Below are 128,895 nucleotides of genomic sequence, written 5' to 3'. Positions count from 1 at the left end.
TGAACTCCAGATGCACGCGCCACCTTGTACATCTAGTTTATGTGGGTGCTGAGGAATCAAACCTGGGTCCTTAGGCTTCACAGGCAAATGCCTTGACCACTAAGCCATCTCTCCAGCCTGGGATGTTTCAATTTTTAAATTCTGGAATAGTAAGTACCTCATAGATTCTCAAGACCACTTAGAATTTTAGAATTACACTATTCAAGATTGAAATGAAAGGGGGTGAATGGGTAACCAGACAGCTCAGGCAGCCAGGAAACCCTGTGTCCAGCGTTCTCACTTATTTAGGTTCTGCCAAGACCTGAACACAGGAGCTAAATAATCATCCTTTAATTAATCTCACCAGCTGGCATTCTCCCATCCTTTAAAAAAAAAAAAAAAAGCTAAGACTGTGCAAATTGGCCAATGGTTAAGTTGGACATGTGGGTTAAGCATCACTTCTGCTTTCAGGAGGAAGTGAAAGAACATCTTACTGTCCACCCTTACTCATCAAACAACAGGAAGTCTTCTCAAGTTTGACACGGTGTAGCAAGGAGTGATGGGTACACAGGGGACAGCTGTCAAGCTTCAGGCGTGTGCAACCCTGGGAGGCCAAACTGGAGAGCAGGCCAAGGCGGAAGGAGCCAGCGGCCTGTGGGGGAATTTCAGGTAACACCAAACCAAAGTCTTAAGAAAACACATGTGTGCACATGAAAGCACGCGTGTATGTGCGCACACGTGCACACACATGCACAGAAACCCCTGAAGATTTGGTCACATGAGCATATCTTGGTATTGCATAAGAATGCTCACACTGAGGAACACAGACACTATTCTCACAGAGGCTGTCATAACTCTAAGAAATGTCTTTTTTGTTTGTTTGTTTGTTTTGGTTTTTCGAGGTAGGGTCTCACTCTAGCCCAGGTTGACCTGGAATTCACTGTGGAGTCTCAGGGTGGCCTGGAACTCACAGCGATCCTCCTACCTCTGCCTCCCCAGTGCTGGGATTAAAGGCGTGCGCCACCACGCTGGGCAGAAACGTCTTTAAGGGATAACAAAGCCCACTGAAATTAGGTCACATAGAAGACCACATGTCATGGAACAAAGAAGGAGACAGACAATACTGAGCAACTTGAGTTCTTCACTTAGACACTACGCAGCTTTGGGAAAATCGCTTAACCTACCTGAGGCTGTTTATTCATCTGTGGAAGGGGGAAGTTCTTGCTGTGATTCTTAGAAAGTAAAATAAATATAAAATTGCTAGAATGGTAACAACACAGAAGTCACAATAGCAAGGAGATATGAATTCTATGCAAGCCATATGCTTTTAAAATTATTTTATTATTTTATTTTTATTTTTTAATATTTTTAAATATTTATTTATTTGGGAGAGACAGATAGAATGAGTGGGCGCATCAGGGCCTCCAGCCACTGTAAATGAACTCCAGATTTGTGTGCCATCATGTGCATCTGGCTTACATGGGTTCTGGGGAATTGAACCTGGGTCCTTAGGCTTTGCAGGCAAGTGTCTTAATTGGTAAGCCATCTCTCCAGCCCCTATTTTTATTTATTTTTTGTTTTGTTTTGTTTTTCGAGGTAAGGTCTCACTCTAGCTCAGGCTGACCTGGAATTCACTAGGTAGTCTCAAGGTGGCCTCGAACTCATGGCAATCCTCCTACCTCTGCCTCCTGAGTGCTGGGATTAAAGGCGTCTGCCAGCATGCCTGGCTATTTTATTATTTTTGTTTTTTGTTTTTTCAAGGTAGGTTTTCACTCCAGCCTAGGCTGACCTGGAATTCACTTCACAGTCTCAGGGTGACCTGAAACTCACAGTGATCCTCCAGCCTCTGCCTCCTGAGTGCTGGGATTAAAGGTGTGTGCCACCAGGCCCGGCTCTAAAATTCTTTTAATTTTTTTTTTATTTGCATGCACACACGTGGGTGTGAGGTGAGACATGGGCATGCCACGGTGTGCATGTGGAGGTCAGAGGACAATGAAGTGTCTCTGCTTTCCTTCCACCTGCTTTGAGACAAGGTCTCTTGCTGCCACAGATGAATGCCCGTGTGGGCCTTACTTGGGTGCTGGAGAATCGAACTCATGTTGGTTTGCATGTGTCTTTAACCACCGGCAATCTCCTTATCCGCAAGTCACATGCTTTTTATAAAAAAATTATTTTAATTTTTTTACATTTATTTATTTATGTGATAGAGAGAAAGAGGAAGAGTGAGAGACAGAATGGATGTGCCAGAGCCTCCAGCCACTGCAAACGAGCTCCAGATGCACGCGTCCCCTTGTGCATCTGGCTAACGTGGGTCCTGGGGAATCGAACCTGAGTCCTTTGGCTTTTACAGGCAAACACCTTAACTGCTAAGCCATCCCTCCAGCCCTCACATGCTTTTATATGCTGAAGTAGAGTGGTCACAGGACCTTGCTACTAAGAGAAGCAAAGACAACCTGGGAAAAATTTAGCACCGTTTGCGTGAATCTGGTCCGCCACACATTCCCTGGGCTCTTCCTCCTCCTCTTCTTCTTCTTTTGGTGTTTCGAGGTAGTTTTTCATTCTAGCCCAAGCTGACCTGGAATTCACGATGAAGTCTCAGGGTGGCCTCGAACTCACAGCCAGCCTCCCACCTCTGCCTCCCAGTGCTAGGATTAAAGGCATGCGCCATCACGGCTGGCTAATATTTTGTTGTTGTTGTTGTTTGCTTTGTTTTGTTTTACGATGTAGGGTCTAACCCAGGCTGAAGTGGAACTCACTTCATAGTCTCAGGGTGGCCTTGAATTCATGGTAATTCTCCTACCTCTACCTCCTGAGTGCTAGGATTAAAGGCGTGTGCCACCACACCCGGCTCTATCTTCTTCTTTTAACTATTATTTATTTATTTACTTATGTGCAAGCAGAGAGAGATAGAGAGAAGAGAGGCAGACAGAAAGATGGGTGCACCAGGGCCTCCAGCCACTGCAAATGAAATCCAGATGCATGTGCCACTTTGTACGTCTGGCTTTGCGTGGATAATGGGGAACTGAACTCCGGTGCTTCGGCTTTGCAGGAAAGTGCCTTAACCGCCGGGCCGTCTCTCCAGCCCCTTATCTTCTCCCCAGGCATTGTTCTGAGTACTTGGCTTCACCCTCCCAAAGGTGCTGTGACATAAGGGGCTCTCACCTAAGGCTGGGGCAGGGGCAATCAGAAAATGGATGGGTCAGTGATGGGCTGGGGTCTGCAGCCAGGCAGTCTGGTCTCGGGACTAGGCGCTCAGAATTACATCACGCTGGGTCCTAAGATACAGAGGAGAGACACTGACAGACACTCGCATCTCACAGTCACAAGCCAAGGAATGCCCGGAGCCACCAGGATCTGGAGACAGCAACAGCCTGCCATGGGTTTTGACTTCTGAACCCCAGAACTGAAAATGAGGAAAACATAAGGTTATTGTTTGAAGCCACATGACACTTTACTACATCAGCTACAGGAGATTAACAGCAGGGTTGGCATATGCATGTTGATTTATTCATAAAATGTTTTTTTTTCCCCCAAAGGAATACTTCGGAGTCTTACCTTTTGCAGAAAGCTAAGATTTTTCATTCACCATTTTATGTTTTTTGTCCTTTTTTGTTTGTTTTTACCATGTACATGTTACTTTTTTTTTTTTTTTTTTTTGAGACATCTCACAAGTATGCCTCAAACTTGCAATTCTCTTGCTAAAGCCTTCCCAGTGCTGGGATTGCAGGCATGTGCCACCACAGTCAGCTTCAAATACCATCTTAACTTAAAAAGATGTCACAGTGGGGTAAGTAAAATGACATAGCCTGAGGCCAGCTGTCATACTGACAATACAGACAGAAGCAAAACATTAAGTATTTATATAAAACTAAAATGCACTGCTGAGTGAGCAGAGACAAGCCTTCCATTCTATAAAAAGGGTATTTAGGGCTGGAGAGATGGCTTAGCGATTAAGGTGCTTGCCGGCAAAGCCTAAGGACCCATGTTCTATTCTCCAAATCTCGCGTAAGGCAGACGCACAAAAGTGAGGCAAGTGCAAGGTCCCACATGTCCACTAGGTGGCGCAAGCATCTGGAGTTCAATTTCAGTGGCTGAGGCCCTGGCGCACCAATTCTCTCTCTCTCTCTCTCTCTCTCTCTCTCTCTCTCTATCTCTCTCTCTCTCTCTCCCCCCCCCCTGTCTCTCTATATAAAAATAAAAAATAAAGAGCTGGGTGTGTAGCTCATGTCTTTAATCCCAGCACATGGGAGGCAGAGGTAGAAGGATCACTGTGAGTTCGAGGCCACCCTGTCACTTCATAGTGAATTCCAGGTCAGCCTGGGCTAGAGTGAGACCCTACCTTGAAAAAAAGAAGGAGGGGGGGATATTTACAGTATCCAAGATGTATGGTTTTCTAACAAATCTGTATAAAGATGACTAAGAATTCCAAGTGGAGGTTTGAGCCCAGAATATAAAACAGACGAAAAATGAAGAAGGAAGTAGAAATAAGTCAAACCTGGAAAAATAGGCAACCTCGCTGCAAATGAAGACAGCCACTTCTGGTAGTGTACCATTGTAGACACACACCCCTGAGGCAGACAAAAACAAACACATTTAGTGACTCCAAGTGTGCGTCAGAGTGTTGGGAAGCGGAGGTCTGTCTACAGATCTCAATTTAAATGGCCTGAGAGGAATCATGCATCAAGACTTCTTAACAATATCTTCTTGTGGCCAGGCAGGGTGGTGCACGCCTTTAATCCCTGCACTCAGGACGCAGAGGTAGGAGGATTGCTGTGAGTTCGAGGCGAGCCTGGAACTTCAGAGTGAGTTCCAGGTCAGTCTGGATTTAGAGTGAGACCCTGCCTCGAAAAACAAACAAACAAACAAAACAAAATAAAATTAAAAAAAAAATCTTCCTGTGATTCTTTGGCAGCTGGCAATCTGGGCACTGAGACCCGCCCTCTAGCCTCAGCACAGCGCCCACTCGTGGTACCTAGTCTCGTAGCTGCACCCCGCTGCCCACCCTCTGGGGGGCCTGGAAGGGTCCTTATTCTCACTTCAAGACTTGAAACCAACCCTTGTCGGGTCCCGTGTGGTGGTAGTCAACTCCTGAGCCTCACCACTTCATTGAGTATTTCAGCAGCATTGAATGCCACCCCTTTCAAAATGCCAGTGGCTTCAGTAAGCATGCAGAATGCCCCTGATTAGATCCTACGCACTGTTCTCCGTGGCTGCTGCCAGTCGATTCCCAGTTTCCAGTTTCCAAGCTTCCCTGCCTGGCCCACCCCTTGATGGTTCCTCCCCATTCACACTCAGCTGCCTCAGTCCACCTCGTCGCTGGACCCCGCAGAGCCAGGGTGGCTGCAGAGTTAGGGGGACACACTCCATGCTGCTGGTCCCTCTGAGCTCCCACACTACAGGGGGAGCAATCTCCCCGCCTTCCTCCCTCCCTCCCCTGGACCCCACATTCTCCTCTCTATCTGTCTCCTCCTCTCTGGTGAGCCCTGATGTCACATCTCTTCCTTCTGTTAATTTGTAACTTTAAATATTTTATTTTTATTTCTTTATTAGAGAGACAGAGAGGCAAAGAGAGGGAGAGCCAGGTCATCCAACCACTGCAAACGAACTCCAGATGTATGCGGCACCTTGTGCATCTGTCTGGCTTACGTGGGTCCTGAGGAATCGAACCTGTGTCCTTAGGCTTTGCAGTCAAACACCTTAACCGCTAAGCCATCTCTCCAGCCCCGTCTCTTCCTTCTGGATGCACTCTCTTTGTCAACAGCCGCTCTCCTTCCTGAGCCCAGGTTCATCTCTGGCTTGTGGACTCCTTTAGTGTAGTATTTCCATTCTCCATTTAATACTGCCTTTTCTTCCATCTTAAAAACAAACAAGCCACTTCCCTTTAACACACAGCCTTGCTCGTCTGGCTGGGCAGTTGCCCTCTCAGGGCAGGCCAGGTGAGTGTATTAGAAGTCCTGGCTGTCCCGGGCAAGGACAGAGGTCACAGTGTGAATGCCAGTGTCTGTGATACATTGAAACACACCTGTCACACCCGGAATTCAACTTGGTAACAGTCACAGTTTCCGAACTGGAAAAGAAGGTGGAGGCAACGCTCTCGATTCTGTCTTAGAGGTGTAGAAAGACATAGAGCCAAGTAGTTCCAGTCAGAGACACAAAGGTTGGTCTCAGTTGGAAGCAAGTTCTACCCACAGTGATGTCAAGATAGCTTTGCAGTTTTTCTATGAATATGAAATAGCAAGGGACTGCAGAGATGGCTCAGTAGTGGAAGGTGCTTGCTTGCAAAGCCTGGTGGCCAGATTTTGGTTCCCAGTACCCACATAAAACCAGATGCATAAAGCGGCACATGTATCTGGAGCTCATTTGCATTGGTAAGAGGCCATGGCACACCCTTACACTCTTAGGCGTGCTCTCTCTCTCTCTCTCTGCTTGAAAATAATGAATAAAAACATTTTTAAAATTAGCAATGTTCATTAGCTTAATTTTTTTTTGAGGTAGGGTCTCACTGTAGCTCAGGCTGACCTGGAATTCCCTATGTAGTCTCAGGGTGGCCTCGAACTCATGGCCATCCTCCTGCTTCTGTCTCCCATGTGTTGGGATGTGTTGGCATGTGCCACCATGCCCAGCTATAATTTTTTTTTCAAGGTAGGGTTTCACTCTAGCCAAGGCTGACCTGGAATTCACTACGTAGTCTCAGGGTGCGCTTGAACTCATGGTAATCTTCCTACCTCTGCCTCCTGAGTGCTGGGATTAAAGGTATGCGCCACTATGCCCAGCTCTAGCTATAATTTTTTTCAAATTTTTTATTAACAACTTCCATGATTATAAAAAGTATCCCATGGTAATACCCTCCCTCCCCCCACTTTCCCCTTTGAAGCTCCATTCTCCATCATATCCCCTCCCCATCTCAATCAATCTTTTATTTTGATGATGTCATGATCTTTTCCTCCTATTATGATGGTCTTGTGTAGGTAGTGTCAGGCACTGTGAGGTCATGGATGTCCAGGCCATTTTGTGTCTGGAGGGAGCACAGTGTAAGGAGTCCTACCCTTCCTTTGGCTCTTACATTCTTTCTGCCACCTCTTCCACATTAGACCCCGAGTCTGGCTATAATTTTTTTAATTTCACATGGAAAATGTAAAGAACTGGAAATGACCTGAATGTCTATCAGTACAAGAGAGAATAAAGTGAATAAATTGTAATAGAAACAAAATATGTGAGCCTTAGAAGAATGCTTTCTTAAAAATTCAATTATTGTTTTCTTTTTTGATTTTTTTGTTTGTTTGTTTGTTTGTTTTTTTCGAGGTAGGGCCTCACTCTGGCTCAGGCTGACCTGGGATTCACTATGGAGTCTCAGGGTGGCCTCGAACTCAGCGATCCTCCTATCTCTGCCTCCTGAGTGCTGGGATTAAAGGCATGTGCCACCACGCCGGGCTGAAAATTTTTTATTTATTTATTTGGGAGCTGAGAGAGAGAAAGTATATGGGCATGCCAGAGCATTTGCTGCTACAAACTTTAGACACATGCATTCAGTTTGTGCCGCTCGCTTTATGTGGATACTGGGGAATCCAACCTGGGCTGCCAGCCTTTACAAGCCAGCCGTGTGGTAGTTTGAAAACGTATGGCCCCATAGACTCCAGTGTTCTATTAAATCTTGTACCTTGGGTCTCCAGCTTCGTGGCTGGAGGAGGTGTCACTGGGAGGCAGATCCTGGACTCCAGCCCCAAGGTGGCACTGAGGATGGAGCTGACTCCAGCTCAAAGCTACGCAGAGGTTGGCGTTCTGGTGGGGGCCCCTGCTTGTGCTTTTGGGTGTTTGCTGGCTGCTGCTGGCTTCTCTCTCTGCTTAGATCTATGAAAGCGGACCAGCTTCTTTGCCGTTGAAGGGACTTCCTCTGGATCTGTAAGCTTGAAATAAATGCGGTCCTCCCCTACACTCGTTTGGTTGGACGTTCGAAATCTCAGCATTACGGAACTGCCGGTAACGCGCACCTTTAACCCCTGAGCCATCTCCTGTGCCCAGAAGAATGCTTTTGATTGGTATGTGTTGACAAAGAAAAATAATTATGTAAGTACAAAAAAAAAATCAAATATGGGCTGGGTGTAATGACGCATGCCTTTAATCCCAGCACTTGGGAGATGGAGGTTCCAAGGTTAGAGGATCATCATGAGTTTCAGGCCAGCCTAGGAATACAGAATGAATTCCAGGTCAGCCTGGGCTACAGTGAGTCCCTACGTGAAAAAACAAATATGTGTGTGTATGTGTGTGTGTATCCCAGTGTTTTATCTTTTTAATTTTTGTTTTGTTTTGTTTTGTTTTTTGTTTTTTTCAGGTAGGATCTCACTCTAGCCCAAGCTGACCTGGAATTCACTGGGTAGTCTCAGGGTAGCCTCGAACTCACAGCAATCCTCATACATCTGCCTCCCGAGTGCTGGGATTAAAGGCGTGAGCCACCAGGCCCAGCTTTTTTAATTTTTTTGAGACAGTTTCCTAGTACAGTTCAGATTGGCCTCAAATTTGCTGTGTGGCCCCAGCTTTGATCCTCCTGCCTCAGTCTCCTGAGGGCTGAGATTATAATATGCATTATTACATTCTGTTCCAAAGGCCATCTATGTGCATATATGTTTATATAAGCTGAAAGAAACTACAGTAGAAGCCACACAGTTAGACATGGTACTGAGTCTGGCATAGTGGCACATGTCTGTAATCCCAGCTACAGGGGAGACTGAAACATGAGAACCCCAAGATCAAGGCCCACCTGGAGTACACCGCCAGTTCCAGGCCAGCCAAGACAAAATGCACACATGTTTTAAAAGAGTTGCAGGGGGTGGAGATGTCTCAGTGAGTAAAGCGCTTGTGGAGCAAGCATAAAGATCTTAATTTGGAGCTGGAGAGATGGCTTGGTGGTTAAGGCACTTGCTTGCAAAGCCAAAGGACCCAGGTTCAATTCCCCAGAACTCACATAAGCCAGGTGCACGAGGGGGCACATGTGTCTGGAGTTCGTTTGCACTGGCTGGAGACCCTGGCACACCCATTCTCTCTCTTCCTCTCTCTCTCTCTGAAATAAATAAATAAACAAATTAATATAAAGTTTTTAAAAAATCTTTATTTGGATCCCCAGCACCCATATGGAGTAGAATGTCTGTAATCCCTAGGGTTTAGAAGTGAGTGAAAAGTGAGAGAGAGAGAGAGAGAGAGAAAAAAAAAAAAACAAACCAGACTTGTCTTTAAACACATCACTCAGACCCACAGCTCTTAAATTCTATTTTCCCAAGTTTTATATAAAATATTTGTACAAATATATATTTACCAATAAACAATTCATTCGTAACCTTCCCCTGCCCTTTCCCAAATTGTCCTTTGGCCACATGTCAAGGAGCGCCTTGCCCATCTAACCGTACTTCCTGGTCAATAAATTATCATCCCCCCCCCACCCCCACCCCCTCCCCCCCCCCCCCCCCCCGCCACCCCGGCTTGGTGGCTATAAGCCCCCGATAGGCTGAAGCAGGATTGCCATGAGTTCAAGGACAGCCATGGCTACAGAGTGAGGTTCTATCTCAATCAGTTAATTTATTTTTTATTTTTATTTTTTTTTTTTTTTGAGGTGGGGTTTCACTCTAGCACAGGCGGATCTGGAATGTACCATGTAGTCTCAGGCCGGCCTCGAACTCGAACTCACAGTGATCCTTCTTATCTCTGCTTCCGCGGTACTGGGATTTTTTTTTTTTTTCTTTTTAATGGATACAGCATTATCTCACATCACCATTCTTTTACCGTGGGACCTTTAGAGGACTGGTAGCTGCTGAAATCCACCACCTTGCACACGCGCGCGCGCGCGCACACACACACGCACACACACACACACACACACAGACGCTTGTGCAACTGTTTGCTTAGGAGCAATGTGGGTTTCCCAAGGGCAGCGGGTAAACCAAAGCTGAACCAGGATGACCTTCTAGGAAGTCTGGGTTTTTTGTTGTTGTTGTTATTTCTGTTTTTGGTTTTCGAGGTAGGGTTTCGGAAATCCACCGTGTATTCTCGGGGTGGCCTCGAACTCACGGCGATCCTCCTCCCTCTCTGCCTCCCGAGTGCTGGGATTAAAGGCGTGCGCTAAATGTCTTTAACTTTTTTTTTTTTTTTTTTTAATAAAACATCCCATTTCTCTCCCACCGACGGCGCGCTCGGGGCGCTCTGTCCAGCGCAGGACCCGGGCGGGCCGAGGGCGGGACGGCGGGGAGGGGACGCGGGGCCGGGACCCGCGGTGTCCGGGGCGGGGCCCGGGCGTCCCCGGGGCGGAGCAGCTCGGCCCGCCGCGTCCCCGGCGTCCCTGCCGACGTGGCGGGGCGGGTCCGCGCGCACTCGGCCGCCGAGCGGTAAGAGACCCCCGGGGCGCCGTCCCTCCGTCCATCTGTCCATCCGTCCATCCCCGCGGGGCGGGCGGGCCGGAGGGGCTCGGGCTGGGGACCCTGCCGTCGACGCTGTCCCCCTCCCCACGTCCCGCCCGCCGCGGTCCTGCGAAGCCACCCGCCGGGGACTTGGCGCTAGGAGCAGCAGCCGGCTCGGGGGCGAAGGTCCCCGGGGTGGAGGAGGAGGCTCGGCCCGAGGGCCCTGCGTGCGCGCGCGCGGGCGTGTGAGTGTGTGTGTGTGAGTGTGTGTCGCTCCAGGTCCACGCTCATGCACACACCCACACGCCCGCGCGCCGGGTCTGCACCCCCCCCACACACACACCCGCTCGGCCCCTCCGTCTGCAGCTACCTGGTCCTGCTAAGGTACCCCATCTTAGCGCCTGCAAGTCTGAAAAGGTTTTCCCTACTCCCTGGGGTCCCCCCGCAGGGTGTTTCCTCCCCACCTCCCGCACCCCCTCCCAGCGCTGGGCCTGGCAGGGAGGGAGCTGGTCAAAATGTGCCTGGCCCTGGCCTCCCACCCACGCCCATCACCCCTCCCCTGGGGAATCCCCCCTTCCCCACCTTGCCTGCGCAGTCACTCCAGCCACACATGCTGAGCTGGTACCTAGCAGGAATTCCCCACCCCACCCTGGCCTGGGTCTCCTACTGCCCTCGCCCATCTCCCAGCCCTCCCCCCCCCCCCACCCAACAGGCTAGCCTACTCCCAGCAATCAGGTGAGCTTTCCCAGGCCCCTCTCCTTGCGCCTGAATTTCACTGACTTCTTTTCTTTCCTTCTGTTTTGAAAATACTGTATTTATTTATTCAGAGAGAGAGAGAGAGAGAGAGAGAGAGAGAGAGAGAGAGAGAGAGAGGGAGGGAGAGAATGGGGGCACCAGGGCCTCCAGCCACTGCAAACGCACTCCAGACGCGTGCACCTTCTTGGGCATCCGGTCCCTAAGAATCAAACTCTGGTCCTCTGGCTTTGCAGGCAAACGCCTTAACCACTAAGCCATCTCTCCAGCCCTCACTGACTTTTCTAGAGTAGAAAAAAAAAACATCTCTGGGGCCTTCCCAATACAAGTTGCTGGCCTCTTAAATCCTGGGTCCCTTTGGACTCCCTAAGAACTCTGCCTGTCTGTGGAGACCCATAGTATTGTACCTGACCAGAGGCCTCCATTTGCCTACTCTTCCTTTCATCCCCGAAGCCCCTTTCCTGCATAGCCCACCCTTACTGGTAGAGCCCCTTCCTCCTTTCTTCCATCGCCTCTGAGATCAGCGGAACAAATCTGATTAACTCCTTACCTTGTAAGTCTGTGAGCAAAGGAATGAAACTCTATGGGTGGAATTTGAGGAGAGAGAGCCGGTGTGGAGGGAACGAACTCGAGTCTTGACCACGTCGGTAGCAATTTTCTTTAATCAGGCCAAGCCTATGTCAACCACTGTTACTTTTGAATCAATATCAAACACAGTATATTTCAGGTCAGTAAATATTTGGGGACCAGCATGAAGCAGCTCTCGGTTCAGGAGTGCAGGATGGCAGACACAGACGCTCTAAAGGCAGTGGTAGACTTGTGTGAAAAGTCTCACAAGGGCTGGAGAGATGGCTCAGCGGTGAAGCGCTTGCCTGTGAAGCCTGTGGACCCGGGTTCCAGGCTCGATTCCCCAGGGCCCACGTTAGCCAGGTGCACGGGGCGCACGCGTCCCGAGTTCGTTTGTAGTGGCCGGAGGCCCTGGCGCGCCCATTCTCTCTCTCTCTGTGTCGCTCTCAAATAAATAAATGAACAAAAAAATAATTTTAAAAGCAGTGTCGCAAAACCAAAGACGACGAAAGAACAGTTCATTGCTGGGAAGGGGAAGGACGGGATGGAGAATCGCAGTTACAGGGGGGTGTGGGGGGGGACTCTAGATGTTGGGTAGTTGCGGGAACACGAGTTTGCGTGGCACTGAGGTCAGACTGTGACAGTTTAGGAACCCTGTGAACTGTGGGGACCAGGCAGGAATGTAGGATGGGTTGAGTTGCAGAAGCCAGGGTGGCATTGGATCATGACAGGCCACATGCCCCACAAAGGTGGTTATACCTAGAGTTTATTTATTTATTTGAGAGACAGAAAGAGCCAGAGAGAGAAAGAGAGAGAGAGAATAGGCACACCAGGGCCCCTAGCCACTGCAAAAGAACTCCAGGTGCATGTGTCCCCCTTGCCTGTCTGGCTTATGTAGGTACTGGGGAATTGAACCTGGGTCCTTTGGCTTTGCAGGCAAATGCCTTAACCCCTGAGCCATCTCTCCAGACCCCTGCCTTTTAAACAAAAGAAGCAGGTATCATGTACACGTCACCGAAATGCCTGGCAGACGTGTGGAGGCGTGTGCCCTTGTCAAGCTACGTAGAGCTGGGAACCTCACTCCAGAAGGTTTGTCTAACTTCTTCCCTAACCAGCACTTTCTACACTGGAGAAGACAATTCGTATAGAATGTCATGTCACCACCACATTTGTACTTGGCCAAGTGAGGCCATCTAAACACTCCTACATTCACTGTCGCTGTGTTTTCATAAAGCAAGAGACAGCTGAACGCTAATCGTGAAAGCTAAGCTTGCAAGACGAAGGCCAGTTTAGGTTTGTGAGACACCTCAAGTGCAGCCGTCCCTCCTCTTCTCTGTCCCCAAGGGCTCCCCCCCCCCCCCGCCATTAGGGAGTCCATTTTCACATCACACAGGAGGAAGCAGGAAGCCCGGAGAGAATGAATAAGTTGGGACACTTGGACCCAAAGCAGAGGGCCCTTTCCCAGAGCACGTCCCCATCACCCACAGGTGCATCCTGACAGGCTAGAGCCCACTCCTGGTGTGGGCATTTACACATGCTCTTACCCGGCCATGACCGTGCCCAAAAAACCATGCCAAAGCCATGTTCAAAATCCTCCCTTGCACTAATTCTGGCGTATTTTTCCTTTATTATGTGGTTTCACATAGATAGTTCTTTTAATTTTTCTTCTGTGTGTGTGCTAGGGATCAAGCCCTGGGCCTTTGTGCATACTAGGCAAGCACTTTACCATTGTGCTACAACTTAACCCTGAATTTTTAAAAAAATCATTTATTTATGAGAGAGTGAGAGAAGACAGAGAGAGAGGATGAGAATTGGCATGCCAGGGCCTTCAGCTACTGTAATCAAACTCCAGATGTGTGCAATGCCTTGTGCCCGTGTGCCACCTTGTATGCATGCGTTACCTTGTGCATCTGGCTTATGTGGGTTCTGAGGAGTGGAACCTGGGACCTTAGGCTTTGCAGGCAAGACCCTTAACCACTAAGCCATCTCTCCAGCCCTTCTTTTCTTTTTGTGAGATAGGGTCTCACTGTCTAGCCTACGTGGACCTGAAACTCACTCTGTAGCTCAGGATGGCTTCGAACTCATGGTGATCCTCCTACCTCAGGTTCCTGAGTGCTGGGATTAAAGTTGTGTGCCAACAATCCCAGGTTGAATAGCTCTTTTTTTTTTTTTTTTAATTATGCATTTAAGAGAGAGAGAGGCAAAGGGGAGAGAGAGAGAGGGAGAAAGGGAGAATGGGCATACCAGGGCCTTCTGCCACTGCAAATGAACTCCAGACAGATGTGCCACTTTGTGCCTCTCTGGCTTTATGTGGGTACTGGAGAATCAAACTAGGGTCATCAGGCTTTGCAAGCAAGTGCCATTAACTGCTGAACCATCTCTCTAGCCCCCGAATAGCTTTTTCTTTCTTTCTTTTTTTCTTTTGGTTTTTTCAAGGTAGGGTCTCACCCTAGCCTAGGCTGACCTGGACTTCACTATGGAGTCTCAGGGTGGCCTCGAACTCATGGTGATCCTCCTATCTCTGCCTCCCAAGTACTGGGATGAAAGGCACGTGCCGCCATGCCTGACCCTGAATAACGGCTTCGTCTTGGCTCCTCAAACAGACTCCTCCTTTCTGAGAAGTGGTCTCTGTTCTGCACTTACTTGAGGAGCTAGGAGGCTTTGCTCCAATACCCTGCCTGGGAGCATTTTCAGTGATGAATGAAGAATGCATTCGTGAAAATCCAGCTGATTCCCACAAAGGCTTCATTATACACCCCCATCCCCCTGGAGCTTCCTGAAGCTGCGTCCTTGTTTCTGTGGTCTGAGTGTCCTCGCATCAAAGCCACGGACATGGCCGCAGCAATAAACGCTCCAAACCAGAAGTCCCAAGCAGAAATCAGGATGGTCTTCCGACTGTGTTGGTGGGGTACCCGGGCAGACATTAACTGTGAGAAATAACTGTGCTTTAAAACAGGCTTTCTAGGGCTGGAGAGATGACATAGCAGTTAAGGTACCTACCTGCAAAGTCTAAAACCTAGGTTCAAGTCCCCAGGACCCACATAAGCCAGATGCATATGGTGGCGCATGCATTTGGAGTTCGTTTGCAGTGGCTAGAGGCCTTGGCGTGGACATTCTGTCTCTCCTCCTCTCTCTTAAATAAACAAATAGCACCCTTTCTAGTGGCTACAAAGGGCATTCTTCAAACTGATGACATGCCCACCTCCTAATGGTGTCCAGAGTGGACAAAAGTCAATCAGAACAAACAGATAGAAAACAAATCAGACTAATCACAAGTAGAAGTGGATATAGATTAGAAATACAATTAGATATTAAAATAGGGTTCATCGCATGTTAACAATTTTTATTATTTAAACAGAAAAAAAAAACAACCTGGGGGGGGCGCTGGAGAGATGGCTTAGTGGTTAAGACGCTTGCCTACAAAGCCAAAAGACCTTGGTTCAATTCTCCAGGACCCATGAAAGCCAGATGCACAAGGTGGCACACGCGTCTGGAGTTCGTTTGCAGTGGCTGGAAGCCCTGGCGCGCCTATTCTCTCTCTCCCTCTCAGTCAGCCTCTTTCCCTCTCTCAAATAAATAGATTTAAAAAAGCTCCTGGCTTTTCTGAAACCTCTCCGTTACCTGTTCATATGCCTTGGCAACGTCAACTGAGTGCCTATGGTGGATGTTCCCAAGGGGCTGGTTTATGGGGCTGGGGGGAGGCAGCGCAGGCGCAAAGATGGGAAGTTTGACTGCAGTAGGTTTCTGCCCTGTGACCTATGTCACTTGGGCCGCCCTAGGTTCGTGAGGAATACAGGCTTCCTCCCCTGATGCCTGTCTATCGTTGGCTTCATTCCCACCCATTGAGATCCCAATGGAATTTTGCTGCATAGTCACATGTATACTAGAACCCAGGCTTAGGTCCACAGCCTTTTTCTGGTAAACTTCTAGTCCTGGCTCACTGTCCTTTTAAGCTTGTGTTCTAGAAGCTGGACTAAACCACGCTTCCAGTCAGCGTCTGACTTTGGAGTCCTGCTCACAGTGCTTGAGAAACCCAGCTGTAAAGACAGCCAGAGTGCTGGGCTCCAGAGACTCAAATACCTTGGACAGAGAAGTTGCACCAGGGCATTGTGCTTACTTTTCTTCATATCTTAAGCACTTGCCATTTCACATATGAAAAGTGATTTCTAATATCACTTATGCTAATTAGCATATCCTAGAACTCTCTTGAAGGGCAGATGTCCCTGAATAAGGCAATTTAGATCCTCACCAATCACCTGGATGGTATAAATTAAAACTAATTTACATGCATGTATTTCATGTGGCATATGCCCAAAAGGTTTTAGAACACATTTGTGGTCTGGAGAGATGGTTCAGCAGGTAAGAACCCTTGTGACACAAGCCTAAGAGGCCCTGAGTCCAATCTTCTGCACCCACGTAAAAAGCGAGGTGTGCTGTCTCTCTCTCTCTCACACACACTCTCTAAAATAAAAATAAATAAATAAATAATAAAAAGAAGGACTGGAGAGATGACTTACCCATTAAGACACTTGCCTGTGAAGCGCAAGGACCCATGTTCTACTCTCCAGTTCCCACATTAGCCAGGTGCACAAAAGTGAGGCAAGCGCAAGGTCGCACATGCCCACTAGGTGGCGCAAGCATCTGGAGTTAGATTTCAGTGGCTGAGGCCTTGGCACACCAATTCTCTTTCTCTCTCGCTCTGTCTAAAATAATAATAATAATAAAAAATCCAGGTGTGGCCATGCATGCCTGTAGCTATAGCCCTGCAGGAGATGGAGATAGAACAAAAGACTCACTGGTCAGCCACTCTGACTGGAAAAATTGGCAGTCCAAGGTTCAGGTTCAGTGAGAGAGTCCCACATCAAGGAAATCAATGCAGAAGATCGATAGGAAGACACTGACCGTCTCCTCTGCCTGTGCCAGTGTGCACACCCAGGGCATGCGGCTGCACACGCAGATACATACACCACACACATGTGCTTGTGCACACACGCACAACACACACATGGACACTAGAACAGTACCTGTGAGGTAAAGCACGCACGTCAGAGTGTCCACAGTGGCTTTTCTTTGCCCATGACCATCAACATAGGCAGGAGGTTCATTCTCCTATTCCTGCTTAGCAGGAGGTGAACTTGATGGATGCTTCTTGGTGATCCAGATTAATAACAGGGTATTCAAATCACATTTCTTTTCAAAAAATATTTTTTGTTTATTTTTATTTATTTGTTTGAAAGTAACAGGCAGAGAAAAAGGCAGATAGAGAGAGAGAAAGAGAGAATGGGCACACCAGGGCCTCTAGCCACTGCAAACAAACTTCAGACGTGTGCGCCCCCTTGTGTATCTGGCTTACATGGGTCCCGGGAACTAGAACCAGGGTCCTTAGGCTTTGCATGCAAATGCCTTAACCGCTAAGCCATTTTTCCCGGCCCTCAAATCACATTTCAAAGAAATAGAAATATCAGATACGGTCCATGACCAGCTCAGGTAAAAGTAAATAAATAAATAAGGTAAGATGTAGACGGGCTGCTTTAGGTTGTAGCAATCAAGTTGTGTCCCAGGCTGTGGGGTAGTAGACATTTTCTGTGCTAGGCCAGATAATTAACATCTTAGCCCTTGTGACTTTACATTCATATGGTTTGTGTGGTGTCTACAGAGCTTTGCTCTGCAATGCTAGAAAAGACATAACTGGTGTGATCTGGAAGGCGTGCCTCTGTCCAGTAAAACTGTATTCACTGCCGGGCGTGGTGGCGCACGCCTTTAATCCCAGCACTCAGGAAGCAGAGGTAGGAAGATCACTGTGAGTTCGAGGCCAGCCTGAGATTATATGGTGAATTCCAGGTTATCGTAGGCTAGAGCGAGACCCTACCTCAAACAAGCAAAACAAACTGTATTTATCAACACCAGCAGGGGGGCAAGGTTTGATTGGCATGCTGCACTTGCCATCGCCTTGTTCTAGGTCAGCCCTGACTCAGAATGAAGTCTTCACAAAGATGTTGTTGGGTATTTGTGTGTGTGTGTGTGTGTGTGTGTGCAGATGTGTATGCCCCGCGTGCATGCATGTGGAGGCCAGAGGAAAACACTGACGTCATCTTCTATTGCTGTTCTTCTTTATTTCCCTGAGACAGAGTTTCTCACTGAACCCTGAGCTCCTTTCTTTTTTTAAATTTTTTAAAAAATATTTATTTATTTGAGAGAGAGAAAGAGGCAGGTATATAGAGAGAATGGGCACACCAGGGCCTCTACCCACTACAAACGAACTCCAGATGCATGCGCCCCCTTGTGCATCTGGTCTATGTGGGTCCTGGGGAATCAAATTGGGGTCCTTAAGCTTTGCAGGCAAATGCCTTAACTGCTAAGCCATTTCCCCAGCCTCCACCCTTTTTATAAAAAAAAAATTAATATTAGCTTGGGGCCCCCAGAGCCCTCCTGTCTCTGTCCACCTTGGTGTGTGGCTGTTGATGTGGGTGCTGGGGGAATCACACTTAGGGCCCATGCTTGCGCAGCAAGTGCTCTTACCTGCCCAACCATCTCCCCAATCCCTTCACGAAGATTTGGTCAGCTTCCAAATGACACCCTCTACTACCTGGTCTGTCCCAGTCCCCTCTTATAACCCCCCCGCCACAAGCCCCTTTCTGCACTGTGGCCTTGAATCATCCTCCACCATTGCAACAGGGCTCTGGACTAAGTCCTTGACGGGTTGGTACCAACATTAACCATCCTAAGTTCATACAGCAACAAGAGCAACGTGAACATTCTTCACCTTTTCTGCCTGCCGCTTGGTTTGCAGGGGTGCTTTCACTGAGGTCGAGATCTAGATGATGTTTTTGTTTGAAAAGAGACATTGTAGGGCTGGAGACATGACTCAGTGGTGAAGGTGTTAACAACCCAAGTTCAGTTCTCCAGCACCCACGTAAAGCCAGATGCACAAAGTGGGGAGTCTGGGTTCATTTGCAGTGGCTGGAAGCCCTGGTGCACCCATTTTCTCTCTCTCCATCCTTCCCTTCCTCCCTCCCTTCTCTCTCTCTCTCTCTGTTTCAGACATGGTGGTGCACACCTTTAATCCCAGTACTTGAGAGGTAGGAGGATTGCTGTGAGCTCAAGGCCAGCCTGAGACTACATAGTGAATTCCAGGTCAGCCTGAGCTAGAATGAAACCCTACCTCAAAAAAACAGAAAAACAACAACAAAATAGCTATAGTTAAGATCTAGAATGTCTTGCGAAGGCCCTTGCGAAGACCCTTGCTTGGGCTTGTGCTCCAGCTTGGTGCTATTGGGAGGAAGATGGTGGACACTTCAGAGATGGCGCCTGGCAAGAGGAATTCCATTCACTGGGGGAGATCATGAGGCCTGAGACCCTTCTTTAATACATGTGTATATATATATATATATATATATATATATATATATATATATATATATATATTCCTTGGCTGGAGAGATGGCTTTTAGCGGTTAAGTGCTTGCCTGTGAAGTCTAAGGATCCCGTTTGAGGCTCGATTCCCCAGGACCCACATTAGCCAGATGCACAAGGGGGCTCATGCATCTGGAGTTCATTTGCAGTGGCTGGAAGCCCTGGTGCAGCCATTCTCTCTCTCTCTCTCCCTCTCTCAAATAAATAAACAAAAATAAAAATAGTGAAAAATATTTTTTGAACAAAAGAAAGACAACAAGGAAGCGTGGAGTCACTTGGGACCACTTGCTCTAAGCACAGGCCTTTCTCTACACAAATTTAACATGCCAAGCTTCCTAAATATACAGGGCATATGAAAACAAACAAGGAAGACCCTTGTTGTCATTGAATTGACAATATAACAGGGGAAACCCCCCTCAAGCACCTCTCATCAAAGAGGAGCGTTCCTGTCCAAGATGAGGGAGATAGGAAACACTCTGGACATTCAGACGTGAAATCCATTTTGGGACAAAGAACCGAGGAAGTGGTTGTTTTAGCTGCATGTGGCGCTATAGTGGGCTGTTGTGAATGTGCATGCCAGTTGCATTCTCTCACTTAAGGTGTGGGGAGAGAATAAAGGGAGCTGAGCCCCGTGGCATCAGAGCGGAGGCCGGCTGAGGTGTGTGACTTCAGCTCAGGAGGGACAGGAAAGGGGGTGTCAGGTTGTGTGCAGGAGAGTGGGGGATGTGGGAGGTAGCAGCAGTGGAGAAGGCGAAGTTGAAACAGCCAGTGTGAGCCCCAGGGAGGACTTGACAGTGAGAAGAGATGGCGGAGAAGGGACATGGGTTCTGAAGACAAGGCGGAAGGGCCTGACCATTGGCAAGAGAAGAGGCAGGGAGTGTTGCAGACAGGGCTCTGTCTCAACGTCAGATGTGGTTCAAACTTCAAATCTGTCATTTACTAAAAGTATGCCCCCTAAACCAGTTTCCTCCTCTGTAAAATGGAACTCAGCGTATTAACTCATATGTAAGAACCCATGCCATTGAATTTAGAATATAACTTTTTTTTTTTGGCTTTGGGGGGGGGGTTCAAGGTAGGGTCTTGTTCTAGCCCAGGCTGACGTGGAATTCACTATGTAGTCTCAGGGTGGTCTTGAACTCACAGAAATCCTCCTCCCTCTGCTTCATGAGTGCTGGGATTAAAGACGTGCGCCACCACGCCAGGCTAAGCTATATATTTTTGAGAGGGGGTAGGATCAGTCAGTGCCAGCTCTGAGAATCTTGAGCTTGGGATTGTTGTGAGAAACCCAAAAGACAAGAAGAAGACCCCTTGGGAAGAGTAAGACTGGCTTCCTTCAGGACAGGAAGAGATGTACAGCTGGCCATTAGAATCACTTGTCTGGATGTGGAATTTATTAATTTATTTATTTATTTTATTTTTATTTATTTATTTATTTGAGAGCGACACAGAGAGAAAGACAGATAGAGGGAGAGAGAGAATGGGCGCACCAGGGCTTCCAGCCTCTGCAAACAAACTCCAGACGCGTGCGCCCCCTTGTGCATCTGGCTAACGTGGGACCTGAAGAACTGAGCCTCGAACTGGGGTCCTTAGGCTTCACAGGCAAGTGCTTAACCGCTAAGCCATCTCTCCAGCCCTATTTATTTATTTTTTAATGAGAGAGAAAGAGAGAGAGAGAGAGTTGGTGCATCAGGGGCTTCCAGCCATTGCAGTTGAACTCCAGACATGTGTGCCACATAGTGGACATGAGCAAGCTTGCACTTGCCTCCCCTGTGTGCATCTGGTTTATGTGGGACCTGAAGAGTCAAACATGGGTCCTTAGGCTTTACAGGCAAGCACCTGAACTGCTAAGCCATCTCTCCAGCCCCATAGATGTGGATTTTTTTTATGTCAGCATCATTGAGATATAATTCACATATCATAAAATCTACATATTACAAAATTACAAAATTCACTGTTTTAAAGTCTGTATTTCAGTTGTCTTCCGTGTATTTGCAGAACTGTACAGCCATTGTCACCATCTAGGTTTTCAAGAACACTTTGGTTACCTCCAAGAGACACCTCATGCTCCTTAGCAGTCACTCCTCATTCCCCTTTTCTTAAGCCTCCAAAAAGCTACCATCCCGCTTCATGTCTCCATGTAGTGGAGACAGATACGTGACCACTTCATGTCTCCGCGCAGTGGAGACAGACATTTGAGAGCTGGCCATGTGGAAGCAGAGTGGGAAAACTGTCACAAAGGGATGTGATCTCTGAAGGAGCAAGGCACGTTTGTGTGAACATGTATGTCCCTTTCTCACTGTGGGTGGCGGACGGCATCTCGAGTCTCAAGGGCGCGTGTGTGTGCATGCACGCAGAGATCAGAGGATAACTTCAGGTTTCAGTCCTTGCCTTCCACTTTTACTTTTATACGTCTAGAGGTCCAAGTCGGAAGTTAGTTTCCTTGGGCTAAGATCAAGGTGCTTGCAGGGCTCGTTCCTCTTTGTTTTTGTTTTGTTTTGTTTTGTTTGTTGTTCTTGTTTTTTGAGGTAGGGTCTTGCTCTAGCCCATACTGACCTGGAATTCACTATGTAGTCTCAGGCTGGCCTTGAATTCACAGCAATCCTCCTACCTTGGCCTTCCAAGTGCTGGAATTAAAGTTATGCCTCGCCACACCTGGCTCTTCATATATATATATATATTTATTTCTTTACTTGCAAGTGGAGTGAGACAGAGAGAGAGAAAGAGTGAGGGAGAATGGGTGTGCCAGGGCCTCCAGCAAATGAATTCCAGATTCATGTGCCACCTTGTGCATCTGACTTTACGTGGGTCCTGGGCAATCAAACTTTGGTCATTAGGCTTTGCAGGCAAGATCCTCAACTGCTGAGCCATCTCTCCAGCCCCTCCTCTTGAGTTTTTAAAGAAGGGATTGTTTCCTTACCTTCTTCAGTCTCTGTGGGCTGCCTGGATCCCCTGGTTTGTGGCCACTCCCTTCAAAGTGCATCACTCCAGTCTCTGCTTCTGTTATCATGTGGCCTTCTTTTTTTTTTAAATATTTTTTTATATTATTTTTTGTTCATTTTTTATTTATTTATTTGAGAGCGACAGACACAGAGAAAAAGACAGAGAGAGAGAATGGGTGCGCCAGGGCTTCCAGCCTCTGCAAACGAACTCCAGACGCGTGCGCCCCCTTGTGCATCTGGCTAACGTGGGACCTGGGGAACCGAGCCTCGAACCGGGGTCCTTAGGCTTCACAGGCAAGCGCTTAACCGCTAAGCCATCTCTCCAGCCCTTCTTTTTCTTTTTTAAATTTATTTGAGAGAGCAAGAGAGATAGAGAGAGAATGGGTGTGCCAGGGCCTCCAGCCACTGCAAACGAACTCCATACGCATGCGCCACCTTGTGCATCTGGCTTACGTGGGTCCTGGGGAATCAAACCGAGGTCCCTTGGCTTTGTAGGCAAGTGCCTTAACCGCTAAGCCATCTATCCGGCCCCATGTGGCCTTCTTGTAGTCAAACCTGCTCACTGATAAGGACACTTGTGGCTACAGTAAAGGTCTCCTTAGAGAAACCAAGATAGCTTCGCCATGTCAAGATCCACAATTGCATCTGGAATCCCTCTGTCATGTAGGGGGACATTGATAAGTTTCCCAGGATTAAGAGACAAATGTCTTTGTGGGCCATTCTTCAACCTGCCACACAGGTTATGATGCGTCACTCAGGGCTAGGCAAAAGTTTACCCCTATCAGGGCTTTGAATGAATGATTCATATGTCAAGTTATAGCAAAAAGTATTTGTGATCATGTTGACAGATACTAAAATGTCCGATGACGCTGGTGACCTGTCAGCCCAGGGAGACAGAACAGACAACAACAGAATTGCCGAGATGGCCAAGAGTGACTCTCCGGCTGAAGTTGCAGACGCGCAGTGTGACCCAGCCACAACTTCCAATGAGCCTGCGCCAGCCGACTCCACGGGATATTTGCATGAGGACCCAGGCGGTCCGTGTCCAGAGACGGTCGCTGCCGAGCCTCTGGAACAGCCCAAGGACGCTGCGGCCGTAGAGACCCCCCTCAACGGAGAAGTGACCGGGGACCCCCTGGCTGAGTGTGTTGATTCCGTCAGCCTTGAGGGAGAGGCCGGATCAGAAATACCCCTGAAAGAGCGCAGTGACCCGGTAAGTTCCGCCAGTTCCACTTAAGTTATCCCTGACACCAGCTGCCTGTCACCATCACCTGTTGCTAAGGACACAGTGCCACAGGCCGGGAAAAATTATAAAGAGAGGAGCTTATTCTGGTGCATGGTCCGAGGGATCCATGCGGGGGCACGTCGGGTGATGGCCTTCTTCCTGACAATGTCACATCCTGACAGTGTCGCAAGGTAGCTCAGCAAGTCACTTGGCAAGGGATGGAATGAATGAGACATCACGTCATACTGGCTGCCGTAGCGGACCTATTGTCAGGGCAAACCCAATAATTTCATCAGTTTATATTCTGAATGGGCTTATCTGTTCTTGTGTGTGTATGTGTTGGTGTGTGTGTGTGGGGGGGGGGGGTTGCATGTTGATGTTTGGTGTTTTTTTTCAATCACTTTCCAGATTTTAATTTTTTTTTGGTTTTTTGAGGTAGGGTCTTACTCTAGCCCAGGCTAACCTGGAATTCACTATGGAGTCTCAGGGTGGCCTTGAACTCACAGCGATCCTCCTACCTCTGCCTCCCAAGCGCTGGGATTAAAGGTGTGCGCCACCACGTCCAGCTTTCCAGCTTATTTTTTTAAAATACCTTATTTATTTGGAGAGAGAGAGAGAATGAATGGGCACACCAGGGCCCTTAGCCACTGTAAATGAACTCTGGATATATGCGCCCCCTTGTGCATCTGACTTATGTAGAGACTGGGGATTATTTCTTTATTTTTTTGAGTCAGGGTTTCTCACTGAACCTGGAGCTCACCTGATCTGGCTAGGCTAGCTAGCCAGCAAGCAAGTACTGGGGATCTGCTACCTCCCAATTCCTAGGCCGACCTGGACTTCACTATATAGTTCCAGGCCGGCCTCAAACTCATACTGATCTTCCTACCTCTGCCTCCCGAGTGCTGGGGCTAAAGGCGTGCGTCTTTACACCGAGCTCCAAGGATCCTTTTTGATGATTCGTTGAGTAGTCCTTCCGGAGGACCATTCCAGTCTACAGCTCCTGTAGTGCTAACGCATCAGTTCAGAAGCATTTGGAAAGGTTGTAGCGGTAGATCTTTCCAAATGCTTTTATTGGAGCAGTAGTACCTGCCCAACATGTGCATCTGGCTTATGTGGGTCCTGGAGAATTGAACGGGGATCCTTTGGCTTTGCCGGCAAACGCCTTAACCGCTAATCCATCTCTCCAGCCCCAGTAAATATATACATACATACATACATACATACATACATACATACATACATACATACATATATTAAGCAAAACACTTTATAAGGGTTCTTAGAGCTACAGGACTAGAGCTTACTGACAATAACCGCCCTCCTCCAAGGTGGTCATCATCACCCTGATAGCATTGCCAGGGCTTTGGGAAGGGCGTCACAGAAGTGCTTGCGTGGTGGTGCACCCACTGGCCAGAGTGCTGGGTCGGTAGCTGTGGAAATGCTTGTCTGGCTTTGTGTCAGGAGCTCACATAGAGCCACGGCATGAGGCTTGTGAGCAGGTTTGTTCCAAGAAGGGCAGGAAGCTGGTCGGGCCTGGAGGGAAAAGGATCTCTCTGACTCAGGTCATATTTCAAACCCGCCTGAGTAGGTGCAAGTTTAGTCTCTCTCAAGAGGTTACCAGAAAAGGGTGTTCTACCACCTCCTTTAATTTCTTATACTGTGTTTCTCATCTTAGTTAATATTAGAAGAGATCAATTCAGTGCCTATTGTCTGAGCATTGCCCATTTATTCTATTTCATTTGCCCTTTGTTGGATACTTATCAACAATCTTTTTTTAAATTTTTTTTTTGGTTTATTTATTTATTTGAGAGAGAAAGAGGCAGAGAGAGAGAGAGAGAGAATGGGCACGCCAGGGCCTCCAGCCACTGCAAACAAACTCCTGACACGTGCGCCCCCTTGTGCATCTGGCTAATGTGGGTCCTGGGGAATCAAGCCTTGAACCGGGGTCCTTAGGCTTCATAGGCAAGTGTTTAACCGCTAAGCCATCTCTCCAGCCCTCAACAATTTTTTTGTATTGATGACAGTAATTCTCTGTCAGTCCAGAAGAGAATGATTTCTACATGATGAAATAGAAATCCTTGAATCAAAAGGTCATATGTCAGTTGGTTGCTTGGCTGTTGGCACAGGTCCCTGAGGGATATTATATTCTACAGGCAAATAGCCAAGCTCAGAATCCTATTTAATCTTATCTGCTTAAGCCTGATAAGAGCTGATCATCCCTTTGAAAAGAGTTTCTAATGGAAAATGGCTGCTTTAAGAAATACCGCAAGGGCTAGAGAGATGGCTTAATGGTTAAGGCGCTTCCTGCAAAGCCAAAAGGACCCAGGTTCAACTCTCCAGGACTCATGTAAGCCAGATGCACAAGGTGGCATGTGCATCTGGAGTTTGTTTGCAGTGGCTGGACGCTTTGGTGTGCCATTCTCTCTCTCTCTCTCTCTCTCTCTCTCTTTCTTTCTTCCTCTCTCAAATAAATAAATAAAAATAAAATATATTTTTTAAAAATACTGGCAAGGGCTGGAGAGATGGCTCAGCAGTTAAGACAGTTGCCTGCAAACCCTAATGACTTGAGTTCGATTCCCAGGATCCATGTAAAGCCAGACTCACTGTGCTATTTGGTACAAGTGCATGGGCTCAGCAATCATGCACTATACGCCCCTGCAACGGGAGTCAAGATAAACATTTCCTCCCCATCATTGTTTACATAGGGTATCTCATTATACTGATATGAAGGTGACATAGACGGCAGGAATGCTGCCTCCTATATTAGACTAATGACCACATCCTCTTCTCTGGCCTTGTCCTTGTCACACTTTCCTATTGTTCAAGGTATAGTCTCCTCCCCAGCCAAGCACAAGTAAATATAATGGCGTGAGTTTTGAGGAGACCTAGACCCGAAGTAATGATGCAGATGCAAATCACTCACAGAAAGATGTGAGACGTGTGACCATCATCACAAAATCTAACATGTCCTAGAAGAAGCCATGCATACTTCCTCAAAGGACATTTTGCCAGTATCTTTAATTTCTTTCAATTTTTTTTTCATTTTATTTTATTTGTGAGCAGGGAGACAGAGAAAAGAGATACAAAGAGGATGGGTCCACCAGGGCCTCTAGCCACTGCAAATAAACTCCAGATGCATATACCACTGTGCCTCTGGATTTACATGGTGTGGTGGTTTGACTCAGGTGTCCCTCATAAACTTAGGTGTTCTGGATGCTAGGTTCCCCAGCTGATGGCAATTGGAAATTAAAGCCTCCTGGAGTTGGTGTGTTGTTGGGGGCGGGCTTATGGGTGTTGTAGCCAGTTTCCCCATGCCAGTGTTTGGCACACTCTCCTGCTCCTGTTGTCCACCTTATGTGGGCCAGGGGGCGATGTCCACCGTCTGCTCGTGCCATCATTTCCCCTGCCATCGTGGAGCTTACCCCTCAAGCCTGTAAGCCAAAATAAACCTCTTTTTCCCACAAGCTGCTCTTGGTTGGGTGATTTCTACAGCAATGAGAATCTGCCTGCAACACATGGATACAGGAGAATCGAACCCAGGTCATTAGGCTCTGCAGACAAGTGCCTTAACTGCTGAGCCATCTCTTCAGCCTTGATGGATGGCTTCATGAGGTGGCGTGCTGTGTTCCACTGAGGAGAGGTGACAGTTGTGGATACAGGAGACATGCATCTTCTTTAAGAGGTGGAGAAGAAAGATCCGGAACAGAAGCCAAATAAGCTTGAAAGAAACACTTTGTTTCTGCTGTGACATTCATTTGCTGATGTGATATAGATGCCATGCACATGGTTAGATGTCTGAAGTACAGTGGAGAGAAAAGTTAAAAAGCCAGGTTGGGCATGGTGGCACACGCCTTTATTCCCAGCACTTGGGAGGCAGAGGTGGAAGGATCACCATGAGTTTGAGGCCAGCCTGAGACTATATTGTAAATTCCAGGTCAGCCTGGCCTGCAGTGAGACTCTACCCGGGAATAAAAGAAAGAAAGAAATCCAGGAGAGAGGTTTTAAAAAGTCAAAAAGCCAACCTAGGGCTGGATAGATGGCTTAGCTGGATAGATGGTTAAGGGTGTTGCCTGTGAAGCTTAAGGACTCATGTTTGACTCTCCAGATCCTGTGTTAGACAGACGCACAAGGGTGAGGCAAGTGCAAAGTCACACATGCCCACTAGGTGGCGTAAGCATCTGGAGTTTGATTTCAGTGGCTGAGGCCCTGGTGCACCAATTCTCTCTCTCTCTCAAAAAAAAACAAAAAAAAGCCAACCTACCCAAGACCAAAGGTAGCCAAGTGGAGGTGATAGTACGAACTAAGAGGAAGGCATTGTTTCTGTGGTAACAGATGGGAGGAATTCATTTCAAGTTGGGTTTGAATAGCTAGATTTATGTTTAGATGGGATTTTGGTATAGATCAATGTGTATTTTGCCCATAAAAATAACTATGCTGCACATTTAATTGTGTTTAAACAATCAGTATTCAATTTATTAAGTTTGCAAATTCAAACACTCAGTTCTTCCTTAGGCTTTATGTTCATCTCACAAATCTTAATTCCATTTGCAAGTCTACCAAAATTGAACGGTTACTTTCCAAGGGGATTTGATTAATGCTTGGTTCTTTTTGCCAATTAAATATGTTTAATAGCATTTAAGAGTGCAATATATTCCATCTTCTTTAAAGTACCTCATTTATCTATATATGCAAAACCTTGCTGGGCACTTGGTAATTATTATAAAGCGATTAAATTTATAGAGTGGACTTAAAGACGTCAATGTTGTAATAGTTTGTATAAACTTGGGGAGGATTTCAGCTTAAAATCAGAGCTCTAGTAATGCAGCTCTTCATTTAAAATTGGCTTTCTATCATTGTCTCTGTGTCAAACTCCACAATCATTAGTAAGACAGAAAAGACCAAATGCACACAGAAATGTTAATAGCATGGTTTGGGTGCTTTCAGCCTTTCTATATTTAATTTTTAAAATCTTCCCAGAGTTGAATGAGGTGTACTCATCAAGGAAGAGATTCACTTGGAAGGGCTGGGCAGTTGGCTCAGTGTTGGCCCACAGCTGTAATCCCAGCACTGAGCGGGGTACAGACAGAAGAATCACTGGGGCTCCCTGGTTAGCAAACCTTGCTCAACAACCACGTGTTCCAGCTTCAGTGAGAAACTCTGTCTCGGGGTGATGATGTGGAAGAGCAATGTTGAGGACCCTCAACATTCTCCTCTGCCCCCAGCGCACATGCACAGGAGGTGACTGTGTCTGCACTCAGGCGCAGGAGGAACATGCGTCAGTTGAGTTACAGAACTTGGCAGGTTTGGTTCATGGGTCTTATCACGCATGTCCCCAGATGCAGAGCCTACACAGGGCCTGATTTCTCATCTCAGGGAAATGGGACAACTGAGTTGACCTTTGCTCTTTTAACACAGATAGATATATTTTTTCCATCCAAATGTAAAAGACCTTTGCATTTGATGGGATTCTGAGATGTTTCTTAATTACCTATGCAATGATAGTTTTGAACTTCAAAACCTGAAATAAGTAAGTTTCTAACCCAGGAGCTCATGCTTGCTCAGAAGATGCCTTGTGACTGAACCATATCCTAATAATGTGGTGGTGGTGGTGGTGGTGACCGTAGGGATGAAGCCCAGGGCTTTGACATGCCCTAGATATTTACATATCTTCTATTTATAGAGCTTTGAATCAGTGGAATCCTGTCTTTTTTAATATCCATAGCATCACATAATGGTTTTAGATATTTATCATTTTTAAATTATATATATATATATATATATATATTTAAATTATATATATTTTTAAATTTCATTATATATATATATATAATATATATATATATATATATATGTTTTTCAAGGTAGGGTCTCACTCTAGCCCAGCCTGACCTGGAATTCACTATGTAGTCTCATGGTGGCCTTGAACTCACAGTGATCTTCCTATCTCTGCCTCCCAAGTGCTGGAATTAAAGGCATGCACCACCACACCTGGCTTTAAATATATATTTTATTTATTTATTTGAGAGAGAGTAAAAGAGAGAAAGAGGTAAATATACAGAGGGAATGGGTAGGCCAGGGCCTCCAGTCACTGCAAATGAATTCCAGATATATGTACCACCTTGTGCATCTAGCTTTTATGAATATTGGGAATTGAACTTGGATCATTAGGCTTTGCAGGCAAGTGCCTTAACTGTTGAGCTGTCTCTCTATCCTGGTTGTAGATATTTAATGGAGATGATATTCATGACGAGATGTATTTATAACTCATGGTTAACGTTTGGGATATATTTTTAGTTAAATGTGTACATTTAACCACTTGAGTGTTTTCCACTGATTATACACATATTCCTTGTAGCTGATCAAGAAGTCCCAGCTCAATGTCAAAGGACTTGATTAACAAAGCAATTGAACTGACTGTATGGCAAAAAGTTCTAGAGTCATTTGACATTTCTTTTCCATTTGCTAGCCAATTACCAGCTGTCAGGGCATATTAAATATTGTACGTCTGACTCAGAAGCTGCCGCCCCTAAGTGTATTCACTCTTCCTAATCATAGGTAGTGATTTGTCCTCTGAAAGAGTGATATTAATCATCATCTCACATCTGTCTTCCTGATGGGATAAAACTGCCACTGGGTGCCATTGCTGAATGAAGTGAATCAATGTAGACATCACGAATGAAAGCAGACAGTCATGAGTCATGAGCGGCTCCACTCCTGTTAACAAGCCTCTCATTGTTTCCAGACCTGGTGAAAGAGCGGCAGCCAGCCTTCGAAGTTGCTCACGTCTTAGTCTTAGAAACGCGGGCTCCTGGTGACTATTACTAACTGCCATTTATGGAGTGTTTATTAAAAGCCACGGACTAAGCTCACAACTGGTTTTTCTGGCATGTGTATGGTAGGCATGATGTGTTGCGTGTGTGTGTGGTGTATACACATGTATGTAGAGGCCATAAGAGGGTGTTATCGCTCCTCATGGATTTATCTGCTGATTTTTTGTTTCACTCTCTCTCTCTTTTTGTTTCGAGATAGAGTCTCATTCTAGCTCAGGCTGACCTGGAATTCATTCTGTAGTCTCAGGGAGGCCTCGAACTCACAGCGATCCTCCTACCTCTGCCTCCCAAGTGCTGGGATTAAAGGCGTGCGCCACCACACCTGGCTATTTTTGTTTTTTGAGGTAGGGTCTTACTCTAGCCCAGTCTGACCTGGAATTCACTAAGTAGTCTCAGTGTGGCCTTGAACTCACAGCAAGCCTTCTACCACACAGCGAGCCTCCTGAGTGCTGGGATAAAAGACGTCAGTCACCACCATATCCAGGGGTGGAGAGAGAGAGAGAGAGGGGTGGGGAGAATGGGTGTGCCAGGGCCTCTAGCTGCTGCACACCAACTCCAGATGCATGTGCCACTTTGTGCATCTGGCTTTATTTACACAGTTACCGGGGAATCTGGCCTAAGTCGTTAAGCTTTGCGGGCAAGAGCCTTAACCGCTGAGCCATCTTTTCCAGCCCTCATCTGCTGCTTTTCTTGTGACAGTCTTGTCACTGATTCCAGAACTTGCCAATATTATGACCCCCAGCTATTTTCCCATCTCTGCTCCCACAGGACTGGAGTTACAGACGTGCATGACCATGCCCAGGTATTTATTTATGTGGGATTGAATTTAGCAGTCTTGGGCCCCCACAGGCCCTCAAGCTTGCTCAGGAATTGCTCTTAACCACTGAGCCATCTCTCCAGCCCTAACCTCATTTCGTACGGATTAATTTTATTTCTATCTTCATGATATCTGTGAGGTTGATCCTGATAGTTCTTGACTGTCTTGCATTTTGTAATGATAGCATGAAGGCTTAAAAGAACTCGAATGAGGGGCTGGGGACATGGCTCCGTGGCAAAGTGCTGGATATGCAAGCATGAGGACCTGAGTTCAAGTCCCCAGCCTGTATAGAAAAATGTCAGGCATGGGAGTGCATGCATGGAATCCCAGCTCTGGGGGGGGGGGCAGAGCTAGGAGGATCCCCAGGACTTGCTGGCTACCCAGTCATGGCAGAATCAGTTTAGCAAGAGGCCCCATCTTTAATGCTAAGGTGAGTGGGTTGGGGAGATGGCTCAGCAGCTAAAGGCACTTGCTTGTAAAACCTGCCTGCCTGGGTTCGATTCCCCAGTGCCTACATAAAGCCAGATGCATGAAATGGCACATGCATCTGAAGTTTGGGTTTTGCTGCGGCAAGAGACCCTGGTGTGTCCATAAACCCCCCCCCCCCCCGTCTCTCTTTTTCTCTCTGTCTTACAAATACATACACAAAAATATTTTTTTAAAAATAAGGTGGAAGGCTGGAGAGATGGCTCATTGGTTAAGACGCTTGCCAGCAAAGCCAAAGGACCCAGGTTCAATTTCCCCAGGACCCATGTAAAGCCATAAGGAGGTACATGCATCTAGAGTTTGCATTGGCTAGAGGCTCTGGTGTGCCCATTCTTCGTCTTTCTCGCCCTCTCATTGTTTCTCTTTCTCTCCCAGATAAATAAATAAATAAGGCGGAGAAGAAAATACCCTACGGCTCCACACATGCGTACATAGAAACAAATAGACATGCACCACACACATACACACACACACACACACCACATATACCCATGTAAAGGAGAACTTGATTAGCTTGTTGCCCAAATGGCAGAACCTAGACACAAACCCAATCAATTTAATTCCATCACGTTTTCGCTTTTCCAGTTCTCTCCACAGATGGGATGGCATTGGATATTTATTTACTGTTCAAGTCGGTTAGGAAGGCATTTAGGTGCCAGTAACTAAAATCAAACATAGAGTGTTTACAAAATAGCGACTTATTATTTCTCCCCAGTAGAAAGGACAGAAACAGCTCCCTGCATTGATTGAGTACTTCCACAGTGCCCAGACCAGGGACTCTGCAGTGCCCTGGCCTCTCCCTAAAAGCAGCAGAAAGTACAGCTGCAGGGGCTGGAGAGATGGCTTAGTGGTTAGGGCACTTGCCTGCAGAGCCTAAGGACCCCGGTTCAATGGTGGTGCAAACATCTGGAGTTCTTTTGCAGTGGCCGGAGGCCCTGGTGCGCTCATTCTCTCTCTCTCTCCCCCTCCCTCTTTGTCTATCTCTGAAATAAATAAATAATTTTAAAAAAACCAGCTTCAGTGTCAAGCATCATGTCTACCTTCAGGGCAGGAGAAGAGGGAGTTAGCTCTATTCTATACCCATAACTGTATAATTTACCACCGAAGCCAAAGCGTCCCCATTTATATATTCTATTGGTGGCAAATGGTTTCACATGACCATGGTACCTGCAAGAGAGACAGACCAGCAGCCAGGAAGAGGGACTGCTGAGCAATCGTTCTTGAGGAATAGCCTTAGAGCTATGGAGTCTACCGTAAGCTGTGCATACGGGTAGTTTCCTTCCCTCCCTCCACCTTCCTTTCCCTCTTTCCTTTCTACCCTTAAAAAGCTGTGATTCTTGGGCTGGAGAGATGGCTCAGTGGTTAAGGTGATTGCCTATAAAGTCTAACCACCCGGGTTTGATTCCCCAGATACCCACGTGAAGCCAGCTGTATAAGGTGGCGCATGTGTCTAGAGTTTGTTTGCAGTGGCTAGAGGCCCTGGCATCCCCCCCCCCCACACACACTCTATTTCTATTTTTCTCTCTCTCTATTTCTGCTTGCAAAAAGCAATAAAATATTTTTTGCACTCGGGGTAAAGCGAGTCACTGACCTGCCGCTGATCTGTCTCCCACAGGCCTTGGATCCCCCACCGCAGGGAGGAGGCTGGGCAGGCTGGGGCTCCTGGGGCAAATCTCTCCTGTCGTCGGCATCGGCTACCGTGGGTAAGTGTTGGGCATGGTTGGGTGTGGGTAAGTGTTGGTCGTGGCACCGGGATGGAGCTCAGAAGCTTGACAGGATATGAGATTTTTGTACCATGTATTGACAGAGTTTAACTTTAGTGCTCAACATTTGAAGGGCTTTTTACATATTACTAGATTCATTTCTCAAATAACCTATCAGGAAGTACTCTTACTTTCTCTACAAATCAGGAAGCTGAGCCACAGAGAAGTTAGGACCTTGCTTGCAAAGCCTGCTGGCCTGGGTTCAATTAGCCGGAACCATGTAAAAGCCAGGCGTACAAAGTGGAGCATGTGTCTGGAGTTTGTTTATGGTGACAAGAGGTCCTGGGGTGCCCACCCTCCCTAGCATAGCCAAAGGACCCAGGTTCAATTCCCCAGAGCGCATGTAAAACCAGACGCACATGGTGGCACGTGCATCTGGAGCTGACTCTCCAAATCCCACATAAGTGAGACACACAAAGGTGAGGCAAGAGCAAAATCACACATGCCAACTAGGTGGTGCAAGTGTCTGGCATTCAATTTCAGTGGCTGAGGCCCTGGAGGGCCATTTCTCTTGTCTCTCACTCTCTCTCTCTGTCTCTCTTTCTGTGTCTCTTGCTTTCCCTAATGTGTGTGTGTGTGTGTGTGTGTGTGTATGTATGTATGTATACATATATATAAAGGTGTCATCTCTCAGGGTCATTCATTGGTGGAATTCAAATCCTTTCTATTGCAAGACTAACATCCCAGTTTGGGGACTGGCTGTTATGCAAGGGTCACTTTCAGGGCGCCCCTTCAAAGGTCCTTCAAAGTCAGCAGGATAATCTCTCTCCTGCTTCAAATCTCTCCCTTCACCTAGGCTCCAGTCCTTTTTTTTTTTTTTAATCAAATTGATTTGATTTAATTTAATTTTTTTTGTTTATTCATTTGAGAGAGAGGCAGATAGAGAGACAGAATGGGTGCACCAGGGCCTCCAGCGACTGCAAATGAACTCCAGATGCATGCTCTACCTTGTGCAGCTGGCTTACGTGGGTCCTGGGGAATTGAATCTGGGTCCTTTGGCTTTGCAGGCAAATCTCTCCCGCCCTCTAGTCCTTCTTCAAAAGCTCACCTGATTAGTTCAAGCCCACCAGGGATGCCATCTCTTTAACCCAAACTCAATGGACCAGGGACTTTAATGACAACTGAGAAGTCCTTTCACTTTTGTCTGATAAGGCAGTTTCATCATGGAGTGAAATCTCATCATATTCCCAACCCTCCACCAGTGCAGAGAGCAGGCAATGGCATAAAGGGTCCACAGCTAAAGACGAGAGTCTTGGGGTCTCTTCTCATTACGACCTACATACTTCTCTTTGAAATTCTCATCCGCTATACCAACCATCAATTCTAGAGACTTCATCTTTTTATGGAAACACGCTAGAATTTTGGCAATGGAGGGAATCTCGGCATTTTTCTCTCATTTTCACCCACAGTTACCAATAACATGTGAGGAAGACCCTAGAAAAATAAAGTATGCTTATTCTAAGAATCTTTTCGGATAAACTTTAGAAAAGCATCACTACTCCAAGGAGTACAGTGGAATGTAGCTAAAGATGTCCCTATGATGATCTTAAGGCATGTTTTGTACACTTCTAGACAAAATGTGCTGATTATTACACAGTGATAGTTGCCTGTATTACTCACTTTTATGTCACTGTGACCAAAATACTTGAGAAAACTTAAAGGGAGGAGTTGTGTATTTTGGCTCAAGGTGTCAGAGGGTTCCATCCATGGAACTTGGCTCCATCTTTCTGAATCCTTTGTGACAGAACATCATGCAAGAGTGTGTGACAAAAGACATTCTCCAGCTCTCCTCATGGAAAACAGAGACTAGAATACAGCCCCAAAGACTCACCCCCAGTGACGCCCTTCCTCCATTGATGAACCACCTCCTACCTTTCACCACTTCCCTACAATGCCATTACTTTGTAAATTAATCAAGGGGTTAATCATCTTGGGGAAAACAAACTCAGAGATGTGCTTTACTAATTTCCTGGGTGTTTTTTTTTTTTAATTATCATTTTCTTACTTGCAAGGAGAGAGAGAGAAAGAAAATGGGGTCACCGGAGTCTTTAGCCACTGCATACAAACTACAAATGCATGTGCCACTTTGTGCATCTGGCTTTATGTGGGTATAGGGGAATTGAACCAGGGCCATTAGGCTTTGCAGGCAAGTGCCTTAATTGCGGAGCCATCTCCTACAGAGCCATCACACCAGTTCTCCTGGGTCTTCCTTCTTTCCTTCCTTCCTTCCTTCCTTCCTTCCTTCCTTCCTTCCTTCCTTCCTTCTTTCTTTCTTTCTTTCTTTCTTTCTTTCTCTCTTTTTTCGAGGTAGGGTCTCACTTTGGCTCAGACTGACCTGGAATTAACTTTGTAGTCTCAGGGTGGCCTCGAACTCACAGCGATCCTCCTACCTCTGCCTCCCGAGGGCTGGGATTAAAGGCGTGCACCACCATGCCCGGCACTCCAATCAAGTTGATAATCAACTTTAAGCATCACAAAATAGCCAGAACAGCAGCACATACTGTTTGTTTTGTTTTTGGTGAGACGCTTTAGTCTATCTGTGTTCTCTATTACCCCTTCAATTTGTGTCTGTTGAACCATCGGTGTCAATTACGTTCTTATTTCAGTTCAGAGTACTGGATCAGAAGCAATTTATGGAAGGAAAAGGGCTTAATTTGGCTTCCAGTCCCAAGGGTAGAGTCCATCATGTTGGGGAACACATGGTGGCAGAAGCAGGAAGTCACGTCAGCCAGGGAGGAATAGAAGGAGAACAGCAAACAGCACTGGGGTATAACACCTCAACTCTGCCCCCGGTGACACAGCGTCACCTCCTAAAGGTTCCACAGCCTTCCCAGACGGCACCACCAACTGGGAACTAAGTGTCCGCACACCTGAGTCTGTGGGCATGTCAGGAGTGGGTGGTTCCAGGGGAATTTTGGAGGGGGTGAGGCTGCCTGGGAGAAGGCTCACGGGGCAGACATTCAAAGACACCAGTTGCAACGCAGAGCAAGGTGGAGCATTTTATTCCAGTCACAGGGTGCTTATATAGGGATACACATGCAGGCACACTCTATACGGTGGTCTCAGGGTTATGTAACAAGCTGTGGCCATTTTGTAGGCCCTGCGGGAAGTTAAGCCTATTGAATGTCTATGCCTCTTATAGGGGACATTCTGCATTCAAGCCAGCACACCAGTTAATAGCATTATATGATTTAAAGCTAGATAGGTATCTTTATGGGCCTGATTCAAGGACAGAGACATGCAGCATTACAGGACATGGTGTTTTGGGGCTCCAAGGCTAGGAACAGGCAACAGTGGTTGGGAGTTTGACTCTCAAAAGATCACAGGGCCGGGCGTGGTGGCGCACGCCTTTAATCCCAGCACTCGGGAGGCAGAGGTGGGAGGATTGTGAGTTCGAGGCCACCCTGAGACTCCATAGTGAATTCCAGGTCAGCCTGGGCTACAGTGAGACCCTACCTCGAAAAACCAAAAACAAAAAAGATCATAGGGCATCACAGCCTAAAATGCAGGATGGAATGGGGGCTCAACCATCTGTGAGCAGAGGCTCTAGAAAGTTACGGGTTCTTGCCTGGAGTGTGGTCTACGTTGGTATTGGGAGAGCTGGGGACAACTCTTTTTATTTATAGCTTATTATCTGAGGGTGAAGAAACGTATTGGAAAACAGCACCTGCAGCTACAGACAAGCTCTTAAAGTCTTATAAATTGCCTGCGGAAAGTCAAAGGAAGAAAGTAACCACATTTTCAACGGCAATTGATTTCTACTCGTAAACCTCTTCTCAACCCCTCCCCTCTCCAGGGTAATTCCACTTTGCACATAGGAAGCGCACAAAACACACAGTCCTAGCAAAACACAGGGCTGCCAACTCGAAATAGAAACAAAACTTACAAGGGTGGAAAGACGCGGCCACAATAGTTGGAATTCTTTAGAATTGGCAGGAGAGCACTCAGAGAATAGAAGCATTTGGAAGATGTCTCTCCTTTGAAGCGGGTACTGAACCATGAGTCCCTAAGACTTGAGACATGGTGTGACCAACCTGTCGTCTTAAAAGACTGTGTTACTCCACACACTTGTCCTTTGGAAACTTGAAGTCTGTACTTGGAAAAGAGGAGAGAGGGAACCCGGGCAATTTTAAGGTTCCTTCCGACGTCCAGAAAATGATGATGCCACGTTCTGTGGCTATGTATAGAAAGAAATCGATACTGGTAATCCCTGAATCAAGTTTAAAAAAGTAACAGGAAATTGATTAGTCTTTTGATCCTCTGTGCTTTTATATCTAGCCCTGTACCTTATTACTGTGGCTGTAATGTCAAGGGGAAATGAAAGGAAGTGACCTACCTGCTGCCTATATGGGGTAAAACATGTCTCAGCCAACAGGTCTTCCCTGAGAGACCTTCTCTCCGGCCTCTGGCTCATCCATAGGCACTATTGTCACATTCTAAGAAGACTTGATCATCTGTCACTCATGTCTGGATAAATTCATAAAATACAATAAAAAATTTGTCCCTCCAGAAAGAAATCAAAATAGAAAATATAGATATAGAAAATATCAAAAGCATTTTTTTGATAATTTCAAAGTGACGCTTTGACAACCAGCTATGGTTTTCCACAGCATCTTATAGACCTAACTTAATTTTAGAATATATTACTAAGCCTAGAGCGACAGGCCACCAATTGACATGGAAGTTGTCAGGGACAAAATATCTACAGGGATTCTAAAGTCAGGCCTTTATGGTGGAACACAGAAAATTATCTCTAGACACAATAGATGCTTAAACATTTATTTAAACTGCTAGTTGTGACAGTTTTATGACCTGAGGTTGGGGGCTCTGTGTGGAATATATTTGACCATACATTGACTTTCTCAAAATGACCATTCCCCCTTTCTCATTTTCATCCAAGTTGCAGTTTTTTTTTCCAAAGTAGGGTCTCACTCTAGCCCAGGCTGACCTGGGATTCACTATGTAGTCTCAGGGTGGCCTTGAACTCACGACAATCCTCCTACCTCTGCCTCCTGAGTACTGGGATTAAAGGCATGCGCCACCATGCCCGGCTGCAGTTGTTTTTTTAAAAAATAGTTTATTTATTTATGAGAAAGAAAGAAAGAGAGAATGGGCACACCAGGGCTTCTAGCCATTACATACGAAATCCAGACACATGTGCTCCCTTGTACATCTGGCTTATGTGGGTCCTGGGTAATAGAATCCAGGTCCTTAAGCTTCGCAGGTCAATGAGCTGTACAGGTCAGTGCCATAACCGCTAAACCCTTTCCCCAGTCCCCCAAATTGCAGCTTTTTACTTCTGCACATTTTAATGAAACCCTCCTCCAGTCCTATCCAAAATAATGACAGTGTTTATTACAAAGAACGGCAAACTTGTCAAAATGGTGCTGCAACGAGAACACTTCACTATGTAAGTCACCACTGTGGCCCACGGGATGGTTTTTGTTGGTGACATTACTGATGCACAAAAGCTCAAGGGTCATCAATGCGGAAGATGAGAGGCTCCCTGCTCGGAGTTCTCCACCATTAGCGATCTGCGCATTAGGCGCAGGAGTGAGTTAATGAACTTCAGCTGGATTTCTAGACAGACGTGACATGCTCGGTGGCACTTACTGTGCATCTGACCCTCAGGGGACACGAGTGAGCCTCTGACCAGAGTGGGTCTCGGCCATCACTGTGGAGAGAGGAAACTTCCAGAGGGAGGTTAACTGGCTCGTCTTTTGGATTTATTGTAGTTTGCTTCAGCTGAGGGTAGCAGACTCCACTGTGTGTTTCTTTAACCAGCTGCTCTCCCCAGCGTTTTTATTTTTATATTTATTTGTTTATCTTTGAGGCTAGCCCAAGAGACTGGTCTTTTTTTTTTTTATGTGAGAGATAGAGAGAGTGAGAGAATTGGTGCACTGGGCTTCTAGCCACTGCAATTGAACTCTAGACACATGGGCCACCTTGTGCACATCTGTGACCTTGCACCCTTGTGTCACTGTGGGTCTGGCTTACATGGGACCTGGAGAATCGAACATGGGTCCTTAGGCTTCACAGACAAGAGCCTTAACCGTTAAGCCAGCTCTCCAGCCCTCCCCAGCTTTGTATAATATCTTGACTTTGTTGATGGGCATATTTGTATGTGTGTATGCACAGGTGCACATGCACGTGTGTAGAGGCCAGATGACAGGTGTTATTCCTCAGATACACCATCCACTTCTTTCTGACAAGACGTCTGTCATTGGCCTGGAACTCACTAGACTGACTGACCAGGAAACCCCGGGAATCTGTCTTGCCTGTCTCTGCCTCCCCATTGCTAGGATTATAGGTACACACCACCATGCCTGTCTTTGGGTTCTAGGGATCAAACTCAGGTCTTCATACTTGCAAGGCCATTATTTTTTAGTGGAGCTATTTTTTTTTTTTTAATTCACCCACAGGGGAGTATGAAGTGCATATTTCAGAAGAGCATTTGGTACTCTCCAGCAGTTTGTTTTTGATTTTTTTTGTTTATTTTTATTTATTTATTTGCAAGCAACAGACAGACAGAGAGAGAAAGAGGCAGAGAGAGAGAGAGAAAGAGAGAGAGAATGGGTGCACCAGGGCCTCCAGCCACTGCAAACAAACTCCATATGTGTGCTCCTCCTTGTACATCTGGCTTATGTGGGTTCTGGGGAACCAAGCCTCAAACCAGGGTCCTTAGGCTTCACAGGCAAGCACTTAACTGCTAAGCCACCTCTCCAGCCCATTTTTTAAAAATTTTCCTTTTATTTATTTATTTGAGAAAAACAGAGGCAGATAGGAAGAGAATGGGTACACCAGGTCCTCTAGCCACTGCAACCGCATTTGCCACTTACTACATCTGGCTTTACAAGAGTACCAGGGAATTGAACCTGAGTCCTTAGGCTTTGCAGGCAAGTGCCTTAACTACTGAACCATTCCTCCAGTCCTGCAGCAGTTTTTAAGTGTTTCCTAGCCTGGTGCTCCTCTGCTGGATCTATTCAAAGTTCATTAATATATATGTACAAAGATGTTCCGTATAGATGCAACCCAGTGAGTGTGCCAGGCTCTACTGCAATCACTGAGCTAAGTGATGAGCAAGTGAGACAAAGACTCCTGCCCCAGGGGATCCTGCTTGCTACTGGAAAGAGAGCACTAAGAAATAATGTCCATAGTGAATAGGAAGATCACGTAGAGTCCAGTAAGCATGATAAAATATTTAAAGTACGGAAGGATACGAGAGGTCATGAGTGCAGGTTAAAGTTTTAAAAATGGTACTGAGGGGCTGGAGAGATGGCTTAGTGATTAAGCCATTTGCCTGTGAAGCCTAAGGACTTATGTTCAACTCTCCAGATCCCACGTAAGCCAGATGCACAAAGGTGAGGCAAGCGCAAGGTCACACATGCCCACTAGGTAGCCCAAGTGTCTGGACTTCAATTTCAGTGGCTGAGGCCTTGATGTACCAATTCTCTTTCTCTGTCTTTCTCTATCTTTGTATGTCTCTCTCTCGTGTGCGCACACTCTCTCTAAAATTAAAAAAAGGGTACTAATGGCCTGGAGGGATGGCTTAGTGGTTAAGATTTTGCCTGGAAGCCAAAGGACCCAGGTTCAATTTCCCAGGACCCACATTAGCCAGATGCGCAAGGTGGTACATGTGTCTGGAGTTTGTTTGCAGTAGCTAAAGGCCCTGGCAGTCTGTCCCTCTCAAATAAGTAAAAAAAAAAAAGGTACTGAGGGTTGATCTTAGTGAGGTGATGTTTGACAAAGACCTGTGGAAGTTGAGGGAGTCAGCATATGCACATGAGAAAACACAGAGCAACCAAAATACGCGTCCATAAAGAGCTGTTAGCATGCGATCGCCATCCATCTACTCATTTGGCAATGTGCTATGCAACCGGGAGGAAAGAATGAGGCTTCCAGTGCGGGTGTGCAAGGAAGAGAGACTGAGGCCCCGACTATGTGCTGAACTTTCACTGTGAAGTGCTTTCAAGGCAATCCTGGAAAGAGAGTGACGGGCTAGGAGGCAGGCCTGGCCCAGGGAGAAGTAGACCTGGGCTTGCTGCATAGATATCAGCGTGCCCCATATAGAACTTGAGATTTGGGGTGACTCTTCAGAGATGTTCCCTCTTTAGTGTACAGAGTGGGGCCTTTGTTTACCAGCTGCCCACTGGCCAGTCATTATCATTGCAGCCTGGCTTAGGTCAATTCAAAGTACTGTGTTGAGAGCTATCAACACAGCTGGTAGACAGCATTGCTGGCACCAGGGAGAATGAGTAACATGTAGTCACTGCTGTCTGCTCGGGCACCCAGCACCACCAGCTCCGGGATACTTCCACACTGGTACGGGCTTTTCTTTCTCAGAGATGGATGACAAGAATGAGACTTATTAATTTTAGAAGGAAGGGTGTCAAAGGAGGAGACAGGACATAGGAAGTCTTTGAAAAACTCAACGCACTCCTTTGGGAGTATAGCAAAGGTGTGAAAATCAACCTATACCCCTCATTTAAATGTACTTTACATATAAATAGCAGTAAGAATTGAACTGGTTTGATCCAGTTGACCCAATACTATGCTTTGAATACATTTAAGTAAAAAAAAAAAAAAAAAAATCTCAATTTGTAATTGTCTTTCTTGGCTTTTGGAGCCACCATTTTTGGGGGGGGGGGTCAGGTCTTAATTATTCATATATAAAATATATAAAATCCATTGACCCTGTTATCTGTTACACCACTGGACACTGTGCACAGGAAGGAAGCCCAGTCCACCTTCTGCTGTTTGTTTCTATAGGCTTTGGGTTTGCAAAGATTATGAATGTCTTTATTTTTGAACCAAGCACATGGAAATGTGCTCAAATAAGTCATCATCAAGGAAGGATAAATCAAAACTTCCATGAGATACCTCCTCACATTCGTTAGGATCCCCACCATCCAGTAAAACACACAGAAAATAAGTGCTGGTGAGGGCGTGAGGAACTGGAACCCACGTGTGTGTGTCACCAGTGAGTGTGTGAACAGCTGCTGTGGGAAACAGTGGGGCGAGGGGTTCCCCCAAATAAAGAATAGAATTACTATATAAGGCAGCGATCTCATTTCTGGGTATGTGTTTAAGAAAAATGCAAGTAAGATCTAAAAGGGGTATTTGTGTGGCACGTCCACACCATCATCATTCAGTTACTGAGATGTGAAGTAACCCGTATATCCAGCACCAGGAGAATGGATAAACAGAACAGGATAGATGCCTGCGTTGAAATAGTATTCAACCTTAAAGATGTAAAGAAGGCCAGCACTCAGGATGTTGAGGTGGGAGGATCACCAAGAGTTCAAGGCCCACCTGAGCTGCAGAGTGACATCTGTCTAAAAAAAAAAAAAAAAAAAAAAAAACCAATAACCAAGTGTCTGTATTTCCACTTTCATTTCTCATAAAACCATTTAATACTGGTAAAAAACAAAGTTTTCTAAAAGAAAGGAGTGGGAGAGGAAGGATTGCACAGATGGCTCAGTTGGTAAAATGCTTACCATGCAAGCACAAGGAATTGAGTTTGGTGAAAGCCAGGCGTAATAGCTCATGCCTGTAACCCCAGCGCTGGGGAGGCAAGGATGGGGAGGGTGGGGGTCCCTAGGGCATACTAGCCAAGTAGTCTAGCAGAAGCAGTGAGCTCCAGGTTCAATGAGAGACCCTGTCTCCAAATAAATAAATTAATTTAATTAAATAAGGTGGAGAGAGATAGATGAAGATACTTATATCTACCTCTGGTCTACACACACACACACATGTATGCACACATACACACATGCGTGCGCACACACACACACACACACATGGAAACCTTGAGTGACATCATACTAGTGAAACAAGCTAGTCCCGAAAAGCAAGGACCATATAATTCCACTTACATGAGGCGTTTAGAGTACTCAAACCCAGAGACATGATAAACGTGAAATGCTGTTGTCTGGGGTGGGCGGAGGGACTGGGGAGGGAGCTTCAGTTGGCAAGATAAGAGGAGCTCCGGAGATGCATAGGGTGCGGGGTGCGCAATATTATGAATGTGCGAAGTCCATGGAACAGTATATTTAGGGATGGTTAACATGGTAACTTTCATGTTATGTATATTTCTCTGCCTCCCCCCAAAATTAGGGAAAAATTCAGTCAGATATATTGGAAATGATATCATGAGATTTTGTTTGTTTCTTTTTAAAACATCCATGCTTTGTTTTTTAATTTATTTAACTTATAATTTATTTTTATGTATTTATTTGCGAGAGAGAGAGAAAGGCGGATAGAGAGAATGGGCGTGCCAGGGCTTCCAGCCTCTGCAAACAAATTCCAGACGCGGGCGCCCCCTTGTGCATCTGGCTCAGGTGGGAACTGGGAAATTGAACCTGGGTTCTTAGGCTTCGCAGGCAAGCGCCTTAACCTCTAAGCCATCTCTCCAGCCAGCTATCCATGTTTTAAGAGAGAGGAAAAGGAAAATACATTCACCTGAAAGCAGTCTGGAAGAGGAGAGGGGCCTGATGAGCAGTGGGTGCTGCTCTTGGGTGCGGTGGTATAGGAGAGAGCAGAGGAAGCGGCCACTGCCACATCTCCCCGCTTGATGGATTTTGGATGTTGGTAGAACCCACCAGAAGAGGCCTTGGTGGAAACCTGTGTCATCTCGCCTCCTGAGGTGTCTGATGACTCAGCCTGTGCTGCCCTGGGTAAACCGCTGGGTAAACTGTGCCTGGCAGGGCACGAGCAAGGTTATGCTATGAGGATGACCTTCCCCTTGCTCTGTGGTCAGAGTGTTGTAAGCTAAGTTCAAGTTAAAATGTTTTCTCTTTGTCTGTTTGTTTTTAGAGGTAGGGTCTTGTTCTCGTGCAACTGACCTGGAAATCAGTATGTAGTCTCAGGGTCGCCTCAACTCACAGTGATCAGCCTACCTTTGCCTCCCAAGTACTGGAATTACAGGTGTGTACCATCACGTGCAGCCAAATTAATTTTTTTCAAAAATTTATTTATGAAAGAGAGAGAGACAGAATGAAAATGGACACGCCAGGGCCTCCAGCCACTACAAAGGAACTCAAGACACATGCACTACCTTGTGCCTCTGGCTTATGTGGGTACTGGGGAGTTGAACTTGGGTCCTTAGGCTTCATAGACAAACTGCTTAATTGCTAAGCCATTTCCCTATCCCTAAAATGTTTTTAAAAGGACAAACTGCTGACCAAGGGTCCAAAGAGTTATAGAAATAGGACAACTTGGGATGCAGAGGTAGGAGGATTGCCATGAGTTCAAGGCCACCCTGAGACTACACAGTGAAATCCAGGTCAGCCTGAGCTAGAGTGAGACCCTACCTTGAAAAACCAAAAAATAAAAATAAAAAAGGGCTGGAGGGATGGCTTAGCGGTTAAGGCATTTGCCTGCAAAGCCAAAGGACCCAGTTTGACTCTCCAGGACCCACATAAGCCAGATGCACAGGGGGCGCATATATCTGGAGTTGGTTTGCAATGGCTGGAGGCCCTGGCACACCCATTCTCTCCCTCTCTCTCTGTCTGAAATAAATAAAAAATATATATTTAAGAAAAAAAAAGAAATAAGACAAACTTGGCACTTAAGTGAGAGATGTCTTAGTGGTTAAGGCACTTGCCTGCAAAGCCTAAGGATCCATGTTTGACTCTCTAGGTCCCACGAAAGCCAGACCCAAAAGGTGTTGCAAGGGTGCAGGGTTGCATGTGTGCAAATGGTGGCTTCCACGTCTGGAGTTTAATTTCAGTGGCTGGAGGCCCTGGCGCACCAATTCTCTCTCTCTCCCTCCCTCTCTTAAAAAATAAATTAAAAAAAAAGTTTAAACTGTCTTAGTATGTAATGGGTTCTAGCATCAGAAGGTCTGGGTTCAAATCCTGCCTCTTGCTTATCAACTCTAGAACCTTTGGGATGTGATTTCACCTTGACGTCTCAGTATTTTTGGTTGTGGAATGAGCATAAGGATATGCTCCCTCACCTCACCAGGTTGTTGAGAAAATCAGGTAATTTACTACTCTGGTAGTTTTAGGACTTCCTAAGGGCTTAACAAATATTGTCCATAGCAGACATTCTCCTGTGTTCCCAGAAAACACTGGGAAGTAGATACTAGAATCCTGTTTTCAGAGAGGCAGCAGAGATGCAGCAAGGTCAGTTTGTCAATGTCACAGAACTTAACAAATGTCACAACCAGAATCCTTTCACTGATGCGGAAGTTTAGGGTAATTTCCACAAGAATATGAGAACAGCATCGTGATCAAAGTAAATGAGCCAGGGCTGGACGGTTGGCTTAGCGGTTAAGGTGTTCGCCTGCAAAGCCAAAGGACCTGGTTTGACCCCCCAGAACCCACATTAGCCAGATGCTCAAGGGGGCACACGTGTCTGGAGTCCGTTTGCAGTTTGCATTCTCTTTTTCTCTCTCCTTCTTTCTGTGTCAAATAAATAAAAATTTAAAAAATAAAAAAAAAATTTTTTTTTAAAAAGTGAATTAGCCAGTCAGTAAATTTGTTTTAAAATGATGTATCACCACAACTTTCTTAGGGCATTCTTTTGTTGCTGTTTCTGTTTTGCTTTGTTTTTTTTTGGGGGGGGGATTATGTTTTCCTTTGTTTATTTGTTTTTGGTTTGTTTTTCAATACTCACCTCTTATAAGAAACTTAGTAGAAAATATTCCATCATTAGAATCATGGACATTGGGGGCGGCTTTCATTGTTTTGGGGTTGCTTGAGGTCCATGATGGTGTGAACAAATCCACCTATGAGCAATATCTAGTGACATAACATGTATATGTCGTTTTCCTCTCCTTGGTAGAACTCAACTGCAACTCTGGAAATGAAATCACTCCTAGACAACAACTCTGCTCTAATTTCCTCCTTGTGGACACTAGATGTCCCACTAAGTACAGTTTTGGAAGTTACTCAGCAAGGCAGGGTGTGGTCCGAGCTACACCTTACAAATGATTGCAACTTTCCACAAATATTAAAGCTTCACTTTGTATTCCGAGCAGAGTGCAGCAAATATTTACTTTTATTCACACACACACACATACACAAAAATTAGAATGGTTAACCAGAAAATAGAGTTGGGATAACAGCCTATTTTGTCTGTTTAAACAGACACATCTGCCTTCTATGCATAAAAATGGCATTTCCTTCCAGAAACAAAGGGATTTTTCTAGGGGCGTCTCATGTACTCCTGTCTGTGATCTTTTGTGTTCTGAGACACTGAAAAGCTTCTCTTGCATGCAAAGGATCCGACATAGCCATGACATGCATGAGGCACCGAGGATGAGAAAGGAGATCAGGAGCTTGAGGCTTGTTATGCCCGACATGGGCTCGGGAAAGGCCATGCTTCTGCCTCTTGTGCGTGGCTTAAGCACAGGCGCAGAGGTTTGGCTTCTAGCCTCTGCAAGCTCACTTACTCCTTCATTTGGGCTCTTAGAAACCTATGTCATGAGAACTGCGGGTTGAGATTTGCATGCAGTCTCCTTTGGAAGAATATATGGGTTTTAAACGCTGGCTTAAGGGGCTGGAGAGATGGCTCCATGGTTAAAGGCGCTTGCTATGCAAGCATGAAGACGTGAGTTTGGACCCCCAGAACCCATGGGAAAGAAGCGGGGGCTGGGCTATACATCTGAAATTTCAATCCTGTGGGGAGAGAGGCAGAAGGATCCCTAGGGCGTGTTGGCTAGCCAGTCTAGCTTATCAGTGAGTTGTAGGTTTAGGGAGAGATCTTGTCACAGAAAGCAAGGAGGAGATCAGTTGAAGAGAACTGCAAACATTGATATCTACCCTCCACACACATGACATATATGAACACACAAACACAGAGAGACACGCGTGCATGACTGTGTTAAGGAATACGGAGCCAATTGTGCACTAAATTTCAATAAATTTATTGAAATGTTTGGAATTCAGAGGAGAGTAGAGAGAACTACTTCCTGTCTTAGATTTAGGGTTAGCCATTTCCTTTTTCAAGTAACTCAGTTTTGAACTGTGTCTAATTATCTGCATGAGTATAAATACACATTTCTACATGTAATTAAAGCAGTAAATAACGTTTCTTAAGATCCGGAGGCTTGTAGGTAATGTATGATGACAAATAATTTTCATGGAATATAATTAGCATATATCACTGCTTTATGTTAAAGTTGTTCCGATAAATAAGTTTATGGTTGATAACAATAATGATCTTTAGGTTTGCGGCACATCCATGTTATCCTCTTAGTCAGGAGGTGGATAGCTATTCACTTTAACAATTCTTCGTAATTCTGGATGGTCTTGTTTAAATCTCGAATTCTGCTGTGACTTAAAGATTTCCCCCATATATTATGACTATTATGATTATAAACAATACCCCATCGTAATGCCCTCCCTCCCCCCCATTTTCCTCTTTGAAGCTCCATTTTTGTTTATTTATTTGGTTTTTCAAGGTAGGGTCTTACTCTAGCCCAGGCTGAACTGGAATTCACTATGTAGTCTCAGGGTGGCCTTGAACTCACAGCGATCCTCCTACCTCTGCCTCCCGAGTGCTGGGACTAAAGGCATGTGCCGCCACGCCCAACATCACGTGTGTGTGTGTGTGTGTGTGTGTGTGTGTGTGTGTGTGTGTTTGAAAGTGACAGACAGACAGAGAAAGAGAGAGAGAATGGGCGCGCCAGGGCTTCCAGCCACTGCAAACGAACTCCAGACACATGCGCCCCCTTGTGCATCTGGCTACCGTGGGTCCTGGGGAACCGAGCCTCGAACCAGAGTCCTTAGGTTTCACAGGCAAGTGCTTAACCACTAAGCCATCTCTCCAGCCCTCTCTTGTCTGAAGTCCCTGGAGAAATCTTTCCTCTCGCCTTATGTAGGGGTAGCGATGGTGATGAGCACTGTGGTGGACGTAGTGAGCCAAGGGAACCAAGTTTCAATAGGGACTGAGTGGGGCGTAGAATTAACAATCGTTCCTTTAGCAGTGTTAGTAAACATCCATGTGAGGTTCTACGGCAGAGCATGGGTTTCTGATGCACCCGTGAACCATGTTTTTATTTCCCTGTAGGTCACGGATTGACAGCTGTCAAGGAAAAAGCAGGAGCCACCCTGCGGATTCACAGCGTCAGTCCTGGCTCTCCTGAAGGGGCCCAACCCAGTTCTGAAAATGAAGACACTGAAAGTGAGTGACATGGCCTGGGATGGAGCTCAGTCGCGAGAGAGCCTGGCCAGCTTGCACGAGGCCCTCGGTTCCATCCCCGGCACCACACAAACAGGGCGTGGTGGTGCACAGCAGTTGGGAGGTAGAGACTGGAGGTTCAGGGGTTCAAGGTCATCCTCAGCTATATATTGAGTTCCAGGCCAGCCTGAGCTCTGTGACTGTTTGTTTCAAAAAAGAAAAGTTGTAAAGAAAGTGACCTGTTGACTTTGAGAGTTTGTGGGGTTTTTGTTGTTTTGTTTTGGGTTTTGGTTTTTCGAGATTGGGTCTCACTCTAGCCCAGGCTGACCTGGAATTCACTATGTAATCTCTCAGGGTGGCCTCGAACTCACGGTGATCCTCCTACCTCTGCCTCCCGTGTGCCACCACGCCCGGCTTTGTGGGGGTTTTATTACACTGTGTTCACAATATTATAGCGAGAAGGTTCCCAAGTTCAGATCAGCAAAATGCACTCTAACAGAGCTTTGTTCTCTCTTTAGTAACAGATGTGGCTACAGATCAGGGCCCTGAAGGAGGGCCCCCCACCTCGCCTCCATCAGGGTCGCGGGGCATGCTGTCAACCCTCACCAATGTGGTTCAGAACACAGTGAGTCCCCAGCGGCTTCCCCTGTTTTCTCTCGTGGCTCGCTCTCTTCTTTTGATGTGTCCATTTGCCAGTGACCTAGATACATCAGAGGAAAGACGGCCTTCCTCATGACTTTGGAGTATGGGTTTGTTATGCTTCCTGCTACAGAGAAGGTGTAACCTTGGATTCTAAATAATAAGGACAAGATGAAATGTCGTCTCTTTTTAAAAGACAGGCGCTCTTCAGATGGTGCGTTTTGCAATCTGATTTAGTACTGTCCTTTCCAGCTGCTCTAAGGACAGCCTCGTGGTGGGGGGAGGGACCTCTGTGGAAGAGCTGGGCTAGCTGTTTTTCCTGGATGTTCTGTCTGCCTTAGCCCTCAAATTGAATAATAAAACCATTCAAATAAGAAGGGACTAGTAACAAGTCAGGAGCACTAGCCCAGATATATTTTGGGTTTTTTTTTAAGATTTTATTTATACTTATTTATTTATTTATTTATTTATTTATTAAAGAGAGAGAGAGTGAGAATGGGCATGCCAGGGACTCTAACCACCACAGACAAAAACTCCAGACGCGTGTGCCACCATGTGTATCTGGCTTACGTGGGACCTGGAGAATCGAACCTGGGTCCTTGTGCCTTTTCAGGCCAGTGTTTTAACTGCGAAGCCATCTCTCCAGCCCTATATTTCTTTTTTTAAAAGACAATTTTTGGGGGCTGGAGAGATGGCTTAGTGGTAAAGGCGCTTGCCTGCAAGCCTGAGGACCCATGTTCGACTCCCTAGATCCCACCCAAATTTTCCTTATTTATTTGCTTCTCTGTGTGTAAGCAGGTGTGTGCACGTGCACCACGTATCCACCACTTTGCATCTAGCTTTACATGGGTGCTCGGGACACAAACCCAGACCAACAAGCTTTGCAAGAAAATGCCTTATGAGCCATCTCAATCGGACGTCAGTCCCATCCAGATAAATTTCTGAAGTGTTTCCAGATAAAATAATCAACAATCTTCCCCTATTCCTACCTCTTAATTCTTTCTCTCTTTCTTGCACAACCCTAAATTTACCCCTCCATCCCTGCCTCCCTCTTTTCATTTATTCATTTTTTTTTACTGCGTGTGTTTGTATATGTGTGGACATTGTGTGTATATGTATGCACATATGCGCATGTAGAGGCCAGGAATCAACAGCTACATTTTCCATGTAAGCTTTTTAAAAAATTTTTAATTTATTTATTTGAGAGAGAGAGAGAATGGGCGCACCAGGGCCTCCAGCCACTGCAAACGACCTCCAGATGCATGCACCACATTGTGCATCTGGCTTACCTGGATCCTGGGTAATCGAACCTGGGTCCTTTGGCTTTACCAACAAGTACCTTAACCACTAAGCAATCCCTCCAGCCCCCATGTAAGCTTTTGAGACAGGGTCTCTGGATCTCACCTATTCAGCTAGACTAGCTAGCTCCTCACACTTGAGCTGCAAACACTGAGCCATCTCCCCAGGCCCCCTTCACTCATTTTAAAAGAGGGACGCTGGGCTCTCACGCTATACCAGGAGCTTAACTTGATGCTGGGGTTAAACTGCTGCAGGTTCCTGTGGACATACTCAATAAACAAACACCACATACCTTGGGAGAGGAGGGAGCTGTGGATAAGCATAGGCATTTCTCTAACCCACACTTTGGGATTAGGGCATCCAGGAATATAGAAAATAATTGCTCTCTTTCTTGCTTCTCAAGGGCCATAGACCAGGGAGGGTAAAGAAAATACCAAGTATGATTCAGCAGTCATTGCAGTGTGATTCAAGTATACTCACGGGAATGGAGGAAGGTCCTTCAGTCACTGGTATAAGAAATGAATTCACAGGGGCTGGAGAGATGGCTCAGTGGCTAAGGTGCTTGTCTGTAAAGCCTAAGGACCTGAGTTTGAGTCCCAAGTACCCATATAAAGCCAGATGCACAAAGTGGTGCATGTGTCTGGAGTTCATTTGCAGGGGCTAGAGGCCCTGGTGCACCCATTTTCTCTCTCTCTCTCTCTGCCTAAGTAAATTACTATTTTTTTAAGTGAATTGGGCCGTAAAGATTGCTTAATGGTTAAGGCGCTGGCCTGCAAAGCCTAAGGACTCAGGTTCAGTTCCCCAGTGCCCACATAGAGCCAGATGCACAAGGTGGCCCATGCGTCTGGAGTTTGTTTGCAGTGGCTAGAGGCCCTGGCGCGCCCATTCTCTCCCTCTATCTGCCGCTTTCTCTTTTCTTTTTTCTCTCTCTTTCTCTTTCTCCAATAAATAAGTGAAATGAAAAGAAGTGAATTCATGGCCCCTTGGAACTAGCTCCCACTCACTGGTTCCCTTGCCATGTCCTCCGTCATCCCCGCGGCCCCTTCCCGCAGGCTCCATCACCCCTCCCTCCCCACAGGTTTATACTGGCTCGCAAGTCCCGATGTCTTTTCCTACTTGTGCTTGATTCTCAACAACAGTGCTAGGATTTGGGGGGGGGGGGGGCAGTGATGTGGACCCTGCAGCAGCGTGAGTGGCTGAGAAGCCCATGAACTACTCTCATCATTTGCTGTGACCAAGCATTTAGCAGAAATTACTTAAGGATGGAAGGGTTTATCTCACTCCCGGTATCAGGGGTTCATGGTCACTCGGCCCCATGTGCCAAGTTCTGGCGTTGGGAGTGTGTGGCAGGAGTACCCTAACAGACCCTACCTCCTAAGTTTCCAAAGTGTTCCAAAATAGTGCCACCAGTCGAGGAACCAAGAATTCACACGAGGTGGTGGGGGACATTTATTATTCAAACCATAACAGCCTCTCAAAATCTTGGCTTTTTTTTTTTTTTTTCCTTGAGGTAGGGTCTCTTTAGCCTAAGCTGGAATTTACTAGTTAATCTCAAAATGCCTTCCACCTCAGAGCCATCCTGATCCCTTTGGCTCCCAAGTTCTGGAATTAAAGGCTTGCGCCACTGTGCCTGGCAAAGTCTTTGGATTTTAAAAATCTGTTCCAGGGCTAGAAAGATGGCTTAGCAGTTAAGGCGCTTGCCTGCAAAGCCAAGGACCCACGTTTGACTCTCCAGATCCTATGAAAGCCAGATGCACAAAGGTGAGGCAAGTGCAAGGTCGCACACGCCCACTAGGTGGCGCAAGCGTTTGCAGTTCGATTTCAGTGGCTGAGGCCCTGGTGAGCCAGTTCTCTCTCTCTCTCTCTCTAAAATAATAAATAAATAAATAATCGATTCCATAGCATGATTACTGATTGAATAATCCCAGATTTGAAAAATTTCTAAATGCCTAAGGTGGAAATGACCAACAAAGTATATTAATTCAGTAAAGTTGAAATTGCCATTTAAATCGTGAAAGTTGGAAAACATGTACAGATAAATATAAATACATATATAATATAAAAAGATATAAATAAAAATAAAATCTATCATTTTCACGTAATATGGGACAAATACAATGTATGCTATTTTAGTGATAGTTGCATTGTTGGGTTGGGGTATAGGAGCAGGACAAGTTTCAAAGAAATATATTTCTGTTCATTTGAGGGGTATGTGTATGTTTGATTGTTTTACTCTCTTGTTAAAGGAAAACAGTGGCTGACAAAGGGATTTTCCAGGTTGATAACTGTATGATAGAACTGTTTCTAAAGCTGGAGGTACAGGGAAATCAAGCTGTCTTATTTCATTAATATACTAATTATAGATGGTTCCCACTAGTTTCTGAAAACCATGCAGGAGCCATCAGAAACAGCCTGAGGGTTTTAGTACTCCAGGGCCCCAGATTTAAAAATTCTCTAAATTGGCAAGAGTAGTTGACATTTTAATAAACTACTTCAACAATTCTGTCACTTGCACTGAAATTCTTTCAAACAAAAACAACAATTAGGTCACCTGTTAATTTTCTCTCTTAGATACATGTGTATTCATATGCTCAGAGCTACTGAAATAAACCCCTAATGTGCTCTGTGGTTTTCCTAAGCATCATTTTTTAATAACGCTGCAAATGCTCTACAATTATACGACATATGGTTGTCCTAGGAAAAGGAGGATTAAATGCATGATAAATCTTCTGGCATGGAAAAGAAAACTGTCTTTATATTGATTTTAATATTTGACAATAATGCCAGTTACCTGGGAGTTGCTGGCTGCTGCAAAATAGCAAAATGCGAAAAAAATCTAACGTCACACCATCGTTGCCTCTGCAGGGCAAAAGCGTCTTAAGCGGAGGTCTTGATGCTTTAGAGTTCATCGGCAAGAAAACCATGAATGTCCTTGCAGAAAGTGATCCTGGATTTAAGCGGACCAAGACCCTGATGGAGAGAACAGTTTCCTTATCCCAGGTTGGACTAGATCTCATAATTCTCCTCTTTCAGTCTGTTGCCGAGATGAAATGCCCGACCAAGAGCAGCTGATGGGAGGAAAGTTTTTTATATTTTGGCTTACAGTCCATGATGGCAGGGGAAGGATGATACAGAGATGCAGAGGCTGGACATCACCTCCTTGCCACAGCAGGTGGCAAACAGCAGAGCAACAGAGAGCCAAATCTGGCAAGGGGGAGCTGGCTATAACAGTCCAATGCTTGGGCCACATGCCCCCCCCCCACAACACCACACCTCTTCAGCAAGGTTCCGCCTCCCAACTTGTCATCTGCTGGGGACCTGGTATTCAGAACACATGAGCTTATGGGGGACACCTGACTCAAACCACTATACAATCAATAGATTTATTTATTTGTTTTAATAGGTCATTAAAAATGCACGTTTAGGGTTAGAGAGATGGCTTGGCAGTTAAGCACTTGCCTGTGAAGCCTTAGGACCCTGGTTCGAGGCTTGACTCCCCAGTACCTACGTAAGCCGGATGCACGAGGTAGCACATGTATCTGGTGTTTGTTTGCAGTGGCTGGAATCCCTGGCACGCTCACTCTCTCTCTCTCTTTCTCTTTGCCTCTTTCTCTCTTTGTCTCTCTCTCTCAAATAAATAAAAATCAAAAAATAAAATACATGCTTAAATCCAAATAGCATAAAAGGAGTAATGAGAGAAACTTGAGTTTCTGATAGATCTCTCTCCAGCTGCTTAATTCCCCATGGGAGACAACCACTGTTAATAATTATCTGTGCATGGTAAGAATTGTATCACATAGATGTTTCAGTACCTCAATACACATTGCTATACATGTAGAAGTAAACATATGTACATAGACACACACGTATGTGATAATGTGACAATAACATTAATCGCAGTCTTTAATACTTTGCTTCATTCACTTAATTTTTTTTTTTTAATGAGAGACAAAGAGAATGACTGGGTGCACCAGTGCCTCCAGCCACTGCAATCAAACGCTAGACACATGTGCCACCTTGTGCATCTGGCTAACATGGGATCTGGGGAGTCAAACATGGGTCCTTAGGTGAACGCCTTAACTGCTAAGCCATCTCTCCAGCCCTTCACTTCATAATTGGTTGAGGATTTTTCCATTTCCATTGTATGTATCCCATCTCTGCCACTTGTTAGGTGCATGACCTTGAAGGTTTGTTTTTCCCCTCTGTGCCTCAGTTTACTCCTCTGTATACCAGAGATGACATCAAATACCTACTGGTAACTTTGTTGTGAGGACTGCATGCATTATGATAGAGCTTGGAAAAGACATGTGTGTACCTATATACCTATTATTCTAGTTAAGGTGTGGTCATGTAGGAGAGAATCAAACTGAACCCTCAAGCTAGCAAATTTCTTTGAAGAGGTGACCCAGGTGAGTCCTCCAAGTTCCCATAATTTTTGTGTTGTGTTACCTTCACAGCTTTTGTCACAGCTGCATAAAACAGCTGTCAAAAGGTAGCGCCGGGGCTGGAGAGATGGCTTAGCGGTTAAGCGCTTGCCTGTGAAGCCTAAGGACCCCGGTTCGAGGCTCGGTTCCCCAGGTCCCACGTTAGCCAGATGCACAAGGGGGCGCACGCGTCTGGAGTTCGTTTGCAGAGGCTGGAAGCCCTGGCGCGCCCATTCTCTCTCTCTCCCTCTCTCTGTCTTTCTTCCTGTGTCTGTCGCTCTCAAATAAATAAATAAGTAATGAAAAAAAAAAAAAGGTAGCGCCGCTCATTGAAACGTGTCGCCCAACACCCACATTAGCCATCTGCAGGGTTCTCATCACACGTGTGGTAGAAGGTGTGGTACAGAACATTCTGGAACACACCTGCACATTGCTCCCATAATTCATATGGGCTGTGTGCTGGTTTGATGCATGTGTCCCTGGTCAACTTAGGTGTTCTGAATGCTAGTCTCCACAGCTGATGGCAATTGGAAATTAAAGTCTCTTGGAGGCAATGTATTGTTGGGGGTGGGCTTATGGGTGTCCTTGACTGCAGCATAGCCTAAGAAGTTTGGACAAGTCCTTCCGTCAAAGCCTGCCTATACGGGCATGGTGACCTTAGTTCACTACAACTTGTTATATATTGTTTATAAATATTTTATTTATTTATTTGACAGGGAAAGAGGAGAGAAAGAGAGAGAGAATGGGCACACCAGGGCCTCCAGCCACTGCAAATGAACTCCACACACGTGCGCCCCTTTGTGCATCTGGCTAATGTTGGTCCTGGAGAATTGAACCTGGGTCCTTTTGGCTTTGAGGCAAACACCTTAACTGCTAAGCCATCCCTCTAGCCCTTGTTAGGTATTATTCTTTTTTTTTTAGAGAGAGAGGGAGAGACAGAGAATTGTCACATCAGGGCCTCAGCCACTGAAATTGAATTCCAGACACTTGTGCCACCTAGTGGGCATGTGCGACCTTGCACTTGCCTCACCTTTGTGTGTCTAGCTAACATGGGCTCTGGAGAGTCGAACATGGGTCCTTAGGCTTTGCAGGCGAGTGCCTTAACTGCTAAGGCATCCCTCCAGCCCTATTATGTATTTTTCTAAAGAACCAGAAGCGAGAAGCTCAGTGGTGCCTTTCCAGCATAAATGATAAGTGTTTGAGGAGATGGATTTGCTGATACCCTGATTTTACCATTACATGTTATATACCTGTATCAAGTGACCACACCCTCCCTTGTACATATATGCAGTTATTGTGTGTCAGTTAAAAAGAAGGCTGGAGCTAGGAGTATGGCTCAGTTGGTAGAGTTCTTGCTGGTGTGCACAAAGCCCTGGATTCCGTCCCCTGCACTGCGTAAGCTGGGTGTAGTGGCATATGCCTAAAATCCCAGCATTTGGGATGCCAAGGCAGGAGGGTCGGAAGCTCAGGATCATCTTTGGCTATATAGGGAGTTTCAGGTCAGACTAGAGAAAAAAAAAAAGTCTTCTGGAATTTTCCATTTCTCTGGCCCAGTGTCCCTGCTGGTTGGGAAACTTGTGATGCTAAGGGTTCACAGTCCAGCAGCCAGGGTGTTTGGTCACTTGTGCTCCCTGGAACAAGAGGGAGGTCTGCAGAATTCCCCCTCATCTGCCCCCAGGAAGCAATTTCTAGGATCTAAACAAGGGACAGGGGCTGGGTGATGGCTCCATGTTGCATGATGGCTCCACGCTGTACGACAACCTGAGTTTGGATTCTCAGAACCCATGGAAAGCTGGACACAGCCATGCCACATCTGTAATTGCAGATCCTGCCTCAAACTATGTGGAAGGCAAGGACCAGCACCTGAGGTGAGGTTGTCACATACACACATACACAAAGATGAGATGGTGTGGCTCAGAACAGTGTAGAAACTCTGGAGGGAAGGATGAGTGGCTAGTCATAGAGATGGATACAGATTTCCTGATGCATGCAGGACGGACTTTCAGATAAAAGGATTATCAGGGTGTGTGGCGGGGGAGGGGGAGACTGAAGACGTGGTTGTTAAGGGCATTTTCTACGCAAGCATGAAGGCCTGAGACCACCAGGGTTCGACCTCCAGAACCCACATAAACGTCATGGCCGCTCATGTCTGTAACCCCGATCCTGTGAGAAGTGGAGACTAAAATGGCTGGGGCTCTCAAACAGCAAGTTCCAGAATTCATAAGAGACAAAATGTTGCAAAGGAAAATCTTGTGGTTGAGAGATGGAGGGAGACATCTGTCAGTCATCTTTTGTACCACATCAGCACATACAACACATACACGCACGCATGCACACACCATACCACAATAGTACACAGAAAAATAAGACAATCTTTAAATATTTATTTGAGAGAGATAGAGAAAGAAGCAGATAGAGAGAGACAGAGAGAGAGAATGGGCGCACCAGGGTCTTCAGCCATTGTAAACAAACTCTAGATGCATGGGCCACCTTGCGCGTCTGGCTTACGTGGGTCCTGGGGAATTGAACCTGGGTCCTTTGGCTTCACAGGCAAGCGCCTTAACCACTAAGCTATCCCTCCAGCCCATAAAACAGTTGTTTTAAAGGTTGACTCTGAGGACTTCAGTGCAACTGCAGGGATGAAGCTGATACTGACCGCTTATCTCAGAGTCTGTTACACACTAAAGCAGTTGTCCTAGTCAGCTTTCTGGCACTGTGACAAAGTACCTGAGGCAAACAACTAAAAAAGAGGAAAGGTCTGTCTTGGTGCATGATTTCAGAGGTTTCATTCAGTCCACGGCCAACTGGCTCTGTTGCTTTGGGGCCTGTGACAAGACAGAACGTCATAGCAGGGCACACTGATATATCTGCTCACCTGTTGGCAACCAGAAAGCAGAGAGAGGAAGAAAGAGTGGTCTCAATATCCTCTGAAAGGGGCCACCCCAACTTCCTTCCACAAGGCCTCACAGGCTGGAATCGAGGCCTTCAACACCTGAGCACACTTCAGATCCAAACTGCAGCAGATGTGCCTGACCCCCGAATGTCTGGCTATAGAAAGCGGAAGTGTGCCCACTGGCACTAATCTTGTGTCCTGTGCCAGCAGCACAAGGCACTTGATTTGAATAACATAGGCCAGGGTGGTTCTCACACTCCACTCATGTCCTTCCCCAGTGTTCCTCTGTGAGGACTTCTTCCATACCAGAACCTCTCCTTGCTACTTAAACTCATCCCCGTGTGTTTTCCAGAGGGAGGCAGACCACCAGCCTTTGTGAGGGGGACTGTTCTTTTTTTAAAATATTATTTACTTGAGAGAGAGGGGGGAAAAAAACGAGGCAGATACAGAGAGAGAGAGAATGGGTACTCCAGGGCCTTCAGCCACTACAAACAAACTCCAGACCTACGTGCCACCTTGTGCATCTGCCTTATGTGGGATCTGTGGAATTGAACCTGGCTCCTTAGGCTTTGGCTGCAAGAGCCTTAACTGCTAAGCCATCTCTCCAGCCCCAGTGGGGGGCTATTCTTTTTATTTATTTATTTATTTATTTATTTATTTATTTATTTATTATTTATTTGAGAGTGACAGACACAGAGAGAAAGACAAATAGAGGGAGAGAGAGAATGGGCGCACCAGGGCTTCCAGCCTCTGCAAACGAACTCCAGACACGTGCGCCCCCTTGTGCATCTGGCTAACGTGGGTCCTGGGGAATCGAGCCTCGAACCAGGGTCCTTAGGCTTCACAGGCAAGCGCTTAACCGCTAAGCCATCTCTCCAGCCCAGGGGCTATTCTTTAGGCTTTGAGTTCACTTCCCAAATTCCAAATTGTGGTGGTTTAAATCAGGTGCCCCCCACCCCCGTAGGCCCTTGTGTTTTGAATGTTTAATTACCCTGCTGATGGCAGTTGGGGGGGTGGAGCCTTGCTAGAGGAGGTGTGTTGTTGGGGGGTAGGCTTAGGGGTATTCTAGCCAGCTGCCCCTTGGCTAGTTTGGCTCACTCTCCTGATGCTCTTTTCCACCTGCTGTGGCAGAGGTGATATCCAGCCTCTGCTCCACCATCTTTCCCCTGCCATCGTGGAGCTTCCCCTGGAGTCTATAATAAATAATAATAATAATAAATAAATAATAAGTAAATAAAAATAAACACCTTTCCTCCCATCAGCTGCTTTGGATCAGATGTTTGTCCCACCATAAGAAGGTAACTGCAAGTGAGCCCTGATCACCCCGCAGTGACTTTTTCCTTTATTCTCCTTCTCATCTCTTCACTCTAACCAGAGGACAGATTTCAGCGAGAGAAGACTGTGTAGAGAAGGGAAGTCATCTCAGAGCCACCGGGTCATTTTATGTCCCCTCCACCAACCCTTGAGATCAGTGGGCCAGCTGAGTTTTATTGCAAGTGCTAAAACTTCCCCGTGATGGTTTCACTGGGTTGTTCTGAAAACTTTAAAATTCAGAGCCTGAACTCATTTAGTCTTGAAGAAAGATAGGCGAGAGAATTCTTGCCACGGCCCAGTGGCTTCTTGGCTAACAACCTCAAGAACCCAAAAGGAGAATGAGTCTGGTTGTTTTATTGGCACACAATAAACACCAGCCTGTGTTCTTGGATGATCTTCCCCTGGTGACCTTGTAGCATTGGCCAGCATATATTTACGGGGCCTCTTCACAGATATTAAAGGGCTCTATAAACTTAATGCCCCAGTAAACTTAATGAGAAATCAAATAAATGATGCTTAGCACTGGAGGAAGCAGGTGCAAAAAATTGGGGGTGACTAAGAGACAGGTTCATTTTGTTTTCTGTTTGTTTAAACAACAAAAAATGACTGGAGGAGCTGAGGGTGTAGCTTAGTCATAGCAGCAGCTGCCTGGCATGCACGAGGCCCTGGTTCTATCCCCAGCACCACAAAAATAAACAGAGGGAGGAAGGGAGGGAGAGAAGAAGGGTGGAAGGGAGAAAGGGAGAAAGGGAAGGAAAGTTACTAATGCTGACAAGAAACTCAGCTTTCTGTCATATTCCAGAGCCTAGCTTAAGCCTCTATAAAGTCACTATCTTCTTTTCAAAAAATATTTCATTTATTTATTTGAGAGAGAGAGAGAGAGAGAGAATGGGCATGTCAGGGCATTGCAAATGAACTCCAGATGCATGTGACTTGTGTGTCCAGCTTTATGTGGGTACTGGGGAATTGAACCCCAGGCCATCAGGCATTGCTGGCAAGCACCATTAGCCGCTGAGCCATCTCCATCCCCATCATTCAGTCCGTGTCTTCTAGTGAATACGTTATGAGTTTACATTTATTAATTATTTTCACTGAAAATGTCTAATATTTCATCCGTAGACATTTTAAGATAATGTAACAGGAATTCAGGCAAGTTTATTTCTATCTTGAAAGCTGCCTAGGTGAAGAATTCTCAGTGCTATCACCAAGGATTAGCCTTTCCTGGTGCACTTAACTTTGCTCAGCATAGAACATTCAGGCATTTTTGACAATAAGGAGTTTGCCACACATGTGAGAAAGACGTCATTGGAAATCAGGGGCAAGCTTTGGCATGCTTCTTCCCAGTCTTACTGCATAGATGTTCTGCCAATCAGACAAAGTGTGATCTTATATAAAAACTATCAGAGCCAAGCGTGGTGGTGCGCACCTTTAATCCCAGCACTGGGGAGGCAGAGGTAAGAGGATCACTTTGAGTTTGAGGCCATACTGAGACTACATAGTAAATTCTAGGTCAGCCTGTGCTAGAATGAGACCCTACCTCAAACAAACAAAAAACTATCAGTAGCACCAGTCAAGAAAAATCATTTTTGTTGTTGTTGATGTTTTTCTAAGGTAGAGTCTCACTCTTAACTCAGGCTGACCTGGAGTTCACTACGTAAGTCTCAGGGTGGCCTTGAACTCACAGCGATCCTCCTACCTCTGCTTCCTGAGCGCTGGGATTAAAGGTGTGCGCCACCACACTCAGAAAGAAAATCATTTTTGAGAAACTCCAAAGTGGCCAAAACCTATGCTTCCCAGAGACAGCGGCAGCCCCTCCCCTTGCCTCCAGCTGTTGTTCAGGAAGGCAAGGTGTTACCTCCGTGTGACATGCAGACTCCGTGCCTTTCTGCAGATGCTGAGGGAGGCCAAGGAGAAGGAGAAGCAGAGGCTGGCGCAGCAGCTGACCGTGGAGAGGACCGCGCACTACGGCTTGCTGTTTGATGAATATCAAGGTTTGTCTCATCTGGAAGCCCTGGAGATCCTGTCCAATGAGAGCGAAAGCAAGGTACATCCACAGTGGGCATTTGCAATGACATGTCCAGAAATGTTTTCTTATGCATGAAAAACTGGGAAAGCACGGCGGGCTGGTGCATACCTTTGTAATCGCAGCACTCGGGAGGCAGAGGGAGGAGGATCGCTGTGAGTTCAAGGCCAGCCTGAGACTTCAGAGTGAGTTCCAGGTCAGCCTGAGCTAGAGCGAGAGCCTACCTCAGAAAAAAAAAAAAAAAAAAAAAAAAAAATTAAAAATTAAAAAAAAAAAACTGTGGGAGAAAGCCAAAACATAGGTCCGCTTAGAGCTACATGATTGGGGTGCTAAGGTGCACCCAAGGTGACCCCTCGAGCCAACTGCGATTTCCTCTCATCCTGTGCTCCTCCAGTCCCAGAGGGTCAGCATAGCAGCGTGTCACTGCCATTCCCCACATGGTGTGAAAGGCTGTTCTCTAACCTGGCTTTAGGCTCACAGCCCATTCCTTCCCTTGGTTGATGTTCTGCCCAGATCGGAGATGCCTCACCTGCCCATGCCTTCATTCTACCCAGAGCGGCTGGTGTTGGTGTGGGGAGGTTTAGCAGATTTCATTTTATAGGCTACACTGTTGCTCATTTGGCCGTCTTTACCTGAATGTCTGGGCTCTAAAGGACAGAGTTATCCCTCTGGGCATTAAAGTTCTATTTGCAAATGCTCCTGGGAGACCCAGCCTATCTGATACCTAGGCCTGAACAGTCACATTCCACCGCTGTGACCACAGGAGAACAAAGCGTAATTATAGAAGATGGTAGAATAGGTGACTTTTTTATCCCTTATAGGATCTTCAGTGGTGTGTGTGTGTGTGTGTGTGTGTGCTTAGCAAGCTCTTACATGGCATTTATACAACCACTATTCTTTTTTAAAAATATTTTATTATTTTTATTTATTTGAAAGAGAGAGAGAGGAAGAGGTAAAGAGAGTGAGGGAGAGAGAAGAAAATAAATGTGCCATGCTAGGACCTCCAGCCATTGCACATGAACTCCAGACGTATGTGCCACCTTGTACATCTAGCTTATGTGGGTCCTGGGGAATTGAACCTGGGTCCTTAACTGCTAAGCCATCTCTCCAGCCCCATGGTCAGTATCCTAAACACTACTTCGTGTGCACTGCATGGGGCTCAGCTATAAGGCAGTCAGCCCAGTCTACTCTGGAGCCCGTAGGCTAGTACCCTCTGTGCCTGCTTCCAGGCAGGGGTCGTGGGTCATCCAGGTGACATTCACAGGGAACAGGCAGGTCCTCACACAGGAAGCTGATCTTGGGAGGGACAGTCAGGAAGGAAAAGGAAAGGTTGGCCCTTTCGAGGCCTTGTCTTCTCCTGTTTGGATTTGGGAAGACTGAGTTATTCTTGATGCCTGCCTCATCAGGAAAAGACCAGTGGACAGACAAGTACATAAGAGATGATTAACACAACCAAGAGCCATGCGGGAGTGGAGACCCTCCGACCCCCTTCAGATTATGGCCCTCAGTGTGACTTTTCCACGTTTATTTCTCTTTTTGTTATTCATGAACATTGCCAAAATGTCTTATGGTTATAACTGTTCAAGGATAAATTTCAAAAACAACAATAGACAAAATTGGGTTGAAGAGATGGCTCAGCAGTTAAGGCATTTGCCTGCAAAGCCTAAGTACCTGCGTTTAATTCCCCAGTACCCACAGAAAGCCAAATACACAAGGTGGCCCATGTGTCTGGAGTTTGTTTGAAGTGGCCGGAGGCCCTGGTGTGCCCATTCTCTATCTGCCTCTTTCTCTGTCTCTCATAAATAAAATATTAGTAAAAAAAATAGATGAAATTTTAACCCCCATTCTGGTACAAAATGGACACATAATAAAGAACTTATTTAGCACATTAAAAGCGGAAACCGGGCAGACGCTGTCGACAGCTCAAAGGAAAAGGCTGAGAGAGATGAAGGTGCAAATCGACACAAGCTTGTCTCCTCCACTGACATGACTCATTTGCAGAGAACTACTTGGCATTGCCACCAGCTATCCACAGTTCATAGTTGTGAAATTGCCCCATAGATTCAGAATCTCATAATCCAGTAAAAATGCAATTTTCCACAGAAACACAAACTTCTCCCTGGGAAAGCTAGATTTGCAAGCTCCCTGTGTGATAGATAGCGCATCCTTCTGTAGCTGGAGGACTCCGGGCCCCTCTTATCTCTATCTGCTCATCTGTGAAATGGCAACAATATAAAGTCTGCCTCACAGATCGCTGAAAGAGCTCAACAGGATGATCCTGCTGAGGCCCAGCAGTGTGCCTGATATAAACTCAGCACTAATGAGATGCTAACTGCTGTTAGATACAGACGGATGTGTACGGACAGATGCCATTGATATCATTGCATTTATATATTACATTGTATGCATTTGTCTTTGTTAGAAATATGATGGGGGCTGGAGGGATGGCTTAGCAATTAAGGGGTTTGACTGCAAAGCCAAAGGACCCAGGTTCCATTCCCCAGGACTCACATTAGCCAGATGTACCAGAGGGTGCAAGTGTCTGGAGTTCGTTTGCAGTGGCTGGAGGCCCTGGCGTGCCCATTCTCCCATTCTGTCTCTCTCTCTCTCTCTCGTTCTCTGTCAAATAAATAAATAAAAATATTTTTAAAAATATGATGGGATGGGGCTAGAGAGATGGCTTAGTAATTAATGTGCTTGCCTGCAAACCCAAAGGACCCAGGTTTGATTCCTCAGTACCCACATAAAGCCCCTCTCTCTCTCTCTCTCCCTCTCTCTCTCTCTGTCTTTCACTCCATCTCTCAAAAAAATAAATAAAATAGTTTTTAAAATATTAAGAGATGGGACCTGGACTATATATCTCAGTATTAGAGTGGCTGCTTGGCATGCACAAAACCCAAGGCTCAATTCCCAGTACTGCAAAAAGAAAAAGAAAAATATTTCAGGAACAAATGCCCACGCTGTTAGAACATTGTGAGCCATCACTACAGGAGACAGAGATTCCATTCTAGTTGATTGCATTGCCCAACTCAGCTGTGAAACAATCCCAGGGCCCTAAGAAAGAGCCCCAAAGGGCTTTCTTTGCTGGGAAGGAGGATTTGCCCTTAGAGGTATGTTTAGCAGCTTTGAATTACTATAATACCAGAGATTATTATAAAACGACCAGAGTTGTTTTTATTTTATTTGCTCATTTTTTTTTTTAAGATAGGGTCTCACTCTAGCTCCGCTGACCTAGAACTCACTCTGGAGTCCCAAACTGGCCTCAAACTCATGGAAATCCAAATGCTGAGATTAAAGACATGCACCACCACACCCAGCTTTGTTGCTTATTGGGTTTTTTTGTTGTTGTTGTTGTTTTTTTTTAGCTTTTTGTTTAAAAATATTTCTATTTATTTGAGAGAGAGAGAGAGAAAAAGAGGTAGAATGGGAGAGAGTGGGTGCACCAAGGCCTCCAGCCACTGCAACCAAACTCCAGACACATGCGCCACCTTGTGCATCTGGCTTACTTGGGTCCTGGGGAATCGAACCTGGATGCTTTGGCTTTGCAGGCAAGTGCCTTAACCTCTAAGGCCATTGCTCCAGCCCTTTTATTAGCTTTTTGAGACAGACTCTTATTCTGTAGCCCAGGATGGTCTGGAACTCATTATGTACTCCAGACTGGTCTTAACCTCATGCAGCTCTCCTGCCTCAGCCTCCCAAGTGCTGTAATTACAGTCACTGTGTCCAGCAAAAGGTTTAGCTCTGGATTTCAAAGTCGCACCCACAGCCACCATTGTCCCTGTTGTGTTTAGGCCCATAGCCTGACAGCGCAGCAAGCAGGCGTGTGTAGTGGAGTGACGCCGTCTACCTCAGACCCAGGAAGCAAAAGAGAAAGAAGAGGCCAAGCTCTCCCATATCCTTTGCAAGGACAGGTCTGTGGTGACCTAAAGACCTCCCACTAGCCCATCCTCTTAAAGGTAACATGATCGGGCTGGAGAGATGGCTTAGCGGTTAAGCGCTTGCCTGTGAAGCCTAAGGACCCCGGTTCGAGGCTCGGTTCCCCAGGACCCACGTTAGCCAGATGCACAAGGGGGCGCACGCGTCTGGAGTTCGTTTGCAGAGGCTGGAAGCCCTGACGTGCCCATTCTCTCTCTCTCTCTCTCTGTCTCTTTCTCTCTCTCTCTGTCACTCTCAAATAAATAAATAAAAAATGAACAAAAAAAATTTTTTTAAAAAAAAGGTAACATGACCTACAAATAGCACCATGTGGGGGTTGGGGGGCGAGCCTTTACCACATGGGCCTTAGGGGAGCACTCCAGATTCACACTGTAGCAGATGGGTACATTTATTCCGTGTATAGACTGCTTCCACAAGCTTTGATTTCTTTGTTCGGTGTGGAGGTTTTTATGGTATCCATGGAACAGAACGAAGATATTTTTTTTTAACTTGGTGATGATTGCAAGTGCTGCAATAAACAATCCTAAAAATAAATGAGTGAAAAGCATTTATTCTTCAATCCCAGGACAGTCCAGAGTAAGGATATGTGGTCGGCAGGCAACCCCCTGGATACAGAAGCTAGTCTGTGTCCATCTTGTGGATCAGCCAGACCTGCCCTAAAGGACATAGGCCCCCCCAAAAGACTACCACTGAAGGCCCTTACCGGAGTTGCCAAATATAGCTAATAAGCATAAAATGACAAGCCGGGCGTGGTGGCACACGCCTTTAATCCCAGCATTCGGGAGGCAGAGGTTGGAGGATAGCTATGAATTCCAGCCCAGTCTGGGCTCAAGTGAGACTCTATCTCAAAAAACAAACAAACAAAAAAGAATACTATAGAGACTTATTTATAGTGTGAGGACTGTAGTTAGTGGTAACATATATGCTTCAGAAATGCCAAAAAGTAGATTTTAAATGTTCTTACCACAAAAATGAAAAGTATGTGAGGTGATTAGCATATTATACTGGTTCCCTAGTGTATGCATATACAGACATCACATTGTATCCCAAAAACATATGCAATTATGTGTCCATTAAAAATCAAATTATGGGGACTGGAGAGATGGCTTAGTGGTTAAGGTGCTTGCCTGTGAATCCTAAGGACCCAGGTTCGATTCCCCAGGACCCACATAATCCAGATGCACAAAGTGGTACATATGTCTGGAGTTCTTTTGCAGTGGCAAAAGGCTCATTCTCTTTCTCTCTTCTCTCTCTCTCTCTCTCTCTCTCTCTCCTTGCAAATAAATAAAATTAAAAAAAATAACAAAGAGTGAGACTTTACCTTGAAAAACAAAAAAGAAAAAGCAACAACAACAACAAAAATAATAACAGTAAGGGGGCTGGAGGGATGGCTTAGCGGTTTAGGCATTTGCCTGCAAAGCCAAAGGACCCAGGTTCAATTCCCCAGGACCCACATAAGCCAGATGTACAAGGGGGCGCACGCATCTGGGGCTCGTTTGCAGTGGCTGGAGGCCCTGGAGCACCCATTCTCTTTCTCCTTTTTTTTTCTCTCTCTTTCTCTGTCCAGTAAATTTTGGTTGACATGAGCCTCCTCTCCTCTAGACATCAAGATCTCAGGAGAGAAAAATGTGTCCTATGCATTAAGTGTGTATGTGTGTGTGTGTGTGTGTGTGTGTGTGCAGGAACCCATGGAGGCCAGAGACAGTCTTGCACATCATCATCCTTGGTAACACCTTCCACCCTGTTTATTGAGTTGTAGCTCACTGGCTGGCCAGTGAGTCCCAGAGATCCACCTATCTCCCTTCACAGTTTTGGGATTACAGCCGTGCTCAACCAAGCCTAGGATTTATTTTATTTATTTGTTTATTTACCTCTTAAATTTTATTTTTGAGAGAGAAAGAGGAAGAGATTGGACTGCTACGGCCTTTCAGCCACTGTGAACGAACTCTAGATGTATGCGCCCCCTTGTGTGCATGTGTGGCATTGCGCACTTGTGTCACTGAGCATCTGGCTATGTGGGTCCTGAAGATTCGAACATGTGTTCTTACAGTTTGCAGGCAAGCGCCTTAACCGCTAAGCCATCTCTCCAACCCCATTTTATTTTATTTATTTATTTGAAAGAGAGAGAGAAAGAGAGGGGGAGAGAGAGAGAGAATGGGCATGCCAGGGTCTCCAGCCATGCACATGAACTCCAGACACATGCACCACCTTGTGCATCTGGCTTATGTGGATACTAGGGAATCAAACCTGGGTTCTTAGGCTTTGCCAGCAAGCTCCTTAGCCACTCAGCCATCTCTCCAGCCCCAAGCCTGACATTTAAAAATATGTATATTATTTATTTATTAGAGAGCGAGAGAGTGAGTGGGAGAATGCGCCCAGGGCCTCTAGCCACTGCAGACGAACTTCAGACACATGCGCCACCGTGTGTATCTGGCTTACGTGAGTTCTGGGGAATCGAACCAAGGTCCTTTGGCAATCACAGGCAAGTGTTTAACCACTAAGCCAAGCATGACTTTTGTTTTTTGTTTTTGTTTTTTGAGGTAGGATTTCACTTTAGCCCAGGCTGACCTGGAATTCACTATGGAGTCTCAGGGTGGCCTTGAGCTGACGGCAATCCTCCTACCTCTGCCTCCTGAGTGCTGGGATTAAAGGCGTGTGCCACCATGCCTGCCAAGCCTGACATTTTTGACTTGGTACTGGGAAGGCACTCACATGCATCCTCACGCTTGTGAGGTAAGCACTTTGCCACCTGAGCTATCTGTCCAACCTCATCTTGTGCATTTTTGTAAATTTACTATAATAATTCATAGCTAGTAAGGACAGATGTGGCTCTATCTAATGCTTATGTATGTATTTACCTATAGATGCAGCACATATAATTTTTTGAGGGTAAGTATTTTAAGTAAATTCTTTTGCTTAGTCCTTCAAATGACCTTACATGGTAATACAGTTAATCCCTATTTTACAGATAAGGAAGCTAAGGAATTAAAGGTCACACGATTCTTGAGGAGCTGATATTTAAGCTGCTAAACTGTGTGTTTGGGTCATTGTAATTGAAGTTATCACCATTTACTTAGAATTTACTATACGCACTCGTACAATTTATTTATTTATTTTAATTAGAAAACTGAAGCTTATATAACCCACCCAAATGACAGTGAATAGAGAGAGTAGATCTAACCGGGGGTTGCTTTTCTGTCACACGGTGACAACTCACCCGGGCCTTCAGAAAACTGGGGACAGGTACATAGAAACATTATTAATGAGAAGAGATGACAGTTTTGCTGACCTACTTTTTTTTTTCCCCCAGGTTCAGTCATTTTTAGCATCACTGGATGGAGAGAAGCTAGAACTCTTAAAAAATGACCTAATTTCTATCAAAGACATCTTTGCAGCCAAAGAATTAGAGAGCGCCGAGAGTAAAGCAGAGCAAGGTAAAGGAAACGTGACAAGTTCGGGGCAGGCGGGGACCCAGCTCTCCCGACGTCCCCGCGTCCCTTCGGACAGGCTTATTTAATTCACACGCTCCTCCCGCGGGCATCCAGGGTGCCTGGTGCATCTGCTGTGGTGACAAGAGCTAGTCACGGTGATTTATGATCCTCTCTTTCACTGGCAAGGACTCCTGCCCTTTCCCTGGTGCCCAGCACAATCCCTGGCATGTCACTGGCACACAGTAAAAGGAAAAGCTTGGGTGAACAAAACAAAGTGCAATGTGCCCAGCCCGAGTGACCAGTCGATGTACCACCTTCCAGAGCTTTCCACACGGAAGTGGCTTAAGGTGATGAATGCTCACCGTGGGCAAACCTCACAGTGGATTTCTGTGGATGCGTCTGTTGTTCCTTTAGATTTATGTGTGAAGGAGTTGGAGGGTATTTGTCAGTGTCCTGCATTCCCCCCGAACAGTACAGTTCTGGAGAGTGGGAAGTATGGCCCATAGGTGGAATGCTTGTGGGAGACCCTGACTTCAGTTGCCAATGCCATACCAAAAAAAAAAAATTCTAAGCCCAGCACTCGGGAGGCTAAGGTGGGAGAATTGCTGTGAGTTCGAGGCCACCCTGAGAGTACATAGTGAATGCCATGTCAGCCTGGGCTAGAGCGAGACCCTACCTCAAAAACTAAAGGGAAAAAAAAATACAGTTCTAACAATGGTTGCACCATATTTCCCCAGTGTCCAGGGCATTATGTTTCAAGTCGACAATTACTGGAGTGACCAAAGTGCACATTTCCAATAGTCATCCCATCCAAAGTGACGTGAACCCTCAGAAGACAACCAGCTATTTTGTAACTAGAAAGCTTCCTTGAGATTCTCTCAGAGTTACACATAATCCCAGAGTCAAGCATTGGCCATGTGCACACAGGTTAATTTTTTAAATATTAATTTCATTTTTATCTGTTTATTTGAGAGAGAAAGACAGAGAGTAGGCATGCCAGGGCATCCAGCCACTGCAAACAAACTTTAGACACATGTCACCCTGTACATCTGGGTTATGTGGGTCGTGGGGAATCGAACCTGGGTCCTTTGGCTTTGCAGGCAAGCGCCTTAACCACTAAGCCATCTCTCCAGCCCTAGGTTAATTTTTTTCACCCCAAACTCAGTAACAAGTACCACGGTACATATGGCTTGGGTGGGTTACATGGGAAGGCAGGGGAGCCACAGACACGCGCTGGCTGCTCAGAGACCTTTGGCCACATTTCCACCACTTTGTTGATCTTGAATTGTGCAGACTTTCTGGAAACAGGTCTTTTACCTATATAATAGAAACAATGATATGTATGCACAGAGGCTGTTGTAAGGATCAAATTAAACGCTGTATGTAAAAAAACTTAGCTTACAGCACCTGGCACACAGAACCAAATTGTTAGCTGTTTTTATTAGTATTTAACCTGTCGATACAATGGCAGGAAAGTGTGAAAGGCAGACTAGATTGCAGCTTGTTTATGGTGCTTTCATTACCACCATGCAGAGGAATGGTAATGTGCATTCATGCCCTCACGTCGCTGGAAGCGTTTTGTCCCCTGGTGTATTACATACCTTTAATCAAAGTTCAAACAGAAGAGCTCGTATGCTTGAGCCTTGGTGCTGAGGGCAAACGTATTCTAAGCATTCATAGGCTTTCCTTTAATCACTGTTTCCCCTCTTTGGCCCCACACTCTGACCTTACGTGCCTACACTGTAATGAGATTTATGCTCATTGCATCAAAATAAAGGAATCAATTATACTGAAGCATAGAATGAGGTCAGTAGCCGAGACAGTTGGGGAATAATTTTGGCTTTTTTTTTTTTTTTTTTTTTTTTAGTCTTTGTATGTTTCTAGAAAAGTCACCCAAGACGACAGTCTTGTTTGTCTAATTAAGAAAGTAGAATTCTAGCTGTCAAAAGTCACGCAGCACACATTGTGAGCCCAAGAGAAGCTTAATTGGAAGCGGGGATGGAGCTTGCTTGGCAGCGCACTTCTCTAGCGTGCCCTGGGCTCCACCCTCACTACCACACAAGCTGAGCATGGTGGCACAGGCCTGTAAATCCCAGCATTGAACTCTACTGCCAGCACTGGGGAGGTGGAGGCAGGAGAATCAGAAGTTCAGGGTCATCCTTACCGTACAGCAAGTTCAAGGCTAACCTGGGATACATGACCCTGGCTAAAAATAAATAAATGAATACATACCCAATAGATGCTCCCCTCCCAGATTAACAACCACCCAAAACAATTGCCCTTCAAGCTTCAGGAAGCCTGAGGTGGACCTGGATCCTATTGGGCACGTCATTCAGAAAAGATTGAAAACAGACCCTAAAATTCCCCTAAACATCAGCAATATTGTTACCAGGGCAAGCTCAAATAGTATTGTGTTCCTCTCTGGATACTGCTCCTTGGAGCGGAAACTTAATTCTGGCAGTGTAAATAGAAAATGTTACTATAGATGAAGTGTTCCTTTTTAGAATTTTTTTATTTATTTGAGAGACAGGAAGAGAGAGCGAGAGAGAGATAAAGAGGCAAATAGAGAGAGAATGGGCATAGCAGGGCTTCCAGCCACTGCAAACAAACTCCACACACACATGCCACCTTGTGCATCTGGCTTACGTAGGTACTGGGGAATTGAACCTGGGTCCTTAGGCTTCAAAGGCAAGCGCCTTAACCACTGAGCCATCTCTCCAGCCCAGTGTGTTCCCTTTTCAGTGTAGAAGTTCATTCAGTATGTTGAGGGTTTTTTTTCTAATAACACACATACACACACACACACAAATTGAAGTGTTGAACAGTATGCCTTAAAAAATGATAAATGACAAAATCCTATTACCTAATATATCCATTTTCCCCAAAGGGCATCTCCAGATTATCAAAACACTATTAATTTTAATTAACTCAATTCAATAAATAGATGTCACTTAGACACTTAATGAAGCAAGAGAAGGAAAGAACAGAGGTGTTGTCATTAAATCAACCTGATTATGATGGAGTGTCACAGCTCCAGAAACACTGAGGGGCTGTGCCAAAGAGACAGAAAAAAAAAGTCTTACCAGTGGGGTAAGCAGAAAAATTCAGGAGCAAAATTCCGAGAGAATCCAAAGCATTTTCACTATTTTTCTTTCTTTCTTTATTTTAAAGCACTTACATTCCCAAATGCTTCTAACAACGAAGTAACTTATTTGGTTGTCTCAGAAAATGTAATAAAGTGTCATTTTTAGATAAATTTCACATCAGTCTCCTGTGCATTGAATAGCATTAGTTAATGGTTTGCCTGTTTATCTTTCCAGCAGCGTGTAATTTTATCACACCACCATGGCTCCCTAATTTGGTTTACCATGGCTGCGAGGAGATTTTGAAAGGCCATTTTCTGTTTTCATTGCCTCGGGGAGCACCTTCCTGGCCATGTAGACAGAGCTGCATTAGCAGGAAGTCTTTGTTGGAACATTTATCATCATCTGTTGTTATCTACTTGCAATTTTCTCTGTGACTTCTCTCCCCTCCCCCAAATATTTGCAAAAAGTTATTGGAAAATATTTGATAGGATTAATTGAAATTTAAAAGCTGGAGTGACCTGAGGTACTTTGTGTTCTAATTTAGCTTCCTGCCAACTCTGTTTAATCTTCCTCTGTTTATTCCTGTGTGGTGCTTTTATTAGTTACTTGCTTGTTGCTGGGACAAAATACCCAACCGGAGTCAGGTTAGGGAAGGAAAGGGGTTGATTTGGGCATGCAGTTTCAAGGAGACGGTTTTCATCGTGGTAGGAGCCCACAGCCCGGGCCACATCATCACCCCAGCCAGGAGGAAGCAGAGGGGGTTAGAGGGACTGGGGCTGTGACACCTCAAGGCCCACCCACAATGACACACTTCCTCAAGCAAGGCTCTCTCCTAAGCCTTCTCGGTCAGTGTGGCCAACTACGGAGGAACTGTCCAAACACGTGAGTCTATGGGGGGGGGGGGCGGATTTTACATCAAAACCACCAGAGGTGTGTACCACTTTATTTGCCTAAAAAGTCTCCACTTTTTTTGTTTGTTTGTTTGTTTTTCAACATAAGGTCTCACTCTAGCCCAGGCTAACCTGGAATTCACTATGTAGTCTTGGGGTGGCCTCCAACTCACGGTGATCCTCCTATGGCTGCTTCCTGAGTGCTGGGATTAAAGGCATGTGCCACCACACCCATCTAAAAATCTCCATTTTTACAAAACACTGCCACTTTGATACATTTGGCCTTTATAGCAACTCTAAAAAGGAGAGGTGTGGCTCTGTAATAGAACATGGTATAGCATACCCAGAGCTCTAGGTTTGACCCCCAGCACCCCTTCCAAAAACAAACAGCATAAAATAAATGAGAGAAGTGCGGCGTTTTATTTTCCTGAATTTACAGAGGAAAAATGGAAACCAAGGAATCCTGTGACTGGTTTTAGGCCACAGAGCCACTAAATGCCGGAGGTAGGGTGGAACTGTAAGTCTGAGTTTAGAGCTCTTTGCTCCCTCACACAGAATGAGCCCCAGCCAGGTTCAGAATGAGACCTTGTCAATGATGCTCAGGTATGGGCACCCTGCCTCTCTCGTGTTTGCCCCAAGACCTTTGATGAGCAGCTTTTTTTTTTCTCTCTCTCTCTTAGTTGCCTACCAATAATATTATTTTATTTTATGATATATTAACCTAATATATATTACAAATGTCACATGTAATTGGTATATTGTTGTGTAATATATTATTATGTTATCAACTCAATAAGCATTCGATACCTGTTTTGTGACAGACACTGGATTAGATGCCCTGAATTTAGGAGTGAGTTAAACAAATCCTCTGTGCCTTTAGATAGCTTCTAGCCTGAAAAAACAGATCAGTAAGAAGTATTATGGGGAAAAAAAAACAAAAACAAATAAAAAATAAGCCGGGCGTGGTGGCGCATGCCTTTAATCCCAGCACTCGGGAGGCAGAGGTAAGAGGATCGTTGTGAGTTCCAGGCCACCCTGAGACTACATAGTGAGTTCCAGGTGAGCCTGAGCTAGAGCAAGACTTTACCTCAAGAAACAAACAAACAAAAAGTCTTCTAGGGGGCTGAGGTTATAGCTCAGTCAGTAAAGGGTTTAGCTCATAAGTATGAGAACCTGAGTTTGAGCCCCGGAACCCACATGAAAAAATGTCACGTGTGGCAGCTTGTGACTATCGTGGGATCCCTGGGGCTTGCTGGACAGCTACTGTAGCCTGAGTGGCAAGTTCCAGGCCCATGAGAGACCATGTATGAACAACAGCAAAAAAAAAAAAAAAAAAAAGAGGGGCTGGAGAGATGGCTTAGCGGTTCAGCGCTTGCCTGTGAAGCCTAAGAACTCCGCTTTGAGGCTCGATTCCCCAGGACCCACGTTAGCCAGATGCACAAGGGGGCGCACGCATCTGGAGTTCATTTGCAGTGGCTGGAAGCCATGGTGTGCCCATTTCTCTCTCTCTCTGTGCCTCTTTCTCTCTCTGTCTGTCGCTCTCAAATGAATAAATAAACAAAAGAGAGAGAGAGAGACAGTCCCTGAGGGATGAAACAAGAGGCTGTCCTCTGATCTCCACACATAGACGCACCCATACAAATACATCTGCACACACGTGCTCACACACAAACAGATCATAAGACCAAACGGGTACCCTAGGAGACCTTGGGAGATTTCTCCAGAGAGGTGGCGTGACCTCCAGGTACACACCCCACTGGCCATTCATCTGTTCAGGCCTTCTTGGCAAACAGCTGTGGACCACCTGCAGCTGTGTGCCCCCTTGTCACCTCGAGCTGGGGTGCCCCCATGCCAGTGGCCTACAGCCTCAGCAGGCAACCTGCCGCCTCCTGGCTGTGCTGAGTGATGGGCAAGGTGACATCCATCTTCCCCGGGGAAGCTCCAGGACACACTGCCTCAGCCTCCGTGTCGTCAGCCCTGGGCGCAGGCTTGGGGACGCAGGTGGCGGGGATCTGCCACATTCCGAAGACTGAAGGATAAATCTCGCTTCTTTCTTCTGTTGCCTTCCATTTCTAGGCCTAGAAGAGAAGGGGGAAGAATTTGCCCGCATGCTCACTGAGCTTCTCTTTGAATTACACGTGGCTGCCACGCCTGACAAGCTCAATAAGGTCAGAACCATGTGATTCTATGTCTTGGCTTTTAAAGGGGGCTGGAAGTTAGTCTCAGCTGTAAAATATCAGAGAGCCATGTTAAAAAAAAATCCAAACCCCTTATGACGTGGTGGCGGGGGGAAGCAGAGAGTTTGAGGTCAGCAGTTAAGACTGGAGGAAGAGACACCTAATACAGAACATGCAAGACTGTCATAAGACTTGTGTTTTTTTAATAATATTTTTATTTTCACTTATTTGGCAGAGAAAGAGGGGGAGAGAGAGAGAGAGATTGAGAATGGGCACGACAGGGCCTCCAGCCACTGCAAATGAACTCCAGACACATGCACCCCCTTGTGCATCTGGCTAACGTGGGTCCTGGGGAATCGAACCTGGGTCCTTTGGCTTTGCAGGCAAGCACCTTAACTGTTAAGCCACCTCTCCAGCCCAAGACTTGTTTTTTATAGTTTTTCTACTTATTACCTTGTGACCTTGAATAAGTCATTTATCCTCCCATGGTGAAATAGAATATATGGTCAGAGAAGTTTTGTTTTTTTTTTTTTTTTTTTTTTTTCAGGATAAGATACAAAATCATCATGGGATTTTTGAAAGTCCACCCTCCATCAACACCTTTTTATTTATTTTTTTATTCCTTTATTTATTATTTGAAGGAGAAAGAGACAGAAAGAGAGAGAATGGGCGCACCAGGGCCTCCAGCCATTGCAAACAAACTCCAGTTCATGTGCCACTTTGTGCATCTGGCTTACATGGGTCCTGGGGAATGATAGAATCTTGGTCCTTAGGCTTCACAGGCAAGTGTTTTAACCACTAAGCCATCTCTCCAGCCCCATCAACACCTTTTAAGGAGCTATGCCAGAATTTGGCAGAGAGGAAAAGAGAGGTAGGCGACAGACAGACAGACAGATCAGCTAGGTAAGCCTCCTACCTGGGCAGCTGCTGCTACATTATATGTCAGAACATCCCAGCTTTAATATTCCAGGTCTCGGTAATAGTATCCTAGCAGGTAATAATATCCCAGTATGTGTTGCGTAGTGTATAGGGTCTGGCTGTGGGATTTCTTAAGAGGACACTGATCATTAATTACTCAAAGCTATGTGATGGGTTTTTTTTTTTCTTCTCTCTCTCTTTCATCCTTTCTTGTTGCATAGCAAGCAGTGATTTACATAAGCACTCACTTATCAAAGTGGGTGAAGAAATGGCAGAATGAGTTAGCGAGGTGTCGAGATGAGTAATTTCTTTATCTCCATGAGGGGTCACTGATCGATCCTGGACAGGCCAGTGACTTGAAATTGCCCCATCTATCTCTGTGCAGCCCCACTGCTAGGAGGGGCTTGTGGAGACTTCACAATGACACTGCCTTATTTACATAGGGTCAGCCTTTATCCCTAAAAAAGAAACATCAGAGACAGTTGTGGTAGAACGTTTCTTCCCAAATCTGCCAGGTATCCACTTGCCATTCAACGCGCCCACATGCTAAACTTTGCATGTGAGCTTTCGGCTCGGTCACTTCGGCACACGCCGACCAACAGCTTGTATTTAAGCAAGCTGCCCCAGTGATGTTGCAAAACCTGCACGAGTGTGCCCGTTCTGTAGATCTGGGAAATGGCAGACTAGGGGGGAGCTTTCCCCAGCTTTCATGTAGCCACGATCCTGGAGGTCACGGGGTGCTGGCACTGCACCCACGTAAAGTTGAACTGGACGCAGAGCCTCGCCAGGTCTGTCCAGTGGCTCCTCCCCTCCCACCCCGAGATGGGAAGGCCTGCGGTAAGTCAGCGTGCTACTTTATTTATTAGGTCGCTGAAACGTGCAGGCCTCCAGGAGACACGGCAGATGAATAAAGAAAGTTCCTTTAGCCATGGGCCACGCTAAATGTCTAGGCTGTACAGGAACGAGTACTGTCATTCTTTTTATAGCTGGCCATGGACCATGAAAAAGCACGCTACAGAGTTTGAAATGCGTTTGTCATTTTTGTTTCCATTGAATATGCTTCTTTTAAATGCCTTTTCAAAGTCCTCAGTGGACTGGGGTGATGGCTCTGTGGTTAAAGGTGCTGGCCTGCAACCTGCTGGCCTGGGTTCGATTCTCCAGTACCTACACAAATCCAGACGCACAAAGTGGCGCATGCATCTGGAGTTTGTTTGCAGTGGAAAGAGGCCTTGGTGTGCCCATGTGTGCTCTCTCTCTCTCTTTCTGCTCATCAATGAACAAACTTATTTTTTTAAAGGTCACCAGGCTCTGCAATGTCCTCAGGATACTTTCCGTTCCACTCACTTTTCCTAGTTTATTTTTCCCCTAAGCAGGCTTATTTTTAAGAAATGGACCCAGCACATTTTTTGCATGTGTATGTGTTTGTAATATGCAAGCATTTGTGTTGTGTGTTCATGTGTATGTGCATGTGTATGTAGAGACCAGTGGTCAGTGTCAGGTGACTTCAATCACTCTCCACCTGTTTTTCTTTGTTTTGTTTTTTGAGACAGGGCCTCTCACTGGATCCAGAGCTCACTAGTCCTAGACTTGATAACCAAGCCCTAGGGAGCATCCTGCTGCTGTGTCCCTAGCACTAAGATTGTAGATGACTGAGCCTTCTCCCCAACCACCACTGTCCCCATCAGCTCTTTGTTTTTTAAATATTTTTATTTATTTATTTGCAAACAGAGAGTGAGAGAGAATGGGCATGTCAGGGCCTTCAGCCACTGCAAAGGGACTCCAGATGCATGTGCTACTTTGTGCATCTGGCTTTTCGTGAGTAGTGGGGACTTGAACCCGGTCATTAGGCTTTGTAGGCAAGTGCCTTAACTGCCGAGCCATCTCTCCATCCTCCCCCCTCCCTCCAAAATCAGCTCTTTCTAAACAGACTCAGATCTACCCTGGAGATTCAGAGCAACTCAACTCTGATCTCAGGGTTGGTATGATTTGGTTTGCCTGCTTGCACGGCAAACTCCGTGTTTGATCGGGGTGGGGCCATTGCAGGCCATGAAGAAGGCTCATGACTGGGTGGAAGAGGATCAAGCTGTAGCAGCTGTAAATGTGGCCCAAGAGTCAGAGGAGGAAGCAAAGAAGGAAGAAAAGAGAACCAAGACCGTGGAGGTACGTACATTCCTTCTAGAGTGTTCACCGAAAGGGTTACTAACAGCTTAATTTCAACCGGGAAGTTTCTTTTTCATTTGTCTCCTTCCCCGCATTCACAGAATGAGTAAGAATATGTTAGGCACTACACGGTGTATCTCATGAGAATCTGTGGTTTAGCATAGATTCCCAAAGCTTTTCTCCATGGCTGTATGACTATAAGTTAAAGGGGAGAAGTTCTTTAGGAATATAATTGATTTATATTTAGAATAAATCTCTATCTTATGTGCAATTGTGTTACTATAAAATGCCTTTATGTTCCATAACTAATGAGGTAATTGTTTGTTTGTTTGTTTTTTCACGGTAGAGTCTTACTCTAGCCCAGGCTGACCTGTAATTCACTATGTAGTCTCAGGGTGGCCTTGAACTCACAGCGATCCTCCTACCTCTGCCTCCCAAGTGCTGAGATTAAAGGCATGCGCCACCACACCTGGCTAATTTTTTTTTTAATTGTTATTCCCAGGACCTCTCTGTAGTTAAATAGATTTATGTGTGCATACTTTATGTCCTGTGTTCAAAAAAGCCATTTGCGGGCTGGAGAGATGGCTTAGCGGTTAAGCGCTTGCCTGTGAAGCCTAAGGACCCCGGTTCGAGGCTCGGTTCCCCAGGTCCCACGTTAGCCAGATGCACAAGGGGGCGCACGCGTCTGGAGTTCGTTTGCAGTGGCTGGAAGCCCTGGCGCGCCCATTCTATCTCTCCCTCTATCTGTCTTTCTCCCTGTGTCTGTCGCTCTCAAATAAATAAATAAACAAAAAATATTTGAAAAAAAAAGCCATTTGCAATAACTTTCCCTTATGTTGAATTTTAATTTCAAAGCAAGCACCTAAGTTAGATCATCTAAGACAGTATGCACATTGAGGTGTATTTATTCAACCTCCATCCACCCACCTCCTCCAGCACCTGACTTTTGAGTGTCCAGCATTGCTGCAGCTGTCAAGGACACAAACATGAATAGGCTTGTTATTTTCTTGGGGACCTGGCAGCATCTCCATTTGTGACAACATTTCACTTAGACAAGTTCTAAACATGTCTGTAGTCATCACATGAACTTTTCATACTGGCTGCTTTGTTACTGAGACTTACACCATACATCTATCACACCATTGCAGAAAAGCTGGCAGACAGAATATAAGAGTCAAGGGCTGGAGAGATGGTTTAGCGGTTAAGCGCTTGCCTGTGAAGCCTAAGGACCCCGGTTCGAGGCTCGGTTCCCCAGGTCCCACGTTAGCCAGATGCATAAGGGGGCGCACACGTCTGGAGTTCGTTTGCAGAGGCTGGAAGCCCTGGCGCGCCCATTCTCTCTCTCTCCCTCTATCTGTATTTCTCTCTGTCCGTTGCTCTCAAATAAATAAATAAATAAAAATTAAAATTCTAAAAACAAAAAACAAAAAAACAGTCAACGAATGCTTGCATGACTGGCTTCTAGATACAAAATGGCCATGCTAGTTCACGGTCTCACAGTGGCTGGTGCTACTTACACAAAACCTGCATAATAGGAGGGGACAAATGATGACATCAGAATAGAAGAGTTGGAAGGAAGAGATTCAGTGTGTGTGTGGGGGGGGGGATTTGTAAGGAGGAAAAGGGAGGGTAGTGGGAGGGGAGTGTGATCATGGCATATTGACTATATATATGGAAGTTTTCAATAAAAAGTAAAAAAAAAAAATAGAATCCTATCTAAGGCTGGGAAGGTGGTTCAGTACTTAAAGGTACATGCTTACAGAGTCTGCTGGCCTAGATTTGATTCCCCAGTAGTTACTACAAAGGCAGATACCCAAAGAGGCATGGAAAGAGGCCTTGGTGCACCTGGTCTCTATCTTCCTTCTCTCTGTCTCTCTCCATATAAATAAAAGTGTTTTTTGAAAAAGAAATATATCACCTAGGGGTCAGGGGTATAGCTTTGTGATACAATGTGACTTAGCATTGTGTCATTAAATTTTTTTTTTATTTATTTGAGAGAGAGAGAGAGAGAGAGAGAGAAAATGGGCACACCAGGGCCTCCAGCCACGGCAAATGAGCTCCGGGTGCATGTGCCCCCTTGTGCATCCGGCTTACATGGGTGCTGGGGAATTGAACCTGGGTCCTTTGGCTCTACAGGCAAATGCTGTAACCACTAAGCCATCCCTCCAGCCCCAGTGTATTTTAATGTCTCAGGGCTTTTTGCAGAGCATCTGCTCAGTGAGTCATGTTCTTGCGCTCATTTCAGGAGGTCTGTATGCTGTCCATTGAAAGTCTGGCTGAAGTAACTGCTCGTTGCATCGAGCAGCTTCATAAAGTCGCAGAATTAATTCTTCACGGACAAGAAGAAGAAAAATCTGCTCAGGACCAAGCAAAAGTTCTGATCAAGTAAATACCACTTCCATTCTGATGTTTTGAATTATGCATATAATTGTATCTGCACACGCATACACCCTGAGCAACTAAAGATTCAGATTTCATGCCGGCTAATTCCATTATCCTATGGTCATCATAAGAAGTAAAGGCTCCCTTAAGAAATGTATTATACAACAAGAGGAAGAATTAATTAGGCACCCTAGGAATTATTTATGAGGAGATTTAAGAGAAGACACACTAAACTCTTCAGAGCTGTGAGACTATTTATTTCAACAGATCAAAGTCTTAGAAGTTCTGACCTTTGAGAGTAATTATATTTTCAACATACTGTACCAACAGAGAAAGAATGCTCTCTCATAACTTCTCAGCTAGCTTCACACAAACAGGCAAACACTCTGCCATTCCCAGGGACTTGTGCCATCTGTGTGTGCCCTGTCCTCTAGAGCTGGTGGCTGCTGGCACAAGCCAGCTCACTGGGGCTGCATTTGTGAGCCTATGCGTTATCATGGTTCTCGTTCTTCAATAAAAAGTTGTTATTAGCTGGGCGTGGTGGTGCATGCCTTTAATCCCAGCACTCGGGAGGCAGAGGTAGGAGGATCGCCATGAGTTCAAGGCGACCCTGAGACTACAGAGTTAATTCCAGGTCATCCTGGACCAGAGTGAGACCCTACCTCGAAAAATTAAAAAATAAAAAAAGAAAAACCAAAAAGTTGTTATTAGTGTAGGGCTATAAAATATGTATAAATGTAAGTGTGTCTATGCACATAGAAATAGTTGGCATGGAATCTTCTTGAAATATCACTGGACAGGTGGTTCAGCATTTAAAGATGCTGGTAAAGTCTGCCAACTCAGGGTTCAATTCCTGAGCTACCCACAAAGTCTAGAGGCAAAAAGTGGTGCACGTGTCTGATGTTCACTTGTAGCTACAAGAGGCCCTGGTACACACACACACACACACAAACACACACACACACACACACACACACGTGCACATACGCATGCAACATGTGCAATATTTTTTTTTAAGTATAGAACTCAAAAATAAGCCATTAACTTTTATACACATGACTATATATTATGGTACAGAAAATTAGCACATGTTCAAATGTGGTCCCATTATCATTAAGACAGAGGAACCCAAATAAATTCCCCAGAAAAATTCACTGGGGAACACACACATTCAGTACTTGCATTCACTTTACCAACTAGCTAACTTTTACTTATATTGCATTCAACAGGCAAATTAGGGAGTGCGTTTTTAGTTTAAGCACCTGCCAGAAAGTGCTGGTGGCACTTTTCCTTACTTTATGTCTAAATATGTCAAAATGAGAAATGTTATAAGAACAATCTGCCCATGTAAAATTCGTAGCAAGATGATGTCCTTCATTCAGTGTATGACAGAAAAAGGAAAGGTCAGAACAGGAAAAATTTCAGATACCAAAGACAGGTTCTAGTTACTGTTTTGTGTTGATGATTTTGGTATGAAAAAAAGGGGCTGGGCTTCAGAAGGCCTTGAGTGTATGTGTACCAGGACCTAGTCCTTAGCGACCCTCATGTCCAGCCCTGACTGTCCCAATCTTACCAAGCCACACTATCTCCTTTCGGTGTGTACAGTGACTATCCTTCCACCTCCCATCCAAGGACACACGTGGCCTGGCTGTGGGCTGTCTCCTGGCCTTCCTGACAAGGCTTTCTGCAGACAAACTTCAGATGGATGTGTGCCTTGAGATAGTGCGTCAAACCCAAATTCACAGGGCTGTTGGTATAGCTCAGCGGTAGAGTATTGGCCTAGCGTATGTGAGACCCTGCATTTAGCCCTCAGTTTTACAAAAAGCAAATAAAAATCCCCAAAGACATAGGTTAGATATGGTCCCTACTTGTCAAAACCCTTATCTCTACTGAATTCAGTGGACCTTTTAACAAATATGATTCTTAGCTCGGGGCTATGGGGTTTTTTTTTAATTTTTTATTTTATTTATTTGAGAGCGACAGACACAGAGAGAAAGACAGATAGAGGGAGAGAGAGAGAATGGGCGCACCAGGGCTTCCAGCCTCTGCAAACGAACTCCAGACGCGTGCGCCCCCTTGTGCATCTGGCTAACGTGGGACCTGGGGAACCGAGCCTCGAACCGGGGTCCTTAGGCTTCACAGGCAAGCGCTTAACCGCTAAGCCGTCTCTCCAGCCCTCGGGGCTATGGTTTTTCTAATAGCATTTTAATCACTGTTTATGAAAGTCGTGCGCAATAATTGTTAGAAGAAAACTCAGCCTACATTGTCAGATAATTAGATTGTTTTCAGTTTTGTCATCACCCATAATGTTAGCATAAACACTGTTCTAGTTAATTTTGTGTCTCTCTTGCTTTATTTTCTTGGCATAAAGACCTAGAAATCAAATTAAATGGATATTTGGGGCTGGAGAGGTGGCTTAGCAGTTAAGGCACTTGCCTGCGAAGCCTAAGGACCCATGTTTGACCCTGAGGCAAGTGCAAGGTCATAATGCCCCCTAAGTGGCTGAAGCATCTGAAGTTTGAGTGCAGTGGCTGAGGCCCTGGTGTGCCAATTCTCTCTCTTTGTCTCTCTCTAATATAAAAATAAGTTAAAAGAAAATAGGTATTTTGATGTAAGTCTTCTTAGGATTCTACAGGATCTTTATTTTGAGTTTCATAATCAAAAGATAAAGAGAAGCTGAGTGTGGTTGGGCATGCTCATAATCCCAGCACTCAGGAGGCTGAAGCAGGAGGATCTCAAGTTCAAAGCCAGCCTAGGTCATATGGTGAAACCTTTTCTCAAAAAATGCCAGGTGCTGATTATGGAAATCAGTATGGGGATTTCTCAAAACGTTAGAAATAGACTTCCCCTGTGATCCAGTCATACCACTTGTAGGCATGTACCCTAAAAACTCCACACTGTATTACAGAGATATTTGCACATTGATGTCTATTGCAGTTCTATTTACAATAGCTAAGAACTGGAAATGGCCTAGATTCCTAGAGACAGATAAATGGAAATGAATATATGTGTGTGTGTACACACACACACACACACATACATACACACAATGGAATTCAACTCAGCCACATGGAACAAATGAAATTTGCAGAAAAATGGATGGATCTGGAAAGAATCATATATATGAAGTGACATAAAGTCAGAAAGACCAAGAGCACATGTTCTCTCTGATATGCAGGTCTCAGCTTATACTATCTTTTTTTTAAAAAATTATTTATTTATTTATTTGAGAGCGACAGACACAGAGAGAAAGACAGATAGAGGGAGAGAGAGAGAATGGGCACGCCAGGGCTTCCAGCCTCTGCAAACGAACTCCAGACGCGTGCGCCCCCTTGTGCATCTGGCTAACGTGGGACCTGGGGAACCGAGCCTCGAACCGGGGTCCTTAGGCTTCACAGGCAAGCGCTTAACCGCTAAGCCATCTCTCCAGCCCAGCTTATACTGTCTTTAAGGAAGGTGTGTGTGTGTGTGTGTGTGTGTGTGTGTGTGTGTGTGTGTGTGTGTGTTTGTAGAGAACCTATAAGCAGAGACCTGTAGCCAAAAGTGAATATAAAGACATGAGCCATAAAAGGGGGAGGGACGGATAAAGGATACTGTGACATTTAAACAGAAGGAAGGAAACTGTACTGAGGAAGAAGTGGGGGGAGAAAGAGGGGAAAAGGTAAGACGAGGGAATCAACACAAACAATTTTTCATTGTTTAAATGCCGCATAAATAAAGTTTCAAGAAAAATATACAAAATCAGGGAATATAGTAAACGCTTAACTCACGTGCCCGTGGCCCTGGGTTGGAGCCGTAGCACACACAAATGGGCAGTGGTATGTATGTGTATGTGTGCATATATAAATATGCACGTCTGGAAATATCTGAGATTTAATGACCCTTCTGTTCTTATCATGTTCATAACTGTCAGTTTATTCATCTACCTAAAATGGGAATAAATGCCTCAATGAATATTCATTATGGTAAAATGACCAAAAAGCTGGAGAGAAGCCAGCTGGCGGGAGATTTTACCCTGTGGATGCGAAGCTCAAGTATTTCTCTGCACTCCGTTTGGTGTCTAAAAAGAGGTCAAATTAATTAGATGATTATTCTTTAATTAAACATGGAGAGAAAAGCCAGCATTTGATTAAACTGTGACCATGAATCGTGGAAGACTGTAGGTGGGAATGGTCCATTTCTCTAGGACAACTTCAAACTTGTGTGCCGTTCTTTTAGACATGGTATTGCGTTATCACAATAATCGTCATGACAGTTAAATTATCTGACTTCACTGAAGATCCACAAACCTTTGTTTTGTTTTGTTTTTTAATTGCAGATTAACTACAGCAATGTGCAATGAAGTAGCCTGTTTATCAAAGAAGTTTATAAATTCTTTAACCACTGTTGGGGTAAGATCACAGTATTGATCATTTTTCACCTTTTTATTTTATATATATTTTTTTTTTACAGTACATAGTTCCTTTTTTATTTTGGTAGGAGCATGATTTTTTGTTGTTTTTTTTTTTATTTTTGACATTTACACACCTGTCATATTCCCCCAAATTACCCTCTTTTATGACCCTTCATTCCCCATTAACACCCTTCTTCCCCATTGTTTCCCTTCTTACTTTCATGCCTTTTTTTAAAAAGGAAAATATTTGGGGTGGAGAGATGGTTAAGGTGCTTGTCTACGAAGCCTGTGTTCAGCTCTCCAGGTCCCATGGAAGCCAGATGCGTAAGGTGACACAAGATCACACATGTGACAAGATGGTTCATGCCTCCAGAGTTCAATTGTAGTGGCTGGAGGGCCTGACTCGCCAATTCTCTCTCTCTCTCTCTCTCATTCACTCACTCTCCTCTCCGATTAAAAAAAAAAAATTAGGGCTGGAGAGATGGCTTAGCGGTTAAGCGCTTGCCTGTGAAGCCTAAGGACCCCGGTTCGAGGCTCGGTTCCCCAGGTCCCACGTTAGCCAGATGCACCACAAGGGGGCGCACGCGTCTGGAGTTCGTTTGCAGAGGCTGGAAGCCCTGGCGCGCCCATTCTCTCTCTCTACCTCTATCTGTCTTTCTCTCTGTGTCTGTCACTCTCAAATAATAAAAAAAAAAATTAATCTCTTAAAGGATGAATTTTAAAATGTTTATTTATTATAGAGAGAGAAAGAATGGCTTTGCCAGGGCCTCCAGCCACTGCATATGAATTCTAGATGCATGTGCCACCTTATACATCTGGCTTTATCTGGGTACTGGGGAATCAAACCGGGGTCCTTAGGCTTTGCACGCAAATGCCTTAAGTGCTAAGCCATCTCTCCAGTCTTCATGTCTTTGTTTTTTTGTTTGTTTTGTTTTGTTTTTGATTTTGTTTTCTGAGATAAGGTCTCACTGTAGCTCAGAGCTGACCTGGAATTCACTATGTAGTCTCAGGCTGGCCTCAAACTCACAGTGACCCTCCTACCTCTGCCTCCTGAGTGCTGCGATTAAAGGTGTGTGCCACCATGCCCGGCTTGCCTTTGTTTTTGTTTTTGCTTTTGTTTTTTTTTAACCCATTGGATTAAATTAGAGTTGCTTGAGTGGTCATAGGTAGGAAGTGGAGCTGTGAGGAGAGGCGGAAGCTCTGGCATCTTTTGTGGCAGCGCCACATGCAGCAGCCATGCCAGGCTTTGTTTGCAGACCAGGCTAAGAGCGTCTGTGTGGTCACTGGCAGCTCAGGGCTCTCCTCTGGCTGGGCTTCAGTCCTGGGTCTTCCACTTCACATATCTAAGATGTTGAGTGAGCTACCTCAGTAGACTGTTTTCTTTGTTTATTAAAAAGAATAGGAGCCGGGCATGATGGCGCACGCCTTTAGTTCCAGCACTCGGGAGGCAGAGGTAGGAGGATCACCATGAGTTCGAGGCCACCCTGAGACTACATAGTGAATTCCAGGTCAACCTGGGCTAGAGTGAGACCCTACCTTGAAAAAACAAAAAAAAAAAAAAACAAAAGAAAAGAAAATGGCTGGGGCCAAGCATGGTGGCGCATGCCTTTAATCCCAGCACTCGGAAGGCAGAGGTAGAAGGATTGCCGTGAGTTCGAGGCCACCCTGAGACTCCATAGTGAATTCCAGCCTGGGCTAGAGTGAGACCCTACCTCAAGAAACCAAAAAAAAAAAAAAAAAAGAATAGGGCTGGGGAGATGGCCCAGTGATTAAAGGCACTTGCTTATAAATTCTCCTGGACCTGGTTCAATTCCCCAGCACCCACATAAATCCAGATGCAGAAAGTGGGCCTGCATCTGGAGTTTGCAGTGGCACGAGACCCTAGCATGCTCATAATCCATAATGTAATACACTCTATCTCTCTCTCTCTCTCTCTCCAAAAAAAAATTTTTTTTTTTTTTGTTGTTTTTCAAGGCAGGGTCTCACTCTGGTCCAGGCTGACCTGGAATTAACTCTGTCATCTCAGGGTGGCCTTGAACTCATGGCAATCCTCCTACCTCTGCCTCCCGAGTGCTGGGATTAAAGGCGTGCGCCACCACGCCTGGCTCCAAAAAAAAATTTTAAGTAGAATGTTGAGCTGGGGAAATGGCTCAGCAGTAAGAGTGCTTATCACACAAGCATGAGGGTCTGAGGGCACCTGAGTCCTCCTGAGTTCGATCCTCAGCACCCACAAAAAAGCTTAGTGTGCTCCAGGTGCGGTGGTGCACACCTTTAATCCCAGCACTTGGGAGGCCAAGGTAGGAAGATTGCCATGGTGGGTTTGAGGCAAGCCTGAGACTACAGGTGAATTCCAGGTCAGCCTGGGCTAGAGTGAGACCTTACCTTTAAAAACAACAACAAAAAAAAGCTTAGTGTGTCATGCATGTCTATAACCCCTGAGCAGAAACAGGAAATCATCACTGAGTCTCAGAGGTCAGCCAGTGTGACCAAAACCAACAGGTCCAGCTTCAGTGAGCGACTCCATCTCAAAGAAAACAGGTGGAAGAGTGAGAGGCACACACCCTATGTTCTCTGACTTCCGCACTGAAATCCAGGGTGTGCATACATCACACACCATACCACACGCACATCACATCACATCACATGTCTTACACACATACAAAAAAGAAAGTGTCAAATGAAGATTCCTTTCCGTTGCTTAGTATCTATAATTTCTATAGTTCAAGAATCTCTATTAAAATGATTAATTTTGAATATTCTCATTCCCTCTGTCTATTTTATAAGTCACACAAGCAGTTTCAAAAGAAGAAAACATTACCAGTTGTTATGTAAGTGTTTCTGTCCTCAAGGTAATTTTTTGTTTTGTTTTGCTTTTCAAGGTAGGGTCTCACTCTGGTCCAGGCTGACCTGGAATTAACTATGTAGTCTCAGGGTGGCCTCGAACTCTCAGCGATCCTCCTAACTTCTGCCTCCCGAGAGCTGGGATTAAAGGCGTGCCAGCCAAGGTAACAGTTTTGAAAGGCTTAGCATTTGTTTGAATGTGTGGATTCTGGTTATTTTCTTAGAAATCAATCAGGGCTGGAGAGATGGCTCAGTGGTTAAGGTATTTGCCTGCATGGCCTAATGACCTGGGTTTGATTCCCCAGTATATGAAACCAGATGCACAAAGTGATACATGCGTCTAGAGTTCCTTTGCAATGGCTAAAAGCCCTGGTGCACCCATTCTTACACGTACCTCCCCCCCGCCCCGTCTATCTGTCTCTGTCTCTCTGCTTCTGTCCTCTCTTCTCTCTGTCTCTCTCTGCTTACAAATAAATAGATTTTTTAAAAAAGAAGCCAATCACATGATAGACCCCTGCCTTAGTGAGTGGGCAGGAGGAGACATTTAGAAAGTATTCCCTTTTAACCCTCTTGTGTTTTTCTCTCAAGTCCCTGGATGCAAGATCAGTTGCTCTTTTCTTTTGTTTTGTTTTGTTTATGGTTTTTCAAGGTAGGGTCTCACTATAGCTCAGGCTAACCTGGAACGTAGTCTCCCGGTGGCCTCAAACTCATGGCAATCCTCCTACCTCTGCCTCCTGAGTGCTGGGATTAAAGGCATGCGCCACCATGCCCAGCAGATGCTCTTTTCTTGAGACTCAGGAAACAGGTTTGAGTTAGGGTATTTCTGTTTGTAAGTTTTCTAGGGCTGCCTGGAAGCCTGCCAGGCTCTTTCTGGAGCCTCTTACGATGGCTTGACATTCTTGGCTTCTTCTGGCTTCTGGTATACCTAGATGTTCTTCAGATCCTGGCTTGTGGCTACAAAACTTCACTCACTCATTCATTCATTCATTCATTCATTAATTCTCCCCTCCTATTTATCTTTACTTGGCTTAATGTCTGTGTCCAAAATTTCCTTTTCCTATAAAGATACCGGTCATGTTGGATTAGGATAGGATCAATATGACCTAACCCATATCTTCAACAACCCCATTTTCAGATGAGGTCACAGTTTGAGGTACTGTAGAGTAAGACCTGAGTATATCTTTTTGGTAGACACCATTTAACTCATAACAAGAACTAGCAAAAGCGGGTCCTACATGGTTGGCACAAAAAAAAAAAAAATTGCTGAAGGCGTATTGGAAAAGCAGTGGAGACTGTGAGCAGCTCTTCCTACGCACTCTCCCAAGCGGAATTATCAATGTGACTCAGTGCCAGCACTTCCCAGACCCTGGGTCTGCCCGTCAGAGTCCTAGCTCCTGTTTCATAAAGCTCTCCAGCATGGGTCAGCTGCCCACCGGAGGTCACTCGGCAGTGACGCGGGACAGTCTGCTGGACATGCTGGCTGGGGCACACACCCCTCTTTAAGACAAAAGCAGCTCTCAAAAGAAGTAGGAAATGATTATGGATCTGGATGTCATCCCAAAGTGTCTGTCTCCCACACTTGTAAAACACTCAGTTATTAGCATATCACCCATCCATTCTATGAGCAAAGAATTTAGTTTGATTCCCCTGTTTCATAAAAGAGTAGCTTTTGCCAGGCATGATGGCACAGTCCTTTAATCCCAGCACTTAGGAGGCTGAGGTAGGAGGATCACCATGAGATTGGGGCCCACCTTGAGCTACAGAATGAGTTCCAGGTCAGCCTGAGCTAGAATGAGACCCTGCTTTGAAAGCAACAATAACACAAACAGCAGCTTTTGTGCTTGTCTCTCAGACACCTTTAACAATAGAGCTTGACTGTCTTTCTGCAGAGTGATGGGCAGCTGAGAGCTTGAGGATAGATATGGCAGACTAGATGAAAAGCATTCGTGTGCTCCGCGCTCCATCTCTTGTGACCACGGGCTTGGGTAGGAATGAATGCTGGGCTTATAGAGATTTGACGGAGCCTAAGTAGGATTGGCTAGCTGTGGCAGCCTGGCTTCCTAGGGCTTTATCCTTGCGCCCCCTTCCTCTTTGCACAGTTCAGTAGATGAGGAAGCTGAGGTCCAGAGGGGGAGGTCGTTCCCCAGGCCTCTCAGCAGCCACCAGATACATCACACAGATACCTGTCGGGTCGCTGTTCGGTGATTATCTAGGGATGAGTGTGTGTGTGTGTGTGTGTGGTATTTTATATGACTTATATTCACCCGTTTTTCTTTTTCTTTTTTCTTTTCTTTTGTTTTTGTTCTTGTTTTTTGAGGTAGGTTCTCACTCTGTCCCAGGCTGACCTGGGATCCACTCTGTAGTCTCAGGGTAGCCTCGAACTCACAGCGCTCCTCCTACCTCTGCCTCCCGAGTGCTGGGATTAAAGGTGTGTGCCACCACGCCCGGCTTTAACCCATTTTTCTACATGAGTGGTATTCATGGTATTCTTTTTCCTTTTATTGCATTATATCCCAGGCTAGTGCTTCTTTTTTTTAAAAAAAATATTTATTTATTTGTAAGCAGAGAAAGATAAAGATAGGAGAGAGAGACAGAGAGAATGGGTGCACCAAGGTCTCCAGCCACTGCAGACAAACTCCACATGCATGCACCACATTGTGCATCTGGCTTTACATGGGTACTGGGGAATGGGGCCTGGGTTGTTAGGCTTTGCAGGCGAGTGCCTTAACCACTGAGCCATCTCTTCAGCCCTTCCCCCCCCCCCGCTGTCCAGGCTAGTGCATCTTAAATGTCTGTGTGCACACCAATGACCTGGAGATGCCATTAAGATGCTGATTCTGAGTCGATCAGTGTCTGGGGTGAGGACTGAAGTTATTCCCCCCGTTAAGAAGCACTAGATGGTCAGAATGTCCCTGGCCCGTAGTGTACATTTTGGGTACCAGGGCTCCACAGCTGGACGTGGAACTGACCTGACCGAACATTGTATGCATATGCAACCAGGTCCACAAATGTTTTCATGCACGAAATCAGGAAATGCACATTACTGTTTGGGAGAATGAAAAGCTGGGTGGAAAAGAGTTGACTGCAATGCCATCCCGCCGCGACCATGGCCCTGATCTTGTGTCGCGATAAATAGTTGCACCCATCATTGCTTCTGTTCTTCCAAACAGTCACAATTCATAACTTGGAGTTAATGGGCGTGTATTACTCTCCAGACTCTATTTAAATTGCTTGCACATCTCATTGATTCTGAAAACCAATGTCATTTTATTGCCCTCATCTTGATTATATTTTAGAGGTTTATTGATAACCAAATAAACATGAAAGCAAATGCCATAATGGATCTTTCTGGTTACTTACTAAAATGAGTGGGGTTTTAAAGAGGTTTTTTTGTTGTGGTGTTTTGTTTTCCTCCCAAGAGTCCACTGTGGTTTCCTCGGCAAGACATTACCCTTTGGGAGTGTGATGTCAGTGAAAGTGGGTTTCTCTGGGAAGATGTATTTAATTTGCATGTTTTTGTTGACCACAAACCCCTCTAAGTATAATAAGTGAAGCCAAAATATTACTTTTGCCCTCTTTCTAAATAATTTTTTAAAATTTTTATTTATTTATTTATTTATTTGAGAGTGACAGACACAGAGAGAAAGACAGATAGAGGGAGAGAGAGAGAATGGGTGCGCCAGGGCTTCCAGCCTCTGCAAACAAACTCCAGACGCGTGCGCCCCCTTGTGCATCTGGCTAACGTGGGACCTGGGGCATGGAGCCTCGAACTGGGGTCCTTAGGCTTCACAGGCAAGCGCTTAACCGCTAAGCCATCTCTCCAGCCCACTTTTGCCCTCTTTCTTCAGCCCTTTTAGTGATACATTATTGTAGGAGTGGGTCAAGCATTTTACATGGAAAGACTTGATTGATTGCCCAATAATGTAAGGATAATGACATGTATGCACCCTCACTTTGTTTTCAAATATTCATTCATTTACTTATATTTTTCATGAGAGATAGAAAGAAGGAAAGAGGCAGAGAAAGAACATGAGAGAATGGGCATGCCAGGGTCTCTAGCCACTACAAACAAACTTCAGGTGCATACGTCACCTTACATGGGTCCTGGGAAATCAAACCTTGATCCTTTGACTTTGCATGCAAGTGCCTTAGCTGCTAAGCCATCTCTCCAGCCCCCGCTCTTACTTTGTGAGCATCTACTTTGTAGGATTGGGACCCCATACTCTCTATACATTTATGTTTTGAAACTTGGATCTGCAGACTTGTTTGCAAGATATATTAATGGATATTTTAATTTTGCATTCTGGAAGATACCCTATAACCAAGCACTCATTTTTGCATAAAAAGAAGAAAGGAAAAGAGATTAGACTACCAGGGTAGATACGTGAAAGGCTGAACCCTCCTACAAAATCTGAGAGGCCAAAAAAAAAAAAAAAAAAAGAAGAAGGAGAAGAAAGATGAGGGATAGGAGGAGGAAGAAGAAGAGGAGGAGGGAGAAGAATAAGAAGGAAGAGAGCCGGGCGTGGTGGTGCACGCCTTTAATCTCAGTACTTGGGAGGCAGAGGTAGGAGAATCGCCATGAGTTCAAGGCCATCCTGAGACTACATAGCGAATTCCAGGTCAGCCTGACCTGGATTGAGACCCTACTTCGAAAAACCAAAATACAAAAAAAAAAAGAGGAGGAGGAGAGAGAGAATGGGCACGCCAGGGCTTCCAGCCACTGCAAACAAACTCCAGATGCATGTGCTACCTTGTGCATCTGGCTTACATGGGTCCTGGGGTATTGAATCTGGGTCCTTTGGCCTTGCAGGCAAGTGCCTTAACCATTAAGCAATCTCTCTAGCCCTACCTTAATATTTTTAAAACTGGAAAATTCAGCCAGCTGTAGTTGTTTATGCTGTAATCCCATCCCTGATCATGAGTTTTGAGACCAGTCTGGACTACAAAAATATTTTAAAAAAATTTTTAAATACAAAAGTAAAAGTCACAATAAACTATTAAAATTATAAGTAAAGACAGATTTAATTTATACTTACACGATACCTTATTTCAGTTTACTCCCAGCTCAGCTACAAACTTTATTTTTAGTTTTATTTGTGTGTGTGTGCATGGGTGTACCAAGACCCCTCACCACTGCAAATGAATGCCAGATGCTTGCATCACTTTTTGTGTCCATCTTTGTGTGAGCAGACTGGGGATTCAACCCAAGCTGGTAGGCTTTACAGGCAAGTTCCTGTAACCACTGAGCCATTTTCCCAGCATCCCAGTCACAAATTTTAAATAGTTAAAATATCTCAGTTTACTTTTTTGTTTTGTTTTGTTTTTTGAGGTAGGGTCTCACTCTAGCCCAGGGTGACCTGGAATTCACTATGTAAACCTCAGGGTGGCCTCACACTCACAGTGATCTGCCTACCTCTGCCTCCTGAGTGCTGGAATTAAAGGCATGTGCCCCCATACCCAGCATATTTTTTTTTTAACATTCATTTTAAAAGTTATTTTACTTATTTATTTGTAAGCAGAAACAGAAAGAGAATAGGCATGCCAGGGCCTCTAGCCACTGTAAACAAACTCCAGATGCATGCGCCACTTTGTGCATCGGGCTTTATGTGGGTACTGAGGAATCCAACCTGGGTTGTTAGGCTTTGCAGGCAAACACCTCAACTGCTGACCCATCTCTCCAGCCCTCAGTGTACATTTCTAACTGTGTGACCTCATACAAGCCACTCTACCTTCTGAGTTCCTGTTTTCTCATCCAGTAATTAGGGTCATCACAGAACTCTCCTGCCCATTATGACAGTGAGATCACAAGCCAGGTATGGTGGCGCACATCTTTAGTCCCAGCACTTGGGAGACAGAGGTAGGAGGATCGCCTTGAGTTTGAGTCAAGCCTGAGATTACATAGTGAATTCCAGGTCAGCTTGGGCTAGAGTGAGAGACTAGTTCGAAACAAACAAACAACAAAAGGAATGCAACGTGATCATATAAGGAAAGCATCAAATACAAAGCGTGGCCCGTAGTAAGCACGGCACCTCTTCCCCGCCTCTCCAAGAGATACGGGCAGTAAAGCCAGGGTCTTACTGTAGTGTGGGAAGCCTTACGGTATGAGCCTCTAATCTGTCAATTTTATACTTTTGATTCCACAGAGCAACAAGAAGGCTGAGGTCCTTAACCCCATGATCAATAGTGTGTTTTTAGAGGTAAGTAGTCCTCTAGACTAGAGAGAAAATGCTCTGAAACAAAGCTGATCGTAGGCTATTTTCTGTCTTTTTGTCTTCCTCCCTGGCAACAAGTGTTATTGCAATTCTAGATCTTTTTTGGCGGGGGAAGTTTGGTTTTTGGTTTTTCAAGGTAGGGTCTCACTCTAGCCCAGGCTGACCTGGAATTCATTACAGAGTCTCAGGGTGGTCTCGAACTCACGGTGATCCTCCTACCTTTGCCTCCCGAGTGCTGGGATTAAAAGCATGTTCCGCCACGCCCGGCTCACAATTCTAAATCATATCATCAACTGTCTTGATTTATTTATTCATTTTTATGAAGAGAGTGCCAGGGCCTCCTGACATAACAAACAAACTGCAGACATATGTGCCACTTTGTGCATTTGGCTTTACGTGGGTACTGGGAAATCGAACCCAGACCAGCAAACTTTGCAAGGCAACACTTTTTTTTTTTTTAGGCAAGCCCAACAGACTGCCTTTTTTAAAAAAATATTTTTTGTTTATTTTTATTTATTTATTTGAGAGCAACAGACAGAGAGAAAGAGGCAGAGAGAGAGAAAGAATGGGCACATCAGGGCCTCCAGCCACTGCAAACGAATTCCAGATGCATGTGCCCTCTTGTGCATCTGGCTAATGTGAGTCCTGGGAAATCGAGCCTTGAACTTGGATCCTTAGGCTTCATAGGCAAGTGCTTAACTGCTAAGCCATCTCTCCAGCCCCCCTTTTTTTAATGTGAGAGTGAGCAAGAGAGAGAGAAAAAGAATTGGCACACCAGGGCCTCTGCATTCAAACTCCAGACAATTGTGCCTCCTTGTGCGCATGTGCGTGCCTACATCACTGTGCATCTGGCTTACGTGGGACCTGGAGAGTCAAACGTGAGTCCTTCGGCTTCACAGACAAGTGTCTTAACTGCTAAGCCATCTCTCCGTTCCCAAGGCAACACTTTTGACTGCTGAGCCATCTCCTCAGCCCTCAACAGTCTTTGGGGTAACATTTATATAGCTGAGCCAGCTGTAAACCCTTAGTCGAGAAATAATACCTAATCTTCAAGAATTCCTGATTATAAAAAGAAACACTAAGCTGGCATGTTATTTCTGTCACTTTTTTTTTTTTTTTCCAGCTGAAGTAGATTTCTGCTACCACATTAGACCATCAGTATAATACTATCATTACTGGCTGTAATGAGGGATGGTTGCCCAATGGTGATTTTCATAAGTATGGTCATTGCCCTTTGTTCACAATAAACCTTGGATTTAGCTGAATCTAAGTTCCAGGCTGGCAAAGATGGCACGTAGAATGCCTCTGTCCATTCAGTGGAAGGGCACCATCCCCCATGGCTGCCCGCTCCCTAGCCGGCCTGCTCACCAGAGCCTCATAGCAACAGCTGTGCAGATGTCCCCAACACTGCTGTGACTGCAGAAAGAAAAACAACAGTGATATAAGAGAGAGGAAACCAGGCCGGAGAGGTGGCTTAGCAGTTAAGGCCCTTGTCTGCGAAGCCTGAGGACCCATGCCCAACTCTCCAGATCCCATGTAAGCCAGACGCAAGGTCGCACATGCACACAAGGTGGCGGGTGTGTCTGGAGTTCAATTGCAGTTGCTGGAGACCCTGGCATGCCAATTCTCTCTCGTTCTCATTAAAAAAATAAAAATAAAAATAAATAAAAAGAGAGAAGTCCAGGGACCCTTCTCCATCTTGGAGCATGGGGACCTGGGCCTGACCATGAAGGACCAAACTAACACACTGACAGAGGTGTAACCACAGGTCTCTCAGCCACAGTCATACGATGTTCCCGAGCTGATGCCACATACAGACATAAATGCTGGCATTACTGCTTTTAGATGCCAATGACAAAATTGGAAATTACAAAACTCTGGGCACGCTACCTAAGAATTCACGGCAATATTTGTGGGAATTGTGCCTGGTGTTCAAGGAAAGCTGCCAGTGGTCAAAAATTAAGAAAGTGGTGGCCACGAGTGTTATTGTTCAAGACACAGGCAAATAGTGGAAAGGGGGCATCTGAAGGGACAGGAGCTATAGGGACAGGTCCAGAAGGACGGGTACAGCTAAGAGGAAACCATAGCAGCCCACAGCAGAATATAGCATGTGATGTTCTCTCCATGGAAAAACCAGGCATGGAAGTGTACATCTATAATCACTGTGCTTGGGAGGCTAGGCAAGAGAGCGGTGTATTTGAAGCCAACCTAAGCTTTGTGGTGAGACTCCTTCCCAACCCCCCACAAAAAAATCTCTCCCCAGACACCCTTAAGCATTAGCACACTAATTTGCCGTGCCGTTTACCAAAACTATGAGGTCAAGTGTTAATGCATTCCTCTAGAAGAAATTTTCACATTTTAGATACTGTTACGGGGTTGGAGAGATGTCTTAGCAGCTAAGGCATTTGCCTGCGAAGCCCAAAGACCAGGTTCGGTTTTCCAAGTCTCACGTAAGCCAGCTGCACAAGGGATGCATGCATCTTGAGTTCATTTGCAGTGGCTAGAGGCCCTGGTATGCCCCTTCTCTCTCTAGCTCTCCCTCTGTCTCAAATAAATAAAACTAAAATCTTTTTTTTTTAAGTAATTTATTAAAAAAAAAAAAACTCAGATAGCTGGGTGTGGTGGCGCACACTATTAATCCCAGCACTGGAAAGGCAGAGGTAGGAGGATCGCCATGAGTTCGAGGGCACCCTGAGACTACATAGTGAATTCCAGGCCAGCCTGGGCTAGAGCGAAACCCTACCTCGAAAACACACACACACACACACACACACACACACACACACACACACACAAAACCCCTCAGGCTATGGGGGACATGCATTCACATTCACATCACCACAGATACCCTAAACTTTATCATTTATTTATTTATTTACTTCTTTGTTTTGCCATGTTGGGGAATCCAACCCAGGGCTTCACCCATTCTTGTGAATACCCAATAGGTGTGAATACACTCTATGACTGAGCCGTACCTAAGTCCCACCCTAACTTTAAATGACCTCTCTGTTTAATAAGGGTGTGCCACAGAACACACATAATAATAACAGCAGAGCGTGGTGGCACACGCCTTTAATCCCAGCACTCGGGAGGCTGAGGTAGGAGGATCGCCGTGAGTTCGAGGCTACCCTGAGACTCCAGAGTGAATTTCAGGTCAGCCTGGGCTAGAGCAAGTCCCTACCTCAAAAAAAATAATAATAATGGTAATGATAATAATATCAGAGTTTAACACAAGAATAAAGTACCAACATGGTGGAGGAATGACACTATTTAAGGATTTGCTATGCATAATTTTTGCAATAATATCTCCAGCTAGTTTCGTGTTGACCATTCTGTTTATTCAACTGTTAGAACCTGAACTGCTTTGTCCTATCATGTCAGGGCTGTGGGGTTGATAATTGTGGATATACTGGGCCATGGATGTAAACACATTTATGTGCTTTGAGAGCCATGAGGATGTTTTGCCTCACTTTGCATGAATTCTCCTCTCTGTTAATTTAGATAATTACGAGCTGGCCATACTCCATCCAAAAGAATATGTGTTTACATTTGCTGTTAGCACAGCCATAAGGAATTTCACGATGTTCCAGTTCGATAATGTTCCCTCTCTCTCTCCTCGAGTGAAAAGGAATATTGTCGGCTTGTGAGAACTGTAAAGCCTGCGCTATGCAAATCATGTTCCAGCGACATCTTTCCCTCTTGCAGGGCTGCAATAGCACGGCATATGTGCAGGACGCCTTCCAGCTGCTTCTCCCCGTGCTGCAGGTTTCACATATCCAGGCGAGTTGTTTGAAGACGCAGCCGTGACCTTGACAGGCTCCATCCAGCTCAGTGACAGGCCACATTGCTCCGTTATACACCAATGAGTGGCGCGTCTTCAATGCACCTGGCCGCACACACCTATTGGAGATCACTACAAGCAGTTTTGCACAATTTTGAACATACAAAGAGAGTCATCATGTCTCAGTGTATATGGTTGGCTTTTTTTTTTTTTTTTACGAATAATTGTGTTTTCCTGATGTTAATTTAAACTTACACAGGTTATCCTGAACATCCCCTTTAATTTGCAAGTCATTCACAAATATTCTTGTCTGGTTTCCTAGCCAAGCATGTTATATTTAGATGTTTATAGGGAGACCCTAGATTTTTGTATCCCTTTCAAATTTCTACCTTTGAATACCCCACTCTTCTTATAAAATATTTGCTTTCAACAATTCTGATACTGAGCTTTGTTTGTTGCATAGGTGTCAAGGACAAAAATAACACTTATTTTTTTATCTATTATAGTAAAATAGGGACAAAATAACCTTGTGATCATTTATTTTTGTGACAAGCATCTCTTAAGCACTACAGCATGCTCACAACAAAGAAAGTAATTTCATCCCAGTAAAGTCATATCCTCAAAGAGGATTTATAATAATTTTTAAAATACTTTAAGGTACTAATAGAAAAAAGGAAATTAATAGAGTCTCTAAACCTTCAATCATTTGAAGAACAAGTTAGGTTGGTGGTTATTAAGTATGTCTTAAGTATAGACCATTTCTTAAATATGTTATCCTCCAATTTATTACTTTTTGCTGACCTCCTTGAACATTTTATCTAGCATTTTATGTGTGGGACAACAATATAATGTACGGGGCCAGAGAGATGGCTTAGCAGTTAAGGTGCTTGCCTGTGAAGCCTAAGGACCCAGGTTCAATTCCCCGGTATTCATGTAAGCCAGATGCACAAGATAGAGCATGTGTCTGGAGTTTGTTTGCAGTGGCAGGAGACTCTAGCTTGCCCACTCTCTATCTATGTATCTATCTATCTATCTTTCTGCCCCTTCCTCTCTCTCTCATAAATAAATAAAATATATATTTTTTTTAATTTGAGAGCGACAGACACAGAGAGAAAGACAGATAGAGGGAGAGAGAGAATGGGCGCGCCAGGGCTTCCAGCCTCTGCAAACGAACTCCAGATGCGTGCGCCCCCTAGTGCATCTGACTAACGTGGGACCTGGGGAACCAAGCCTTGAACCAGGGTCCTTAGGCTTCACAGGCAAGCACTTAACCGCTAAGCCATCTCTCCAGCCCAAATAAAATATTTTTAAAACATATGTATGAGAAGGGGTATGAAAGAGTATTTGAATTTAAAGTGCATGATGGTATAATTTCAAAACTTAGAAGTTTCAGTGGAGAATTACAGGAGTCTTAGTACATTAGAATCCCAGGTCTTAATTATTTAAAATATTTTATTTATTTATTTGAGAGAGAAAGAGGGAGAGAGAGAGAGAGAATGGTCACGCCAGGGCATCCAGACACTGCAAACGAACCCCAGATGCATGTTCCATTTGCATCTGCCTTATGTGGGTCCTGAGGAATTGAACCTGGGTCTTCTGGCTTTGCAGTCAAATGCCTTAACCATTAAGCCATCTCTCCAGCAACTTCCCACCAGGTCTGCATTTTTAAAAGCCTATACTGGGTCATACTGATTCAGGGAGGCAGTGCTGAAGATCTGACTTTGGGCCCTTCTGCTCAGGCTCCCCTGCTCAATACAGGGGAGAGTCTGTGCAGTTCTGTGCAGTGCCCTACTTTTGTCAAAAAAATTAAAAAAAAAAAAAAAAGGCAGGCATGGTGGCTCACGCCTTTAATCCCAGCACTCGGGAGGCAGAGGTAGGAGGATTGCCATGAGTTCAAGGCCAGCCTGAGACTACATGAATTCCAGGTCAGCCTGGGCTATAGTGAGACCCTACCTCAAAAAAAACCCAAAAAACAAACAAATAATAAAGATCTTGGGGGCTGGAGAGATGGCTTGGAGGTTAAAGGCGCTTGCTTGCCAAGCATGATGACCCAGGTTCATTTCCCCAGTATCCACATGAAGCCAGATGCACAAAGTGGCGCATGTGTCTGGAGTTCATTTACAGTAGCAAGAGACTCTGGTGTTCCCACACTCACTCTCCTTCCATCTGCCTCTTTCTGTCTCTCTCTCTCAAAATAAAATAAAATAAAATCATAAAGTAAAACAAATACAATAAAAAGGTCTTGCCTAGTGGCTATTTCCAGGGCCAGTGATGCTTAGTCTTGCATGGGTAAAAATCTCTATCCTCACATTTGCTTTTCTCCCCACCATAGAGCCAACTGCTTTGTTCCCTATAGGCCAAGTAGGGATATTTCATGTAATCCTGCTTCTAGCATGCCACGTGTCTATGTTCTGTATTTCATTTATATGTCTCCTGAAACAACCAAGTAGAAAACATAAGAACAATTTATTTATCACCTGGAAGAAAATGAAAACCTGCTGAGGAATCCATTAAAGACGTTTTCTTCTCCATCTCCGATGACCTGGCGCATTTCTGCCATGTCTCGTGGTGATGAGCAGGTGCTGATGGCATGTGCCTCCCTGTGAATTTTAGATTTATTTTTGTGTATGTTTATTTACTTATTATCAAGCAGAGAAAGAGAGAAGGGAGGGAGAGAAAGAGAGACCGCATGAGCACACCAGGGCCTCCAGCCACTGCAAATGAACTCCAGACGCAAGCACCACTTTGTGCATCTGGCTTTACAGGGGGTACCAAGGAATCGAACCTGTGTTGTTAGGCTTTGAAGGCAAGCACCTAACCACTGAGCCATCTCTCCAGCCCTGAATTTTACAATTCTTGTGTATACAGCAGAGGAAAGGATTTTGATTGACTATTTTTTCAACACATCTTTCTTTTTTTAGTATCAGTTGGATTTAAACATTAACTAGAAGTATGAAAGAGAAACAATTTTTTTTTGTAGGTAGGGTCTCACTCTAGCCCAGGTTGACCTGGAATTCACTATGTAGTCTCAGGGTGGCCTCGAACTCATGGTGATCCTCCTACCTCTGCCTGCCGAGTACTGGGATTAAAGGTGTGCGCCACCACACCCAGCTATAAACAAATATTTTTGAAGGAGCTATGTGTCCTTAGACTCTAAACCTAACTGCACTCATTTGCTGCACAACAAAAAACTTAATTATAGCCAGGAGTGGTGGCACACACCTTTAATCCCAGCACTCAGGAGGCAGAGATAGGAGGATCACTGAGAGTTCAAGGCCACCCTGAGATTACATAGTGAATTTCAGGCCAGCCTGGGCTAGAATGAAACCTTACCTTGAAAAAAAAAAAAAAAAAAAAACCTAATTATAGAACAAAGTAGAAATCTTTAAAAGAGTAAGGGATCATTAGTTCAAATAAGTGACTGGCATTGACATTGCACATCCTTTAATAATAATAACATACTGAAGGTTGCCAAGCAGAAACAGTCTGAAATTATTCTCTGATCTGTGGTCTGTGAAATACATGATTTAAGGGAGAATAATCATTTAATAGACATCTATCATCTGGGATTTCTCTCTTTAATATAAGTTTTCACCATCACTTTTAAGTAACCATGGCTTGACTTTGCTTTTTAAATTGGCAAAGCACAAAATCCAGATGTGGGGAGACGTCAGTCAGTTCCTGAATGAGTGATTAAGCAGGCTTACCCTGGAAGTTTTGTGTTCCTTCGATAATCCTTTGCAGAAATTGGGTTCACTGCACTCTATGCAATTACCCTGAGCAAGCAAGCCAGCTTTTCTCTTACAAGAGCAAAATGAGTTCCAGTCTAAATAATGAATGGAGCCCAGTGCCTGCGCCTTATTAAGTAAAAGGCACTTGAAGCATATTTCAAATTCAGAGTAAAATGCATTCAAGAAAAACCCGCATTAGGGTATTGATATGTAAACTGAGTCCCAAATCTTGGAGATTTGGCCCAAGTTGATATTCCATCACACTGAGAGCTGTCTGTGTTCTCTGGCTACACATCAAACTCAAGAGTCAAAGGAGCTGTGTGGCTGCCTGAGGCTCTGACAACAGAAGAGTGTCCACATCAACCACGGACCTGAGGGCTCAGAGGGATGGGGTGTGTATGATTATGTAATGTGTGCAATTGCTTTTCCTACCTCACAGAAGTGCACTTTAAGTAAGTTGCTTTGGGTTCACAGTTTCAGATTTCAGTCCCCGATGGATGGGGAAGGATGATGCAGCGATTCAGTTTGTGGCAGTGGCAGTGTGGTTCAGGCTGTTCACATCATTGCACACCAGGGAACATCATTGCACACCAGGGAACAGAGACCTCCACAAGAATCAGGCTAAGTCTAACCTTCAAAGGCTTCAGCTCCTAATGATCTGCGTCCACCAGCTAATCCCTGCTGTCTCCAAAGTTTCCAAATCTTCCCAGAATGGCAGCACCAGCTAGGGACAGAGCATGAGCCAGGGGTGGGGGCCATTTCAGATCCAACCTGTAAGAGAGAAGCGTGAGCCATGGTTGGCTGAAGGAAAGTCGTAAATACCAGGTAGAACCTTGCTGTCCCCACTAAGTGAGACATCTCTACCACACCCTCCAAGGCTCAGGGACCACTGTGGAAGAGGTGGCAGAAAGAATGTAAGAGCCCAAGGAAGGGGAGGAGGCTTGCAATACTGTTGTCCAGACACAAAGTGGCCTTGATATTTCACCCCAAGTGACCAATTTTTTTTTTATTTATTTATTTGAGAGCGACAGACACAGAGAGAAAGACAGATAGAGAGAGAGAGAATGGGCGCGCCAGGGCTTCCAGCCTCTGCAAACGAACTCCAGACGCGTGCACCCCCTTGTGCATCTGGCTAATGTGGGACCTGGGGAACCGAGCCTCGAACCGGGGTCCTTAGGCTTCACAGGCAAGCGCTTAACCGCTAAGCCATCTCTCCAGCCCCAATTTTTTGCTTCCTGTTCCCACAACCTTGCACTCTGCTGGCCTGGAGGTCTTGGTGGCAGAGGGCGAAGTGCTTTTGCCAGGAGGCACAAAGAACATTCCACTGAACTGGAAGCTAAGACTTCCCCCTGGCCACTTTGGGACCCTGATGCCCTTGAGTGAACAGGCTGAGAAAGGAGTTAGAGTGGTAGCAGGGGTGATTGATCCAGACTACCAGGGGGAATTGGACTGCTCCTCCACAATGGAGGTAAGGAAGAGCATGTCTGGAGTGCAGGAGACCCTTTAGGGCGTCTCTTAGTGTTACCGTGCCCTGTTATCAAAGTCAATGGACGACTGCAACAACCCAATCAAGGCGGTGTGATAAATGGCCCAGAGCCTTCAGAAATGAAGGTTTGGGTCACCCCTCCAGGTAAAGAACCAAGACCTGCTGAGGTGCTGGCTGAAGGTGGAGGAAATACAGAATGGTTAGTAGAAGGCAATTACAAATGCTAGCTAAGGCCACGTGACCAGTTACAAAAATGTGGACTGTAATTGCCATGAGTGTTTCTGTCTTCCTTGTTAAGGAGTGTTTGTGGGCTGAGGAAATGGCTTAGCAATTAAGGTATTTGCCTGTGAAGCCTAAGGACCCAGGTTCGATTCCTCAGGACCCACATAAGCCAGATGCACAAGGGGGCACATGCATCTGGAGTTTGCAGTGGCTAGGGGGCCTGGCATGCCCATTCTGTCTTTCTCTCTTTCTGCCACCCCCAATAAATAAATAAATAATTTTTTTTTAAAAAAAGAAAGTACTTTTAAGGAAAAAAAAAGAGTGTACATGTCTACACCATTAACATGCTTTTGTTCTTCCTCTATTAGGTAATTAATACTAATTACGATCATATCGCTAGTTAACTAATGTTGAATTCATATTTGACCTATTATATTAGAGACTAAGAATTCCTCAAGGAACCTTGCTTTGTGCTGGGGGGGAAGACTGTGAGTTTCCAGTTGTACAAGGGATAGTTATATCATGTTAGGCGCAAGTATGACCTTGTTACTGTCTTCATTTGGAAATTAAGTATGATGTAAGGACATCTGGTTTGGTGTCAAGTTGACAAGGGGTGGACTTGTGATGGTTAAGTTTGTGTCAACTTGATCTGTTTAGGAATCCACAGACATTCCTCATAAGTGGGTGTCTGAAGTTCCTTCCAGAAAGGATTAACTAAAGGAGGAATCCTTCCCCCAGAGTGGGGCTTTATCTAAAGAAGCTCTGGGAAGAAAAGCATTCTCCTCCCTTCCCACCTGGCCGCTGTGTGGCTTGCTGCTTTCCAGTGTGGACCGAAGCCAGCGTGGACGGAAGAGCAGCGTCTCTCCAGGGCGCCTCCAGGCCTTTGGTGCCGGATGGGGACTGCTGAGGCCTCCAGCCTGGTGGACTGAGCAGCTACCGGGTTCCTTGACTCTCAGGCCTGCAACCTGCTCTTGTTGGACTGCCATAAGGTCATCCGATAAATTCCCTTTTAATACAATTTACCCTATCGGTTCTCTTCCTCTAGAGAACCCAGACTAATACAGCTGCCTACGCAAGACCTGCTTAACAGGAGGGAACATATAATGACAGCAAAATAGAAGAGACACTAGTTGGAAAGAAGGGATTCAGTGGAGAGGGGATTTGGGAGGGGGAAAAGGGACGGTCGTGGGAGGGGATTATGATCATGGTATATTGTCTATATTCATGAAAGTTGTCTAAAAAATTTAAATGACAGAGGTAGGAGGATCGCAGTGAGTTCAAGGCCACCCTGAGACTCCATAGTGAATTCCAGGTCAGCCTGGGCTAGAGTGAGACCCTATCTCAAAAAAACAAACAAACAAAAACTTTAAATGACAAAAAAACAAAAGACATCTGGAAAGTCACCTGCAACACAGACTGGCCACAGTGACCCTATGTAAGAAACAAAGGCAGATAGAGTCCATCAGAACCATCTCAGGGGTCTGAGATACATCTAAAGGGAGCAATTTACAGAACTGAAATACTCACTGCATGTCTCTTTGTTCCTAAGATGAACAAGCACATGTACACGTGTGTGTGTGCACGTGTGCACACGTGCCAAGTAGATGAGGTCGATCGTAACACACAACTTCAAATGGATATTTTAATTATATCCAAGCAATTATTCTACGGGGCCAAGCTAGTTTTTCATATAATGTAAAAGGATTGCCCTTTGATCTTCCTCGTAAGCGTGTCCTACATTCTAATGTGCAGATCCCAGGCTTCGATTTGGTTTCTTAAATTACCATGTTTGTAAAGGCGCATCAGAAAAGATCAGACTGAAAATTCATCTTGGAGCTGCAATTTGGTTCTGGTTTTGTAGTTGATTAGAATTCATAATGTCATGAGAATGAATTCAGACCATCCACTCTTCACATAAAAGAAATAAACAACGTAGTTAGCCATGTGTTTTATTTTTGAGCTGTCTCGTCCTTTCGGCAGGTTTATGCGTGTTCTCTGTATGTCTGCCCTTACTAAACTGGTCCACCAGGATATCCACTGCCAAGCAGGTCAGAGGAAAGACATTGTTCTTTTCATTTTTTTCCCCCCTGACATCCTGAAAATAATGAATTATTCCACCCACATTATCTTTACAATGGTTAAATTATTACAGCCTAAGAGGCAAGAAATGTATTGATGGTCTTTTGGGGGGGCTATTTTTGGTGTCTGGGGGATCGTTGCATACTGAGAATAGATGCTGACTGTGAAGGGTTAGCACTCTGGGTTGGGATTTAAGCTAAATTTACCTTTGTCTAGATCAAAGGGGATTTTTCTCTGCATGAGCTGTCAGCCAAAAGAGCAAGAGGATTATGTCAGCCTGGAGTCTCGCAACTCACCTGCCAGGCCTGCCTCTCCTATTAGTCTCAAAGGAAGGCTGACCTGCAAAGGAGGAATGTGTGCATTTTCTTAAACACTTTCACCGAGTACGGAAGTTTGGGGCCGATTCAGAAATGATCTGTCATCTGTCTCCCCGCCCTGGGTCTCACCACCGGGTTTGTCAGATGCAACTTGGAAGAAAAAGCAGGCATAGAAGCCAAGGCCAGATGGGTGAAATCTTGGCAAAAAAGCAAAGCTAAGTTTCTACCTTTGAGTTCCTGCCATCTCCATCCTGTCTCTCTCTCTTGGGATTCTTTTTTTTTTGACAGTCATTAAGTATCTAGATTCTAGGATCAGCAGTTAACAATCTGCACTTCTCTCTCTCTCTCTCTCATTCCTCTTTTCTCGATATTTATACTCTTCTTCCCCATTTACTACAAAACCATCCACCCAAAGGATTTTTTTGAATTTAATTTAATTTAATTTTTGTTTATTAGAGACAGAGAGAGGGAGAGAGAGGAAGAAAGAAAAGAAAGAGTGAGAATGGGCGTGCCAGGGCCTCTAGCCACTGAAAACAAAACTCCAGACTCATGTACCACCACGTGCATCTGGCTTACGTGGGACCTAGAGAATCGAACTGGGGTTCATAGGCTTCGCAGGAGTACGCCTTAACCTCTAAGCCATCTCTCCAGCCCACCCCAAAGGATTTTTAAAAATATTTTTCTCTATTATTTGCAAGCAGAGAGCGAGAGAACAAATGGGCATGCCAGGGCCTCCACAAACAAACTCCAGATGGGCCACTTTGAGCATCTGGCTTTATGTGGGTACTGGGGAGTCAAAGTCAGGATGTCAGGCTTTGTGAAAAAGTTCCTTGAACCACTGAGCACCACCCAAAGGAGTTTGATCATAGTAAATTAGTACGTATTTGCTAAGTGTGGGACTGCTCGGTGCTCTAATGCCCATTTCCATTTACTATCCGTAATCACTCAGTTGGGCAGATAAGGTTACAATCTCCCTTCATGAGCAAGAATACTAAGAGTCCAAGGGGTTATATCATTGCTCCAAAGTTGTACAACCAGTAATAACAGAACCAGGATTCAAACCCAGGGCAATTTGACTTCACAAGCTAGCTGGGTTTTTGTTTGGTTGGGTTTTATTTTTGTTTTTTGTTTGTTTAGGTTTTTGTTTGTTTGTTCGTTTGAAGCAAGGTCACACTCTTGCTCATGCTGACCTAGAATTCACTCTGTAGCCCCAGGCTGGCCTTGAACTCATGGTGATCCTCTTACCTCAACCTCCCCAGTGCTGGAATTATAAGTAGCAGCCACTGTGCCCACCGGCTAGCATTTTGAACTATTATACAGAGCCTTCCGGCAGAAGAGAAAAATTGTGTGTTAGTTTCAGAATCCAAGGCTTGGATTATACGCTTTCCCCTGAGAGCTGTGAGGTAGATTTGTAGCTAAACGCTCTGGCAGCTGAGAATAAACAGGTACTAAAGAGACCAGAATGCAGCCACATGAGGTTATTTGGCCCTGGGTGGCCGTCACCATAGGTTTTTTTATATTTCACTGACATCAAATGGCCCAGTTGTCCTGTCTCACAGGTGCCTTTGATACGACCAAAACATCTCCACTTTCTCTTCCCCACTTCTGCCCTGGTGCCAGGGAAGCCCGTTTATAATCAATACCATTTCCGGAGATCCCAAACCCTCCGCTCATTCTTTGAAGCATAGTGGTTTTTCATGCCTGGCTTGCTTTGAAGATTGCAGGCTGGCTTAGCTACCCAGGCTTTGAGTTTCTCCTTCAATACCAGGTTCCGTGAGATACTGAAAAAATGTGTTAAATACTGAATAAGATCCCCATTACCCCTAGCTTGGTACTGTTCCCAAGAAAAAATGAATGGGGTGTGGTGGTGATGATGATGACAATGATATAGCGGTAGAATTCTTATTGAGTACTTTCTGTGTTTCAAACAACTAATATAATCACTTGACCTCTCTGATCTCACTTACTCCCCCCTGCCATATAAATCTTATTGAGCTGGCAATATTGTTAATCGTTCCCATTTTACAGATTGAAGATGCAGGTTTGGAGCTGGAGATGGTCCAGTGGTTAAAGTCGCTTGCTTGCAAACCCTAACGACCTGGGTTCCATTCCCCGGTACCCACTTAAAGCCAGATACACAAAGTGGCTCATGTATCTGGAGTTCTCTTGTGGCAAGAGGCCATGACGTGCCCATCCCTCCCTCCCTCCCCCCCACCCCCCCCCCCGCTTGTATCTGGAGTTCTTTTGTGGTGACAACAGGCCTGGCATACCCATCCCCCTCTTTTCTCTCTCTCTCTCTCTCTCTCTCTCTGCTTGCAAATAAATAAAAATAGTTTTCAATGTAGGCTACAGAGATGAATAACCTGCCTATGATGATCTGCTAGGAATCAGAGGAGCTAGGGTACGTTTCCAGGCAATGCATAAAGGGCTAGACAGAGTCCATGGACATAAGTCCATGGTCATAAGATAGAAAAGCTGCTCATTCGTTTCCCCTTGAGCTGAGTTCTTCCCCTCCAGCTAGCTCCTGGACACCCCTCCCCCCCATCCTGTAGCTTCAAACAGAGACAAATTGCTCCCCAATTGTCCCTGTTAGAGGACTAACCCCGTTTTATTCCTGCCAATGCCTTAGATTCCAAGGGAAGGCAGGTGGTCTACACACCCCATTCTCCCTCATCCTTTCTTATGTTACAAACCTCACATGTTGAGTAATCCATTTCTAGCTGGAAAAAAAAATGTGATTGTCTTTCATCTGCTACAGGAAAGTCTCTTCGGGTGGGAATTCCTCTGCTCAGCAGTGATAAAAGATAAGCAACCGGATGATGAGCCGCAGAGCAGGAAGACTGGCCATTTCTCTGTCGGGGAAACAAGCTTTGTTCCCAGACAGCATCTCACATAAGGATGCCCTCTGCTCCGTCCTCTTTCGGGTCGTGATTCAAAAGCCTGGTGTGATGGTACAACCTATTATCCGTGCACTTGGGGCTCAGGACACTCATTCTCAGCTACAGAGCAAATTAGACACCAGCCTGAATTGCAGGAGACTTTGTCTCAAAGCAACAGCAGCAAGCATCATCCCCCATGTCAACTTCTTCCCTGGAGGCTATTCCCAATGGCTTACCTATCTGTCTACTCCCTGTCTGACAATAGGAGGTGATTTCCATGAGAACAGCATTTTTTTTTAACAATTTTTTTTATTTATTTATTTGAGAGCGACACAGAGAGAAAGACAGATAGAGGGAGAGAGAGGGAATGGGCGCGCCAGGGCTTCCAGCCTCTGCAAACGAACTCCAGACGCGTGCGCCCCCTTGTGCATCTGGCTAACGTGGGACCTGGGGAACCGAGCCTCGAACGGGGGTCCTTAGGCTTCACAGGCAAGCGCTTAACCGCTAAGCCACCTCTCCAGCCCTTTATTTTATTTTTTATTTTTTTAACAATTTTTTTTTTGAGGACAGCATTTTTTAAATGATTTTATTTCCATAGTCCCAGAACCCAGAGCAGTGCTCTGTACTTAGCACGTCTTCAGTAACTATTTGTCAAATGAACAAATATGAAAATGCTGAAAGAGGCCGGGCATGGCGGCGCGTGCCTTTAATCCCAGCACTGGGAGGACGATCATTGTGAGTTCGAGGCCACCCTGAGACTACATAGTGAATTCCAGCTCATCCTGAGCCAGAGTGAGATCCTACCTCAAAACAAACAAATAAATAGGCAAACAAAAAAAAATGCTATTAACAAACCTGGAACCAGAGGTAGACAGGCATACAACTGGTGTGCCAGACTTTCAGAAGTTGTCACAGTAATTAAAAAGGACTCCAGTGTTATTTGTAAATTAAAAATAATAATATATATGTGCATATGTGTGTATATACATATAGAAATTGTATTAATAAATGAATTACACAAGTAAATTTTTGGAACTCAAAGCAATCAGCCAAATAAATAGCTCTTTTATAGGGAGATTAATAGTTAGGGTCAGGCAGGGCATGGTGGCACATGCCTTTGATCCTGGCACTCGGGAGGCAGAGGTAGGAGGATGGCCATGAGTTTGAGGACATCCTGAGACTACATAGTAAGTTCCAGGTCAGCCTGGGCTAGTGTGAAACCTTACCTTGAAAAACCAAAAAAAAAAAAAGTTAGGGTCTTGACAGAGGTGAAAAGTAACAAACCAGGTTATTTTTAAAGAGAAGACCAGAAGTATTCTCAGGTGTATAAATGATTTGAATTTATTGTAAGTTTCCAAGACCAATGATGATGACTGTGAGCTTTTACTCCGAAAAGCTCAGACTAAGTATTTCAAATGCATAATTTGTAAAGATTGTGATGATGTAAACAAAACAAAAAGCAGTCATTTCCACGTCATTGGAAAAGGACTCCAACTCCAACAGGCGGACAGTCTCTCCTGTCTTTCTGCTGAACAGTTCTCGGTCCTTAATGACTACAGAAGCAATCTCTGAAACTCCTGAAGAGACATCCGGGCAAATGAACGAGTCTGCGGTTTGGAGTGATTAAGCCCGATGCCCAGATGCATATCATATTTGCAGGAGACAGTTTACAATCTGTCCAGCTCCACAAATGTAGCACGAGGGGATTAAAATCCCTGTGGCTGCAGTTTCCGTCTCTCCCTCCCCGTGTCGGTGGCAAGATTGTGAACACGAATAATACGTCAGGGTTGAAGGACGCGAGGTCTCTGCTCTCACTGCCTCCGCGCTCAGAGACGGGTAATAAATAGAAAGCAGGTAATGACGGATCGAAGACCTAATGGTCTCCCAGAACTAGAGCATAGGTTTGCAATACCCTTGGCGTTATCCACATCAGTTGGGACATGTGGTGAGGTGTTAAGACATTTTGGCCATTTTGTGTCTTTTAAATTACTTGCTCAATATCTCCCGAAGGGTTAATTAACATTACCTTTCCGTTCCACTGCCAATGTAAACTTATCCATCGATACGGTAAAAGACGTGTTGCTAACCCACCCAGTTTACTGGCTTGATGATGTGCCAACTGAGGATCGATTCTACAGCTCTTGAGAGCAGAGCAGGACCAGTTAGATGAGGCGTGGATGTTACAAGTCAGTGCCTTCATTGCTGTGACCAGAAGCCATGTTAAAAAAAAAAAGAAGAAGAAGAAGAAGACGGGGCTGGAGAGATGGCTTAGCAGTTAAACGCTTGCCTGTGAAGCCTAAGGACCCTGGTTCAAGGCTCGATTCCCCAGGACCCACGTTAGCCAGATGCACAAGGGGGCGCAGGCGTCTGGAGTTCATCTGCAGTGGCTGGAGGCCCTGGCGCACCCATTCTCTCTCTCTCTCTCTCTCTCCCTCTTTCTCTCTCTGTCTGTCACTCTCAAATACATAAATAAAAATAAAGGAAGGCTTTGTGTTGGGCTCATGGTTTCTAGGGTTTCATGCATGCACTTGGTTACAATGTACAAGCTGTTTGCCTCATGGCTGGCCCAGAAGGCTGAGAGAACGTGGGAAATGACAGCGTTGTGCGAGCTTTCTCCTTTCTTTCCATCCGGGACCCTGTTCCATGGGATGTTGCTCCGCCCCTTCAAGCAGGTCTGTACCCCTCAGTTCTTCTTCTCTGGAGACACATTCACAGCATGGGCTTCAATTCCAGTTGACAATAGTGACATCAGAGCTGGCATCCCATGTGTCTCTTTTTAAAACCACTTGCTTGGTCTCTGGCAAAGAATATAGAGTGGGGATGCACATTTACTCAAGAGAAGTCATGCACGGAATAACATGTTTGCTTGCTGAGTGGTACCCAGTGTGCCTCGGGGCTGGTCATCCCATCTGGGTTTGCTGCCTCGGCAGCAGTTGGCCAGCCGTTCACTGCCAGCATGCCAGGACCAAAATGGGAATACACATGAAATGGTCTGAAATCACTAAGCTTCAAGAATGAAAGGCTCATTGGGTTTTAAAAGCAGGAATAAAGTCCTCCATGTATCGCATCCAAATGTTGCCTTTTTGCTTCTGTAAAAATAGCACCATTATTTTCATACCAGAGCTGAAACTGAAACAAATTATAAAAGAAAAAAAAATCTATTTATTTTCATGACCTATGCTTGTCATTTATTTAGTCATGTGTCCATCCAGGCAGTCCACAAACATTTATTGCAACCATTCTGCCTGTCTCTGGGTCAATTTGCACTATTTTATTTTATTTTATTTTACTTTATTTTGTTTTGTTCCGAGGCCCAGGCTGAGCTGGAGTTCACTATGTAGTCTCAGGGTGGCCTTGAACTCATGACAATCCTCCTACCTCTGCCTCCCATGTGCTGGGATTAAAGGCGTGTGCCACCACACCCAGCTTAACTTGCACTCTTTCCATCCAAAATTAAGTACTAGTTTGAGCAAAGAAATCCCCTTAGCTCCCGCAACCACCACCACCACCTTTGTCCTGGTGACACCCAGATTCCTACCCGCGGCCCAGACGTTACTCCTGGATTCAGGCCATTCTGTCAACTTCCCACCAGATGTCTAAATGTCAGTGTCAGGGCGTCCCACTGAGCTTCATCTAAACCATGTACCACCTTGCCCCCTGACAATCTAAGGTGGATGCACAGTGGTCCTTCTGCTAGAAGTTTACCAATCCTGGTGGGACTTTTCTGCGCCCTCCTCCTCACCCAGCCAGTTTCCAAGTGCCGTCGAGTGCTACATCTTTGTATTTCTCCCTCCACCCCAGGGTCTCTGGCTGGCGTCACCTGCTGTTCACAGCATAGGTCTCCGTCCAAGGGTAGAAATCTGCTTCATCTGATTAAAACTTTCATCAGGGGCTGAAGAGATGGCTTAGCGGTTCAGGCACTTGCCTGCAAAGCCTAAGGACCTAGGTTCGATTCTCCAGGTCCCACATGAGCCAGATGCATATGGCAGTGCATGTGTCTGGAGTTTGTTTGCAGTGGGTGGAGGCTCTGTTGTGCCCATTCTCTCTCACACACACCTTCTCAAATAAATAAATAAAAATCTTAAAAAAAAAAAAAAGAAAAAACACTTTCATCCACTCACCCCAGTATTCAGGAACATGCCCACACACAGACCTTCGCAGTTGGTCTGGACCCTGCCAATCTTCCACACACTTCCATCCATTCTCCCCCGAAAGACTCCAGAGAAAAGCAATGGAAATCCTTGCCTCTGACTCTCGAGTCTCTGTGGTGCAGTTTAACTCACAAGGCTGCTGCCAGGCACTGACGGGAAACTGTGAGGACCCAGGAGGATGGAAAGATCCAACAGTATTGATGTCACAGATCAATGCATTCCTAAAATCAAGAGAGAGCATGCTTAGATCAAATAAAGTTGTTTTAAAAGGATTTTCTTTAAAAAAAATTTTTTTCGAGGTTCTTCTAAATTTAGCTGTAGTATAACCCCAGGAAGGTAAATGGAATTCTCTGAGTGTTTCAATAGTCTTACTGTAATGATTAAAAGACTGGTATTTAAGTGCTGGAGAGATAGCTCAGGCAGTAAAGTGCTTTCCTCACACATAGATACCTGGCACTTTAGTAAAAGCTTAGAGGTGCCTATCATGCCAGCACTGGGGGGTGTGGGGTGGCAGAGACATAGGTTACTGCCTAGCTAGTCTAGCCGAATCCATGAGCTCAGGTTCAATGACAGACCATGTCTCAAAAAGTAAGGTGGGACCCAGGCGGGGTGGCACACACCTTTAATCCCAGGACTCAGAAGGCAGAGGTAGGAGGATCGCCCTAAGTTCGAGGCTACCCTGAGACTACACAGTTAATTCCAGGTCAGCCTGGGCTAGAGTGAGACCCTACCTTGAAAACCCAAATAATAATAGTAGTAAGGTAGGGGGCGGGAGAGATTGCTCAGTGGTTAAGACACTTGCCTATGAAGCCTAAGGACCCAGATTCAATGCCCAGAACCTATGTAAGCCAGATGCACAAGGTGGCATGTAAATCTGGAGTTTGTTTGCAGCGGCTGGAGGCCCTGGTGTGCCCATTCTTTCTATCTGCCTCCCCTCTTCCCTCTCAAACAAATAAATGAAACATTAAAAAAAAATAAGGTGGACAAGAATAGATGGTAAGACCCTATTGCTGAAGACTCCACATATTTGGGCTGCAAGGTCACTGAGAAATCCTGCTGGAACTGAGCTGATAACCTCCTCCATGTAGACCAGCTGACAGAAAGCTGCAAGAAGCCATTCTACGTTTAGTTCAATGGGAGAAAAATACCCAGTGAAGATACTCAACAGTGGACACTGCAAGCCTTATAGTTGGCCAGGCAGGACAAATGAGCCAATGGGTGTAATACTGGCACGTCTATCATGGTGGAAACCAACTGCCCTCCAATTGGACTGTAGGCCTGCTCCATGGGAGGGAATACATCCCTGATACTGAAAACTTAAAACAGGGGTAGTCATGAGCCCTAGGGGTATAACATCTGCTGATGTCTGGATAAATGTATATACTATGCTTATCAAACTGCCCAGTAAGCACTTCTCTTAATATTCATACCCTTATATTAATGCTACTCTCACTTTGTGTAGAGAATCTTCTTTTTTCAGATGGCAGTGACCTTAGGACAGCTCAGAAGGTATCATAGTTCTGGAAAGAAGTGACTGGAGTACTGAGTAACATCTCGATCACACCTTCCAAGGCTCAGGGTCTAATGCAGACGGTGGCAGAAAGAATGTAAGAGCCAAAGGAAGGGTAGGACTCCTTACAATGTGCTCCCTCCAGACACAAAATGGCCTGGATATCCATGACCTCACCGTGCCTGACACTACCTACACAAGACCATCATAAGAGGAGAAAAAGATGATGACATAAAAATGAAAGAGAGAGGGCTGGAGAGATGGCGTAGCAGTTAAGCGCTTGCCTGTGAAGCCTAAGGACCCCGGTTCGAGGCTCGGTTCCCCAGGAACCACGTTAGCCAGATGCACAAGGGGGCACACGCATCTGGAGTTCATTTGCAGAGGCTGGAGGCCCTGGCGCGCCCATTCTCTCTCTCTCCCTCTATCTGTCTTTCTCTCTGTGTCTGTCGCTCTCAAATAAATAAATAAATAATTTAAAAAAAAATGAAAGAGAGACTGATTGAGAGGGGGAGGGGATATGATGGAGAATGGAATTTCAAAGTGGAAAGTGGGGGGAGGGAGGGTATTACCATAGGATATTTTTTATAATCATGGAAAATGTTAATAAAAATTGAGAAAAAAGGGCTGGAGAGATGGCTTAGCGGTTAAGCGCTTGCCTGTGAAGCCTAAGGGCCCTGGTTTGAGGCTCGGTTCCCCAGGTCCCACGTTAGCCAGATGCACAAGGGGGCGCACGCGTCTGGAGTTCGTTTGCAGAGGCTGGAAGCCCTGGCGCGCCCATTCTCTCTCTCTCCCTCTATCGGTCTTTCTCTCTGTGTCTGTCGCTCTCAAATAAATAAATAAATTAATTAATTAAAAAAAATTGAGAAAAAAAGTAAGGTGGAGAGAGCGATTGAGGAAGACATTTGAAGTGGCTCTCTGGCCTCCACACACATGTGTGAGCATCTGCCATTACATACGTGCACCTGGACACATATGAACACACGTACCCGCTCTGAGGCACCAACTAGCAGCTAGAGGGGGCCATGTTCCTCCAGATGCGATTTGGCTTCCCTGTATTGCAATAACCTTTGGTGTAATAAATCATCCTTTCAGCTCTGCAGTAGCATTTAAGGCCTGTCTACTTAATCTTTAATTGGTGAAGCAGCTCCCAGCTCAAATTATACCATGGAAAAAATATTGCAATAGATCACAACATTGTCAGTTTTTTCCCTGGAGAATTCGGGCATTCTCAAGTGTAACAAAATCCACCTTTCTCCCGTACATTAATTACTGCAATACCCTTGAAATAAATAATGGCCTAATTACTATTTGCAAAAAAGAGTGTATCTCTGTCTGTCTCTTGAATGTTAGAATCCCATACATGTGTACAAGATGTGTGGGTTTTGGAGGACACTAGCCTTGCTGAACCCCACCCCCCTTTTCTATACACAGCTGCCCAAGTGCCTTTCACCTTGGCCCACTTCTTCAACTCACCTTTTTTGTTTGTTTGTTTTTTTGATTTTTTGAGGTAGGGTCTCACTCTAGCCCAGGCTGACCTGGAATTCACTATGTAGTCTCAGGGTGGCCTTGAACTCACGGCGATCCTCCTACCTCTGCCTCCCGAGTGCTGGGATTAAAGGCGTGCGCCACCACGGCCAGCACAACTCACCTTTTATTTTCCCAGTTATTTATTTATTTATTTGAGAGAGAGAATGAGGAAGAGGAAGAAAGAGAAAGAGAGAGAATGGGTGTGCCAGGGCCTCCAGCCACTACAAACAAACTCCAGACGCGTGTCCCACCTTGTGCATCTGGCTTACATGGGTCCTGGGGAATTGAACCGAGGTCCTTAGGCTTCACAGGCAAGTGCCTTAACCGCTAAGCAATCTCTCTAGACCTCAACTCACATTTTAACAATCATTTACCTGGGCTGGACAGATAGCTTAGCGGTTAAGGCACTTGCCTGCAAAGTCAAAGGACCCAGGTTTGACGGGGAGGAGGCTAACGATGGTACCAACATGGCTGTTTATGCACTGAGTATGTACATAACTAATAAAGAAAAAAAAGGACATAGGTTTGACTCCCTGGAACCCACATAAGCCAGATGCACAAGGTGGTACATGCATCTGGAGTTCGTTTGCCGTGGCTGGAGGCCCTGATACACCCATTCTCTCTCTCTCTCTTCTCTCTCTCTCTCTCTCTATCTCTCCATCTCTCTCATAAATAAATACATAAAAATAAAATAAGCCGGGTGTGGTGGCGCATGCCTTTAATCCCAGCACTTGGGAGGGAGAGGTAGGAGGTTCACCATGAGTTCAAGGCCACCCTGAGACTACAGAGTTAATTCCAGGTCAGCCTGGACCAGAGTGAGACCCTACCTCAAAAACAAACAAACAAACAAACAAAAAATGAATTAATAAAATAAAATAAAATAATTTTAAAAAATCCTTTATCTTATGCAAGGTAAAGGAGTTAGGTACCTACCTTGCATAGGATGTTTAGACAGTCTCTTTAGGAGTTACGACCCAGCCTACTCCTGTTCAGACCCCAGTGGAACTCTTTGGGTTATCTTTCTCTTACCAGACAATGCCTGGCAGAAGGCATGTCTTATACTAACAAGTAAACAGGTAAACAAATGTCGTACACTTCCATAGCGGCACATCTATCATGGTGGAAACCAACTGCCCTCTAATTGGACTGGAGGACCGCTCCATGGGAGGGAATACATCCCTGATACTGAAAATCTACAACAGCGGTAGTCATGAGCCCTAGGGGTGTAACATCTGCTGCTGTCTGGCTAAATGTATATACTGTGCTCACCAAACTGCCCAGTAAGCATTTCTCTTAATGTTCATACCCATATATTAATGCTACTCTCACTTTTGGTTAGAGAACCTTCTCTTTTCAGATGGCAGTGACCTTGGGATGATATAAAAGGCACCATGGTGCTGAGAAGAAGTGACAGAGGACTGCTCAGCACTGCAATATCTCTATCACATCTTCCAAGGGTCAGGGTCCATTGTGGAAAAGGTGGTGGAAAGAATCTAAGAGCCAAAAGAAGGATAGGACTCCTTACAACGTGCTCCTCCAGACACAAAATGGCCTGGATAGCCATGACCTCACAGTACCTGACACTACCTACACAAGACCATCAAATCAGAAGGAAAAAATTCATCACATCAAAATAAAAGAGAGACTGATTGAGAGGGGGAGGGGATATGATGGAGAATGGAGTTGCATAGGGGAAGGTGGAGGGAGAGAGGGCATTACCATAGGATATTGTTTACAACCATGGAAGTTGTTAAAAATAATAATAATAATCAATTCAAAAAGGAAAAAAAAAATAGACTTGCACTTCAGCAGCACGTTAATAGGAAAAAGAAAGCCCATCCAGGCCTTTCATATGAATGAACTTCTCCCTGAGCTGCCTCCCAGTGAATTAGTTGTCAGCCAGGAAGGCCTCTGCAAACCCCAAAACAACACAGGCTATTGCCCATGCTCTTGGCTGCCCCCCAGAACCAGTGGTGAAATCCTGTGGCTGAAGACACCACATGCCTCAGTTGCTGGACACCAGTAAATCAAGCTGGAACTGAACTGGAAGCCTCCTCCCTGCTGGCTGACAGCCACAGTGCTACAAAGTGCTCTGCAGGGTGCTGGGGAGAAAAGCCCTCAAGAGTCACCAACTGTGAGCTACGCAACCCAACAGCCAGGAACGATATGCCACGCGGGGCCTAAGCTGCCCACAGCTCACGCAACTCACTCTCCAGGGAGGGGGAAGAATCTTCTCTCTTCTCCCCCTCCCAACACCCCATCCACGCCAACCGGACCAGCAGAGTGTCTGGAACCCAGCCTGTGGGATTGTGGTCTCTGATGAAATTTCTGCCACTAACCTATGACATTGAAAGAAGTTCTTTTTGTGCACATTAGTCAAGTGATTGTGTATAAAGCACCAATTATTGAAAGCTAGCGAACTTTCCTTCTAGTCTTACTCTATTATAGCTGAAATACACTTTTTTTGTTTGTTTGTTTGTTTTTCAAGGTAGGGTCTCCCTGTAGCTCAGGCTGACCTGGATTCACTATGTAGTCTCAGGGTGGCTTCGAACATGGTTATCCTTCTACCTCTCTCTCCTGAGCACTGGAATTAACGACGTATGCCATCATGTCTGGCAAAATATACTTCTTTAAAAAATCGCTTACTTATTTATTTGGGAGTGAGAGGAAGAGAGAGAATGGGCACACCAGGGCCTCCAGCCACTGCAAACGAACTCCAGAAACATGTGCCACCTTGTGCATCTGGCTTATGTGGGTACTGCGGAATCAAACCTGGGTCCTTAGGCTTCACAGGCAAATGCCTTAACCACTAAGCCATCTCTCCTTCACCCTGAAATATACAATTTCTATTTCAAGAAAAATATTTATTTGTTTATTTATTTGAGAAGAGAGAGAGAGAGAAAATGGGCATGCCAGAGCCTCCAGCCCCTGCAAACAAACTCCAGACACATGTGTCATCTTGTGCATCTGGCTTGTGTTGGTCCTGGGGAATTGAACCTGGATCCTTTGGCTTTGCAGGCAAGCGCCCTGACTGCTAAACCATCAGTACGCAACTTCTTCGTCCTGCTGTTTTTTTGTGTTTTTTTTTCCACTCTGAATAGATTCATGCAAGAGGCTCTCACTGTGCTTCAGCCGCTGACACAATGGGGCTTTGCACTGATCGACTGCTCACAGGAAACCCCTGGGGTGATGGTGGAGCGTGAGCCCAGCATGGGCAGGACCCCCAGCACCCAGACAGGGAGAGAACCCAACATGTTCTGTTTTCCAAAGTCAGAATTGGCTAGAGATATTTCTTACATGTCCATAGCAAATTTCAAGTAGAAAAAAAAAAAAATAAAAGTATTTTAAACTCATTAAGAAGACAGGGAACTTTTGGGGGACTCCAGTACCCCAAGATCACAGCATTTTCTTGTCATTATTTGGGAATTTAGCATTGTAATTATTTTTTTTTTTCAACACAGGGGACCTTGGGATGAGTTAAAAGAACTTCTTTGAAAAAGGCAATTAACACATTATTTATTGATGCTATGTTATATGAGCAACCAGAAGAGAACAAAACAAAACAAAAACCTGTGCTTGATGGAATTCTTCTCAGCTACCACTTAATTGAGTTCCTGGAACTCCCTGGTTAGATAAGAAGAGATGAGAGAAGGCTTTGCTGGGTTGGAGACCCCGTGGTAGAGTGTTGTTAGGTAGATCCTCCTGCAATGTTCAAACAAAAGAGACAAGAAGGGTTCGTGGAAAGGCAGTTGTCTACATTGGACAACATCTGTTCCTGAGACAAATGATCTATTGTTACCTCCATTGGGGGAATGTCTGTGGTGAAGAAAGAAAGACAGCAGAAGATTAAAGAATGGACTTTTGGCCGGGCATGGTGGTGCACATCTTTAATCCCAGTACTTGGGAGGCAGAGGTAGGAGGATCACCATGAGCTCGAGGCCACCCTGAGCTTCCATAGTGAATTCCAGGTCAGCCTGAGCCAGAGTGAGACCCTATCTTGAAAAACCAAAAAAAAAAAAAAAAAAAAAAAAAAAAGAATGGACTCTTGAAGGTTGAGAATGGAACTCACTGGTAGACCACCTGCCAAGCATGAGTAAGGCCCTGGCTTTGATCCCTGTGTGCACCTCCTCACACAACACTATTTATGTTTAAGCCTGTTTTTGTGATTCTTTTTAAAACTTTATCTATGAGAGAAAGAGAATGGGTGTATCAGGGCCCCAGCCACTGCAAACCAGCTCCAGATGTATGTACCACTTCCTGCATCTGGCTTACACGGGCACTGGGGAATCGAACCTAGGTGCTTAGACTTTGCAGGCAAGTGCCTTAACAGCTAAGCCATCTCTCCAAGTGGTTAAGCACTTGCTTGTGAAGCCTAAGGACCGTAGTTCGAGGCTCGATTCCCCAGGACCCTCGTTAGCCAGATGCACAAGGGGGTGAAGCGTCTGGAGTTCATTTGCAGTGGCTGGAAGCCCTGGTGCACCCATTCTCTCTCTCTCCTCCTCCTCCCCTCTGTCACTCTCAAATAAAAAAAAAATTAAAAAATATTTTTGTTTATTTTTATTTATTTATTTGAGAGCAACAGAGAGAGAAAGAGGCAGAGAGAGAGAGAGAGAGAAAGAGAAAATGGGAGCGCCAGGGCCTTCAGATGCATGTACCACATTGTGCATTTGGTTTACATGGGTCCTGGGGAACTGAGCCTCAAATAGAGGTCCTAAGCTACACAGGCAAGCACTTAACCGCTAAGCCATCTCTCCAGCCCTGATTTTTTAAAAAATATTTTTATCTCTTTATTTGCAAGAAGAGAGAGATTGACAGAAGAAAGAGAGAAGGGACACTCCAGGGCCTTCCGCCACTACAAACTCCACATGCACGTGCCACCTTTGTGCACCTGGCTTCACGGGAGTACGAGGGAATTGAACCTGGGTTGTTAGGCTTTGCAGGCAAGTGCCTTAACCACTGAGCCATCTCTCCAGCCCCCAGCTTTTGTGATTCTTTAAAAAAAGTTTTTATAGGCCATTTTCATACATGTATATGATGTATTTTCATCATAATCCTCTCGTTTTTAAAAAAAATTATTTATTTATTTATTTATTTATTTATTTATTTATTTATTTATTTGGAGCGACAGACACAGAGAGAAAGACAGATAGAGGGAGAGAGAGAATGGGCGCGCCAGGGCTTCCAGCCTCTGCAAACGAACTCCAGACGTGTGCGCCCCCTTGTACATCTGGCTAACGTGGGACCTGGGGAACCGAGCCTCGAACCGGGGTCCTTAGGCTTCACAGGCAAGTGCTTAACCACTAAGCCATCTCTCCAGCCCCATAATCCTCTCTTGCTACCTTCTTTTTGTCGTGTTCCATAGAAGCCTTTCTTCTTTCCAACTAGTCCCTCCTTCATCATCCATGACAAAATGTCAGTGGCAGCCTCTGTGTGGTCATAAATGTAATAGTCACTTCATGTTGGAAGATCACTCCTCCTTATCCTCTGGCTGTTACATTCTTTCCTCCCCTTCTTCCAGAATATTCCCTGAACCTTGTAGGGTGACAGAGAGCTGTCCTAAAACTTATCCTCAGCATTTTGACAAGTTTCGAGTCTCTCCAGTAGTCACCATCATGTTTAAAAAAAAGAAGAAGAAGCAGCTTCTCTAATCAAAGGTAGGAACAACACTTGTCCATTCATATTTAGTAGGCAATTTGATTAGCACAACATACCCATGTAGCCAAGCAACAGTAGCAGCTTTCCCCTTAAGAGCCTATGACCATCCCAGTCATAAACTTTTCAGTAGGTTTTCAGTACCAGGCATGAGTTCCATCCCATTGAGCTGACCTCAAATCCAATCAGAGAGTGGTTGATTACCCCCGTATCAGCCATGCCACTGTTGCATCACTATTGCATCTAGCATGGCTGGTCTGTTGCATTGCTTGCAGGGTCTGGTTAAGACTGTTGATGACTTCCATTCCCCAGCGGCCTACATAGCATTCCATAGCACTGCGACAGCTTCCCACCAGGGAGGAAGCTTCCAATTCAATTCCAGCTTGACTCGGTGTTCGGCAACTGAGGCATGGGGCGTCTTCAGCACTAGGGTTTCGCCATCTAGTTCTGGTGGGCAACCGAGAGCACTGGCAGTGGTCTGTATTATTTTGGGGTCCTCAGGGGCCTCCCTGGGTAGCAACTTCCTGGGAGGGATCCCATCCCTGGCACTGGAATCTTTCTTTTAATAACCTATAGCTTCCGAGACCAGCATTATCCTCCCACACAGTGTAATTTTATTCAAACTCTTTTTCTTAAATCACATATTTTAATTAGGTAACAAAGAAGTCACTTTCTATATGGCTTTTGCATACATCTTTAGTTTGCATTAACCCTCTGCCCAACCTCTCGTTGCTTCCATCCTTCGGCGTTCAAATCTTGACGTCCACTTACAAGCTCTGTGATCTTGAGCACATGACTCAGCCTCTCTTTGCCTTAGTTTCTTAACCATCTTATTTATTTATTTGAAAGAGAAAGAAAGAGGCAAAGAGGGAGAGAATGGGTATGCCAGGGCATTCACCCACTGCAAATGAACTCCAGACTAAGTGCCACCTTGTACATCTAGCTTATATGGGTCCTGGGGAAGAAACCTGGGTCATTTGGCTTTGCAGGCAGGGGCCTTAACTACTATGCCATCCCTCCATCCCTGCCTTAGTTTCTTTACCCATAAAAGGGAGTAATGATAAGAGGACTTATCTCGTAATCATGTAGGTAGAAAATAAAGGTGTGAATACATGCTATTGTAGTCAGGTTCACATTGCTGGTGGAAATCACCCAACCAAGAGAAGCTTGTGGGAAAAAAATAGGTTTATTTAGGCTTACGGGCTCGAGGGGGATGCCCCACAATGGCAGGGAAAATGATGGCATGAGCAGAAGGTGGACATCACCCCCTGGCCAACATAAGGTGGACCATAACAACAGGAAAGTGTGCCAAACACTGGCAAGTGGAAACTGGCTATAACACCCATAAGCCCCCCCACACAACACCACCCTCACTCCAGGAGACATTAATTCCCAAATCTCTATCAGCTGGGAACCTAGAACTCAAAATACCCAAGTTTATGGGGACACCCGAATCAGACCACCACCCATGCCAAAGGCTTCCAACAATACCTGGCAATCGTCAGTCCTGTGATAATGACTTCTTGCCTTACTCTTAGCCCAACCTGTGGCTGGCATGCCAGCCCTGCATGCCTACCTGAGCTGTGACTGGCATAAAGACAGCAAAAAGACAGAGCAGCAATGGACTGGGCTGTGTGAGGTCCTCCCCAGTGCCAGCAGCTGGAAGAGTTGGGCTGGAAATGGTAAAAGCGGTAACTTTTGGAACCCCAGCCCATATATTTCCCCAGAGCAACCCACTTCCTTTCCAAACTTGAAGTTAATGAGAAAGCATAAACATTTATACCAGAAAGCAGCAAGAGTCCATATAAGGACAGAAAGAGATTCCTGCCTTTGCCAGGTGCCCAGTGCCTGAAAGGGCTGTCTTGGAAGCAAGCCAGCACACTACTCAAAGCAAACTGTCAGGTCATGAGGAAAAAACATCAGAACTTTCTAAGTCTCTATTCTCTATTAAATATTGCAGTTACAGAGAGAAGGAGGGAGAGAGAGAGAGAGAGGCTGTATTTCATACTAAAAAGGGACATGAAAATACTAAAAGCCTGTCTGCACTACCCTGAGGGAAGGAGAACATGTCTTCATCACCAGTTCTGTCACTGATGAACTTGGGGACTTGGCCTTGGAGGAAGCCCTCACCCTCTGGAGAATGCAACTTCCTCTGCTGTGGAAATAAGGAGTCACACTTGATGGCTGTGGTGGTTTGATTCAGGTGTCCCCCATAAACTCAGGTGTTCTGGATGCTAGGTTCCCCAGCTGATGGCAAGTAAAGCCTCCTGGAGATTATTGTTGGGGGGCGTGGGCTTGTGGGTGTTATAACCAGTGTCCCCATGCCAGTGTTTGGCACACTCTCCTGTTGCTATTGTCTACCATATGTTGACCAGGAGGTGATGTCCACCCTCTCTGCTTATGCCCTCCTCTTCCCCTGCCATCATGGAGCTTCCCTTTGAGTCTATAAGCCAAAATAACCCCCTTTTTTTCCCCAAAAGCTGCTCTTGGTTGGGTGATTTCTGCTAGCAATATGAACCTGACTGCAATGGGCTACCAGAATTCTCACAGTTCTGACATTCTGTGACTTTATAAAGTACAACTTAGACATGTACAACAGGAAGCAATTCTCTTTTTTTTAATATATTTTTTTTATTTTAAAAAGAGTGAGAGAGGGCTGGAGAGATGGCTTAGTGGTTAAGCACATGCCTGTGAAGCCTAAGGACCCTGGTTCGAGGCTCAATTCCCCAGGACCCACGTTAGCCAGATGCACAAAGGGGGGCACGCGTCTGGAGTTCGTTTGCAGTGGCTGGAAGCCCTGGCGCGCCCATTCTCTCTCTCTCTCTCTCTCTCTCTCTCTCTGTTGCTGTCAAATAAATAAATAAACAAAAAAAAATTAAAAAAAAATAAAAATAGCCGGGCGTGGTGGCACACGCCTTTAATCCCAGCACTCGAGAGGCAGAGGTAGGAGGATTGCTGTGAGTTCAAGGCCACCCTGAGATGACAGAGTTAATTCCAGGTCAGCCTGGACCAGAGTGAGACCCTACCTTGAAAAACGAAAAAAAAATAAAAATAAAAGTAAATAAAATAAAATAAAAAGAGTGAGAGAGAGATTGGGCACACCAGGGCCTCAGCCACTGGACTCAAACTCCAGATGCCCGTGCCACTTAATGGGCATGTGTGACCTCGCGCTAGCCTCATCTTTGTGTGTCTGGCTTACGTGGGATCTGGAGAGTCAAACATGGGTTCTTAGGCTTTGCAGGCAAGCGCGTTAACCTCTACGCCATCTCTCCAGCTCAGGAAGCAATTCTTGAAACTTAAGCAGGAAAGGACCTTTCGGTGAGAATATAACCGAAAGTTCGGAGCCGGAGGTTGGGAGTACCAGGCTGGAAAAGAATCCACATGGTGGAGTGGGGCTCGAACTGTGGGTAGAATAGAAACAATGCATCCTGGGGTGAATCTCTCCAGTTGTTTCCCCACCATCGTGTCACTGCACCCACAATTCAAAATCCTGGGACAGAAGGTCAAATTAATCTAGCTCAGAGCCATACCACCACTTGGTTGCTAGGCAAGTGACCTTGATTTATAGTCTCCCCAGGATATTGTTCATCGGGTGAGACATAATTCCCTCAGAGGACCCTGGAGTAGGGTTATGTCAAAAGATGATAACTACTGTGTAGCTCTCACTGTCACCTGTCTTTGTAAGACCACACCTGCTATCACACAGGCTATCTTCATAGCCCACGGAAAATGCATGTGCGTTTAGATTCAGACAAGAGCCAGAGAGAGGAGAGGAAAGGGGAGGGGAGAGGGAAAGAAGGAGAGATCTATGTTTTATTTTATCTTATTTTTATTTTTTATTTTTGGTTTTTCGAGGTAGGGTCTCACTTTGGCCCAGGCTGCCCTGGAATTCACTGTGTAGTCTCAGGGTGGCCTCGAACTCACGGTGATCCTCCTACCCCTGCCTCCCGAGTGCTGGGATTAAGGGCGTGCGCCACCACGTCCGGCCTATGTTTTATTTTAAATCAATCTTTCTTTCCACATACAGAGGCCTGTGTTTTGTTTTGTTGTTGCTGTTTAGGAGAGGGGTATATGCTCTGTGGTGTATGCACACGTGTGTACCACTGTATGCAGGTGCCACTTTGTACCCACAGAAGCCAGAGGAGAATGTTGACTGTCCTCCTCTCCCATCTTGTTTCCTCAAGACCGAGTCTGTCAACGAACCCAAAGCTGCCATTTGGGGTTAGACTGACCAGTGCTCCCCGGCAATTTGGAGCCCTGTTTTGCTGTTCGTTTCTTAGTGAGGGAAGGAGTGAAAGGCAGGAAAGAAAATTTTCAAGTAAACTTAGTGAAGAAACAGCTGGTTGCTACAGCTAGGGGACAGCCTGAACTGTATATTCAGAAAGGAGTAAATCAAAAATAGGCTAAAAGATAGGCTGCGGATGGCACAAGATATGGGTTGGTCGGGTCAACCTAAACTTTATGTCCCGGGAAGAGGATAAACAAAAATACAGTTTTGAGAAAAACCAAAATAATAAAAGAGTTTTCCAAGACAGCCTGACCAAGGACTCTGGTTATGCACAAATAAGATATGTAGACATAACTGTACAAGCTTGGCAAATACCCTTGTGAAACCCCCTCCCCTTTCCCTTCCTTGCTAAAAACCCTATAAAAAGAAACACCCAATAGGGCTCAGGGTCGACTCCTCTGTCTCCTGCATGAGATACGAGCGACCCCAGAGCTCTGGTTTCCCGAATAAAGCCTCATGCTTTTGCAGCAAGTTGGATCTCCTGTGTGTCTTTGGGTGCGTGCTATCTCGAGACTTGAGTGAAGGTCTCCCTCTGGGGGTCTTTCAACTGGGGGCTCATCAGGGATTTGCACGTCTACCCAGGACTCCGGAGACCCCCTTGGAGGTAAACAATGTAAATGTCTGCAGCGCTGCTTGTCTGAGTGATTTCTGTTGCTCTGATCTGTTTTAATTTCGGTTTGGGCAGCTGCTGTTCAGGACCGTGAGGACCTGACAATGGTGGTTGGCAGGACCACAGGCTGCAATCCTGGGGGACACCCTGGGATCTGAGGAGAGTCAGGGTGGCTGACAGTCTCCTATCTGGTAAAGGAAGATTGTGTATTTCTCCTCCAGGAGAAACCACGGAGGCATCTTCCATCTGAAACTGCATTTGGTTTTCTGTTCTGAACGCATCGGAGGCGTCACGGTTTTTGGTTTCTTCTTGTCAGTATCTATTTTGTGTTTGTTTGTGGACTCTTGTTTCTAATTGTGGGACAGACTGTGATGATCCCCCCCCTGACTCTGACGGTATCTCATTTCTCTGAAGTTAGAAGTAGGGCTCATGACTTATCTGTAAAAATTTAAAAAGGTAAATAGCAGACTTTCTGCTCCTTTGAGTGGCTGCCAGAGGGAGCATTTGATCTAACCATTATTTCTGCTGTTAAGAATATTGTTTTTCAGAAGGGACCACATTCTCACCCAGATCAACAGCCATACATCCTGGTCTGGGAGAGCCTAGTGACGGATCCCCCGGCATGGGTCAAGCCCTGGATCCACCCCCCGCCACGGTCAGGCTCCCGAGTCCTGGCAGTGGCCCAACAAGCCACGAGAAAACCAAGCTGAATGGCCACAGACCCCTCGGCTCAGCCCAAAATGTATCCTAAAATAGAGGACCCTCCCGAGTGGCCCTCTGCCCTGATTCCATCTCCCCCACCTTACGCCGCCCCCCCCCCCCGGCGCCAGCTTTGGCCGAGGGAGGAGGAGATGGGCCCACTGCAGGGACTAGAAGCCGAAGTCCCAAAGGACCTGATTCCACCGTGTCCCTGCCCCTATGAGCCTTTGGTCCTCCCCCTGACCCTAGCATGTCCCCGGCCCAAATGAGTAGCCTACCCAGCTCCCAAATGAGATTGATGCGGGATTCCCTCTCACCTGACCTGAATGGAATTACAACTCAGCAGAAGATAGGGAGCGACTGACAGTCTTACCACCGGGCTCTGATGGCAGGTCTCAGGGGGGCTGCCCGCCGCCCCACAAATCTGGCTAAGATAAGAGAGGTCCTCCACCTCCCTCTGTGTTTTTAGAAAGCTTGATGGAGGCTCACCGGAGATATACTCCTTTTGACCCTACTTCTCCGGGTCAACAGGCAGCAATAACAATGACATATATAGGGCAGTCTGCTCCAGACATTAAAAAGAAATTACAACATCTGGAAGGTTTACAAGATCTAGCTTTGACAGACATAATTAAGGAAGCTGAGAAGATTTATCATAAGAGAGAGAAGAAGAAAAGAAAGACAGAGAAAGAAAGAGACTTGAGTGAAGGTCTCCCTCTGGGGGGTCTTTCAGGAGGAGCAATAATGACTTAAACAAAAACAGGGAAAAAAAAATTCAAAGAAAAGTTATATTCCAGGCTGGAGAGATGGCTCAGTGGTTAACTGATGCTTGCTTGCAAATCCTGATGGCCCAAGCTCAATTCCTCAATACCCATGAAAAGTCAGATGCACAAAGTGGCACATGACTGGGATATTTGCAGAGGATCTGGCACGTCCATTCTCTCTCTCTGTCTCTCTCTCTCTCTCTCTGCTTCTTCTTTTTCTCTCTTTCCTTACAAATAAATAAAAATAACAAAGAAAAACATTTTTAAAAAGTTATATTCCATACTTAATAAAGTTTGACACATAAAATGTTCAGCAAATATAACTGCTAACATGGATTCTGTCCTACCAATAAATGTTCCCTGCGGTTCCATTGTGGTGGTGGTGGTGGTGGTATATTCCAGAAGCAAATTCTTGACTTGCACAAAATTATGCAAATGATTGACATTTTTCTGATGCATTTAAACCACACCAAACTTCTTCATATTTCAACGTCCACTGGGCCAAGCCAGTGCCCCCAGGTTCATCTGATAACATTTAGATTTGTTTTGTTTGCCACTGATGAGTTTATGGAAGGATTAATGAATTCAAATTCAAAAAATAAAGACCTGGCTGGAGATGTGGCTTATCCATTAAGGCGCTTGCCTGTGAAGCCTGAGGACCCATGTTCGACTCTCCAGATCCCACATAAGTCAGACACACAAGGTAATACATGCACATAAGGTGGTGCACTTGTCTGAAGTTTGACTGCAGCGGCTGGAGACCCTGGCATGCCAATTCCCTCTCTCTTTCTCTGTCTCTTTATCTCTCTCTCTCTCTCTCTCTCTCTCTCTCTCTCTCTCTGTCTGTCTGTCTTTCATAAATAATATACAGACCAAGGCTGGGGAGATAGCTCAGCAGTTAAAGGCACTTGCTTGCAAAGCCTGCCAGCCAGGGCTCAATTCACCAGTAGCCACATAAAACCAGATGTACAAAGTGGTGCATGTGTCTGGATATGGCAATAAGGTGTACCTGTTCTTTCTCTCTCTCATAAATAAACAAGCAAAATACTTTTTTAAAAAATCTTGGAGTTCTGGGCTGGAGAGATGGCGTAGCGGTTAAGCGCTTGCCTGTGAAGCCTAAGGACCCCGGTTCGAGGCTCGGTTCCCCAGGCCCCACGTTAGCCAGATGCACAAGGGGGCGCACGCGTCTGGAGTTCGTTTGCAGAGGCTGGAAGCCCTGGCGCGCCCATTCTCTCTCTCTCCCTCTTATCTGCCTTTCTCTCTGTGTCTGTCGCTCTCAAATAAATAAATAAAAATTTAAAAAAAAAATCTTGGAGTTCTTTTCACTGTTTCCAGACCATATTTAGGTTTTCTAAATATAAGAACTCAAAAGCTGGGTGTGGTGGCGCACGCCTTTAATCCCAGCACTCGGGAGGCAGAGGTAGGAGGATCACCGTGAGTTCGAGGCCACCCTGAGACTCCATAGTGAATTCCAGGTCAGTCTGAGCTAGAATGAGACCCTACCTTGAAAAACCAAAGTAAATAAATAAATGTAAGAACTCTTTTCCACTCATTTATTCTAAAATTGTAACCCACTAGAATAGTACAAATAGTTGTTGTTGGTGGTGAGAAAAACACAGATAAGAAATAAACAGAAGGCTGGGCATGGTGGTGCACGCCTTTAATCCCAGCACTCAGGAGGCAGAGGTAGGAGGATTTCCATGAGTTCGAGGCCACCATGAGACTATATAGTGAATTCCAGGTCAGTCTGAGCTACAGTGAAACCCTACCTCGGGAAAAGAAAATAAATAAAAAGAAACAAACAAATAAACAGAAGGGCTGGAGAGATGGCTTAGCGGTTAAGCACTTGCCTGTGAAGCCTAAGGACCCCGGTTGGAGGCTCGATTCCCCAGGACCCA

General features: G+C 45.4%; 1 protein-coding gene across 4 annotated transcripts; it reads left to right on the top strand.

The window, feature by feature from the left end:
* The first annotated feature begins 10,285 nt into the window (after nt 1-10,285).
* Fam114a1 (family with sequence similarity 114 member A1) lies at nt 10,286-97,515 on the top strand. 4 transcript variants are annotated; one of them, XM_045130302.1, is made up of 14 exons: nt 10,286-10,349; nt 22,882-23,246; nt 33,007-33,094; nt 48,173-48,286; nt 48,802-48,908; nt 53,087-53,221; nt 60,744-60,896; nt 68,122-68,245; nt 74,295-74,386; nt 77,357-77,473; nt 79,719-79,858; nt 84,174-84,246; nt 93,233-93,286; nt 97,007-97,515. In XM_045130302.1, exons 2-14 carry the CDS (start codon nt 22,890-22,892, stop codon nt 97,106-97,108), a joined length of 1,656 nt encoding a protein of 551 aa, XP_044986237.1. In that variant the 5' UTR covers nt 10,286-10,349; nt 22,882-22,889; the 3' UTR covers nt 97,109-97,515. The 4 variants fall into 4 exon arrangements, with proteins under 4 accessions (XP_044986237.1, XP_044986236.1, XP_044986238.1 ...); XM_045130301.1 differs by lacking the exon at nt 10,286-10,349 and adding an exon at nt 12,686-12,770; XM_045130303.1 differs by lacking the exons at nt 10,286-10,349; nt 22,882-23,246; nt 33,007-33,094 and adding an exon at nt 47,852-47,856.
* Nucleotides 97,516-128,895: the final 31,380 nt, after the last annotated feature.

Source organism: Jaculus jaculus, chromosome 11 (assembly GCF_020740685.1).
Source record: "Jaculus jaculus isolate mJacJac1 chromosome 11, mJacJac1.mat.Y.cur, whole genome shotgun sequence".
NCBI classification, from domain to species: domain Eukaryota; kingdom Metazoa; phylum Chordata; class Mammalia; order Rodentia; family Dipodidae; genus Jaculus; species Jaculus jaculus.
This window is presented reverse-complemented; position numbering and strand designations above follow the sequence as displayed.

Bases quoted from the DNA above. Each gene is read 5' to 3' on its own strand.
- Fam114a1 (XM_045130301.1), top strand. From the start codon at position 12,701: ATGCCTGGCAGACGTGTGGAGGCGTGTGCCCTTGTCAAGCTACGTAGA. The intron at 68,246-74,294 runs GTAAAGGAAACG...TTCCATTTCTAG, and splicing joins CGAGAGTAAAGCAGAGCAAG to GCCTAGAAGAGAAGGGGGAA. The intron at 77,474-79,718 runs GTACGTACATTC...CGCTCATTTCAG, and splicing joins AGAGAACCAAGACCGTGGAG to GAGGTCTGTATGCTGTCCAT.